The sequence below is a fragment of the Xiphias gladius genome, chromosome 22 (genome assembly GCF_016859285.1).
Source record: "Xiphias gladius isolate SHS-SW01 ecotype Sanya breed wild chromosome 22, ASM1685928v1, whole genome shotgun sequence".
Taxonomy (NCBI): Eukaryota; Metazoa; Chordata; class Actinopteri; order Istiophoriformes; family Xiphiidae; genus Xiphias; species Xiphias gladius.
In genome coordinates, this window is record NC_053421.1 from 10,084,931 (window position 1) to 10,224,746 (window position 139,816).

The 139,816-nt window shown below is 41.9% G+C and overlaps 13 protein-coding genes across 25 annotated transcripts in view; 3 read left to right on the plus strand and 10 right to left on the minus strand.

Moving 5' to 3' along the window:
- The first annotated feature begins 1,677 nt into the window (after positions 1-1,677).
- Positions 1,678-17,916, plus strand: rspo3 (R-spondin 3). The gene is made up of 7 exons (XM_040117456.1): positions 1,678-2,584; positions 7,890-8,084; positions 8,753-8,896; positions 9,113-9,259; positions 9,493-9,678; positions 16,109-16,323; positions 16,560-17,916. Exons 1-7 carry the CDS (start codon positions 2,485-2,487, stop codon positions 16,584-16,586), a joined length of 1,014 nt encoding a protein of 337 aa, XP_039973390.1. The 5' UTR covers positions 1,678-2,484; the 3' UTR covers positions 16,587-17,916.
- Positions 17,917-17,939: 23 nt separating this feature from the next.
- mdh2 (malate dehydrogenase 2, NAD (mitochondrial)) lies at positions 17,940-19,530 on the minus strand. The gene has a single exon (XM_040117457.1). It carries the CDS (start codon positions 19,400-19,402, stop codon positions 18,389-18,391), a length of 1,014 nt encoding a protein of 337 aa, XP_039973391.1. The 5' UTR covers positions 19,403-19,530; the 3' UTR covers positions 17,940-18,388.
- A 47-nt stretch (positions 19,531-19,577) lies between these two features.
- LOC120784036 (E3 ubiquitin-protein ligase rnf146-like) lies at positions 19,578-23,613 on the plus strand. Of its 2 annotated transcripts, none has more exons than XM_040117454.1 (3): positions 19,578-19,707; positions 20,398-20,457; positions 20,777-23,613. In XM_040117454.1, exon 3 carries the CDS (start codon positions 20,789-20,791, stop codon positions 21,950-21,952), a length of 1,164 nt encoding a protein of 387 aa, XP_039973388.1. In that variant the 5' UTR covers positions 19,578-19,707; positions 20,398-20,457; positions 20,777-20,788; the 3' UTR covers positions 21,953-23,613. The 2 variants fall into 2 exon arrangements, with proteins under 2 accessions (XP_039973388.1, XP_039973389.1); XM_040117455.1 differs by having other exon boundaries at positions 19,585-19,712.
- A 1,286-nt stretch (positions 23,614-24,899) lies between these two features.
- Positions 24,900-28,641, minus strand: echdc1 (enoyl CoA hydratase domain containing 1). 3 transcript variants are annotated; one of them, XM_040116667.1, is made up of 7 exons: positions 28,345-28,641; positions 27,528-27,608; positions 26,812-26,987; positions 26,533-26,675; positions 26,348-26,400; positions 26,115-26,195; positions 24,900-26,000 (listed from the first exon to the last, which is right to left on the minus strand). In XM_040116667.1, exons 1-7 carry the CDS (start codon positions 28,428-28,430, stop codon positions 25,583-25,585), a joined length of 1,038 nt encoding a protein of 345 aa, XP_039972601.1. In that variant the 5' UTR covers positions 28,431-28,641; the 3' UTR covers positions 24,900-25,582. The 3 variants fall into 3 exon arrangements, with proteins under 3 accessions (XP_039972601.1, XP_039972602.1, XP_039972603.1); XM_040116668.1 differs by having other exon boundaries at positions 27,528-27,605; positions 28,345-28,637; XM_040116669.1 differs by lacking the exon at positions 28,345-28,641 and adding an exon at positions 27,774-28,337 and having other exon boundaries at positions 27,528-27,605.
- A 6,099-nt stretch (positions 28,642-34,740) lies between these two features.
- On the minus strand, positions 34,741-50,071 carry soga3a (SOGA family member 3a). 3 transcript variants are annotated; one of them, XM_040118346.1, is made up of 8 exons: positions 49,766-50,071; positions 49,374-49,488; positions 47,583-47,750; positions 42,222-42,524; positions 39,724-40,233; positions 39,354-39,433; positions 37,207-39,073; positions 34,741-36,192 (listed from the first exon to the last, which is right to left on the minus strand). In XM_040118346.1, exons 2-8 carry the CDS (start codon positions 49,458-49,460, stop codon positions 35,956-35,958), a joined length of 3,252 nt encoding a protein of 1,083 aa, XP_039974280.1. In that variant the 5' UTR covers positions 49,461-49,488; positions 49,766-50,071; the 3' UTR covers positions 34,741-35,955. The 3 variants fall into 3 exon arrangements, with proteins under 3 accessions (XP_039974280.1, XP_039974278.1, XP_039974279.1); XM_040118345.1 differs by lacking the exons at positions 49,374-49,488; positions 49,766-50,071 and adding exons at positions 36,275-36,310; positions 48,105-48,796 and having other exon boundaries at positions 36,076-36,192; XM_040118344.1 differs by lacking the exons at positions 49,374-49,488; positions 49,766-50,071 and adding an exon at positions 48,105-48,819.
- A 1,076-nt stretch (positions 50,072-51,147) lies between these two features.
- LOC120783957 (protein SOGA3) lies at positions 51,148-56,203 on the minus strand (the record flags this gene model as incomplete). Its single annotated transcript, XM_040117364.1, has 10 exons — positions 51,148-51,258; positions 51,399-51,528; positions 51,714-52,260; positions 52,423-52,492; positions 52,950-53,109; positions 53,320-53,639; positions 54,019-54,090; positions 54,876-55,034; positions 55,145-55,369; positions 55,601-56,203. Coding segments are annotated over 10 exons (2,397 nt in total), but the record flags the coding sequence as incomplete, so codon positions are not given.
- A 7,132-nt stretch (positions 56,204-63,335) lies between these two features.
- elovl4a (ELOVL fatty acid elongase 4a) lies at positions 63,336-69,559 on the minus strand. Of its 2 annotated transcripts, XM_040116963.1 has the most exons (8): positions 69,344-69,559; positions 68,323-68,405; positions 67,341-67,528; positions 67,074-67,154; positions 66,256-66,427; positions 65,559-65,686; positions 65,058-65,406; positions 63,336-63,989 (listed from the first exon to the last, which is right to left on the minus strand). In XM_040116963.1, exons 2-7 carry the CDS (start codon positions 68,387-68,389, stop codon positions 65,083-65,085), a joined length of 960 nt encoding a protein of 319 aa, XP_039972897.1. In that variant the 5' UTR covers positions 68,390-68,405; positions 69,344-69,559; the 3' UTR covers positions 63,336-63,989; positions 65,058-65,082. The 2 variants fall into 2 exon arrangements, with proteins under 2 accessions (XP_039972897.1, XP_039972896.1); XM_040116962.1 differs by having other exon boundaries at positions 63,336-65,406.
- A 1,189-nt stretch (positions 69,560-70,748) lies between these two features.
- On the plus strand, positions 70,749-74,648 carry prelid3a (PRELI domain containing 3A). Of its 2 annotated transcripts, XM_040116964.1 has the most exons (7): positions 70,749-71,061; positions 71,484-71,652; positions 71,977-72,066; positions 72,460-72,530; positions 72,755-72,857; positions 73,108-73,184; positions 73,338-74,648. In XM_040116964.1, the coding sequence occupies exons 1-6, from the start codon at positions 70,886-70,888 to the stop codon at positions 73,177-73,179; spliced, it is 681 nt and encodes a 226-aa protein (XP_039972898.1). In that variant the 5' UTR covers positions 70,749-70,885; the 3' UTR covers positions 73,180-73,184; positions 73,338-74,648. The 2 variants fall into 2 exon arrangements, with proteins under 2 accessions (XP_039972898.1, XP_039972900.1); XM_040116966.1 differs by lacking the exon at positions 73,108-73,184.
- Positions 74,649-76,149: 1,501 nt separating this feature from the next.
- On the minus strand, positions 76,150-83,962 carry fbxo32 (F-box protein 32). Of its 2 annotated transcripts, none has more exons than XM_040116960.1 (9): positions 83,666-83,962; positions 82,970-83,091; positions 82,529-82,578; positions 82,307-82,399; positions 79,591-79,684; positions 78,673-78,857; positions 78,351-78,533; positions 77,647-77,790; positions 76,150-77,506 (listed from the first exon to the last, which is right to left on the minus strand). In XM_040116960.1, exons 1-9 carry the CDS (start codon positions 83,776-83,778, stop codon positions 77,417-77,419), a joined length of 1,074 nt encoding a protein of 357 aa, XP_039972894.1. In that variant the 5' UTR covers positions 83,779-83,962; the 3' UTR covers positions 76,150-77,416. The 2 variants fall into 2 exon arrangements, with proteins under 2 accessions (XP_039972894.1, XP_039972895.1); XM_040116961.1 differs by lacking the exon at positions 83,666-83,962 and adding an exon at positions 83,263-83,514.
- A 4,752-nt stretch (positions 83,963-88,714) lies between these two features.
- On the minus strand, positions 88,715-91,624 carry LOC120783746 (kelch-like protein 38). Its single transcript, XM_040116934.1, has 4 exons — positions 90,405-91,624; positions 90,129-90,270; positions 89,877-89,982; positions 88,715-89,689 (listed from the first exon to the last, which is right to left on the minus strand). Exons 1-4 carry the CDS (start codon positions 91,622-91,624, stop codon positions 89,400-89,402), a joined length of 1,758 nt encoding a protein of 585 aa, XP_039972868.1. The 3' UTR covers positions 88,715-89,399.
- A 28,175-nt stretch (positions 91,625-119,799) lies between these two features.
- On the minus strand, positions 119,800-122,158 carry LOC120784825 (protein LRATD2-like). 2 transcript variants are annotated; one of them, XM_040118936.1, is made up of 2 exons: positions 121,985-122,158; positions 119,800-121,675 (listed from the first exon to the last, which is right to left on the minus strand). In XM_040118936.1, exon 2 carries the CDS (start codon positions 121,464-121,466, stop codon positions 120,642-120,644), a length of 825 nt encoding a protein of 274 aa, XP_039974870.1. In that variant the 5' UTR covers positions 121,467-121,675; positions 121,985-122,158; the 3' UTR covers positions 119,800-120,641. The 2 variants fall into 2 exon arrangements, with proteins under 2 accessions (XP_039974870.1, XP_039974871.1); XM_040118937.1 differs by having other exon boundaries at positions 121,800-122,158.
- A 3,677-nt stretch (positions 122,159-125,835) lies between these two features.
- Positions 125,836-130,039, minus strand: nsmce2 (NSE2 (MMS21) homolog, SMC5-SMC6 complex SUMO ligase). Its single transcript, XM_040116847.1, has 6 exons — positions 129,642-130,039; positions 129,256-129,368; positions 128,820-128,973; positions 127,871-127,962; positions 127,522-127,628; positions 125,836-126,038 (listed from the first exon to the last, which is right to left on the minus strand). Exons 1-6 carry the CDS (start codon positions 129,754-129,756, stop codon positions 125,933-125,935), a joined length of 687 nt encoding a protein of 228 aa, XP_039972781.1. The 5' UTR covers positions 129,757-130,039; the 3' UTR covers positions 125,836-125,932.
- Positions 130,040-130,129: 90 nt separating this feature from the next.
- Positions 130,130-139,816, minus strand: part of washc5 (WASH complex subunit 5) — a 12,591-nt gene continuing 2,904 nt past the window's right edge. For all 4 annotated transcript variants that reach the window (XM_040118782.1, XM_040118783.1, XM_040118781.1 and 1 more), the window contains exons 7-29: positions 139,807-139,816; positions 139,471-139,584; positions 138,813-138,984; positions 138,409-138,536; positions 138,019-138,148; positions 137,536-137,648; positions 136,779-136,945; positions 136,279-136,354; positions 135,990-136,100; positions 135,377-135,517; positions 134,735-134,815; positions 134,435-134,536; positions 133,941-134,120; positions 133,648-133,772; positions 133,315-133,477; positions 133,031-133,133; positions 132,854-132,933; positions 132,607-132,710; positions 132,218-132,347; positions 131,915-132,011; positions 131,212-131,365; positions 130,930-131,017; positions 130,130-130,626 (exon numbers count right to left, since the gene is read on the minus strand). The exon at positions 139,807-139,816 is cut by the window's right edge and continues 143 nt beyond it. In XM_040118782.1, the coding sequence (XP_039974716.1) occupies positions 130,570-130,626; positions 130,930-131,017; positions 131,212-131,365; positions 131,915-132,011; positions 132,218-132,347; positions 132,607-132,710; positions 132,854-132,933; positions 133,031-133,133; positions 133,315-133,477; positions 133,648-133,772; positions 133,941-134,120; positions 134,435-134,536; positions 134,735-134,815; positions 135,377-135,517; positions 135,990-136,100; positions 136,279-136,354; positions 136,779-136,945; positions 137,536-137,648; positions 138,019-138,148; positions 138,409-138,536; positions 138,813-138,984; positions 139,471-139,584; positions 139,807-139,816 (2,626 nt within the window). In that variant the 3' untranslated portion in view covers positions 130,130-130,569. The remainder of the gene's footprint in view (positions 130,627-130,929; positions 131,018-131,211; positions 131,366-131,914; positions 132,012-132,217; positions 132,348-132,606; positions 132,711-132,853; positions 132,934-133,030; positions 133,134-133,314; positions 133,478-133,647; positions 133,773-133,940; positions 134,121-134,434; positions 134,537-134,734; positions 134,816-135,376; positions 135,518-135,989; positions 136,101-136,278; positions 136,355-136,778; positions 136,946-137,535; positions 137,649-138,018; positions 138,149-138,408; positions 138,537-138,812; positions 138,985-139,470; positions 139,585-139,806) is intronic.

Genomic DNA, 139,816 nt, shown 5'->3' on the forward strand with positions numbered 1-139,816 from the left:
CATCAGTCTCTGTTACGTGTCACTGGCTTGGTCCTGAGTTAATACAGGACAAACAGGGAAGTATTCCCATGAAGAAAGAGCCCCCACTGTGTTTGCATTGCTTTCACCAGCACAGTGACTGATGGAAGACCAGAAGCCACAGTGAGGAAAAGCCCTGGGCTCGTGCATACTGTTCCCCCTAAACATCAACACACTAGTTAGACAAATGAGGCTTCGGCCTTGCTTTACACCGCTCTGCTCTGATCTCCAGAAGCTGCAGTTCACTCAACCTGGAGGGATAAAGTCTCTACATTTACGAATATTTATTACCAAAACTTCTAAACCTGCAGACTGACCTGGTGAAGAAAAGAACAATGACTGATGATGGGAAAAGTACTATTATTTGCTCAATGTGATGAAATGCTTATAAGGGAAAACAAGTCCTGAATGCTCCCCTCATGACATTATTTAAAGGCCGATTTTAAGTTTTAATAATGCTAAGTTTCTCGTGATCTTGCACTATATTGCAAATACACAAAAAACATCACATTTGGGCTCAAGAGGAAAAGGTCAAGTCCTACAGTTTACCATAACTTACTGATATCCATGCCTCTCTGTCATGACAATGTGCCTCAAGCTTTTATGTAGCTAACTCCCTCTAGAGGTAATAAGATGAGATGCTGCTTGTTCAGCTGATGTCGACTTGGACATTTTCTCTCTCCGCACCAAACATTCTCCTCCATTAAAGAAATAGATGTTACAAAATAAAAATGATTGCATGGGAATAGAAGTGATCGGACCCTCTCCTACCTCTCCCCTCATCTACCCTATAAACTACCTATTACAAGACACATTTAATGAACATCTGTAAAGCTTGGCTGAATTTTGCATATCAGTCATAATTGTAAATAAATATACAGACTTACTGTAGGCTAACATTATTGAAACTTACTAATGCTTTATTGAAAGAATTATTTTTCTTGATGTAATTTTAGAGAGACATATTCAGATATATCCTGAAAAACCCATAGTACGCTAGAGTCACCATCAGATTGAAAATATTTCTGTGAATTTTTCTGCATGGTGTTTTCCATATGGATAAAATATCATCTCAGCCGGAATGAGGGCTGACTTTGAAAATAACCACCTCTCGCTCACACACTATCACATGAATCTTTGGGGAAAGGGAGCAAGAAGCGAAATGATCCAGTGGGACAAAAGGACATCTTGATTGACATCTGCTGTCAACATTGATCTCATCTAGCTGCTGGAATGTGTTTAACTAAATCAAAACCTTTTTTAAGTGCTACATTGGTTATTATGGATTTTTCCTGTGTGGGGGGAAAAAAACACCTTTTCTGTTAGCTTTATCAAATCTTTTTTAAACTAATAAGAATTTTGTCAGTTTAAACGTGGGGGGAAAAAAATCTTTACACAGGTCACAGGTGAATTTGTTCGGGTCAGTCACACCAATAGTTGATACATTCACATCCGGATTATGATGCGCACTGAAAGCATCACATGGAAGCACGAATCCAGACAGGAATCATAGAGAAGCTACAGTACACACTTCTTAACATAACTCTCTCTCTCTCCCTCTCTCTCTCTCTCGCTCTCTCTGTCTCTGACGCGGGGGGCTTGCCCTCTAAATAAACTTTGGAGCTCATAGGGGGAAGAGAGAGAGAGAGACAGAGACACAGCAGAGGGCTGAAGTCATCAGCGGGCCGGCAAGAGGGGAGTGAATGGGTCCCGCACGCAAAACTGCGGAGGTTTACTTTGGTTCAGTTGCCTGCCGCCGACTGCGAGCGAGAGAGGAGGTGTGTGTTTGACAGCCTAAAGAACTATGAAACATTTAACTTAGGAAATGATTTTGTAGTTATTCGTGTTGGTTCGTGGTGTGGTGGCGTTTTTCCTTTTGCGCTCCAGCTGATGCTGAGATGAAGCCGAGACCCTCGGTGCGTATGGCACATTAGTGTATCCACACACCGGGACGCACGGCGCACCTCCGCCGAGAAACACGGACAGAGGGGGAGACAGGTCACTTTGGAGTTCTACAAATGGATATGTATCTCAAACTTTTTGAGAGTCGTGTCAATCGTAACCAATAATTCTATTTATCTTTTGACCACCACTAATGTTTGATTCTGCTCTCCTCCTGCGCGCAACGGATGAAAGTCGAGCTTTTTGCTGTCTTTGCTGTTTTTTCTTTTTTGGAGGGAATGCTCTTTATCACAGCACGGATAACGGATCCCTGACTCAGTCTGGCTTTCTTGGCGCATATGAAGACCCTCTCCAGGATGTTACAGTCTCAGCGGCCCAGGCATCATTGGGCCACCGTACACTACCATCACCACATATCACCACATAGCTGGGGGTCCTGCTGTGTCTAGGAATTATCTACCCTCCACCTTCTGCCACCGTCTGGGGGAAGAAAGCGGAATCTTATCCAATAAGTGATTTGGTGAACATTGACATTGGCTTAACGAGTCTCATCTCTGGGCTACTATGCAATTACAACTGATCTCCTTTGTTTTGATCATCTTGCACTGCATGGATTACACTGGTTGTCAGCAGCACAGCAGCTCCAGGCACCGGCAACATAAACGTGAGTACGATAAAGTGAAGTGCGGTACGATGCTGCCAGGTGTTTGGTTCACACGCTTAGCACTGTCTTTATGTTCCCTTTTCCTCTTTGACTTTTTATTCGTTTTATTATTGTACTTAACAGCATTTAATGGCCTGTTTTACTCAGACACGCGTCAAGTCACAAAGGTCTCCAAAAATAACCCAATATTCAGTCTACTCTAAATATCTAACTTAAATGACAGGCGCAATCTTATTTGAAGTAAACCGCTAGATTTGTAGGTCACCAAACATCCCTACACGGGCGCACGGCTGGGAACACCGGGTATATCTCCGTTCCCTTGATGTGAGTCTGTGTAGATATAATAAGACAAACTGCAGGTGACATTTGATGTGTTTTTCGCCCTGTATTATATGATTTAAAACAAGAGCAAATGTAAAACTCACGTGTAGCAGGTTATGAGAGTCGCCCTAGTGAAATATAATAGAGATGTTGACAACAAAGTCCACACTCCCTGCTCTCCTTTTTTTTTTTTCTTACATGAAGTTTATACACTTATTAAGTCGCCTAATTTCCGTCTTAAATTGATTGATTTCGGCCAGTTCCAGCGCGGGGTCCAGCCTAAAGACTCTGTGATTGCATGGCACATTTCACGATACCTCCAGCATGGCACCTTCCTTAGTCCGCGACTAGTCCGACTATCTTTCCTTCGAACCGTAATTGGATCAGCCGTTCTGCGTGTCACCTGGAGCCCGCAGCCGCCGCTCTTTGCGCTCGGTCTCCTGGTTCCCGTCGCTCTCTAGCGGTCAGAGCAGCAGACTTCAGTCACGCAGCCTGGTGCCCGGGCACCAGGGCTGCTCCGCGTCCAAATGGATATCCACAGCTGCAGTTCCCATATTTGGCGATGTAGCTTCCACGCTCGGTTTCTTTCATTTCACTGCAACACGTCGTAATTTATGGGGAAAAGTGTCTTCTGCTGTTAAATCGCATGGTGTGGGGTTCACGTGAAACTGAACTCGGAATCATAATTTGAAATCATGTCCCATCTCAATCAAAACACCAGAGATGTTCCACACTGAAAAACTGGACGTATTTCATCTCCCATATATCGCCATGTGGCTCAACATTATGTCCCATCTCTTGACTTATGGTCAGCTTTTTTCCATGACACTATGATATAAGTATCAATAAAGTATATTTTTCTATTCTTCCTACACACACTTTATCATTGAGGGTCTCCAGATGTGCGCTCTGACTAAGTCGGTTAGAGGAGAGCAGTGATAGCTGGAATATTCCATGTATCACTTGCCAGCGTGGCTGAAAACTGTCTGTGATGTACAATAATAGACCTTCGGAGTGATGTTTTTATTCCTGCCACCTGGGGTTGAAATTTCTCTTTATGCCTCTTTCTCTTTACATCTGATCACAGAGCTCAGATCTGTAGTCTGGACCAGAAGGAGCACACTTTTGTTGTGTGCGTTTTTTGTTTTGTTTTTTACCTCATGAGCACTGCAGTGAATTTCTTTTTTAAAAAGCAGAGAGCTGCAGAATCTGGTGTAAACTGTAAGTTTATTCTGTACTTTTAAATGGGGTCTGGGGTTACCTTCCCTCTTGGCAGCACTTTTCAATGTAGTTTAAGTCAGACCTGAAGAGAAAAGCGTGGCTCTTAGTTAAACTGCAGCAAACTGCCATATAAATACATCAGATAACATTCCTGATAATAAAAGAAAAGGAGATGTACCTAGTGTATGTAATCATTTGATTATTCTATCTTAAATGTGTGTATGTTCTGCACTAATGTACAGTGTACTGAGATTTTAGAATCTGCTTTATACTCTTTTAAATGTTTATTTATCCCTGGAGAATATTAAAGAGCCTCTCAACACAGTGTGAGAGAGGGGGAGCACAAGGGTCTTCTGAGAGTACTCTAGCACCTGGTTTCTTAAATTATGCCCCAAGACTAAAAACACTAAAACACACACATTGTGCTTTTTGTAAAATAGTAATTTTTTTTAGTTGGTATAAATTGGCTTCTGTGCAGGATAAGATACTGAAAATGTGTTTTTAGAATGAAAAAGATGAACATATTTTCACTGAAGCATACCCACATACTGAACCATGGTGTGATTCAGTTCCACAGATGAGACAGCAGCACTAAAGCTTAATTCATTGCTGTTTAAGGAAGTTGAAGGTTTAGTTCATGTTCTACAGAGAGGAGTAATATGCCTCGTAGACTGACTCAGTGCCCATTAATTGACAAGTGCTTCTAAGAATCCAAACTTCCTCCAAGGATGCAGATATTTAACACTTCCCAAGATGTCAGGGAGGATGGAGGGATTAGTTGGTGAAGGGGTGAATGAGTACAGACTTCAGAGGGAAAGAAGGGTGAGCGAGTTGGGAGTCAATGACCATTCAGTTAACAGGCCTAAATTACCATGCAGAGACTGAACCCGAGCTCCAAGCTTCCTGTCTGTGATGATGCATCCAAAAATGAAGGCCTAGTCATCTTCATGGAAGATGAAGATGGATGGATTTAGCTCTTGATTTAAAGCTAAACAGAGAATATTGTAAATGCAGGGTTACACGATGGAAACCTAAACAGACAGGCATTTAATACTTTGGGCATTTTTTTTTCCATTTTTTTTTGTTACTCCTGTTTTGTTACCCACTTCTATGTTCTCCATGACCCATCTGTGTTTGTGTGTGTGCATGTGAATGTGTTTATTCATATGTGACTTTTTTGGTATGTTACGCAAGATACCGCTGTCCAAGTGAGGGTTTGTCGGTGCAAGTGTGAGGGCAAGGCCAAATTCCTGCGTCTTAAGACTTCTGTGAATCAGGGCAGCTTGGCAGGAACACATGTGGGCACATGGACAGCAGTTGCAAAGATTGTCTAGGTATTTTAGACAAATCCATGATCTATGGTAAACTGGCAGCTAAACTCCTTTGAGAAGAAGAAAGAGGGCCAGCTTAAGCCATTGGCAGTTCATGCCGATGGCTGGAGAGGAAAACCAACTCCTCGGGTGCTTACACGGGTTGCTTTTGATTTGCCTACCATATGTAGCTACTGCAACTTTTTCCAAACAATGCCTTTGGGAACGGACGTCTCAACGTCAATAACCACCGTCTGGATTTAACTAAGGCAGGGCATTTTTAACAGAGAAGTGAGTTAAACCCATTCCCTCGTAAAGACAGTGATACAGTAACTGTAACATCAGGACCGGGAGCCAAAAACACCCTCTCTGAGCTACACAGCAGCATGGAACCTGTCATTTGTATCTGGCGGTATTCAGTGCATACTGATGTTTTTGTCCACTAAGTGCAATCAAATACTAAACAGTATATGATATACAAGTTTTTCCAGGAAAGTGACCACATGAAATTATACTGTTTTTATTTCTTCCGTTTTAATGCACTAAGGTCTTTAAGACTTTCAGTCCAGAGTTTTATAACCTTTGGATTTTTTGATATGTCTACAATATATTAATAGCACCCCATATATCTATATCTAGATAAATCTGTATCTATATCATGAGCCTAAACACACACTATCATGTTGAAATACACATGCTGTTACTTGGAAGATATTAAAAATGTCTGTGAACAAGGCTGTCAACATACAATTAAAATGATTCAAAGCTGTAACCCGGGCTTTCTTCCGTAGAAGACAAAGTCTGGTGAATCCTCCCACAAAACAGTGAAGAGTGGGGGATGAAAACCCTACTGGAAAATATATCACCATAATCTAAACAGTATAGTACTTATGTACATAAACAGAGTTGTAAACATGGTATAATTTACTGTCACTAGCACTGTGTTATCAGTCACTATGCTGAGATAGTAGGTGATTAGTCCTACACTATAATAAAACACTTATACATGTAAAATAATAACCCTTCGTGATACAGCTGACTTTTTTTCCCTTTGCCCTCATTAGTGAAAAAGGTGACACAGCAAATACTTGACTGAAAAATGAATTGAAATAATAAATGTAATTTTTTTTTTTTTAATCAAATGTTAAGCTAAACATGCAGTTTATGGGCACCGCTGAAGATGCTACATGTGTTAAAACAGTCTTTGTTTTCCTAAAATATTTGAAGCCATTTTTTCCAGCAGACTCTTTTTGTTACTGGTTTATTTACTGTATCTGATTGTGCAACATAAACCGGCAGAATATTTCACTGCCTGCAAGAGTGATAAGTTAAATGCAACATACACTAACATCATATTGTTACATTGCTGGCGCACCATGAAACATAAAAACATTCTTTAAGAATTTCAGCAGTTCAACAGGAGCTAAGTGCCAACACAGAGGTATTGATCTTAGTATTGTATAGCCAAGCATAAAGCATGCACGGTGGTGCCACGGGACAGTCTGACCTGACAGCTGCAGTGAGACCCCACTGTTTGAAATGTATAAACCTGGGTTAAACTTTGTAGATTAAGTTGTCAGCCTGACCCTGTTTTGTGCAGGATGTTTTATGTAGCAAAAAAATAATTAAACCATTAACAAAAACTATAATATTCCATTGTACTCTGCACAAATGACATTCCCACCAGACAGCACACATTCTCTAGAGTCCAGTGTCTGCCGTAGCTTTTGAGTCAGGTTTTGATTGCTGGTGGTGTGTGTGGTCTATATTATTGAAATAGGATGAACTTTATTTTGAAAGTGCATAGCCATTTTTTCAAGTAGCTTCACGTACATGGGATGTTATTCCATGATCCTTGGTTTGTTTAGGCAGCAAGATGATAGTTTTAGAGCCTCCATACAGTACAAAGCTGATATGAATGAGATGGAAAGCTAGAAGAAGTTGGATTACATTAAAGCCAATAAGGTTATGAATTTTACCACTTGGTGTCTTATTGTGTAGTACCTAAAATGGGTCTCTTGGGACTACATTTGGCTCAGTGGCTGAAAAAGAACATGAGGTCAGTGGATATATATTTCCTTCCTTAAATGATTTAGTGCAGAATGAGTTACCGTTTTACAGAAAGGCTGCCAGAAGGTTACCGAGTCCATCCCTGGCAACAACAGAAAGATGAAATATTGCTATGAGCTTTTAGTCAGAGGGAGGGTGATATTACTAGCATGGTTTTACAAGCACTTCCAAAGTGGCTGCCATTGAACTGGGGCATCGTGGCTTATCAAATATTGTGATCTCTCCAGTATTAGTCAATATCTAGACAAGTTATCCATTAAGACCATTTCTACTTTCATAGTTTCAAATTTTCCAAAAAGTAATCTTTGCGTTAATATTTTAGTTTTCATATTGTACCACATGTGAGAATTCATGCGTGCACATCCCACTGTTCCTGTCAACAGAGATCTCTGGTGTGAGCTCGGGGTGCCAGCAGGGTGGCTGTCTGACCTGCTCTGACTACAATGGCTGCCTGTCCTGCAAGCCGCGCTTCTTCATGCATTTGGAGAGGATTGGGATGAAGCAGATCGGGGTGTGCATGACTTCCTGTCCTCCAGGCTTTTACGGCACACGCTCCCCAGAAAGAAACACCTGCACAAGTAAGCCCTAGCATGTCTTATTTTAAACGAACAGGAGTCTGTGGGGACGGTATTAGTAGCCAGACTTCTGTATAATTAACTGTCCACTGAATGGATGGGCATTAGATTCAGTAAAATCCTCTCTCATAACAAACACACACAGAAAAGTATCTCCAACTTCTCTTGAGTTAAATGTAGCCTCTCAACAGTGTGTTTTACTTACACGTGACAAGCATAAGCTCGGGCTCGAGACATTGTCAAATTATATGTCCTCTCTCCATATACACTTCTTTACAAGCAACAGTTCAAGACCTGCTTGTGAAATATGGCGTTAAGTACACACAAGCACGCACACACACACACACACACACACACACACACACACACACATACATGTCCTCATATAACTAAAAAACTTGGTAGTCTTAAGCTTGTTAAGTATGTTTCTGTTTTGTGAAATCAAGTGTTGCTTTATTTCAAATAATATATCACCAGAGACCCTGTAAGACATCAGTCTGCCTGCAGTGGCCTATATTCCTGACTGTATTCTGAGTCAGACATGCACACATGAACACAACCACACAAAGACACACACACACTGACACCCTGTATATTTAACACGCACGACACACACGATAACTTGTACGGTTTAAATAAACCCTGGCGGTGGGTCTGTGCTTCTCCGACAGAGTGCAGGTTGGAGTGCGACTCCTGCTTCAACAAGAACTTCTGCACACGCTGCCGAGCAGGATTCTACCTTCACCTGGGCAAGTGCCAGGAGAACTGCCCTGAGGGGCTGGTTCGCAGTGACACGCAGAGGGAGTGTGTTCCCGGTGAGTGCCCAGAGTTCCCATTTATTAGGGACAGGGATAAAACATGTGTTTTGCCTTTTGACTCCGTTTACCTTGTATGTATCCCCACATTACCCATGTATAATTTACCAAATAATTCTCACTTTGGAATGAAGCATTACTGGTACATAAAACATGTTCAGTGTTAAATGTGACCACTATATTCACAGATACATAACTGTGCTTTTGGTTTTGCAGGGTGCCCTGCAGAGTGTGAGTCATGTGTGAACAGTGAGACATGTACACACTGCCAGCCAGGCCTGTACCAGCTCAGTGGGAGGTGCCACCATGTCTGTCCAGAGAACTACGAGCCCAGTGACAAACTCATGGAGTGCACCCCACAAGGTCAGTCAAGTATGTGCGTGTGGATGTGTCAGAAAAACTAACTAAAGATATCTGTCCTGTTGGTGGGGGACCATGCCAAGTTTCTGGCATCGATATAGAATGACTACAGGTGGCAAATAAGCTTGAAGAAAAGAGAGCTACCGCATTTCAAACCTAAGAAAACATATTAACACGAAACGATTAAATCGATGTTTCCCACCGTCACTTCTCTTCCTCCATTTTTCCCCGGTCAGTGCACTGCGAGGTGGGTGAGTGGAGTGAGTGGAGCCCCTGTTCTCGGTCCGGTAGAACCTGTGGCTTCAAGCGGGGCCAGGAGACCCGCACGAGGCAGGTCATCCAGTACCCATCACCATTTGGTCAACCCTGCCCTGAGATCTCAGAGATCAAAGAGTGCCTGGTCAAGAGGAGGAAATGTCCAGGTAAAGACACCATTAGAATCACTGTGACAGAGTTGCAATATTTCTGTGCCCCAGCTACTGTTTGTTTGAGATCCTGACCCAAGATCCTTATGATCCAGCATCTGAACCTAAAATGTCAAAAAACAGAATTTTGAGAACATACTAGACACTATCCGTTGTAGTTGCTGCTGACACATCACACTCACTGCCAACACTGTATTTGTGACACATGGCACAATCTACTCTCTATGAATTCCAGACTTTGCCGCTTCAGCTTGTATAATCAGAGCTAGTCGTTCTTCCGCTCAGGACTACGACTGTTTACTCAGAGGATTGTCATTGTGGTCAGAGCGAGGACAGTGGGGGGAACACACATGTGTGATGTTGCAATGGGTATGTTGTGTGTTTTCCCATGAGACCTCTTGAGATTTTTAAACAGTAAAACCGCTTTCTCTGTTCCTAGTAAACAGGGAATAGGATGATCATTCCTAACGAATTGAGGTGAAAACTGCTTTCAGACGGGCTCATCTCTTTATAAAACCCAATGCTCTGGAGCATTTACGATCGCTTTGTGTTATGTGCGTACGGCTTGTGTGTGGTAACTGAGGTGGTTGGCGGCTATGGCTGGTTGTTTTTTAGCCTGGACTCTGTAGTGTTAAACGACATATCCCAGACAGGGTAGGAGGCTGAGATCCAGCCCCCTGGGGCCTCACACTTACAGAACAAACACTGTGTGTATGTGTGCATGTGTGCGTTTCTGTGCATATCTGTGTGTGTCTGTGTGTGTGATACAGCAGAAACAGCCAGCTCAACATCAACATCCTCCCCCTGGGAGGCACGCGGCGACCAGGGGATCATATTGGTTTATCCCCACAGCTGCCAATACACACACTTAACACTTATGCACACACACATTCACTTACACCCACACACACGCACACACACACACACACACATGCACACACAAACAGATGCAAACCAACAAATGCACACACAAATCCAGATACAGATACAACCTCTCCATTTCAAACGAGTTAGACAAATGCAGAATTTTGCAGTTGTACACTCCCTTGGACAAACCAAACCAAACACATGTACACACACACACACTGAAATAACTACACAACCGTTGGTATTGGTGGTAATTTGTGAAGAGAGTCAACTGGGTTGACGTGATTTGTAAGGCAGACTGTGAAATGTGCCCTCTGGCACCCTGGCTATCCCCATCTCTCTCACTTTCTATCTGTATCTCTCTACTGATCCATTCCAACCATCCACACACACACACACACACACACACACACTCCCTCATACACCAAAGAAAACATAGACCCCCATATAAGCTCCCTGTTGGCGCTCCCAGTCGGTCGGGTCAGGGACGAGACTTTAGTGTGGAGTCAACGGCTCTGTTGATCTAGCCAGAGCCTGGTGAAGAGGGGGGGGTTGGAGAGAGTCGGGATGAGAGGAGAAAGAAAGAAAGAAAGAAAGAAAGATATAAAGCTGTGTGCAGTCTTACACACTACAGACCCCCTTTATCAACTACTCCCCCGCATGTGATTACCCAGTTGCCCACACTCCGACAGCATCCGCGGTGAATGAGAGCTAATTATCTGCCTCGGTGCGTCCTCTCCTCGGTGTTTACGTTCTGCACACGCTAGGGGGTCAGTGGTCTGACCTCAGAGAGCCCCCAGTAATCCTCCAGCAGCCCTCAGACACTGATACATCCTCCTCCTCCTCTTCCTTTCCTTGTCTTTTTCACTTTCTCCCTCTGGCTTCTACTCCCCCTCTGTCCTGCCTCTCCTCTTCTCGCCCCTCTCCTTGCTACATCGCTTTACTCCTCCACATGAGTACTACCAAGTCTTTGCTCATCTCATCCTCTTTCACCTCCTGTTCCTCCGGTTTGCCCTGTATTTTTCTCCTCTTCTCATTCACTCAAGATATACAAGTATCTTTTTCCAGCTCTTAATTCTTTTAAATTCCCTCATCCTTACCCAAAATCCCCCCCAAAAGATCCTTTGTGTGTTTTATTCTTTTCCCTCTTTGACAATCCTTTTCACACCTCTGAATATACAAATGGAAGTCTACTCTTGGGTCCCTCTGCCTCACATGTTTTGAAGGCTTTTTGTGACCTCTTACTCTCTGTCTTGCCTCTTCAATATAACTTAAGACTTTTCAGACTCAAACTATGACCTTGTGTCTCAGATCTAGAAAATTGCTTAATGTGTAGAAGTTTAAAAGTGACTTTTAAGTACAAATCATTAAACACGTCTCACTTATTAGCGAAACATTTTATGCTCCTTCCCTCATTTTTGCATTTAAACATATCAAAATCAATTTTTACAGTAGGCTATGTAATATGGGAATGAATTTATTTTCACATCAAGTGCCTCCATCTGATGCGCTTCACTTTTGAATCACTTTTGATTCACTTTCTATTCAAAGATGTGCAGATTTGCCTGTCCTAACCCAGAGCCCTTTTTTCTTAAAGAAATAGTTTGACATTTTGGAAAGAGGCTTTTTTGCCTTCTTGCCGAGAGTTAGATGAGAGGATTGGTACCACTCTCATGTCTACATGCTAAACATGAAGCTAGTCTCTGATGATTAGCTTAGTTTAGCATGAAGGGGAAACAGCTAGCCTCTCTAAAGTTTATGGAATCTTCTGACCAGCACCTTTGAAGCTCGCTTATTAACATATCTCATTTTTTTAATCTGTACAGAAAACATAAAAACACTCAGTTTTGGATCTACAGGGAGTTACGTGCTAAGACAAGTTTTTTGTTGCTGGTAGGGTTTTTTTTTTTTTTTTTTTTTACTTCGGACAGAGCCAGGCTAGCTTATCTCCCCTGCTTCTGGTCTTCATGCTAAACTAACCTAATCTTCTCCTGGCCCAAGCCACACATTTAATGCACAAGCATGAGAGTGGTGTTGATCTTCAAATCTCACTCTCAGCAAGAATTCAAATAAGCGTATTACCCAAAATGTCTACTATTCTTTTAAGAGCAGACTCAGGCCTCCAGCTTTAACAGGCTCCATTTCTAATGAACCACTGCAAAATCACAACTTCCAGTTGGTCCTGTTTTAAATTACAGATATAACGTCAGACAAACTGTAAGATTGTAGGAAACATGCTGACATATTAAGGTTTAGACTCAGAAAAACTTGGCTCTGTAGTGCTTGTGAATGTTTACACACACATCTTCATTCACCGCCATCTCTCTCAAGTTAATGCTGGCTAATTTGTCCTTCGATCGACCTGCTGTTCACCTCTCCATCGCTGCAGCCAGAAATACCATTTGCCCTCTGCAAACTTTAGACCCTTTAACTCCCACACACACACACATACAGACACTTGCACAGACTTATTACACACAGAGAAACATACAGTTAAGCAGGCTAGCACCAACCAGTCAGTGAGGGGGGATTGTTACACACACACACACAAACACACACACAGACACACCTAGAGCCCCCCTCATGACATCCAGGCGGCCATGCGGCAGGCATTCCACTTGTGGGACAGCCCATAGCCTTTAATCCCATCCTGGCTCCCGCCAAAAGCTCCCCGGACGACAGAACGCCTGCCACGGAGGATGTGCCACCATAAAGCACACAGTGAGCAAACACACACACATACACACATGTCCCCTTACCCTCTGTGCCCCTTTGCTCTCATTTGTCCGTTTCCTCCCCTCACCCTGTTCTTTGGTTCATTTTATACTCTCTCTGGATTGTTATTCAACTCTTCTACTGCTCTCTTTGTCTCTCCTTGTCTCTTTCACTAACATGCTCACTCACTCACTATGCCAGCACACACATGGCGTGTAGTGTCCCATTCAATAAAGTCCCTCTCTGTGCTCTCAGTACAGTTTACTGAGTCCTGCCCTTTGTGAATGTGCTATAACAGATTTCTAGAAGTAACATTACAGCCACAGACAATTCAGCGGGTCTATACTAGTGGATGTGTTTACAGTGTACAGGCAGGGGTTTGAGGGGAATAACACCGGATGAAAAGGATAACACATTTCTGCATACATTCCCGCTCATTAACAAGAGATTTTAGGAAATTTTCTTAACTTGTACTGATGACAAATACTTGTCACATAATCTACAAAAATATAGAAAGTCCTTAAGGGCATGGCTTTGAGTAAATGTTTCACTTGCTTCACAGATGTCGAAGTAACATCAAATGAAACTACATTTACGAAATAGCTTGACCGTTTGTCCTTAAGAAATAGTTGCAGCATGTAACTATGTTACATGTTACAGGTGCATTTTTAAACTTTGGACGGACTAGCTGTTTCCCCCTGCTTCCAGTATTGATGCTAAGCTAAGCTAATTGTCTCCAGGCTTTAGCTTAAAACTTAACACTCATAAAGAGAGCAAATAAGTGTATTTCCCAATATGTCAAACTATTCCTTTAGGGGATGTTACATTCTTTCCCCTTAAAGTTATTCAACTTGTATCAATAGGGAGCCCTGCAACATCAGTTTAATAGTACAAATACAATAATTTCCCCCCCAAAATAGTGTTTACATATTTTATTTGGTACAACTTTACAATGACTTTTGAATTTGAGTAACATGGTATGACTTCATTTTGTCAACAACCCATACTGTGTATAAAATGTACAAATGTGAGGTCCTAAATGGCATATTTACAAAATAACTTAAGTACCTGACATAAGTGTAAATGATACAATACGAAGTTGTAGTTTAAATAATTGGTCTGAACAAAATAAACTATGCCAAGTATTATAACTCCTGAGCAATCCTTGTATGGTCACTTCTGGATATATTTCAGTTGTAGACACATGGATTCCCCTAAACACTCACAACAAAATTACCAGCTGGAACTCTTATTTTGTAAGAAAAATGTACATTTTTTTGTGAAGTGCTTTTGCATGCTTACATTACTTACTGTACAAGTCTCAGCCAAAACAGGAATGAGTGATGATGAGCTTTTCTCGAACTTTTACCTGCAAATGAAGCTATTTAATGAGTACAAGTTTCAGTTCATAACATAGCTGGAAAAGTCCCAAAGCCAACCACTCATTCAATGCCAGTCTCAAAGTCTTAATGACATTATTCAACACACAGTTTATGAAAAGCCCATCAGAAACTGTTCCAACTAAGCAACTGAAGGTCGGTTTGATAAACACTCCCCTAATCATCTCAACACTGGCATGTATTAGGTTTCTCCTCTGGCTCGAAAAAAGCACAGGGGCTACAGTATGACTAATCCACTGAACTTGTAAATAGTTATGGTGTCAGAATAGTGAAAACAATGAGAGCGAAGGGGACTTCCTGTGTTTATAGAGGACAGGGGGCAGACCCCGAATGAGTCAGTGCACCAGATTACTCCATCCACCCATTCATCCATCCATGCGCCCAGCTATCTTCCCTATCTCTGATTTGGATTCATTTTTACTTACTTTTCACTGTCTTGCAATTAAACCATTTGAAAACTTTGACGTCTAAACTGTGTTTGTGCACATGTTCACATATGCACTTATGTCCACGTCCTGTCCACTTGTCCTTTCCTTATTTCTAGAAGAAGATTAAACACAGTGGGCAGGTAGAGCTTGGTATCACTGGCCCAGAATGTGTGGGTCAGACGTGGCCCCTGGTCCAACCAGAGCCCTGGCTTGATTAATGAAGAGGCAGAGAGGGAGAGGATGAGCGTAGGGGGGCCAAACATGAAGCGGACAGGAGAGAGACAAGAGAGAGAGATCTCTTTCTCTTTCTCCCTGTGTCTGTGCCTACTGCCTACTTCAGCAGTTTCACAATCCCCAACCGGTCAGCCAAGCAGCCAGGCAGGCTGTGCTGCTCCCTTCCACTCACACATGAACAGCAGCAGTACAACAACAGGAAAGGGCCTCCTCTGCTTTCACTTGCAGGTCCTGTCTCCAACCTCCCTGGGGGTGGATCTTGTTATTATCATTAATAACTGTAGCTCAAGTAGAGATAAACCTTCAGCATTCCAAAACTCTTGGTTTTGTTTATGAGATGGTGTTGCAAGAACAGATAAATTGGGGGTTTATTTAAAGGTTTTCTATTTTGGACAAAGGTCTGCTCATCACAGGGAGAGGGCTGCAACAGCTGATCGTCTGACAACCTGGCTGCCGTCTGCGATTAAAGACTGGCATCTAGTGGTGAACTCAGAGTATTGCAATAACCAGTGTCACACTTGAAAGGGGAATTGCACCCTGTAATGTGTTTGTAATGTTTTGTTTTTTGGTCATTTTCGGCAGTTGTATTTCAACATTCTTTATTGACAATGTTGATTAACAGTATTGTGGTAGTGAGAAAAAAATCCTAAAAAAAAATATGGTGGTGGAATGTTTTTTAACTTCATACAAGCTCCTTTTCAAAATGAAAATGGTGCCGAGAAAACAAGAAGTTGATCTTCCCTATTTTACAAACCTTAATTATTTCATTTTGTCAACTTCCAGGAGGACGGAGGAAGAATGAGCGAAGGGAACGGAGGAATCGCAACAATCGCAAAGATAAGGAGAACCAAGAGGGGCGACGAGAGAGGAAGAGGGACAGGGAGCGAGAGAGGGAGCGAGACCCAGGTCAACGTGAAGACTCTGATAACAGGAACAAAACAGAGCACAGGCACCGCAGAGGCCATGACACAGAGCCAGTCTCCCCTGAAGGTGGCCTTGTACAGTAGTGCTCTAATGCCTCCCCACCTTCCTCCTGTTATCCTCCCATTCTTCCTCCTCCAAAACTTCCCCACCCTCACCCACTGTTCGCCCCCCTCGACCCCTCTATGCAGGGGTGTTGCTGCTACCTGTATGATTTGAAAATACTGTCTGTGCACAAATGGGATGGGGCACATTCAGCCACAAGGCTTGGGCCACTCTGGACTTTAAAAAGTCATTCTTTTCTACCCTGTAGCCTCAACTCCTTCACTACCACCACTGAGAGAGAGTCTCTACTGAAAACTGCAGGAGACACTGCTGAGACTGCTGCTGGGAGCCGAAGAACAAAGTGAGAAGAGTCTGTGACTGTGCAGAGGACTGGCAAACAGACGAACGGAGAGATAAAGACGTTACACTATGTGCTTGTTGATATGGTTATTTAATGGGGCCCTGGTACAACATTGCGCATCTTGGTTTTTGAATGTAGATTTTGCAACATTATGTAGAACAGTTGTTTTTATTATTGTTGTTCCTGTTCTTTAGATCTCTTTATTTTATTTGGTGCAGAATTTGTAAAGAAAAAATAAAAGTGAGTTTGCTCTTGCCATCTTGTGACATCTTCATAATCACTACAAACGACAGATGTAGGAGAACCTGCATGCTGTGAATCAAAGGAGTAACTTTTTTTTTAAACTGAAAACCATTAACATGTGTTCTGTATGTGTTGGATGAAAACTAGTTTTATCCAGATAAGTGATAAATCTAATCTACCGCTGTTTTTTTCTTTTTGTGTAAATGGAATCTGTGCTCTCAGTAAAGCTCCTTGACTAGGAACCACAGCACCTGTATGTCAAATAAAACTACAGTGGGTTTGTACCTGTGTCTGTTATCCATTTTCTTATCCGACAGCCATCTTGTGCAATCCAGTTGGATAGGCTTAAAACCTTCTCGGAGTAAATGGAAAGTGAAAGTCAGTACAGTAAGCAGCTACTTATATTGGATTCAAAGGTTGCCATGGCCTCATTTGGGTCTAAAGTATAGCTGCTGCAGGAAGTTTCATGCTGTAATACCTGAACACTTGTCATAAACACTGAAAATCCATCTCAACAAATGTTATTTGGCAATTCAGAAACATATACGGAGTTAACAGTAAATAACAGTGGTGTTTTGTCCATGACAGTAAGGAAGGTCTATTACTTTTTCCATAACTATTATGACACACAAGCAACCTGTAGTTCTTATTGTGTAAGTCCAAATCAACAATTTTGATTGTGTGTTTTTGCAGTGACAATAGCCCCCCTTTCAATTTCCTGCAAAAAAGTAACTGACAACTACCATCACATAGATCAATCTTCACAGCAAGATATATTTTTCAGCTGAGTTGATTCAAGTGTATAATTAATTTGAATTACTTGTTTAATGTTAAGTTTTATACATTTGAACATCTAAAATATTTCAGTGCTTTTAAAGTTTGTCGATAAACCAGACTCGACATGTGAAATGAAGGATGATCACTTTGATCTGGATTAACCTGTTTAGTTTCGTCAGTGGTCCTAAACATTTGGTCACCGTTTCAGTTGTACACTGTCAGGCCAAAATATTTTTTTGTAACAAAAACAACAAATAAAGGCTCATATTTTCAAGCTAAACTGTTTTATTGTTGGAGTGAATATTTTGCGCATCAGTAACATCTATTTGCATCGACAGGCATGATGACAGTATTTCCCCCTCATTCATTCAGCAGAGAAATCCCCACTAATACAGACTGTACATGAAAATATAGTAAATTTTGTTTAAATTTGACATTTGCAAAATATAGATAAGTCACAGTACAGTATGTACACAAATCACAGGTGCAAAATAAAGCCATGTTTGAAAAAGTAAACGGAAATTAAACAGGGGAATGAGGACCAAGGTCAAAAGCAGGATTTCTGCATCAAGACAATCCTACTGCTAAAACAAAAACAAAAAAAGAGGAAACACTGTGACAGATCTTGAGATGTACCTAGATGCCATGTAAATTAAGACGGAACAAGTTATCAATCACAGCTGCTGTTTGTTTTCACCTAACTTAATTTCCCCTGTTCACTTCATATTAGCTACAAAATCCTCGCCCTTCTTGATTGAAGCCTTCAGCTCATCTATGGCGTCGGCCACCAGCTTCTCCTCGAAGGCAGACAGCTTGCCCAGCCCAAGATTCTTCTCAATGCCGTTCTTCCCCAGGAGGAGAGGTGTGGAGAAGTACTTGCACTCTGTCTCCTCAGATCTGACAAAGGCGCACTCCACCACACCTTCCTTTCCATTCATGGCGTCCAGGACAGAGAAGGTGAAGCGAGCACCTGCATAGGCCATGGAGAGGGTGGCAGATCCGGCTCCGGCCTTGGCCTTCACCACCTCCGTGCCAGCCTCCTGGATCCTGCCGGTCAGGGCAGACAGCTGGTCAGCGGGGAACTCAACTTTGGGTGTGCACTGGGAAATGACAGGGATAATGGTCTTCCCAGCGTGACCTCCAATGACAGGTACGTTGACACGAGCTGGGTCAAGGCCTTTGAGCTCTGCCACGAACGTGTTTGCTCTGACAATGTCCAGGGTTGTGACACCAAACACTCTGTTGGGGTTGTAGACTCCATGCTTCTTCATAACCTCGGTTGTAATAGGGATAGTGGAGTTGACGGGGTTGGCGATGATGCAGATCATAGCCTCGGGGCAGTTGCGGGCGCAGGCATCAGCCAAGGTAGCTACAATGGTGGCATTGGTGTTGAAGAGGTCATCACGGGTCATGCCAGGTTTTCTTGGCACGCCGGCGGGGATCACCACGACGTCGCAGCCTTGCAGAGCGGCATCCAGCTGTTCGGGACCCATGTGGCCGGTCACCTGGGCCCTTGTCTCGATGTGGCTGAGGTCTGCGGCCACGCCGGGGGTGTGGGCAATATCATAGAGGGAGAGTTGACTCACCAGGGGGCTATTCTTGAGTAGCAGAGACAGCGGCTGGCCTATGCCGCCCGACGCTCCCAGCACAGCCACCTTGGCGTTGTTCTGAGACGAGGTAGACAAGCTCCGGGCGAGGCTAACGGTAGATCTCACGGCACGGGAAAACATTTTGTTTCTATTACTTCTTTTCTTAATTTAGCGGAAATAAAAAATACCCGAAGAGCCCTCTCCTCTGTGACACCAACGTCCTCTAGCCACGAGCGAACAGGAAGACTCGTGAACTGTCATGCGTCGAAAATGAAGGTCGTGCGATTTTACGTCAAATTGCGTCAACGCGTACTGTTACGTCGTCGTCTTTTATCCCAGCTTCGTTTTTCGGAGGAAAACAAAGCCAGTTAACATTGGAAGTCGGCAAATTAGCGCTGTCAGGCGAATTGTAACTGTAAACCAGACCCGCAGAGCAAAATCTAACGGTAAGGTACGTGTGCATTGTCTGTGTGGTGAGGAAAGGCTTCTCCTTGCGGTTTATGTCGCCCTGCTAAAATAAGCTAGCGCCGCCAGATGAACTCCGTCTATTTGCTGGAGTCAGAGTGCTGCCCTCAGCCTAGCCAGCGATATCTACAACAGGTCTCATTGTTATGGTCGCTTTGTCAGCCGAGAAATCCCTCTGTGCTGTGGGACTGGTGTTTGTATTCGTAACGGTAGCAGCAAACGCCTTGCTTTTGAGTAGCTGCTGTGTATCTAACGTTAGCTAAACAAGTGTGCTCATAGACTGTCACCAGTTAGTTTGAATATCAGATCGTTAGTGGTTGATTTTACTGAAGTAATGTCAGCGATGTCCATCACCAGCTCTGTCATAAAGCCAGCTGGGTTAGCACAAACTTGTAACAGTTAGCTGGGGCAGCAGCTGGTAGACAGTCAACAGAGCAGCTCTTTGTTCCACACACATTAGTAATCTCTTACATTTCAGTAACTAACTTGTAGCTAATCCGTTTTAATATCAGGCTTGAAATACACATTGTTTGTCATGTAATGTTAATGGTTTGGTTGCCAAATAATGTTCACATACGGAATAGCTTGACACCGTGTATCACAATTGTTCATATAGTCAGGACAGGCTGAAAACAAATGCATTTTCACCGAGTGCTCTTTTCTTTTGGCAGTGGCAAATTTGAAGGTCCATCAGCTCTCCTAATGATACATCAGCATTAAGGCTACTTCCAGTAAGTATCAAGTAGCATGGCTGTCAGCCTCGTTTCAGGTCACAAGTGACGGATAGATTATATCATTCGGTATTTGTCATTTTTAGTTTGAACTCATCTTGGGACTGTTTGCTATTTAGTGACTTGCAGTTGAGTGTTAAATGTGATCATGACGCCAGCAGTAAAATAAAAATGTACTTTCATTACAGAGGATATATCTCATTAGAAATTTCCATCATTTGGACCTAAAAGCAAAAATCAAAATAATAATACTCTTGAATATATAATAATTCTGACATGCCCACTATAACCATTATTTACAATTGTTCCCTTTTCTCAGTACTTCCTAAGGATGGCTAGTTGTGGGGAGGTAGACCACTCTGTTAGCTCACTTCCATCCAGTAAGAAAGGCGGCAGCAGCAGTGGTGGTGGAAGTGGGAACAGTGCAGAATCATCATGCTCTGGCTCCAGCAACTCATCCCCAGCCCTGTCTGTACCGGAGTGTGCCATCTGTCTGCAGAGCTGCGTTCATCCAGTACAACTGCCGTGCCATCATGTCTTCTGTTTCCTGTGTGTGAAGGGAGCATCCTGGCAGAGCAAACGCTGTGCTCTCTGCAGACAGGAAGTACCAGACGACTTCCTGGAAAGGCCTACACTTCTCTCTCCAGAGGAGCTGAAAGCATCAGCAGGAGGTCGGGCTGGCACAGCAAGTGATCACGCCTGGTATTATGAGGGCCGTAATGGTTGGTGGCAGTATGACGAGCGAACCAGCCGTGAGCTGGAGGACGCTTTCTCCAAGGGCAAGAAAACAGCTGAAATGCTGATTGCGGGTTTTTTGTATGTAGCTGACCTGGAGAACATGGTGCAGTACAGGCGCAATGAGCATGGTCGTAGACGCAAGATGAAGAGGGACGTTTTGGATATCCCCAAGAAGGGAGTGGCAGGACTGCGTTTGGACACTGAGGGTGTTACTGGAGCCATTGGGGCAGTGGGTCGAGAAAACTCTGCTGATGGTGCTGATACCACAGTAGCAAGTGTACAACAGCAGGTTACAGGTATTTCTTCTACTGTTACAGCCCCTCCAGCCATAGCCAGACCTCCCACCTCCCTTGGTGGTCAGCCTGGCACCAGTACTAGCCCCTCTCTGGAAGATGCCTTCTCCCAGCTGCAAATAAGTCCCAGGTCCACGCCTTCTCATGAGAGGTCTGAGGCTGGGGAAGGAGAGGAAGAAGATGAGGAGGAGGAGGCTTCACCCTCCAGGTCCTCTGATCCTCACACCTCTGTGGACGAGTCTGGCTCTGGGGACTGGAGCGATGATGAGGAAGAGGAGGATGAAGAAGAGGAGGGGGGAGATGGGGAGCGTGTGGAGCCCTGGGAGGATAGGTCACGGAGGCAAAGACTGAATCCAGAGGACAGAGCCCCTCCTGGCGCAGAGTCCGCCTCTCCCCCTTCCTCATCCAGTAGCAGTGGAAGGTCCAGAATGCCCGATGGCCAGTGTACAGTGACTGAAGTGTGAAGTCATCACCGAAACGGTCATCACCAAATGGCTAGGTTCCATTTATTTTTTCCTGACTTTATGTTGTCCTTCACTCAGTCACAGATCAGACGTTGGTGGAATGCTTGGTACAGGAGAAATTACACACTCAGTAACAAACATGACCATGTTTTTAGGTAAACAACTCAGTTTTAGCAATCAGATTTTATACTTTGTTTTGGCTGACAACGATCTGGATGTGTCTGTATGATTTGTTTGCAAGTCTCATCCTATGTACACCCAGCCAGTAGAAGTAATGTTGGGTTTAATATTCAAGTACTGTGCGTTCTAGAACTGAGACACGAGGTACAGCTTGGTAAACAGTCAGATGAATACAGCATGTTTTTTTGAGCCATGGAATCTTCGTTTCATAATTCTCTATCTAGCACATCATGGGAGGTAGGTGTAACAGAGTTACTTTGGTGTTCAGCTGCCATCAGTCTGCTCACTTCTAGCCATTTGGTTGTAGGCATATCGAGTCTGTCCTTTTTCAGTTCCAGAAAAGTGAGGGTTAAAAGATTAGAGTGATTTTTTTCCAGCCTGCTATTGCAAAACCTAGATATTGCTGTTTAAATTTATGATCTAAACCCACAGGGCCTGTAGGTGCCCCATCCAGATTTGTGATGTGCAGTGAAAGAAGGCATAAATAGGGATGTTACTCCTGGAAATGGAACTGTCATTTTCATTATCATGAATTGCTGCATTCTAATCATCTTCCCTTTAACTCTCTCAGCTAACATAGCACGCGGAAATGGGCTTTTAGGAGCTCAAGTCATCAGGCTACTCTTGGAAGGAATTTAATCCTTCATAAATAGTTCCCAATCTCCACCCTACTGAAATAATTTCCTTACCTCAGATTTAACTGATTATGAAGCATTTCCTTCGAAGTTCTGAAAATTAACTATTAACAAATTCTGTCATTTCAGAGCAGATTGTGGTGTGAAGGTTGTTTATACAGATGAAGAAGGGAAGCAGAAGTACTTAATTAAGCTCTTAAACTATGTGGGTATTTAAATTTCACACTTTATGTTTCAATTTAGCAATGTAACTCAGGAGCCAACAGGATTATCGGGCTACCTGCCTAGGGTTTTTCTTTGATTTGATTTCAATTAACCTGCAGCTTTGTGAAACTCTAAAATCTGTAGAGATTAAGAATCCTGTTTTAAATGAATGTGCGTAATAGAAGTACATATCAAATTTATTTTACCTTTTCCAAGCTTTAAATAATTGGCATTTCAATGTAAAGTATGAGTATTTTCCTTTTAAAGCTGTTGAGGCCTCTGGACTTCATTAGTATCTTATCATCCCTGACTAAAGTATTTTCAATTGGTGTGTTTCTAAAGTTTTGTGATTTGTGCGTGTTTGAAGAGAGAGTTACTAAAACACTACTGGTTAGCAGGATGTTGAGAAGTGATAATTTTGGGTTCAGTTTGAGTAAATGTTTTTAATTTGTTTTTGCATTTTTTTGGTTGTAAATCTTCTGATGTATGATGTCTGTGGCAGTAAGAGAACAAAAACATGCCACTGCTATTGGCCATCCTGCAGAAATGTCAAGTTATGTTATTTTTATATTTCTTACATGCTTACATCATCTGCTCAGTTTTAGACTTTCCTTTCTGAAGAATAAAGTTTGTGTAACACTTTTGGCTTGGCAACTTTTTTGTTACATGGTTTGTAATTTAAGAATAAATTGTGTCATTTCATCATCCTAAAAGGTCATTTCTGGCTCGTTCTGTTTTTTTTTTTTTTGTTACTGTCTGATGGGGTGCATGTCAGTTTGATTTTACTTTAAAATATATCTGTCTTTACAGTTACATAAGCGGGACTGTCAGTGTGTCCATTGTTGAGTAATATTTCACGTATTTTTCTCCACACTACGGAGTGTAGAAATTTTTTTTTTCAAGGGAAAAACTCCCATCCTTCCCACTCGATGAGGGACTGAAGTACAGTATATATCATGTCAAATAACAAAGCATCCAAAGTAAGACTTAGATTAAGCAGATGACAAATGGACAAAAAATGATGCTTGCGAAATTCGGCAAAAAAGTCATTGTGGTTTCCCTTTTTGCTCAACAGAGACCATATAAACAAATGTGTATGTACTGTACATCACCGTGAAGCCAACTCTTCACTCCCCCTCACTCACCTCGTAGGTGCTTGGTATTCTGACCACAGCAGCCATTAGTACTTCCTACTGGGTGTCCAGCCAGGAAACATGACCTCTGGAACGGGAACAGAAGATAAAGGCCTGACATCCTCCAGGGACCTGTCCTGTTCTTGTCATTTCAGTCTGTATACGCTTGTGTTTTTGCAGTGCCTCGTTTGCTGTATGAGCTCACTAATTTTAAATATGTACTGAAAAATAAGCTACAAATTGGTGCCAAACCTTACAAAATATTCAGTATGTATATACTTTTTTTTTTTTTAATCTGGCCATGTTTAAGCATCTTTCAAAGCTCCTCATGAATAGACGAGAGCCACTGTGCAGAGTACCGAAAATTATCCAAATAATGCCCTAGCCGACAACTGAGAATCTCCCAACAGAATAGAAAGGAGGAGAGCGGGGATGATCGAGGCTACCATGACACACCATGAGCACAGACGAGTACGAGGGAATCACTGAACTAACCTTCAGAACTGGGGTGAAGAGGGCGGAAGTGCAGCAGCGTTACCCTCAGTCCTGCAGACAGATGCTGCCTCATGCTTGTTATACCTCATCAGTTTCTATCTGTATGCTGCTGCTGCTGCTGCTGCTATCTGTCTGCTTCAGTTAGGCTCAGCCTGGCATGATCTAATCATTACCATAATCACATTTTCAGTGGAACTGGAGGTAAGACAGTGTTCATTTGCTTGACTGATGGGGTCCTTGTAGGTCCTTGTTTTCATCCATACCAAAAATAAGACAACAATACCCCTGGAATGATACAGCATATTCACCGTTTTTTATTATAGATATACTTTAATTGAGAGGACAAATCTAAAAAGAAGTCCTTGTACAGTCTACACAGCATCAATGAAACAAGATTTTTAGGTCAGCTGACAACTGCACCACGTGTGCTGTAATTTTTTGTGTACAGGTAACTGCAGAATCCAGTTTCTAAAATACACCCACAAACGAAGAGGGGAGTTATATATGATTGAAGAAAGAACTTTTTCAGCTTCACTGTTTATGTACTGTTCAGCTCCTACACTGGTGTTGGCTAAAGTGCCCACACACAAAGGAACTCAGCGATTTCAGTGTGTGACAATTGGCAATCGCACAGTCAGTGTACTGGAGGCAACACAAAATCAAATTTTCTGAAATAAAAATATTTGTTGTCCTTTTTCCATTGGCCATCAAAGAAAAAAACCTTTTTCATCTGTTTCTACCATCCCACAGCAAAGTCAGTCCTCATTTTAGGCACACCATTCAACTTATGAAAAGTATTTAAAAGAACTATAAATGTCCCGCCAGTCAGTTCAGTAATGTCAGTCAAGAGTCAGTCTCTCCCCAGAGGCCTGAAGCAGTTCTCTTTGGGACATCTTACAACTTTGACCAGGACAGAACTTTTCAAAAATGTCTCAGTGATCTGAGATGCTCTAAAGATACTCAAGAGAGACACTTCAACTCGTTCATTTGTGTTTGGACTTGCTGGCCAGGGCCTGCAGGTTAGCCGGACCGCCCCACACTGTCCCAAATACATCCTTCTCAGTCCTCAGAGCCTCGGACAGGGGGAGCTCTCTCCCCGACACCACCACCTTCTTCACAGCCTGAATCACAGGGGCGGGTCCTTTTATGTAGTGACTGAGCCAGTTTTCAGCCTGCTGCAGGGGACTCCCTGCACCCTCCTCCGCCTGGGGGGCCTCCAGGACTCCGTCTGCCAGTCCAATCTGCAGGCCAAGTCGGGGGTCCACTTTCAGAGCGCCACCGAGGAGCTTTATCGCATTCTGGCTTCCAACAATGTGGACAAGTCGTGCGGTGCCGCCCCAGCCTGGGACCAGGCCCATGTGTTTATGGACAAACTGGATCACACTGTCAGATGCCATTAATCTACGAGTGAGAGATAACAGACATAAATTCGATTATTAGCAATCCTTAGATGGAAAGTTGGAGTATAACAGATTCTGAAGTGGGTTTTTTATCCACTTGTATAAATATCACTACCTGAAATCACAGGCAGTGGTGAGTTCTGCACCTCCTCCCAGCGCTCTCCCTTCCACCAGAGCAACAGAGATCAGAGGCAGCCTGCACCGAGAAAACTGTCCCGTCAGCATGCTGCAGTGCCCATTACATAACAGCTAAACTCCAACTTCTCTAAGCTCAAACCGGTTGCTTCTGCGTTTGTGGTCTGCCTTGACTTTTAGTGGACTAGTACACAAGAGAATGGGAGCTTTTACCTGAGCAGCCTTGTAAGAGCATTCTGCATGAACATACACATCTTCATCCCATCCTACAAGGCAAAAGAACCATAATTCAGGCATCTTAGAGTATGAAAGTCTCCAGGACAAACAGACTAACTGTGGCAAAAATACAGGTACACACTGGAAGAGAGTTGCTGTTCCCTATTTATTTACTCTCCCACCTTCGGGTTAGAAATCGCCCTAACAGCATTGAGGTCTGATCCGGAGCAGAACGTTTCAGCAGCACCCTGGACGATGAGGCCTTTGCCATCTGTCCAGTTCTCCAGCTGGCTCACCTGTTCCTCCAGATCCACCATCATACTGCCTGGGAGGAAGGCAGGGCTCCGGTTAAGCAAAGCAACGAACTGGGATGCAGTGTAATTTGATTGTGATTATGTATCATCCCCAGAATGCCAAACGCACACTCGCAACGCAGATGTCCGGTATTAGAGTGTCCTCACCAGAGAAGGCGTTCATGCGAGAGGGGTTGTTGATGGTCAGCACAGCGATACCAGAGTCCTGTTTGAGCAGATCAACGGAGCCTCCGGGAAAAGCCAGGAGTTTCTCTCTGATCTCCGCCAGGTCAAAGCCATGGATGCTGGAGTAAACACAGCCACTGCTCTGTCTCTGCAGCAACCTTGAAGGAAGACCATTTATACAGCATATGAATGTTGTCTCTCTCTCAGCTCTGTTGCTTATATGATCAGATGTGTGTTTGAAGGCCCACTGACCATCAATTCAAGTCATATTGAATATGCATATCTGTAAATGTAGTATAAAGAATGAGTTGCTCAGGACTCAAAGTTAATGCTTGCACTCGGAAACAGGAGGTGGATAAAAGCTTTTAACACACTCCCTTACCACTCTATACATTAGCCTGAAGGAGGTACGATACAAGCCATTTGCGTCAGACGTCAAACACATAACAATGAACCCCTCCTGATTCTGATACATTTTAGATATAAATCAGAATTAGACAAGTTATTAATTCTATAGATGAACCTTTTACAAGTGTCAGCACCTCAACAAAGTGCATTTTGTTTGTTAGGCTTGTCTCTGTTTGGGATTTGTGGGCAAATAATGCGGGTTCAACTCTGTACACCAGATGTTCCTTTATTTACGACTTTATTTACTGCCACCAGCGTGGTGATAAACAATGCTGGAAAGACTCCTTTACCTGCCCCGGGCTCCACAGTGACTGCTGCTTTTCAGAAACCGCGTCCTCAGTGCACAGAGAGCCATCCTGCTGCTGCTGCTGCATGGAGGGGAAGGAATATGGGAGAACATGTTCAGTTTTGCCTCAGTAGAAAAAAAAAAAAGGACTGTGGGCACATACACGGGGAAACAAAGTTTGAGGAGGAGGAGCACTGAGAACAGTGTGTTGTCTTTGAAGCATCAAATGAATCATATGAAAGCCAACGACCTTGGACAGAACTGGGACCGTGATAGACCGTCTTCACAGCTGATGTTTGGACCACAGTATTTAAAACACCCACGGTGCACAGACAAACAGGAGCTATGCTTCCTCACAGCCAGTGACGGGGGACTTTTACAAAGCGGGGGAGGGCACGAATACCACGAATACCAGGAGAGAAAATGTTCTTTCACACGGGAACATTTACACTCAGGAGATTACAGCGACTCGCTTTATTCACGGTCAACTACACTGGACGCTGGCATTTCGAAAGTTAGCTTAATATTCTCACGGGCCGTTAAACAACAGCGCTGCAATAGGCTGATGTGATAGGACGTGAACGTGACATGATATTAGGTCTGTAATACGTAGCTACCTTTCTATACTGCTAGACAGGCTTTTTTCTTTCTTTTTTTAAGTGGAAAACATCCAGCCCCCGTTACACGAAGCATCCCTAAACAGCCTCGACCGCGTACGCCTTCAACGAGCTGCTGCGGAGAAAATATCCCGTATCCCGTAAATTTAAAGCTAGCCTGTCCCTCGGACAATTACAAAGCATCAACAAAACGCCATCACCAACCTTACGGGGAGCCGCGCGGTGCCACTCCGAAATCCGTCCCTCTGGAAACTGGAGCTCCTCGGAAGTAGACACGGCAACACACACATCTAGTTCTTTAACTTCTCCACAGGGGGGCGCAATAATACTGCCAGGCAGCAACTCATTTCCCCTCTTGCAAAGAGACAAAAGTATCCATTGACGGTGCATTCGTGATATTGAGCCTCACATTTTAGCCATATTTCACAAAACACTCTACAAGCAGTAATTTATTGTTCAAGATGAACTGCAGTATCAGTCATCATAGGCCAATGCACAGCACGGAGAGGTCTGCCCTTCGTCTGTCACAGCTCTGTAAACACAGGATACTGACCAACCGGCTCTACAGACATTTCCTTATTCAGTAGTATTGTCATAGGGCTTCATATCACACCCACAAGTTCTATTACGGCATTTGCACAGGCAGTTGACAGTTATATTAGCGTGGCTTATTTTCCCCTGAAGTCTTCAGTACTGAAGTTTGTCTTTTTGAAGGTAAAGCGCTGCAATGGCAGATTTTGTTTGATCCAAGCCCTAAAACACCTTTGCTTGACTCCGGTGAGGTGGCTGAATCTAAAAGGCAAGACATGTCCGCGTCTGACACTCTGTCAACATCTTGTCAGTGATAAATATAACAGGTATTTTCAGAGGTAATAAAGAAGAATAAGAAAAAAATTGAGGTTAAGATTAGGCCTACGTTTTCTTGTGCTGGAACAGAGCAAACATAGTGTGGTGATAGGACTGCCAATAAGACCGAGGCAAAATTTACTTTTAGTCTTGATTTATGGGCATTAATAATTGTGTTCTGGCTTTGTACATTTGCCACTAAAAAACAACCCTAGAAGATACAGCTGTTGTTTGAGGTTTGGTCTTGTTCAACTCCTTCTAGAAACATGTAATACCATACCAAGAGTGGCAGTAACAAGTATGAAATACTCTGGGATCGTAGTACTGTGCAAACACAAACAGACAGAAATTCAAGTATTCAAATCATTTTAACAACCATTATGTAACAATAACCAAAGCACCAGTGTCAATACCGAGGTTCGTAAATATTTATACAATTCTATCTGTGTGTAATGGAGACAGGTGGAAGGTTTGATAGGAGATAAATGTAACTGGTGAATGAGAGTAAGAGATGAGGGCATTTAGACAGTGAGACAAAGAGGCATAAACAGGCAAAAACAAACACGAATGAGAGGGTGATATAAAGACCAACAGATGTGCAGGAAAAGGAGGGAAAATGTGCCGAAAACAGAGGGAGGTTGAGACACCTCCTGTCCTGTGGTCTGATCTACAGCTACTGAGGGCATAAATCTGTCACTGCTATCCACACATCCTCCCCGCCGCTATTCACAACCCCGAGTATCTCTGTGAAAACAAACCAAAGAACCAAAATACCTTTCTGTTTCACTTGGGCTACTGGGGATTCCAGAGCCATGCTGAATCAAAAGTTTAAAACAAATTCAAGTTGCAAAAGCGACTGTGTACAGTACTGTCAGCTCATACCAATAACCATCACTGATCTAACACCACTGTTAAATCTACTTGGGAAGCATATTTTTTTCACAATTACATTCAAAAGAATCACTCATAGTAAATATTTTTTAACATAGCCTTTAAGGTGCGATCACTTACTTAGATTAGTTATTTAAGATATGGTAGCACTATTACCAACAACAGTCAAGTGTATTTTTCCCTGAATGGATGGTTTTGTGGAACCAACTTCCTTCATGATTTTCCTGCAAACATAAAAGGTCATCAACAAGGATACAGTACACTGCATCCAAGACTGGTGTAGAGTCAGCGCCGTTTTAAAGCCCACACCTCTCTGGTCTATTTAAAAGTGGGGAAGGAATTCAAAAAGGTCGGTGGGACTCTTCCCATCCAAGCATTCCAGACACGCTGACTCTCCTTCTTGCTCTGTAGAGTGCATTCAGCTAGGTCAGCTAGCCCACAACCTGTCTTTAAATATCATTCTGTGAAGTGCAGCACCTAGAGGACATGGTGGCTCAGTGGAATTATCATACATAGTAGTATTTAAGTCACCCACATGTGTGTGTAAGTGATTATCTATCTGGGTTAGGTGTGTGATGGACTGGTACCCCTGTCGAGAATATTCCTCCTCCTTCATAAGCTTTAATTTTGAAACCATTTTCTTACTGTGCCTGTCCACTTTCATTCATCTTCTGCTCAGCCCTTTCAAGTCATTTTGAATAAAGTCATCCCTGCTGTTTTATGATCCATCCGGATATCAGTGATGCAGACTGCAGCTGATAATGGAAGCCTGTCTGAAATTACAATCTGGCTAATGGCAGAGGGAGTGAGACAGAGAGAGAGCGAGAGAGAGAGAGATGCACACATTTGTCTATATGCATGCACAAATGTTGTTGTATAGTATGTCTGTGTATCTTTCATTGTGTGGTTGTGTGTGTACTGTTTGTGGCCTCAAAAGTGATGCATCAGTGTACTGATCGATATGCAGCAGTCTGGGGCTCCACAGGAAGTTAGGGAATTCACTGCAGTCAGCATGGCTCTATACCAACTCACAAAGATAAGAAAACACACACACACACACACACACACACACACACACACACACACACACACGGTGAGAGATCAAATGAGTGCCAGGAAGGGTCTATTTCAGGGCAGGAAGGATGGCAGGTTGGCAGGTGCAAGAGGCTCTCCGGGGCCTGGAGGTTTCCTGTAAGGAGTATAGGGAAGACAGTGGAGCTAGAGGACAGAGAGTCAGGAGACACTGCAGGGCAAATGAACACTTTTCCACAGCAGCAGCAACTAGGATGTTACTGTAGCAACTCAAAATACATAGACCATGGAAAGACAAAATACAACCATTTACCGTAATATCCATAGTATGATTGAAACCAACCCTAAACAGTGAAAACATAACCCTGTACCAAAAGTAGTATTTACTTAAACGATTTTATCGTCAACTCCAAAACAATGACGCTAATCTCTATTGGAATAAAATAGAAGAATTCTGCAACGATAAACCTAAAAACAAAATTTGACTAGCTAGCCATGTTTGGCCATGCACTGCGGTGGACGTAAGGCCAGTTTATGGCCAAGAGCTTCCTTGTAGGCCAGTCAGGCTTTACCATGTAAACTGTTTAGCTTCACCAAAAACAAACAAGGCTATGGTCACACAGACAGCCGCCAGCCAAAATGTAGCCTTGACACCAGTCAACAACCAAAAGGGCACAACTGCTAATTAGAATTCCTCTGCAGCATAGTGAGGGAAAATTGTGCTCAGCGTTGTTTACTCAAGGCTGTAAGAGGATGGAGACTACAGAGCGGACGTGCATTGGTCTAGACAGATCAAATCAGATCAGATCAAATTGTGTGCATGGCCGATGGGTGTTATGTGGGTGAGGAATTTTATGGCAGCATCAGTGGTAACAAGCTATATATGTAGCAGTCTGATTAGTCACAGGCAACAATAAAAGTTCAGATTTACAGGAGAACTGTAAATCATTATACATTTACTATAACAAGTTTGTGGACACGGGTGATATTAAATTGTTCTGGAAAAATTTTTAGTATCATCATCTATACGATAATCATCCTGATAATCACTGTTATTAACATTACAAATAAAGGCAGCCCTGATGATCACTGTTATTAACATTACAAATAAAGGCAGCCCTGATGACATGATTATTTTGTCAATGACTGACGTGATTATTTTGCCAATAACAATTGGCAAACTAGTCAATAGACTGTTTGAAGTGGCAGCTGTGTCTACACTTGATGACAATCATTTGTTATGTCAGTGGAGCCACTACGTGCTCGCAGGGTATAATACAGATTGTTCCATTAAATTCTTTCCAGTGTTATTGTGTTTTAAGCAGCACTGGAATGAAATCAGTTACTACTTGTTATATAATGACTTCAGCATCTGGAAACCTCCAGACTTGAGAACAGGCCAGTACTGGGAATCTACACTCCTGCCCAATCCTCCTGCCCTGGAAAACAGGGTGAGACAGCCAACACAGCGCTAGGCTGGGCATCAGGAGAGGATGACAATATTTATATCAGCGCTGGGGTAGGATTTCTGGCACCATAACATTGTCGCACCTGTTATTTCAGTCAGCCTGGGGTGCCAGGTTTCAGGGTGAGAGGTTAGGTGTCTGTCCCTCTCAGGGCCAAGAGTATGTATGGCTGTGTGTGTCCCTTTGTATGTTTATTTAAGTGAATGTGCTTAAAATCCTGGTTGAAATTACTGGCACCCGTCAATTTTAAATACAGAATTTAGAATATGTTCAGAAGTATATGCAAATTAACACATTTTGTATAATCAAAATATTTTTAATAAAATGTCCAAAGTTACTGTACAAAAAAAAAACCTTACAAATTTTAAAAAAAGTAATACTCAGCTGTGCTTAATTTTCAGGGTTCACATGACCTGAATTAACCAATGAATGATGGTTTTACTGCATAAAAAGGATCTGATTGTTTCCAGTTTCTTTTCCACAACTGTGAAGACAAGAGGGCTGTTTGAGAGCAGCAGAAATGCTATTATCAAAAAACATAACAATTCCAAAGGCTCCAAGGCAATCGCCAAAGATCTTGAGATCCCTGTTTCAACAGTTCATGTTGTCAAGAGGTTTCACAGTCATAAAACTGTTAAGACACTTCCAGGACGTGGTGCTAAGAAGAAACTCACAAAAAGGCAAGACTAATGTTTGCAAAGACTTTCATAGATAAGCCACAGTCTTTCTGGGATAATGTCCTGTGGAAAGATGAAACCAAAGTGGAGCTCTTTGGGAATGCAGCACATCAATTTGTTTATAGGCGACGAAATGAAACCCAAAAGGAGAAGATCACCCTACCTACAGTAAAACATGGTGGAGGTTGTATCATACTGTGGGGCTGCTTTGCTGCCTCTGGTACTTGAGGCACTGAATGTATCAAAAGAATGATGAAATCCGAAGATTACTGAGGCATTTTAGAGCAAAATGTGTTACCCAGTGTCAGAAAACTAGATTTGAGGTGAAGGTCTTGGGTCTCTCAGCAGGACAACGATCCACAGCACACATCCAGCAGCAGAAAAGAACTGTTGAAGAGGAAAAGATGGACTTTTTTAAAAACTGGCCAGCATTGAGTCCTGACCTAAATCCCATTGAAAACCTTTAAAGAGAGCTGAAATCTGCCATTGCAAAAAGGACTCCTGCACACTAAAAAGAGCTTGAACACATAGCAATGGAAGAGTGGCAGAAACTAGCAGCAGACAGCTGCAAGAAGCTTCAAGATGGCTACAAGAAACATTTAGAGGCTGTAATTGTTGCCAAAGGTTCTGCAACCAAATATTAGTGAAGGCTGCCAATAATTGTGTCTATAGTACATTTTGTGTTTGTTTTATTTCACTATTATGAGAGTTTTGTTTGTTTTTTAATTTTCTTTTGTTCATTAACCTTGGACATTTTTTAAAAAATATTTTAATTATACAAAATAGGTTCATTTGCATTTTTTTCTGAAGATATTCTAAATTCTGTATTTAAAATTCAGGGGTGGCAATAATTTTGACAGCATGTGTGTTTGTAATAGTACAAAACTGATTCATTTTACCAAACAGTCCCATAAAGTTATAAAATAATGTAGATATTTTCATGTTGTAGACAGGCAAACAGAAACATGAAGAAGTGAAATGGTGCTCATTACACCTTCCGACATAACCACCCAGAAATGAAAGCATAAAACATTGGAAGAATACATACATACTGTACACATTCACACTATCATACAGCTGGAAGGTTCTTCTGCTGGCGTCATCACTCAGAGGAAGAGATCCAAGTGTCACCAGGGATGTCAGCCAACAAGATTGAAGGAGCCAGGCAGTTGTTTGGTTCTGGTGCTTCATCTTTTTTAGCTAAACATTCGTCAAGGACTCCTCTTCGTGCAGACTCAGAAATATTTATGTGCAATGTCTGACTGATCTTCAAAACTTATTAAATTATTGCTCCTCCTGCAGGCAAAGAATTGAAGAAGTCTGCACCAGTGCATGGACACTGCAGTGGCAAGGTTGGCTTAGCTTGTAGATTGTGAACTGGAAATACAACATACAGATTAAAGAAGACTAAAAGGGTTTGCTGGACCACTTAACTTTTCATGTGTTATCATGTGTTCTGTTGCAATAGTGCTTTCACAGTCACACTTTACAAATGGGTTTAAGCTGCCTAGAAATGATTTTTAGAAGTGCAATTATTCGATAAACAAGTCAGTCAAAGCTGCACTGCGTGACCAACCAACATACACTGTACTGTGAATATAAAACAAATATAGATACTTTAGTTCGTGAGGGGAAAAGAGAAGCGAAATGGTTACGTTCTTATGTTTATTACACAAAAAGAACAGCAAAGGCATCACCTTCATCATGATATGATTCACCATGATATGATTTCTTTTGACCCAAAAAAAACTATACTACTCAGCTGAGTGTCCTGATATGTGACCATTCAGGATTACTAAAAGTAGAAAAAAAGGCTTTTCAGTATTTTTTATAAGCATCATTACTTATGTTATGCACAGAAGCAGACTCCCATGAAAGATGTTTAACGTACATTTTGATTGGAAAACATCAGCAATGGGTGGACAGGCAACATAAATGCCATTACAAACAATGCATTTAATTTTCAAATCAGGAAAATGTATATAAAGAAACCAGCCTTTGGTACAAAGTTATAAAAACAGAACTCACAATTTAATCTATCTGTTGATGAATGTTGTTTTTACTTAATCATGAAGAATGTAAAGCCAATCATGAGCATAAAGTAAAATGTTGTTAGACAGGCAAGTGAGTTACACAGGCAAGGTACAGTCCAAGCATCTACTGTAGGTACTATTCAAGAAGGCAGAAAACCAACACTGCTTTATTCAGCAAACAGAGAGTGATGGTGGGGGAAATCTTCTCCACTGCCTTTATCTCAGAAACCAACATGATGCTGCATATTGTGTATGTAACATCATATTTTGTGCAAAAAACACACAAAACATGTTGCACAGAAAATACAAAATAGTACATATTAAATACATCATTCTGGATTTTATTTGGCTGAAAGTTTGTAGATCATTTGAATATGAGCTATCTTCACTTTTAAATGTGTAAATACTTTATATAGAACAGAAGGAGTAGTGACAGGTCTGTTGTTGGTAAATCTGCAAGGCTACACTAGTCAAGGCTGGAATCCAGACCTGAGCATAAGATATCCATTCAGATGGTTGGCATGAATGAATGACACATAGGATGTGACTGTTCCTTTGGAAAGTGGTGTTGCGACTGTCCTCTGAGGCTATGCTTGATGCCTGGCAGGTTAATTAGGAGCATACTGGTGAATAACTCAAACTGCTTCAGATCCTTTAAATGCCATCCTTGGTCAGTTAGGCTCCACTGGATGCCATATACATTCTAAAGGTGAGTTGATGAACTCACAACTAAAGCACTTCTGAGTCTCTAGGCATGGAGAAGCAGTCTGGGTTTGGTATGTACAACAGTGATGATGAAAAAGAGAAAGGGAAAGTTCGGAGGTTACCACTGAAGGCTTCTGGTTGGTTCAAACGCACAGTGAGGCGAGATCAAATGATGACAGTCTCTATGTGAAAGCCGTGTGAGTAGGTAAAAGAAGAAGTGTGTTTCTGGAGGGGCAAGGATGGCGGCACGACGGGGGTGTTGGAGGGAGTTGAAGAGGTGGAGGAGGAAGAAGTGGGGGAGTGGCTGGCCCATCGGGAGGGGAGGCGTCGGTTGGCAGGACGGGAAGGCCTCGAGAAGTTCTTCTGGACGGATAGAGAGGAGACAGAAGACTCCTCATTTTCCTGTGGAGAAACAAATGAATTAACATTTAGGATTATAACACCATCCTGTCAACGATCAAATTTACACACACAGATACTTTACATTTTGTCACGTGTTCCATCTGTAGTCTTCTTGACCCTAGGGAAGACAATAGGCATATTTCAAACAGGAACACTAATAAATCCAGCACGCTCATGTGCAAAGGTCACACAAGTAGATCCCAGTCCTATTGGTCAAGAGGAAAGCATCTAAACTGAAATACCTTACACGTGCTACAGTTCTTCAGCCACTTACCAGTACTTCAGAATCATCACATTTTATTTTGCAGTGCTCCCTGGTTGAGGCTAAACTAAATTGGTGCCTCTAATTACATTCTTTTCATGAGGTCAAATAAAAGTGGCTTGATAATCGCTCCCACAATTTCTTTAACGTTTGCGTGACTTTAAAGCAGTGTAATCGCTGCAGCTTTCTCATTTCCGTGGTCTGCCAAGGGCATTTAGTCAGCAGCTTCTTGTAGATAGTTCTGTAATTACAACACAAAGGCCAGAAAATCACTTCCACTACGAGGCCCCATGGAAAGACTGAAATATAAAAGACAAGTTGGTGAGGGTGGTAGACCTCCTGCCAAGATTAAATTTTATATGCCACACCACCAGTTCCTCTTGTTAGGAGCCTTTAAGCAATGGAATGGCCCAGATGCCCAGATTATAATGGAGGCTTTGGCCTGCTTCTGTCTCTTCGCACATACCAGAAATAAACAACATTCCCCACAGAGCTGGCCTCTGTCAAGGACAATTGCTCAGTATTTCAGAGTGGAATGGAACGGAACGAAATATGCAAGTTTGTCCAGGTCCACCAGTCTAACTGGCTTTGGAAATACAGTCTGACTTAGATTTATTTTAATCAGAACAAAATGCAGACTGACATATTTCATTTCAACTGAAATGCCTCTAAATGTTAATATCTGTACAGTGAATAGCACACCTGCTGAGGGGCAAGTGTGAAATACTGACTGAACCTCAGACTCTACCCACCTGCACTATAAGCTGTATCTCTTTCACGCCCATGGCAGTGTGGCTAGTGAGCTGTGCATGAGTGGTGTGTGTCTGTGAGGTGTGTGAAGTCTGTGTGTGCCTCAGAGTATGGGGTAAGGGCAGAGGGTCCATGTCCAGCATGTCCAGTTCTGTGACGTTCTCCTCCTGCCTAACACTAAGGTTAGGACTTGAAGCCGTCTCGCTTTTTTGGCTTTGTTGAGCCCGAGCTGCGCTCTCATAATTCTTCAGAATCCTTTCCACTGCCCCGTAGTTGGACCTGGAGCCCTCAGGTCGTGGGTACGCTGCTAGAGTGAGGGGCTTCCACGGATGGTCATTCATCATTCGAGGCCCATGTCTGGAGAAGTCAGACTGGGAAGGAGGTAAAGACACATGCCTTGGCTGTGCCTGGTGCCCTGGCTGTGTCATCTGTCTTTGTTTGTTCTCTGCAGGCGGTTGCTGGAGCGAGACGCCCACTCTGGCTGGCTGAGGCTTTGCTCCATGTGGATTCTCATTGGTAGAGCTGGAACCCTCCACAGTCTGACCTGGCTGGCTATTTGCAGGCAAGACGGGCTCAGAAAAGAGAGCCTCTGTGGCTGCTCTTTGTTGTGTTTTCATGGAAGGACTGCTCGCTGTTCTAACTTTGTGCTTGACCTCAGAATGGTGAGCAGGACTCTGAAAGGTTTTTGTGGTGGCCTCCCTGAGTCCGACCTGGGGCTGTTCAGGTGGAAGGTCATAAGGGATTTCTTGCTTCCTTCTGACCTCTTGACCTTCCTGACCACATCTCATTTGCCTTGGTTGGACCTCGGGACTCTGAATTGTGGAATCCAAAGTGGAGAGAGATAATGTGACTTCAGGATGCAAACCCATAATGCCAGTGGTGACATCAGTACAATGTGACTGAAATTTAGTCTCCCTGGGAGGTAAAACCTCATCTGATGCTTTAAGGACCGGTTGGCAGCCAAGATGGGAGGCATCTGTTACAGTAAAACTGTCTTGTTCCTCTACACCACGCCCCATCTCAGCTTGAAACAAAGTTCTGTTGAACTCAGCTGTTTTTTGTTCCAGCTTTATGTTTCTTTTAGGGCCCTGGAGGTTGGGGCTGGCAGGTGGCATTTCCTGGGAGGACAACAGCAAATCTGCAGGTAATTCTTTGATGAGGGGAGGCATTTGCGGCTCAGGGTTTTTTAAGTTACCGACACCTGGGCTGTACTCTGAGACTTTCTCAGCACTCACTATGTTGACTTCAGAGAAGCTTTTCTGTACTGTCCCATATGCAGACAACTTACTGCTACTGAGCTTGCTTGAATCGCAGGACCAGCGGTTGTGGCAGCAGCCCATATTACAGTTAGAGTTAGCAGGTACAGAGCACGACGCTCCCACACCGTCTACAAAAACTTTGCCCTCATTTTCTTGTAGCATAGCCTCAAACTTCCTGACAATGGATGGGCTGCTGCACTTTCTGTCCACTAGAACACAGGGGCTATGGCACTTCCTCACTGTCGTCATAGGGGATTCTGGGATGTGGAGTTCTGTGTCAGGATGGGTAGGTGTGCTCAGATTCCAGGAGGAGGTGCGAGGAGGGATGGGTGGAGCAGCTGTATCCGTCTCAGGGAGTATTCCAGGGCTTGTCTGTGTGTCTCTGTAGCTGTCTGGATCAGCGGCACTTGTTCTCAGGGTCTCACTGGGAGCTCTGTTCGCCTGCCAGGGGTTATCTGGTGACAAGGTGATCCAGTTTTCCCTTTCAAAGGCCCGGAGGTCATTGTAGATCTGGCTGAAGTCACAGGGAGGTTCATCCACCAGTTGGCTTGTATCATGGCCAAACAGCATTTCCCTCTCCTCAGTTAGGCACAGGGATTCAGTTCGATTCCTGAAGGGAATTAAACAGTAAAATACATTTACTACAATCACTTCAATTACAATTTTCCAAATCAATCTATGTAATATTTGCATCTTATTTGTAACGAATTTTATTGTTAACTATTTTGCCAGAGACACATTCTAAAATGTGATTTATTATTCACTTACAACACTGAAACAAACATGGCATTGGGATTATGTGAATACACACATCAAGACTCAGCAGGTAGTGATTATCATAGTTCTATGTTGGTGCCAGAAAGTTAACATAGCAATGGGGATTTATTTACCTCTTATCTCCGCTCTTCTTTCTGATCTCATCCTGGTAGCTACAAAGCTCCTCGCTTACACGGGCTATCTCCTTCAGAGCCTGAGACACAGAGGAGAAGACAGAGATACGAGGAGAAGACAGAGATACAAGGAGACATGCTGGATACTGTGTATTGCTGAAGAACTGTCCAAAAGAAAGGGTCGATCAAGAGGATTCTCTATTCAAAGCAACCAAGGACTAATGAAGACAGGTATAAAGGAGACAGTATATGAACACCAATGATCAAAACAACAAGTATTTGACAGAAGAGCAAAGAAACAAAGAAAACAACAATAACCACAGGCACACGGGTGCTTTTGGCAAATAGGAAAACTGTTTGAAATACTTACAGCATTGAGAGCAGAGGTGTTCATCTTCTTGCCGCTGCCATAACTCAGCTCTGCCCAAACAGGACTTTCTCGTGGACCAGTATGGACATTGTTTTCAATCCCTTTAGAGGCTTTTTTCTGCAGCATTCCACATCCAGGAGCTCCACGAAATATAGCATCCAGCTCCATTGTATCCACAGCGTCCTTGCTATCATCAACAGAGTCTTGCTGCCAAGTGCCTCTGGATCTCAATTCATCCACCAGCTGAGGTTTAACATTACATTCACAGATGCTGTCTGCACAACCACCACCACTGATGTTTCTGTTGTGACCATAGCCAGGTAATGGGGGTTGTCTGTTGGGTTCTGATTGACTGCTACTGCTGAGCGGCTCAGAGCGGGAGATGTCACTAAGCAGACTGGAGCCTGTGCTGGTTGAACGCATGCTGAGCCTTTGCACAACATCATCGTCGTCCTGCCTCCCACTGTCCAGTCCGGTCCCCTCTCGCTTGGCTCTCACTTCACAGTACAGCTAGAAATAGGAAGAAGAAATAGAGGTAATTTTTTTCAGCTACTACAGCAGTCTTATGTTGAATGAAGCAAACACTTCTCTTTGTTTTTTAAATGTGTCCTTTAAAGTTGAATTTGAAGATTATATTTTGGATTAATTGATCAAAAGTAATATTACATTAAATAAAATCAATAATTTTATCAGTAAAATACTACAAATATTAACAAAAACTCCTGTTTTTTATACTCAAACTGTGACATTTATCCAATGATATTATTATATAACCTATTACATCACAAAGGTGCACTTAAGTCAGAGTAATGTGTTCACTTTCACTGAATGCTTGGAATGAGAGGAATTATATGAGTCAAGCATGAAAAGCTCAGACAATATAAAGAATGTAAAAGGCATAATATATACTAACAGTACAATACAGTACAATACTGCATCTACTATTCCTGCATAGTAACAAACTAATATGGGATATTTAGCAACAAAATTTGTTTAGCAACACATTTTTTGAACATATTTAGACCAAAGAGGATTTAAAAAAACATTCGAAGAATTGTTTCACATAAAATTGGATAACCTCTGGCCTGCTACCATGGAATCTCAAAATAGTAACTGTTTCATGTTGAATGGGCTCCCTTCCCATCACGCTATGTCTAGATGGGACTTCTGCCTTATAGCCTGCTTTATTCTTCTGCTGTTTCCCTCTCTCATTTTCTGGTCTCTAAGGGGAAAATGAGAGCCACATGTTCTTTTCATAGCAAATTGTTTCAGTGCCTTCGCACTCTCTACAACCACTTGTGTATGGCTTCCCTCATTAAAAACGCTAATCTGCTCTCCTGGGCATGTCAGATTTTAATCTGCTGGTAGTCTTGGGCTTTGTCACCACCCATGCTAAACTGTCTCTTTCTTTACCTTTGTCCCTTTCTCTCAGGCTAACTAATTTGCTCTGAATTACCTCCCTGTCTAATCCTTTTATAGTTTATCCCCCATTTTAACCCAGCTAGCTGAAAAAGTTCTCATTAGACCTGAAACTAACATTTATTTACATTATAAATAAATCTGCTAAATGCTTGGTCAATGAATAGGTTTATTGTTTGGTCTATAAAATGTCAAAATTTCCATAAAAAGTTCCCCCCAAAAAACCCCCAAAATATGTACTGTCATGTAAGACAAGAAGATTCACTATAATACACCGGCAAATTATCACATTTGAGAGACTTGGCATTTTTTAATAATTCTCTAATAGTGTCTAATTTCTCATATGAACCCTACTACAATTACTACGATTCTACCCATGCTAAATTGAAAATCCATTCTAAAAACTAAATGAGATCTAATATTTAGTGATCATCAAAAGTTCAAGACTTCCCTGAAGATGTTAACCTTTCTTTAGAAAGAGCATAAACAAGGGGGCGCCATACTGTATGAACGCATTTTCTATTAACCACAAAAATTTGTGTACAGTGAATAAACTTTTCAGATTTGGTATTTTGACTCATAAATCTTTCTGCTGCATGCCAGCTTCCCTTTCTACACCACTCCAGGTCACAGATTTTCCTAATCAATGCATCGGTCTCAGTACCCAGAGGTCAGAGACAGCATAACCCTTGCCCTCCTTCCTCCTCTCCTTCCTTTCCTCATACTCTGCAGCTGCACTGATCGGGGTATTGTTTTGACAGTGTTGATGGTGAACACTGAATGTGTAGGAGGGGAATTGAAACACACTTTAGGCAGCTTAATGCACAGGATGCCATGTGTCGTAGAAAAATCAGGAAAACGTCCTGTGAATGATGAACAATTAAATATGCATAGGACCAAAAAACATGGAGAAAGTTTTATAAGTTCAGAATTGGTATTACATACTTTTGGGGCTTTTTCTTTATATACAGTCATTCCTGTGCTTTACTTCTACCAAATCGAACTTACAAACCAAATGATTACACTTTGATAAAAATTCAGATATACTGTCATTCAACCACACAGTCAGAGCATCTTACCTCTTCTATTTTCCTCTGCATATCTTTCAACTGGCTCTCCCACTCCCTCCTCTCTACGTCAAACCTCTCCAGCAGCTCGGCTTTTTCCCTTATCCAGTCCCTCTCGTTGTGCTCAAGGCGATAGCGCAGGTCCATGGCCGTTGAGTGTGTGTCTGCCAGGAGCTTTCGCTGCTCTTCCTTCTCCCAGAGGAGAGTTGGAGTCTCACTATGTTGTTCTTGAATGCTGTGTGACGCCACACAGCCAGGACCTGCTGCTGACTGGACCCCTCCACTCACCAACCCAGTACCCTCTCTAGCCTCCAACTGAAGAGAAAAAAAAACAGACAGTAAGAGCAGAGAGCACAGAGGACGAGAAAAAAGGGAGCAGGGAAGGGAAAGAGTGGGAAAGACAGTGGCGGAAAAAGTCAGTGATGATAAAGGATGGATTTCAGTTGGAGAAAAAGAGGATGAGAGCAGATGACAAGACAAGCAAGGCAGGAGTGAGAGACGTAGTTGAAAGTGGAATTAAGAGAATGAAGGAGTGGCAGGAAGAGAAGGTGGAGGAAGTGAGGAAATAATGCACCATGGGGACGAGTGTGAGTGGGTTCAGAGAAGGGAAGAGGGAGAAAAGAGACAAGACTGAAAGATTAAAATATCCTGTAAGAACTCACACACTGAGTTCATTGGTTCAGAGGTCGAGTCCCTTTTCTATGGTACTTCACTAACACAGGATACAGTGCAGGATATGGCAGATTCAAGCACAGCAAAATATGTCTGCAGAAGAGGCATGTGACCTCAGGCAAACGATACTCTAGTGTACCAGTTTTTAGAGAGGCACAGAATAATACAAAGAGGCTCTCTGAACATGTGAGTGAGGCCAAATCTATAATTCCTGTCAACAGTGACATTACAAAAATGCCAGTTCTTTTAGGTTCAATTGGACATTTTTGTTTTACTGACAATATTACTGAGTGCCCCTATTCAATGCCCTGGGCATTTCCCCTTGGAATTCCACTGTGTTAGGCCAAAACTTTCAGCCAAAAACAAGTCATCACTTTATTTAGAATTAAAACAAATGTTTCAAAACTATGAAACTCCGATTTAGTCACTACTTATTCAGACTCCAGAGTTCAATGTCAAAAAAAGAGCTTAAAAACTGACTGAATTTGAGAACGTCAAAGAAGTCCTTGTAACCTCTAGATAAGATAATGGTATTAGGAGAACTAATCCGAAATGTCCTTTACCAAGGAAATTCTCTGATCTAGAGAATATCCTCTTTTAAAGTACTTAAGACTAAGGGTGTGTTTTAGTACATAGATCTGTAAATTCTGTGGTACATATTTGCATTTCTGTTGCTTGTAAAAATGGGGAAAACATTGTGGCTTTGGACCTGGAAAGAGCCCAAGACAACGCCTGTGCTTGTGCATATATGCTTGAGCGTCAGTGTGTGTGTGTGCAGTGTGTGTTAGAAAGAGGGAGAGAATGCATACAAGCATGCCTGAGTGTGTTATTTCAGTGTTCAGTCACAGACATCGACCAAAGCCTTCTTACAAGCCTCGGTCATGGGGCTATTTCTGCCTGCGGCCTGGGGTCAAGAAATTATGGTTTAGAAAAACAAGTCAACCCTTTCTGTCTGCCTGTGGCTCTTCTCAAAGTTCTCCAAAATTACAGATGGATGATGATGGGTGCTGTAGACAGTCTATTTAAACATCCAAATGTAAATAAATAGTGAAAGTGCAAAAAAGAGATGGTTGGAGTCAAAATAGAAGAGATGAAGACTGTTTCTCATTGATTAGGACATCAAAGACCAACCATCTTCTTAAAAAGGAAGTCCTGGAGGAACTGAACATGCAAACAGGGGCACAGGTTAAGAGCATCACAGCCAGCTCAGGGAAATCACACTCATGCACGCAGACACAACTTAAAAATCAGTCCCAGGGAGCCATCTCCAGCTACTCTTGACCACCCTGTCTGTCACCCTATGGCACAGGGTATATAAAGGTAACTGTGTCACCACGGTGACCCGCTATAAATAGCAGACAGACAGCCTTGTACAATGTCACATTCCTATGGGAGGTGGAGAGACGAGGTAAGGGGAGGAGGGGGAGTTGGCTGCTAAGGCAGAGTGAGACATCTCCTTAGCTGCCAGCAGCTTCATAAATCAGTGGCATGCAGAGAAATATGCCTGGAAATATCCGGACTAAGACCTCTGCCTGGGACGTTGGATGCTCTCTTGGTATTTGGTGGTAGCTGTGTCCAAAAAGGACGTGGAGATAGCATACAGTAGTTACCATTCACAGCCATAGCCTACTGTGGAGAAAAATGTGTAATTATAATCTCCAGAATAAACAAGCATGCAACTGTTGACGAAATGCAGCTATGTTGACGCTTATTTAACTCATTTGGGATTAGAACCCATAATCTCTGGTACAGCAAATGTATGACATACAGTATCAACCAAGACCAATTTAAAATTATGCAATGATTCTGCTATACTGTTTGTGGCTACACAGCTTCAGTTTCTGGAAGAATCAAATGAACAACAAATGGATGTAAACTAAGTTCTAGCCTCATCTAAAAAAAAAAAATTGTAAAAATATGTAAAACGTGGAAATTTTATACATGAAATTTCATTTACAAATTATGTAGCAGTTTAGCAGTCTTTTGGTTAAGAAGAGATAATGATGACTTCATAAGGAAGACAAGCAAATGCCATTTCACTTACAGTTCCAATGAAAATGACCTCAAAATTCCAACTTAATGGACCCAGGTCCTTAAGTACCCACCATTTCTTTTAACTTCCACCACAGATTCAGTGACATCAGGCGTGTATACACTTGGCTGCTTGGATAATCCTCTACAGTTTTCTGTCCCCAACTTTGACTGTGTGCTGCTACTGTGTTCAAAGGTTCTGTTCAAAGTTCAATAATGAACTACTTAAAGAAATAACAGCGGAATACTTAAAAGTTTATTATAGAAAACTTCAAGGAAAAGTTCAGTGTAGCCCTGTGACTGTGTGAGGCTTTCAGATGATTGGATCGAGGGCTCTTATCAGGCATACATGCTAATTCTACCATTACTTTTCAACTCAGTACTATTCTGGATTGTCATCAGTGTGGTCGGCGTTAGCATTCAAACTGCCCTTACAATTACCTTCTACCTCTTCAACACCCTCAGTTTTCACTCTGTCTGTTCTCCTCTGCACTGGTACAGTGAAACCAACATGGGAAAATGTTGGTTTCACTGAGTTGTCACCCATGTTCAATTTTTTTCACATTTCACTTCGAAGTGACATGAAGTTACACCCATTTTGCTCTGCTGAACGCTCTGAACTGATCTGCATGTATTCTTGTGTATTTTTTATCCTGGTTCCAGACCTCTGAATTGCTGCCTACAACTGATTTGTTCAGCAATTAATATTTCATGCATTTTAAAAAGTATGACTTCAGCAATCTAGTCTAAGATCAACAGCGAAATTACATGTAAGCTACTTTCTAGAACAAACAGACAAAATTGTTCTGAATCCCATCCCCACTACCTCACATCCCTTTGAAATCTGTAGAGTCCGTAAATTAGCCCTTTGATTACAGAGCTGCAAATGATTTCAGAAAACTTGACTTGATGTATTTTGAACCTTGTGAGTAGCCTTATATTAGCACTTGGTAAACATGTACCGAAGAAGTATAAACTGTGGAAGGATGTGGCATCAGGACAAAAAAACTTTTACAATGCGGCCCAGCATGGCTTCACTCCAAGTCATTTCCTTTGGTCTGTTTGTGCAATCAATACAGAGGAGTGTTTGTTAGTGATTTGTGTGTGTGAATGTGTGTGTATGTTCCATTCAAAATTACTGTACACTTTGAATATTCACACACACATGTAAACAAACAGACTACCACAAGCACTTTGCAAATACAATATATATAGAAAAGAGAGACAATGAGACATCTCTCCTGTTCCAAATAAATCATCCTGATCTCCCTGATTCTCCAGAGTGGCAAAGCTCTCAGAAGTGAGACATACCTCAACTGCTTCTAACGCAGATGCCTCACATGTACATCAGCACCTTCATGGAAACATCAGTGTATGTATGTGGCATCATGGTATAACCTCCTGCAGTAGATCAAGTCTCTTCTCGCGCTGCCTTACTGGGCTTTTCAAACACAAAGCAGAACAGTAAGTCTGGTTTTAAAGGCTCTCTGTCAACCACACTGTGAGAAGACACAGAGCCAGCAGGACAAAAAGTAGAGCCAAACAGTAACATTGTGCCATCTACTCACACAGAGGGAATGGTATTATGGCATTTAAACCACCACGTTACAGAATTTCTGAGCTTCATCACTTCAGTCAGTGAATGGTTTGATTTTTGAAGTAGCTTCAGAGGACGAACAAAAGGAGAGCTGTTTGTGATGGGTGAATGCGTGACCAGTTTTAAGTCTGTGATATGAATCATATGGGGTTCAACTGGCGAGTAGAGACACTGTCGCCACAACATCAAAGAAACATCACAAAGTCAGCACACACAGATATCCAACTCTGATAAAATTTCACAGAAACAAAAGTTGTTGTTTTTTTTAAAATCAATAAAGAGTGAACAAGTCCGATTAGACTTTCCTACTTTAGCCCAACCAAATAAATCCATCTTCTGATATAACCAGAGAAAAATGCTAAATCCCGAAAAGCCACATTGCTTTGAAGAACAACTATGCATGGTCCTTCAAGTGATCTTTGCAACGCCTGATACAGCATGGCACTGGTATGCAAACTGGACTCTGTATTTTCTCCCCTTTTCAAGAAACACTTAACAGTAGCTGTCCTTTGTAACAATAGGTTAACATTTCATCTGTTGAGAGAAAGCAGTTAAGAGACCTGCTGGGTGTCTATGTCTGGCTGAGTGGGGATAACTGAGTTTGTGTCCTCAGTGCAAATCTTTTGTCTAAGCTGAGGCTTGAGTTGGATGGATGCCAGGGTGACTTATCGCCCTGCCATGTGGGTGGCAAACATGGCGAGCCCAATTTACCCCAAAGTGAAGGCCAGACATGCACAGACTTGAGAAAATAAACAAATGTGATACACAAGAAACTATACGGAAACTCTACAAAATAAAAGATCTTCTATGTGCAATACAGTAGGATAGTTAAATTTCTCTTACTTTGTTTTTGAATAACTGAACTCATACTGTGCATGAACCTGCAGACACACACAACTATACATAAAGTAATGCAAACATTGCTCTACCAACTCTCTCTCACACAGTCACACAAACAAACACATCTAAAACACTGAATCTGACTTATTTGTTAGCAGGTGCTTTTGAAAACAGTCCCACGCCCCCAAAATCCCACCCAGACATCTTCATCGTCTTCATCATCCCTCGCCCACCTGTGCAATCCTGCATTTGAGCTCGGCCTTCTCCAGCTCCCAGGCACATCTGTCTCGGGTGTACTGCAGCTGGAGCTCACTTCTCTTCTCCTCCTCTTTCTTCACCTCCGCCTGCACTTCCTCCAAAACCGTTTTCAGGTCCAGCAGAATCCTCCTGTTCTCCCCTCCCTGCATGGAAACACAGTTGGCAGCAGTCTCGTCAACCAAATGTGCCAGATGAACTGTGTCCACTTTCGCAAAACAGAAGTTACGGAATAACACTTCTAACTATGTAGCTAAAACAATCACTGAGGAACTAAGAAGGAATCAATAGTTGAAATAAAATTGATGTTTAGACTGTAGTATCAAATTATCAAAGTTTACATTTTAAGCCCTGGGGAATATTCTGCAAAATTATTATGGAGTACCTCAAAGCACAATAAATTCACTGTGAATACAACATAATTTGTACACAAAAACATACACACATGCCATATATAGATATATATATCTTTCACATAGGCAGTAAATAGTTGCAGTTACTTGTATGTCAGCCACTTCTCTCAACAATGACTCCTTCTCGCGCACCCACTCCTCCCTTTCCTGTACATGTCGCTTTTTCAAATCCTCAAATTTCTTTTTGAGCCGCGTGTGTTGTGTTTTATGCTGCTGCTGGGGTTCGGGACCCGGCCACATTTGTCCCCTGAGGATCTCAAGCTGTGTCCCTGGTCCACCTTCCCCTCCGACCGGCGAAGCACCGAGCTGGGTCTCACAGATCTGACTGAAGACAGTGGGCGGAGAGGAGATCCTTCTCAGCGGACTGCGGGTCTTCCCTCTGCCTCTGTCTGCCCTATCCATCCCGGAGCAGGGCACAAACTCCCATCCCTGAGACGGGACGTATCCCCCGCCAGCACCGCCCCCACCATGCGGCCCGGAGCCGTTCATAAACGCGCTCCACATTTCTCGAGCGCATCAAAATAAATCATTAAAAACATCTTAGTTAGATAAATTATTAGAAGCTGCTTTTTGTAAGTTTCCATTTCCGCAGTATTTGAAATAATGTTTGATACGGTTCAGCATACTTTCGATGCCAGCAGATTTCCAGTTGGTGACCGGGGGCATAATGAAAACGCCAGTTATCCAAATCCGGCCGAATCGCCTGTCGGCCACAAAACGGCACGAAGGACGGCAGCCACCGCGGTGCTCAGACAGGCGACGGAACTGGACGCTCTGGTCCCGTCCATATCTTCACGGAGACAGGGTCAAGCCGTCATTCCTGTGCAAAAGTCCCCCGCGGTGTCCTCCCCGCCGCCGCGCCGCGCCGCGCCGCTTCTTTCCTGCTCCATGTTTACATGGAAAATGTCCGGACGCAGCCCGTGTCGCGTCTCTACCCCCCGCAGAGTCGTCGTAGGCGACAATCCAGGGCTGGCGAAGACACGGACACCCAGTGACTCTCTGACGCGAGAAGTTCCCAAAAATATCACGGAGTCAGAGCGGAGTATTTTTACTCCCCCCCAGTAACCGTGACTTTATTTTCCCTGAAGCCAGATGGCCGGACGGCGTCTGGAAAAAGGCAGCGGCGCAGCATCCGTCGATCAACAGCGGATCGCTTTGATTGCGTCGCAGGCTGCCACCTTGCGCTGTAGCCACGGCAACAGATCGATTCGCGCACTGCGCCGTGGTAAAAAAAGTGGACGGTCAAACACAGCGGGCTGCCAACCGTCTCTCGGTTTTGAGGCAGCAGACCCGTGCGCAGCGATGGTTTCCACCAAACGACAGCGCGCCTCGCAAATTACGCGGCGGGTGCCTTACCTTGCCCGTGAGAAGAGGTCGTTCGCGTAACCCTTCCTCTCTTCTCATCCGGAGCGGGAGGACTCGCAGCCTCCTGCCATTTCTCATCCGCTATCTTGGCGTGAGAGGGGGATGACTATCACGAGAAAAGCGACGAGGGGTGGGATTTTATTCATCTTGATTAGAGAGATAACACGTGTTGCTAGCCAGTCGGGTTCTACATTGGCCCGTCTAACGCCATGCTACACAGTAACTACGGGCTAAGTGGCCTAATAGTAACGCAGGAGTTAGCTTTCCACAAGAAACGTGCGACTTTCACGGTTTTCTGGTGTCAGTTTGTGTCACATGTTCCGCTCGAGCGACAGAAAAAAACGACGAAGCACGTGCTGTCTGGCCGCATTACAGACCCTTACCTCTTTTTCTAATGTGATCCTGAATGTTGCAATGAATGCCCCCCTTCAAAAACAGCCGCGGGGAGCCCACATGTCGGCCAGCAAAGTAGCTGAAACGAAGTCTGGACTGGAATGCGGTGGCTTAGTTAAAAAACAACTGGAGAGCGCCAGCCTACAGCAGAAATGATGCTTTCATTAACGGTAATAAAATCCCCCTCTCTCCCTTTCCCTCTTCGTGTCTGTCTCCTTCTCTCCCTCTCTCCACAGCTGGCCCTAATATGTGACGTAAAACATCCCACCGGTGGGATGAATGAAGCGGACCGGTTCCGCCTCCGTCCTGGTGGTCAGGTCCGCTGGTTCAACTGATCCACCATCAGCACATTTTTGGCTTGATTTTTTTCAGACCCACCCAAGGGCAATTTTACGCACTTATGAATGTCAAATAACCAAAATCCACATCTGGGTAAAATGCCAATGCTCCTATCATATTGCCCCTGGACATCTGGATGATTTGTTACATATTCACATTTTATCAGGATTCAGACAGCATGGTTGCCTGAGAAGAACTTGCAAGAGACATATGCCTCATGTTTGAGTGTATGAGTGTTATTACTGAGTGTGGGTGCTTGAGTGTGTGTACGTTGCCCTAACAGCAACAACACAAACTTCATTATTTACAATGTACTGCTCAAAGACCTGTTTACTGCTGCTGTCATTTGGTTGTGTGGGTAAAGAAAATCCCTTGACCTTTGGGCTTTACAGGCCCATTCAAAACTTCACTGGATAAACTGAAATGAAAATATGGTGCAGATGAGAAGATATTTGTACCTGTTAGCAAAATGATAGATCCGTAGCACTTAAAGTGGTACAGTGTCTCCACGACATTTTTAAATTAAGTTAAAGGCCCTGCCCACCCACAAAGGTGTTTTCAGTTATTGTGGCTCATCAGACATCCGCTCAGGTTGCAATTGGACTGAGGCAATCAGGCAGTTACATAATGCCACCCATCTCCATTTACTAATAAGAGTGAAAATAGTGTAAACTAACAGGAAAGTGAGACCGATGTCAATCGAGCACAGTTTGTACACACCCACACAGTCCCGAGAAGTATCTAATCAGGCACAATTCGGGAAAACACCTATGTGAGTGTGTAGGGCCTTTGAGACTGGAACAGTTTAACGACATACTCACCTAACACTCCACTGTTGCTCCAAGGCGTTTGCTCCCCAATAAATGTTGAAAGCGTCCGAGTACATGAGTGGCTTGGGTCATACGTGGAAAATGATAATGTCCTGTACCTTGAGTGACCTTGTGACATGTGATGTGTTGAACATAATAGTATTGAAACGAATGAATAAGTAAAAAAGAAATGAAAATGTACAAAATTTGATTTGATTTGTGCTTTACAGAACAAAGAAGAGGGTGAAAAGGAATACCAATTTAAAAATGGTGGCATAAGAGAGTGAGGAAAACAGAACAAGAATGAGGATCAGCAAAATAATGGGCTGAAACATCTTGATGGATGACACAATTAAAAGGGGGGGAGAGGGAGTGAGGAGAAGATTGACCAGTTAGATAAGTGCAAATTAGACAGCACAAAAACTACAGTCATTAATGTCGTGCAGAATTCATTCATGTTTTTGCATCAGCTTACAGACAGTGGCTCCTCTGCCTGTTTATCCTCCTGCTTGGGCACATCCAGCCGGTCTATGAAGCTCTGCAACTCCTTCCTGAAGGCTTTCATCTGGGCGTTGATACGATACAGCAGCTCATGCTCTCTGATCCTGTGGAGCAGAGATAAAGAAAGTTTGGACTGAATTAATGATGGAGTCCTTCTAAAAATAATGCCAATTGGAGTGCAACGTTTTCACAAAACAGGAAGAGTCCAGTGCACTACAACTGATCGCTTGACATATTGTAATTACAAAGAAGGGTGAGTTGTTTTTTTGTTTTTATATCTCTCTATTACCTGCCACCATCTTCATCCTCTTCCAGCCTGGCAAACAGTTCTCCATTAGAGACGTATACTCGGGCCTCAGCGATGATAGTGCTGGTGTCAGCGATGAGCCTGTCGATGGTCCGACCCAGCCTCTCCGCCTCTATGCGGATGTCTATCATCTGCTGCCGGTCCTTCAGGCTTCTGGATAAAAAACGGCTGTCCACAGGTGAGTAAAGGGAGCGTGTCGGGGTGAGGCAGCGGATGTTCCTCACCTCATCGGGGTCACTCTCCCCTCCAATAGGGCCCTCACGCTTGCGGTGGGGCGGGAGGAGGCGAGGGGAGGAAGCTGAGGCCGAGGGGGTGTCGTCGTCCCGTCCTCCGTCACTCTCTGCGTCACTGTCCCGCGGGCTGCCACGGATGCCCAGGTGGGAGGCCAGGTCGTAGCGCTGCATGTTGGAGAGCAGCACACGGTTCTCGTACTGCAGCTGCATAACTTTGCCGCTCAGTTCATTGATCTGCAGACGTGCTGCTTTCAGCTCCTCCTGGAGGGCCTCCACTTTAGCAGGGTCAGCTCCTCCTGGGGTTGAACCAAGGTAACAATGAAAAGTGGAACACTTCTGTAAATGAGACTTCCATGTGCAGCTCTTGGAGGCTTTATGAAACACATTTTCCATCTGACATATTAAGGTCCTGCAACAATGACATACTGAAAGACAGAGAAAATGAAAAACAAACGAACCTCCTCCATGTCTCGACCCAGCTTCATGGGATCCGGCCTTGTACTTTAGTTTATTGAGTTCACTCGTCACCTAAAGATAAAACTGAATGTTATTCCTGTGTGTGTTTAGAGCTGTGTGCATGAATAGTTCACACACTTGAATATTTTTTTATGTATAAGGCTTAGATTAGAGCTAGCTTTCATAAAAGGCCTCAAAGTCGATGATGATACCAATAATAGCAACAGATACACAAAAAAGAGGAGACACTTATAAAAATTACATCTTACACCTCTGAAATTAGAGCAGCATTGTGTTGCCTAGTAACATAGGAGAGCATATGTCATATATTATTTCGGGTCTTTTTCAAACGGCAAAATAGATAGCAGTCCCAGACTGAGAAACTGAAGCAGACTATTCCTATACAAAGCATATTTTATGAAGCAGTTACTGTATGTGCAGTCGTTTAGTCTTTGGATTTTGCGATACAAATGCAGTGGACCTGTTGGGGAAAACGGGCCTTTTTTTGAATGCAGTCTAAACTGTCTACCTTTTTGTTCTCTTCTTCCACATCTGCTAAATTCCTGCGAAGGAGTTCTGCCTCATCTTCCACCAGCTGAAGCTGCTGCCTCAGCTCTGACAGGGCCTCGCCCTGCTCTCTGCACTGCTGACCTCCACTGCCGGAGCCGTCCACTCCCGCTGCCGCCAGACTAGGTGAGGAGAGGAGAGAAGCATTGATAACTGTGAAGTTTAGTTTATAGCCACCTATGTTCCTTTCTTTTTTTTCTTTGTCACAAATTATGGATTTTACTCTCTCTAATGTTGGAATATAATGCTTTTCCTTTCCATAACACTTATGATGACATTTCAGCCAGAAACTGTTTCAATCATCAAAAATCTGATGATTGAATGCAAAGTACCTGTCCTCCCTCATGTCGTCCAGCTCAGCCTTCAGCCCCCTGTTCTCCACCTCCAGCTCCACAATCTTCCTCCCCAGGATATTGGCTTCCTCCTCCACTAGGCGTAAGCGGAGCTTCAGCTCTGATTCACGGGTGGTGGGAGGCCCCCCAGCTTCACCTTTAGGCAGAGGGCTGTCCACGTCCCCGTAAAAGGAGCGGTACTTCTGCAGCTCCTGCTCCAGTCGGTCCTTTTCCTTGTCAATCTTTGCCATTTTTTTTCTCATCAAGATGGCCTCCTCCTTGATGAAGGCTAGCTGGCATTTCAGATCCTCATTTTCTTCCTATGAAGAGGGAAGAGAGTTTGTTTATTTGCTGATTAGTTACAGTCTTCTGAGCAGCAAATTTATTTGCAAAAAATCAAAATGGAAGAAAATATAGTAAAATTCCCTTTTTTCTCATCTAATTTCTAATTAGTTTGGTAGTGTGCTTAAAAATCTACATTCCTGGGAAATGTTTCATGCCTCAGCACATATTGTAATAGAGTGATGATCATGTTCTTCCTTAATGTTACTTTCACTCATTAAAAATGATGACTCTGATGCTTTGTTCTGCATATTACATCTTGTTTTAATTTGGAAATTGCATTTGGGAACAACTTTATAATTAAGTATCTCTTTTGTACCTTGTAATTTTATAAACTAAATGTAAATGCTGACTCACCTCGACTGGAGTCTGTGGAGTCTTTCTCTCTGCTTTCTGCCCGTCCTTGCTTCCTTTTCTTTTCAGCGAAAGCTGCAGGGAAACAGTGGTTACATCAGCAGCAGCAGCAGCTCAGTGTTTTCTTACTGAAGCGAGTGATATCATCCAGATTTATGGAAGACTGAAAGCTCAGTAATGGAAAAACAGGACTGCTCTAAGTAACCCTCAAGAACATTTCTGGTAAAATATTCAAATTCAGATCATGAGTACAAGTGTGTTTTATAGACCTCAAGTAAAAAACAAAACACAAAAGTTTGTGGGTGGGTAAGAATGAGTGTAACACAAACCTTAAAATGAAATTAAGACATGAATCAGTTATGTTACTGTCCTTCTAGGCAGTGGGAGCTGCTCCACTGACAGTGAACAGGACTCTGCTGGAATTGTGGACACTGATTGGCCAGGCTTATTTATGGCTTTGAGAGATATTTTCATTTTGTTTTTTAACTCAGTCAACCATGTCAGCCTTTCCTTAAATGAACTGTACCAAGCTGGACATACAGTATATGGGCTGGATTCCACTTTCATCATTTTTAGTCTTGATGTATTTATTCACGAACAATAATCTACAAAAATGACTTAATTTTTACAGTGCCTTTAAAAAAACACAGTTTAGAAAGTCCTGTAATGTGTGTGTATACTATGAATTTTGCATCTTTCCCCACTTTTTCTAGTGATGATACACTCAAAGGGCACTTCCTAATACCTTCATCCCAACTGCTGGTGTGGTTCAGACAACAATTTGCCGTGCATTTTTTTCCAAGCACACAGGCACAGGAAGGGAAAACAAACAAATGCACATACTGCCCCGTGCCTCTCACCTCTTTGGCTTTCTCCAGCTCATTCTGCAGGGCTTGCTTGGTGACCTCCACTTCTATCAGCTGCTGCCTCAGCTTCTCATTCTCCTCCTCTGTCTTTGTCCTCTTCTCCTCCACATTCTCCAGCTCATGGTGCAGGCGCACAGACACATCCTTCGCCACCTGGGAGAGGGACCGAGACAGGAGAGAAGAGACGGAAGGAGAGACAGAAGTTGTTATTCATCACGAATATAGAATACAGTAGAATGATGCTCAGCCCTCCAGGGACTTACCTTCAGGTCCTGCTCCAGACTTCTGAGCAGCTCTCCATCCACCTGGCCACTTTCTGTGAACCGGAGCCTCTTCCTTTCGGCCTTCTTAAGTCGGTACTGGAGGATCCGACAGTTCTTGTTGGCTCTCTCCAGCTCTCTGCGCATGTCTTGCAGCTGGCAGGCGTCCTCCTCATAGAAGGTGTCCCGCATCTCATCCATCTCTGCCCGCATCTCATCGATTTCATTCTAACAAAGCACGGAGGAAGAAATGAAAATGCGTCACGAAAGAATTAAATCCAACCTAGGCCCACAGAGGGAAAACTGGTCAGAGCCTTTTAAAAACATCTTTTTCAAAACAAAGCCCGAAGCTCTATGCAGTGGTCATTATACCGCCTGTATGCAAATACAACAGGTGCGACTAGTTCGCGGGCTGAAAAGGACAAATTCTATCAGCAAATTGTCCTACTCGTAATGTACCTTTAGATCCTCGTTTTCATCCTCCAGCTTCTCTATCTCGTCTTGCAGTCTCTGGTCCGGCTGTGGAGCTGGCTGTGGACTGTCGGGCTCGGGGGACAGCTCCGGCTCCGAGGCCGGCGGGGATGTCGATTTCGCCTGCATCTTGGTCCCTTTCTTCCCCAGGCTCTTATTCAAGTGAAACTGTATTAGCTCGGATTGCAAGCATCCCTCCTTCCAGAAACCGGGTCCGCAGCCTACCGAGCCTTTGGAGCTCTTCTTGTTGCTGCTCGTCGCCACGACGGCCTCCCCTCCTCTCGGATTTTTGCTCCTCAGTTTGGGGGATTTGGATGCGCAGGGCTGGTCGGAGACGACGCGGCTCGCATCTGCTCTGGAGGGCGAGGAGGCATCGGCGGCAAGGCGGGGGGAGTCTTCTGGCGCTTGGTTGCCGCCCCTGTCTGCCGCCGCCGCCGCCGCCGCAGCCGGGGGCCTGCTTGTCGGGCTTTCAGCACCGGCAGCCTGGACAGCAGCCGCGCCTCTGGTGGCAGGAGCGCTTCCGGCCTGCCGCTCCCTGCCCGTGGAAACGGGAGAATGACCTCGGCTGCTTCTCCCTCCCCCTCCTCCCCCTCCTCCCCCTCCTCCTCCTCCTCCCTGCTTTGACGTGATGAGCTTTGACGAGCTGCTGCCCTTCTGTGCAGCTTTATATCCGCTGTCTTTGAGGCCGGCCGGAGATGACGAGCGCTGCTGTTTACGGCTGCTATTGTCTGTCTGCCGCTGCGAGTCGGCAGAGGAAGGGTTCATCATTGTGTCAGAGGCTCAGCTCATCCTCAGCAACATCCATCCCTTTCCCCAGTATCCCCTGTAGCTGGAAAACAACTGCGCCTTTACACCTAAAGGCTGTAAAAGAAATAACAATCAGAAAGAGCTCTCCTCTATAGGTCGACCAAACAGTCCAAGTTTGTTACTTGGACTATACTGAAGAGAATGCGAATGAGCTGGTTATTTCAAAAAGAAAAAAAGAAAAGAAAACAGGTACATCAGGACGCACCATGCATGTTAGATGGAGCTTTTTTACACGAGGCTAGTTAGGCTACTGTTTTACGGAAAGCGCCCAGAGACAGGTACATGACCACCAGGGATGCAGTCGGCCATCCAGTCCCGGCCGGAAGAGATGTGCTTGCGATCAGCTGCAGCTCGGGCAATTTGACGATCCACATTTGTGTCATGTGCGCTGCCCAAAGGGCAATGGACGAGAGGGAGAGAGAGAGAGAGCAAAGGCAATGTCATTGGCTGTTAAACCTGTAGCAGCAGCCAGCCAATTAAACCGCGCTGCTTGTTCCGTTGACAAAAAGCAGGTTCCGAGTGGCCTCTGATCTGATCCCCGACCTACCCGCAAGAGACAAAGGATGATCCGGCCTCCTGATATGATCCAGGATTAAAAGAGTGCTGCGGGGACCGTTTCCTGTCAGCCATCATCTCGCTCCTCATTTCCAACAAGCCCGGTGACTCATTAGTTAAATGGACGGGAGATGAGCCATAAAAGTGTCGGAAGCAACGGACAAAACGTTTCTTTTACCTACTGCACAGGTGGCACAGTTTATGCAATTTCTCTTTTTGTCTCTTCGGTTGGAAAAGCAGAGAATCGACTGCCCGACACACGGTCTCTCACTCAGCGCCGATTCAATGAAGAATTTTAAATTAGACTAAACAGGGGGATGGGGCACAGCTCAGTGTTGACTCTTTTACTGCCCGGCGCTTTTTCCACATAGAAACAACTAGGAGCAGCAACAGTAAACCGACCCACCTTTGAGGCCTGACGGTACAGAACATAATGTGGATCACAGACACTCATTTGCCCTTCGTGCTGGTTACACCGGTCACATTCCTTGAGCCTTAAACCCGCCTGTGTGCTCAGAGAAAATGGGATTATCACGCGGAGAGCTCCGAACGAATTTCTTACCTTTCCGGGGTTTTCTGTTTTTGTCGGATGCTGGAGGGTAGTGGTGATGGGGAGGCAGAAGGGATGCTGACTCTAGCGCCTCCCGACCACCAAGCAACCTGTTTCAATATTCATGACATTACATCATCGCCGGGGAGGGCCGGGGCCGCACGGAAACGAAGCTGCGCGCAGCAGGCTGCTCTCATTGGAAGGAGACAGGATACACTCTGCTCTCTCGCTCTCTCGACAGTGATTGGATGTGGCCATTGCTACTGTAAACTCACCTTGTCTTCAGTTATTTGAATCGACCTTGAGTGTTTGGGCTTGAATTGACCACTAGGGAGAATGTGACTGTTCCCGAAACTTCACCATAAGCAGTTCTTTCCACTAGCACAGCAATGCACTTTGTGCTAGGACAACAATATGGCCGAGGCCCTGTCTGATGGACATTATTCAACAGCTGTCATGAACCAGAGCAAGGGCAGCATATTTGTCAAGAAGTTAAGATTTCCGGCACACGCAGGAAGTACAGTTGCCTGCTTTTTACAGCGTATGCTGTATTTTAACAATGATTTTTCAAAGGCCCTACGGTACATTTCCTGCTTGTCTTTGTTTTAACGTGCAACAAGAGGCTATTCAGATATTTGACCCATTAAATCAAGTACAAGTTAAAAAGGTTGAAATAGCCATGTCTTTTGCTCCTTTTTGAACAGTTATTTGACTTTGGTTCAATGATCAGAAATGACTCGTCCATTTGTGGCCTGGATTTCAGTGAAATATGCAGTTCGGTCATGGGGGTCCTGATTTTAAAGCTGCAGGGCACTGTTTCCAAGCATTCAAAAGGTTGGTAGCTCCAATAATATTGTGTCTTGGCCCTCACCCTCTTTCTCCCATCTCTCATCATTGTTTCTCTAACAAAATCCCAAACTGAAGCTGGAGCAAGAAATTCCTCCACAAATGTCCAAAAATCATTTGTCAAACTATTTAGTGTTTGGAGAGGGGAGAACAGGTCTTGCAGCACTTAACGTATTCAGAGGATAAATACAGTGGGGTCCAAGAGTCTAACAAGACTTTCCCATGGTCTTAGGCTTTTGGACGTTTGATTTGGGGGTTCTGCCTGCCAACTAGTTTCTCCCAGAATTTGTTTGAATCTGTGTTGTCAGGGAATGGAAATGTGAAATTAGAGAGGATTTGGTATGGAGACAGGTTCATGTGTGTGTGTTTCCATTGGAACTAGTGAATGAGGATCCTTTTTTTTCTGTTTGGAAACAGACCAGATTCTCCTGGGCTCCTCATAAAGTCAAGGCATCTTCACTTTGGATTACATCGCACGGGGCCAGACCCATCCGACCAGTCATTTGGAGTTTTTAAATTCTTGGCCCTTCTCCAATAGCTCTGTTATACCTGATAAGATAAAGCACACACACACACACACACACACACACACATCTAAAGTGGCTCAGAAGATACACTACGAAGGAGGTGGACTGTTGTTGTATGTGTCATCCTTTCAGTGAAATAACAAGTATGTTTGAGGGAAGTGCTAGGGATTGACTTAGATTGAAAGCCAGGATTTGCTTTGCTCTGAAAGTTTTATGGCAGGGATTTTAGCTTCTGTCAAGGCTTCAGTAACCCCAGCTTTTAGGCTCCCACCTCTCCATTTGCCTCTGTCACAACAGGCTTTTACAACACTATATCTTGATCCCTTCGGAAACAAGACTGCTCTCTATTGTAATCACAGTTTAATTTCCAGACAAGATGTTGCTGGGCCAATCAGCCCGCTTTGGGCAAGAATGATGATCCATTTTCTCTGAATAGGGTAACAGATGTTTGGGGTCTTACACTCCCTTTCACTGTGACACACACACACACATATAAACACATTCATCACTTCCCCCACCTGTCCTCTCCTTTTGCCTGCAGACTATTCAATCAGTTCCTTACATCTAAGTGACAGATGTCTGCATTATGGAGGCTACCATGTGCCCGACAACATTACTGATTCTGCTTTGACAAAAGTAAACAAAAGAATGTGATGTTTGATTGAGAAAGAGTCTCATCATGCGCTGAGAAAACATCATTTTCTTCATCTCTGAGAAATATTAAATATTCACATAATAAATCTACGTAACAGTTTGCACATTTTATATCTTGTTAGATAATCAAGCAGTTTAAATTAAACATACTGTGAATCCCTTCGGATGAGAAAATTGAATGTTATTCTTACTAGGTTGAGTCTCCTTGTCCTGCTCGTTACTTGCACTATTTCCGCAGCATCCCTTGAAACAAGTGGTCTCGCTGTATCTCATCCCATCAGGAGCAATGTTAACTTGTCAAAGAGTCAACATGAGACTGAATGACTTGTTAAGATGGACATTTTCTGCAGCGATAATGAAGCAGCTCACCCAACAACAGTTCCCGCTAATGTTGTCACTATTTTGTTTTTTCTTATGTGTCCATCTTCTTGACGTCCCAGTTTTTCATCCCCCATCACAAACTGGTGAGAGCACAAGATGAGGACAGGCTATGAGAGAGGGAGAAAGAGAGAGAGAGAGAGAGAGAGAGTGGCCCTGATGAACATTTGTCTAAAAATAACACCCTCATTCATTTCATGCACCCCAGTCTCTCTCTCATTCCCACTTTCTCTATTATTCAAAAACACGCTTTCCTCAGATCATCGCAGTAACATTATGTGTAGACAGGGAACCCAGGCAGTATGTTTGTCACCTTTGAACATTATCAGGAATAATCTGCTGTGTCATGCTGTAGTTTCTGTGCAGGGTTACATATTTTTAGATTCTAACGTAAAGTTTTGCTTAAAATGTCATGTAACATTTTTGCCTCAATTAATTCTTCCTGCATAAAATTAGACACATCAGCATTAATGCCATAGATTAGTGTGACGGTACAATGGATTTTGTCCACAATACACTTAAAGGAATAAAGTTAAAGTCACAACAAATACATTTTTCTGCAAAATAATGAAGTACATAAGAAGAGTCATATACAGATAATGTCACCGTTTCATTATTTATTAATGATCATCCCATGAAATAATCACATGCCGTGCATGAGGTAATGAAAAATCATCATTCTTTAAGCGCATATCCTGACAGGCAACTAGCTTTGAGTTACTAGTGCCTCATTGCTGCAATATTTTTCTCCCGTGAGGCCTTAAAAACACACCTGTCTCCAGTCTCAGTGGTTTTGCTCCAGATATCAACTGAGCTTCTGACAGGCAGGAAAATTGTTACTTTGCTTTGAGTATTTCACTAAAAGAGGCGGTTCTGCACAGATACAGACACATATTCAAACTGACATATTGTATAAAGGCTGAGGTACTCATCTGAATCCTATTAGTAGTGTGCTGTATGCCTTACACACACATACAGAATACTTTATATAGATGTATACATACGTTCTGTATGTCTAGCTGTGGCTTTGTATTAGGTCTTATCCTCTAGTTAAGTGGTGAGAGGAGATATAGAAATGATTCAGGAATCAAGACCAACATTTGAATGACAGAAAGCTACACATTAATGAGATTATACTACTTAGAGTTAAAGCCCACACATAACACATGAACTGGCATTGTTACGCTAAGGCTAAGGATGACAATCAGGCCAAATCTGCCACTTTGTCCATCATAAAAGTTGTGCAATGACTTATTGTTTGAAAAGCACTGCAAGGCATTTGAGTGCCAATTTAAAATCTTGGCCAAAATGTTAAACAAGCTTTTGAGATTTTTTACAGAGCATCAACTGTATTCTGCTGCAGATGTTTGAATCTTATTTCAAGGGTCGTGATCCATCAGCAGCTGAAAATCATTTATCCTGCGGAAACCTCCTTTCCGGAGTGTTTATGTTATATAGATGCGACTGTCTACCAGTAGAGACCGTGAGGAAAGGGGTGAATCAGTTGTAAGGACATGGGCCACCTTCCAAGGGAAAGGTTGTTGATGAAGTTATGGTTTTCTGTTACCGAGTTGTGAAACGTTTGCCCTGGGCTGAGGAATAATACAAACAAATATTATCCATGTAATACCCCTCAGCAAGTGGAGGCCTCCCACTCATAAACTCTGTGGGGGGATTGCACACATACACACACACATACAAATGTGTTTCTCAATCTCTCTACCTTTTACACAAGCGCACACACACACACACACACACACACACACGTAAATGAAACCTCCACTCACCAATCCACCCACTCATGCACTCACACACACACAGGGACAGGCACTGAAATCCTGTTTAATAGTTTATTGCGCTTCTGCTGTTTCCCACATAGACCCCAGCTGATTCGAAACGGAGAAGACACAGGCGGAGGGGGATGAGTGGGTGGGGGTTGTACGGGTTTGGGTGGATGACAGGGTATGGGGGGTCAGACAGCTGCTGTGTACAGTTACCATGGAAACCTTTGTCTGGACTCGTCAAAATGGGAGGAGAATTCGACAGGGATGAGTAGTGCTATCACTTCAATTTGAAGAGCTTTTGTTTTTGCCTTCAGAGCAAGTAGCAGAGATTTGGCTTTGGCACAGTTATTTTTTAGTGTATATCAGACAAACAACATATGACTCAAAACATGACAGACATGACCCCACCCTGAACTTGAACCACCCCATATTCTCCTGCAGTCCTGATTTTGATGCGTATTTGCTATACAATTACATCGCTGAGGTGATAGAGGTCTTAAAAAATGAATTTAAAAATGTAAAATTTAAGAAACTAATTTAGCAGTGTTGACAGCCGGACAAAAATGGTAAAGAGAAAGGCATAGAAACGAGGCTAAACTGCAACAATACCACAGAATGTAAAAAATACTCCATTACAAGTAAAATCCCTATATTCAAAATCTTATTTAAGTCAAAGTACAGAAGTATTCTAAGCTAAATGTACTGAAAGTATCAAAAGTAAGAACTAATTATGCAGAATGGCCCTTTTAGGATTGTTAAAATATATTATATGTATATATTGAGGTTTGTCAAGGTAGAGCTCATTTTAATACATTCATATGTATTGTGTTGTGTAATCTATTACAATACATCATGTAATATTGATTGCTCGCATGTTTGAATGTAAAAAGTTGAACTTCCAGTAGGTTTAAGATCATTGTTGTGAAGTACAATATTTTCTATGCCAAATGTGGTAGAGCAGAAGCAGAAAGGAAATACTCATTTAAAGTGAAGTACTCAACAAAAAAAATTGACTTAAATACTGTACTTGAGCAATTGTACTTAGTTACTTTCCACCACTGGGCTTCACCCCATTTTAGAGATAATTGGGACTGCCTGGGTGAAATGAGTTCTGATAATGCACCAACACAGCACCAAACTGATAACCAGGAATTGACCTTTATAATTCACGGATGTCCATTAAAAATTTTGGTCGATTGTCTGGCTCTCTTCATGTTATAAGACTTGATAAAGCTCTCTATCTTGAGGTCATTTCCATAACTATAGTGGATGGTTCAAAACGTTTGGAACATAGTGAGCATAATGTATAATGACTGCAGTGTTCATTTATTAAAATGAGACCATGTTGCCCTCTAGTGTTGGAAACCTACTCTGCACCTCTGTCACCAACAATGGCTAAACCACCGATGCCATTAAGGTAAAAACATAGTCTTGATCCACAGAGAATGTAAAAGAATTTATATGCTGGTTAAGGAGGCATGAAATTTACTGTATTAGGAAACAGGCAAGTTAAATGATGTGAAAAAGGGAAGGCAACATTTGTACAGGCATTCAGTTTAATTCAATTTGAAGAGAGTTCAAAGTTATGATACTTAAAAAAAACACACACATACAGACACAGAAGCAATGTGGGCGTATAAATGTCCAAGCTAACAAGCTGGGAACATTCACAAATGTGCAGTTTACAAAATATCACAATGCAATATGTACAACACAAAAAGAACACAAATACACAGAAGAGCACTCTCAGCTAGATGGAAATTGGTATTTACATAAAAATAAATAGAACAAACCAATAAATAACGTCAAAATGCATCTGTTGATGGATGACATAAAGCTGGATTTGTTGATATAGAGCCCGTCATTGATTTATACTCTATATACTACAGGCAGAGCAAAGTTATTCTTCATAGTGGTATAACATACACAGTCACTATAGAGGTTCACCAGCTCTTTTTGTAAAGAAATCATAACCTTTACCCTTTTAAATCCAAATTTTTCCCCTGATAAATTTACATTCAAGCCAGCTCAGGAGATGGATTGAGCCTGAAAATGTAGACGCAAAAAGGATATTTGATTGAATATTTGAAGAAAATAGGCTTAGTTAACTTATGATCACAACTGGCTATAAGCTCGTTCTGAATTCGCAAATACAAAGGGGAACCCAGATCACCACCGCTTCTTTTTTCACCAGCGTGTCAGACAAACAACGACGTCAGAGGGGATATAAAAAGACAGGTAAACATCTTCAAAGACAAAAAACTCCACCAGTATCTCTGTCAAAAGTGGGAAACATTGAGATAATCATCAGATTCATCATTTCTCTGGATAATATTCATTATATTTCATCACATTACATACAAGTAGGGATATATAAAACGGTTTATGGTTGTATACAGAAATAGAAAGTCTAAATTTTAACTTCCTATGAGCTAGTGTTGATAATTGTTTCATCTTAAAACATTGATGAAAGAATCTCATCCCAGTCTCACAGGGTTAGAAATCTACTTTTTCTTTTTCTATGTACATCTTACCTCTGGATATAGATTTATTTTCCTTCTCTAAAATGTATCTGTGCGTTAATGGATGAAAGCTCAAAGTCAGAGTCCATGACTCGAAATATGTAAGAATAAAAAAGACAACTCCATCTTCACAATTAAGTGGATAACTGCAGAATGTGTCAATAGACATGTACTGGAAACTTAATTCTCTCTCACGTAACATCAATAATAGCTTGAAAAAGATGAGGACAAATGAGATGTGATACTGTACATTATCATCAGTTTTATATTGTTAAAGGTGAACAATCAAAAAATAATACGCTCAAATATAAATTGACATGTTTGTGCGTGTGTTGTGATGTGTATTCCTGTCTCAGTACAGCAGTGATCGCTAATAATGATGGTATATAATCTTTTTCAAGCAGCTTAGGCTCATTTAATGTAGCGTTCCCAGCATGCCAAATGGGCCTGGTAAACTCTGTTTGGTGTCTCCTTTTCAGGCTCAGTTTTAAGTAGCTTAAGTCACTCCTTTTGAGGCAGATCTACAGTACTTGGCACCACAATAAAGAGAAGGAATATTAAGTTCTATCCCTTACCAGATACTACTGTGTTTTGGGTTATTTGAAATAATCGTCAGTTTAGGCACGACCTTTGACGCCTCTCACTAACTCAACGATCCTCTCTAAACATAGGCCTGTCTCAGATTTTATCTACAACACTCAGATCATGGCTTAAATAAACACATCACACCTTAACACACCCATCCATCTATATCTTCCTCAAATTAAGTCTTTCATGTTTTAGCACTAGCAACCGAGAACCCAAAGCAAGGCCCTACCTCACCTCGACCTCTCTCACTCCTCTTCCTCTAATCTCTTTTAGCTCTTCCTTTCCTCTTTCTCCTCCCAGAGTTCTCCTGGGGCTTCTCCTCTTTGCTCCCAATCACCAATGACCCATTGGAAGCCTTGCTGAGCCCATTGAGGGTCCCATTAGACAGGGCCTTCCCTGCTTTGGAGGAGGAGGAGGCGTCGCGTCTGGGCTGCTGGCGGCGGTAGGTCTGGTAGTAGAAGTTGCCAAAGAGGATAATGAAGGTGACGGCGTAGCAGATGAGGGAGTAGTGCATCCAGTGGGGGAAGTCGCAGTTGACGTAGAGGGACAAGGCCGTGTGGCCAATGGTGACGTGAAACTGAATCTGAGACACAAAGAGAGAAAGAAAATGATATATTTGCACTGCATGATGGTTTCACAGCTTTTCAGGCTCTTTTACGCGAGATTAACCTTCTAAAATGTGTTAAATGAATACATTTCATGGGAAATTAGCCAGAGGGGGAACTAATGTCTTACCATCTGGATGATGGTCAAATACTTCTTCCACCACAGGTATTTTTGGATCTTAGGTCCACAGGAGGCCAGGCCATAATACAGATACATCAAGACATGGATCATTGCGTTCATGTGTGCACCAAAGAATGCTGCAAATACACGAAAGTGAAACCAATCATATTAATTTTGTCATGCCAAGTGTAGGGCTAGAACACACACATCTCACAAGTCTCAAATCGGGTTGCTTCAAACCCTTTATTGTACTTTTTCCATTTAACAAAAAAATAAAATAATGGTCTTTTTTTTTTTATTAGTGGGCATGGCTCGAGGGAAGGGTAATGTAGGCCAGTTGGCCGCAGCTTTGTTCAAGAGGATATATCCTGATGATTTTGGTGATCCCCTGACTTTTTTTATCTGGCATCCCCATAAAGCTGAAATGTCTTGACAACTGTTTGATGGATTGTATGACATTTGGAACAATCATGTCCACGTCTGGATGAAAAATAATAAATTTAGTGGTGCTGTAACTTTTCATCTAGCGTCGTCGTCAGCTCAAAATTTTCAATTTGCCTAATACTTATACTTATGACCGAATACCTGCAAAAATAATGAGATTCACATCAGCATTTTCATTTCAAGATTTAAAAACATGTCATTTTATAGATAGAAATAGGCTTAAAGCATAACCTTGACATTTACTGGAGCCTGAGCTACTCACACTGTCCTCCTGCCACCCATTTGATGCCGATCCACCATAGCGTGAACATGGTGCAGTGGTGGTAAACATGCAGGAAGGTAACCTGGTTGAATTTTTTCCTCAGGATGAAAAACACTGTGTCCAGGTACTCGATGCCTTTAGAGATGAAATACCACCACAGAGCTCCTGCCACCTGTCTCAGACAGGACATGAGTAATGAGAAGGGAGAAGGCAGGTACAGGCGGAGAAAGGAAAGAGAAACCAACAGGGAAACAGACAGTTAGAGTAGAGAAGTAGTTCGTTAAGACTCTGATTTCTAACTTGTTACATAATCAAATATGAAGCTGTGTTGATTGAACTGAATTCCACACACACTTGCGCTTCCTTTATCTAATCTTTTCTGCAACATCTCAACCTCAGGGTCACCTGAGACCAAACGACTGTGCTTGCTGTGTCAGCTGTGTAACTACGTTACTACGAAACTGAACACCATCCACGATCCCATCCTCCAAAGGAGGGGAAGCTGAACGTGTTTCTAAAACCGCTGAGAGTGAAGCTTTCCCGGCACACTGACAAGAATTTTCTTAATCATTTGGGTACAGTAGAGCACTACAGTGAAGTGAGATCACATCTATCTGTGAAGCATGTTAGCAACGTTAGAAGAGGTGTTTGTTTCCTCGAAAAGAGTCATTACCGCACAGATGTGAACTAAATTGCATAATAGGGCAGGTGATGTTCAATCGATTCTGGTAAATGCTCAATTTTCATTTAATGCAAGTGAGTGTGTGTGCATGTGTCCCTGTGTGGGTGTGTGTGTGTCTACAGCTCCAAACACTCACCCTGACTTCATTGGGGTCATCTGAATAGTCCACCGGCTGGCAAATGTAACTGTAGCTTGCAGCCCGGGTTGCCATAAAGAGCTAAAGAACAAGAGAATGTCTCTATTGAATCACGGATGTAAATGAACAAAGGCAGAGACACACAGTGAGAGGAGACAGAGAGAGGAAGAGAGATGGAGTGCAGGCAGAACGCTGGGTACATACATCGCTTTTCATCCATGCAGGTAAACAGCAGAACATTGAGCTTATTCTCTAACAACAACAAACCTCTTTAAAGATGAAGAAGTTGAGGAAGACCATGCTGAAGTTGTAGACAATGAGGGTTTTGCGGAGCTGGAAGGGCTCTCTGTTCTTCATGTATTTGGGCCCCAGCCAGAGGAAGAGCAGGTAGGAGGTGCTGATGGCCAGTGTGGGCAGGGGGTTGTCCATCAGAGGCCATTTCTCCACTCGCTTGTCTGTGGAACAGATGTTCTCATAGCGTTACATAACTCTTCTTAATGTTTGCATTACATTGCACAGTGTGGGTTCAGTGGAAGCTTATTTTAAGGGGAGGGCAGGTCAAATAGGTGTTGAGCAGGAATGCAGATGATGGATTTTGTCCCAAGGTGACCTGTCAGGAGGTCGGTTTGGTTAAGACACACTTGCTTCATGGTGCATGTGATGCTTTGAATATGTGCTACTAAAATCTGACTGTCCACTATGGTTCTCTATATAGTATTGTTCATCATATAGTATAGTCCTCCCTACAACATTCTTCATTAAATCGACTTAGCAGGTAAATCCGAATGAAAGCTATGATCCTTTACAGATTTCACCTACTGATTCCAGTTCATTGAAGGTGGAGGTACAAAGGAAGGAGCGAGACAGGACAAAAAAATAATAATTTTAGCCTTTAAACAACTAAGATACATTAAAACTCAATATATTGCAATATATTTCATGTTAATGTATGATCAGTGACACACACACACACACACACACACACACACATAAACACACACACACGCTCTCTTCTACTATGTGGTGCAACTATTACTCATCCCTTCACAAATTCCCACTGAAGCACCATCCTTTTACTGACTCATTCTATACAGACTCACAACAGGAATAACATACCTGTAGATGTATATATGCCTTACAAGAGTGCACACGCACGGAAAAGTGTGTTTAGTCACTTGTAAAACAGCATATTTGTCAAAAAGATCTCTAACACTTACTCTTAAACATAACAAAAATACAAGCTCATTACCTGCTATAGTAAGGGTCCATTTGTAGAACTCGATGGTGTCATTAATTAAATGCGTGACGATCTCCATGGTTGTGGCTGAGGACCTGAAATTGAAAAGACAGATGTGAAAATCTCAGCTTTTCACCAGCATTTGACAGGAAAAACTGATTCCACTGAGTCAGAGTGGTGTCATCGTTCAAGAGGTCAGGAATTAATAATGTCACCTCAACTCCATTTTATACATTATTATAAAATAATCAATTGCTTAAATAGTATGAATCTGTAAAAGAAACAGATCCAGGCCAATAGAATGCCAGTGATAATCCAACAGGAGTCGGTGGCCCCATGAGGCCCTGATAGATGGGCCATATAGGTTTCATTGCGCACAAAGGCCGGGAGCCCCGGCCGGCAGAGCGCATGTGTCAGCAGATTTTTGGGTTCAGCACGACCACCAGCCAACCTGGTGGCCCTTCCTAACGACAGGGATCGCCTCGTGCCCCACTTCGACACTGCAATGGGTCACGTCCTATAGAGTGACAGACTGACGCATAGGCATGGTATGTAGCCGTGTGCCCGCCAGACACACCGTGTGACTGAATGATCCCAAAAATCTGAGCCCCCCCCCCCCCCGAAGCCTGATCAAGCGCTGCTGCAGCATCTGCCATAGTCCTGCACGCGCTCTCCGTATAACCTGCGCTGAGAATAAACCATTCATGTTAGATTATGGACACATTTAACATTCTTAAACATCATATTTTAGATTCTTTATAGGCTCGGGCTGCTATATTTACAGTGTGGGATTTCAGGCATTTTGATGGCGAATGTGCACTCTGCGGCATGCAGTCCGGCCTCCAGATAGACTGCATGCAGTCTTATTAACATGATGATTTTTCGTAACCCCTCAGCTTCTTCCATCTTCCATCTGTATCGACAATACGATAACTGCCCATGAATGATAAATATGGAGTCGAACATTCAGACCGTACTATCTACCTTGGTCTCGCCGTCTAGTCCGTGCGGACGAGGATGCTTGTTACCTTACCGTGTCGGCGCTTAGAAAAATCCCTCTTTTCTGACATTCAATGAAAGGCCATGCAGGGCGCGTTGTTCCGCCTTGCGCTCGCGCGATCGCGTTCGCTGCGAACGGACGAATTGTTCCGGATCCGGAGCGAGATAAACGGGCCGTTGAGTGCGCGGCGATGGCATGAATTTCCCGTTGAGGGGACCACACTAGCCTCCACTGCGCGTCTGCTTCAACGAATTTCTCCTCTGATCGCCACGGCACCGGCGTGAATGCACCGTGCACTTCCGGTCACACTTTCACAGTAATAAAATAATGCTGACTTTTTTTTTTAATTTTTTGTCCTTAGGAAGAGGGTAAAATGTGGAAATAGAAAATGTTTAATTAAATTACCATATAAACAAAGCCTGTAAGTGGACCAGGAATGATATTTTCCTGAAAACAGGCTATTCAGCAACAGACAATAGTAATTCACTCAAGACTCCATAGGTTACAAAATACTCCCATTGGCCATAAAATCCTTAATACTGGGACTTAAGTGACTATGTGAAAGGCTTATTTTCAATCATTATTGACCATATTATTTTCATGTATTTTACCGCAGCCGTTTTCCCCTCGCTTCATGCTTTTATTTGAAAGTGGCGTCGCTGTATATCCTGCCCGGTTCTGACTGCCTCTGCGTAGCTTGATGCAGCTCCGCTCCTGCGGCGCCACTTGTCGGGAATGATGGAAAGATGCTAGGCGCATGCGCACTTATGGAGGCGGATGCAGCAGCAGCGGAGCTGCACCAGCTTCGTCAAGTGAGCCGGGCACAACCAGAGCAGGACGGGGAAAGCAGCGCCTTTGCCTTCGAAATAAAACTGTTCAAATGTGTCGTCTAACCGGACGAAAATGAAGTTCACACAAAAGTTCTTAGCGGAATCAACCCATTAAAAGTGAGTCAGTATCGCTGTAAAGTAGATACGTGACCACATAGTCTATGGAATCACACTGATGTAAGGTCTTGCTATAAACACTGGCTAATAGATAATAATTGAGTGAAGCTACGAAATGACCGAACAGGGGAAATGCCAGTGAATTGAGGGGTTGGTTTATTAAGAGTGTGTGCTTTTAAAGTCATTTGGATCCCCAGCTTTTCAAATGTGCAGCCTAAACTATTTGTACCCCACAGAAAAAGCCACTTCCTAAGGTTTTTGTATTTGCCTCATACTGTGTAATGTTTCTAAAACATTATGCGTCTCCGGGTGGTATTTCTAAGGCTTAGGGGACGTCGGTAAAACAAACTGCGACCACGGCAGGTCCTCGAAAGGGGTTTTATTTTGATATTCCTGGCCAGAATCCTGTTTTTTCACTCCGTCTAACTAGACGCCTGGTGGCTCCGAGGTGGCACCGGCTTCCCTCTGGTCCTTTTGCATGTACGAGCTGCTGGTTATAACCCATAGGTTCTATGTTTTCTGTCCCTCTTTCCTGCGCGCCGGGGGGACCAGAGCGTTTTGCGCAGTCTTTACGCGAGGCTGAAATGCGGAGAAACGCGGAGATGCGCCCCTTGGACTCACTTCACTGATGGTCGTGAGCTCCCATCATAGGCCCTATTCTCTGATCAGTGGAGCTAGTTCCTCCTATGAAAATGGTCCGCTGAGGTGTAGTTTCAGACCGACGGAGGGTTTTTTCAGCGGAAAAGGTCAAGACTGTGTTTTGAAAGCAAAAATGAAGATTTGGAGCACCGAGCATGTTTTCAGGTTGGTCACCCCGGTCGTTTCGCTTAGGGTTACTGTTAAAGCAGAATGAGCTGGTCTGTAGGTGCAGGGCTAAGTCGATGGGACATTCAACCTCGTTATCTTACGATTCTGCTCAGCAAATCCCACATACTCTTATGTTATGACTCCACCGAGTGGTGGTGAGTCTCTATCAGGAGCCAATGAACTGTTGCATCTTTCATATCAGAAAACCCTGTTAGAGCAGATCAACACAGCCTCCCCAGTCACAGCTTGGTCCCAGAGAAGCCCATAAGGGAAGTATTATTGGTTGATTAAGCACTGACTTCTATAACCCTGCGCACTTCCCTTTATAAGGAGATCATGGAAGCGTGTACTGTATAAGCTCTTTCGTCAGTTTGTACGTTTCTTCCCAGTCCTGTTCCTTTGTACCGGTTTGTGTGCAGTTACCCGTGGGAGACCGTGATCAAAGCTGCCATGAGGAAGTACCCCAACCCCATGAACCCTAACGTGGTCGGGGTGGACGTGCTGGACCGCAGCCTGGACGCTGAGGGACGTCTGCACAGCCACAGACTCCTCAGCACAGAGTGGGGGCTACCAGGCATCGTACGAGCGGTCAGTCGTCAACACACAGACGCAGACTTTAGATGTATAGAAATACATGTGCATGCGTGCTCGGAGGCATACAGGTACAGGTATAGATGGAGGGGACAAAGATGTGGGCTTCTAAATGATGCCCAAAGACCTGCAGGGGTCTGTGAAGAGGTTCCAACATTACATTGGTTAAATTCATCTGAAGTTAGTACAGTCAGTGTCGTAGAGACCATCGACAGCTTCTGGAAATGGGACTTGTGAAAAATTTTTTCGTGCACGCACACACACGGCAGATGATATTTAAGATGATTTTACTGTACATACTTTGTTTTACTGTACTTGCAGATACTAGGGACCAACCAGACACAGACCTATGTGAAGGAGCATTCCATAGTCGACCCAGAGGAGAAAAAGATGGAGTTGTGCTCAACAAATGTAAGTTTGCACTGAGCCCATCAGCCAGCCATGACTTTGATCAGCATTAGTTACACAACACTGACTTAACACTTGTTACACAGTTTTTTTTTAGCAGTGGTGAGCCAGCGCAGCATGAAATTTTAAAAAGATTTTAGGCAAACTGTATACTGTAATGTAAAATGTAATCATAATGTTAAAGTAATGTCTTAAAATTTGAACATTTTCCGAAAACGGGAGGGTTCATAAACAGCTGCACAAGTGTTTAGACTGTGAAGTGAACATTTCAGATTAAAAAAGAATTTACAAGAAATACTATGGTTTACTGTAATACCTATTGCTCCGTCTCAATCAATTGTGCATCCTGTAAATAACTGATAAAGTAAGGAAATACAAATCTATCTTGTCTTCCAGATTACTCTCACCAACCTCATATCAGTTGATGAGAGGCTTCTATACCGACCACACCCAGACAACCCTGAGGTGTAAGTACATTGTACGATTTCATTCACTTTGCATTTCGTTTTTGAAATCATTTTTTGGGTACAGAGAATGTAACAGTGCACACACGGGTGGGAAACAAGATGAGCTACACATTGTGTTCCTTCAGGTACAGAGTGTTATACTGTTTATTCATGTCTTGCAGTCATCGTGTTGTCTCTCTCTCTCTCTTTTTGTCTCTCTTTCACCTCCCTCACTCGCTCCTCAGTACTATCCTGACCCAGGAGGCCATCATTACGGTCAAGGGAGTCAGTCTTAGCAGTTACCTGGAAGGGATGATGGCCAGGAGAATGTCAGCTAATGCCAGAAAGGTAACAGATAATAAGCACAGTGCGTTATATTGATTGATCTTTTGCATGTAGTGTGTATTCCGGTTCAAGTAATAATGACGTTGCTGAAGATTTCTTTGCATGCCATCTTACTGGTACTCCACTGTCTCTCTGTTGTTCCGGGGCCAGTTTTACTGGACATAGTGACAAAAGTTTCTATTTCCAGTGCTGTTCACCTGTCTATGTGAAAGGGCTCTACTTTAATCGTCTGTTTTTCTGTGTGAATCTGTAGGGTTGGGATGCTATTGAGTGGATTATTCAGAACTCTGAAAGAGAGAACGTACCTCTCTGTGACATTTACTAACTCTGGTAATTCTTTGCTTTCCTTTGCAACTTTGTCTTCCAGTCCTACCAGATCATTATAAGCATGCTACTTGATTCTCTCTCTAAAACTACAAAGAAAAGTGTTACGTTAGTGCATGCGTCACATAATGCTCAGCGCTCATTTCTTTGAACACACAGGGCTGCAGCTCGACAGTGACGACTACTTTCCCTGGCAACACCTCATAAACCACTAGGGATCCTCAGCATCTTGGGATCCTCTGCAGCTGGTAATTCAAGGGTCTGGGAGGTTTTGTGGATTTTCACCCCCACACTCCGTCTCTCACCTGTAGAGTACAGGCACTGGAAGCTCAGACGAACAGTCAAATGCTGCCAAAGCTGAATGGTTGTAAGGAAGAATGAGACCGAAAGCATGTTAGAGTCGGATTTAAAGGTTGTGGTCGGTGTGACTCAGTACTCATTAACCCATTAACAGCCATTCTAATTAAGGCAACTGAGGAGACCAAGACAGTTTCTTTCAGTGTGTTTGACACTCTGCTGCCGAATGACCACAAGGGTTTAAAAGTCATGTGTGCTGCCGTGAAGTTTACCTTCCATAATGAATTGCATCAATTTTATGAGCATACCAAACTTCACTGGTTTGAATATTGCGTCACTACCCCACATTTACTTTGATTGAGCTATTGTCATAGCTTCAGTTTAGATGCACAAGAAGGATGTAATAGGGAGACAGACAAATCGTTTTGTTTTGTTTTTTGGAAAACAAGGTAGGGTACAATATAATATGCAACAGACTTCATAACTTTATTTTACCTGATGTACTTCTTCTGTAATATCAAACACAGGAGACTCCTGTACTAGGAGTTAAAAACAGAGAGTTGTTACTGGTGCTTATTATGTGTTTCAAGAGGCACAAACTGTAGATGATATGTTTGCATGATAGTAGTAAAAAAGGGAGGGGGGGGCTTATTTAAAAAAAAAAAAGAGTAGTGTGGTAGCTAGCTTAAGATGGGAATGTACCATTAACATTGCCTTCTTTTTCTGCTGCGAATGCATCAATACACAGGCACCTTTTTTGATGTGAAATGGATGGGTAGTAAGGCCTTAAACCAGCAGATTTGTAATTGGGTTCATGAGGAAGATGAAGATGACGTACATACTTCTGTGATCCGTGTAGTAAAGATTGACTGTCTTTGTGGGCAGAATTACCCATTTATATGGCCTTAAATCGATGCCTGTGTATGATTGCTTTGGCAGCGGTATCATGCCTTTGCCAGTCATACACATCATGCTGCCATTGTTGAAGTACTCTATTAAAACTACCTGTATGCCCCTGAGGAGCAGGGCTGTATTGTATGTGCAATGCTGCAGTGGGAGATATAACGATGACTCGTGCTAAATCAAATATGCTCAATTTTCTTGCTAAAATGAATAATATTTGCATAATATTTGTATAAATATTATTTATTTAAAAACTGTACATTGCATAACAAGCAGTGTATCATTACATGGTTTATATTGTAATTGTCATGTCATGTAAAAACGTTTAATTTTCTTTTTAAATTTTTTTTTTGAGCTTTAACAGTTGTCCTAATGCAAAAATTAAAACAATTGTTTGAGAAAACTTAAAATTCGTTTGTTGTTCACATAAAGCTCATTGTCTAACAACCCTAGTGTTATTATACAGCATGTAGGCCTGCCTAAATCAGACTAATGTCCCAGAGTTCTTTTGGTGAAAAGACAATGGAGAGATCCACTTCCCCTACCATTGTACAAGTGAGCTGAGATGCTTTACTTTCAAGAAATTCTTTTTTGTTTTGTTTTTTAAAAGTCCCAGCTCAGTGTTTAATCATCTAAGCACCATTTTTATTCCTCTACTCTAGAAGGAAACACTCAGGTATGTAAAGTGATAGAAACTCTTAGCCACAGAAAACATCATCTCTCAGAGATAATTTGTTGTTAGTTTCCTGGACCACAACAGCCAGACCAGCCCTAGTATGCGAATGTCCGTGACTGACTGACTAACCGATGAAGTAACACCATTTGTCAGCCAAATACCGTGTGACTGACTGCTGTAGTTACACCATTGGTCGACTGGCCGAGTGTTGTAGTTCCCCAGCTGGCTGTTGCTCTTTCAATTTGTCAATTTTTTTCATTTGTGGAAACAGTTTCTATTACATCATCAGGGGGATGTTTACAGGCACTGTTGCCAACTCAGGGTCTTTGTCGCTAGATTTACCGACTTTTCAGACCCCTTTAGTGACTTTTCTTAACAAAAGCACCTGGCAAGAAACCTCTGCTACTTTCTGTAGAAGAGAGTCGCCAGAATTGCCCTGCGACCACGAGGTTGAGCTTTCCATCTGCTGGTACACCTTTTATTCAACTGACTGCACGGCACCTGATACAGACGTTAATGAGCTTCTAACTTTCTCTTTGAGTGATCATTTTACAAGTAAATATAGCAGAAACCACTGCGCTGCAGTTCCTTTTGATTTATGTTTATGGTGATTTTGTCAGAAGACGTTGCGGTTATGAATTCAGGATTTTAGCAGTACAGAGCAGCAGCTTGGAAATGGCTTGGAAGTGACTGCTGGTTAACATGTCATCTTAATGGGTCAGGTTTCAGTCACTATTTCATACTTGCTCCATTGAACACAGAAACAGAAAAACATGTAGATGAGAACAGCTTTATTGGAAAAGAAAATACTGTATATGTGAGCACAGACAGTAGGAGAGAAGGAAACAGATAAAGGGCCATCCAGCCACATTCTAGGTTTTTTTAGTCGTTTTTCTTATTACCAACTTGCAGTTCATCATTTGTCCAGTAGAGTGCACAAGTTTGCTGTGAGTGCAAGGAAAATCAAAGGACAGTTCCATTTCACCTCTGGCAGGAAGCCCATTTGTGTTCTCTCAAAAAAGAATATTTTCAATTGTTCTATGTAATGTTTCAGTGTGTACATTGAAAAAAAAAAATCAAATTAAGGCCCAGATGTAAGGTTATTTTCTTTTATTTATTCAACAGAACATAAACAAAATGCATTGCATAGCATGTACATCATTTCTCACTGTCTGAGCAGTGATAGAGGAACGTCTGGGTCAAATTGACTTCCTTCAAACCTAATAGTGCAAGTTCAGCCACTTGCCAGAATATCAATAAATAAATACATACACACAGTCAGCTGGGGGTTTAAAAAAAAAAAAAAAAACCATGCAGGAGGCTTCATAAAATACGACAGCCAACTTTGGTATCAGAGCCTCAGATATTAAATGCCACTCTTGTGTAAATGAGACATTTGGTGATGATAAAAAACAGCATCAGGATCTGAAAACATTGCAAACAAGGATTAAGCTGTACCGTTTCAAGTTTCACAATAAGGCACACACCATTGTAATATTGACTTTGATTACAATCTTTGGTAATACTGCACTCAGGTGCTGTTGCTATAGCAGCCACAGCAGAAAACAAACACACAATTAATAAAAAAAAATTAAAAAAAACCCAAAAAACATCAAAACCATATAAAAGTGAAAAAAGAGAACAAAATAGAAAAGATATTGTGGTGTGTTAACATATCAAAGAATCCTCAGTCAGTCTAATTATTAATTACCAACTCCATTGCTTACATTCATTATCTCTTAGGTACTGCAGCAACTCAAGGTTTACTCCTTTCCATCCCAGTGGCAAACTGAATAGTACTGCAAAAACTTATCTGAACGTCAAACACATTGCATGCCCCATGTGAGCTGGCTTTGTAATCTCATATTGAACAAATCACAATTTTAAACAAAATCAAATAATTTTCCTACTTCCCGTGTTGAAAAAAACAATTACAAGGTTTGAAAACCAAAGATAAATTAAAACCAAATTCTCCAAATTGGGAAAAACAAGTGCACACAGCTTAAGTAAAGGAGGTGTGTTAATTTGGAGGTTTCTTTTCAAAAACCACATTAACTAAGACTAAACTCTTCCAGCTGCGTGTTTCATTTGTCTTCTGCTCTCCTCTCCTTCATCAATAAGACGACTGCTCCTACATCTCTTTTCCTCTGTCACATTCACTCGCTTTCAACAGTGAACCCTGCCAGAAGCCTGTGTACTCTTCCAAAAGAAACTCGATTGCATAATTGTCCCACTGAGCCCCCTCAAGACATAGCTCAACTAAATATACATCCAAGAATTGATTGTGCTGTTTAACAAAAAACAATATAGTACATTTCTATGTACAGTATATACAGTCAGTTCATCAGGATGTGGGGGGGCATCAGAAGTTGAAAAGGTTGATAAAGTCTTGAGGGGAGAGGGACATGGTGCAACTTTCTGGGTTGTTGGCTGTGCAGGGATGGTTTGTGTCCTGCAAAAAGAAACAAAGAAACACAACCGTCAATATTAAATGCAGGTGTTTTTTCTGTTTCATCTTCAGCTTTCCTAACCGTGACATTTTAGTTGTCACATTTAATCGAGTGCTAAGTGAAAGAGAGAAAAATAAACTACCTTCCAGAAAAGGATGTGGCAGTGTGTGCAGAAGTGCAGGGTGTCACTGTATTGCTCTCTGTGCGGATAGCAGCGGCTCAGCTTAAAGTACATCTTCTTCCACTCCAGGTGACCTTTATCTGACACCATCAGGCGCTTTCGGATCTAAAGAAGAGGAAATCAGACTTTTAAGACATGACCCAAAGAGAGACAAATAAAATATCCACTTTAACGTTAGCTGGCTTGACAATTTCTTTGTACCACATTCACTACTACACACACATTCAAAAGATGGAGAGTTTTTTTCCCCATAACCCCTCCCCTAACTCAAACTAAATTTAAAAACGACTCTGACCTATAGGAAACTTCACTCTAGCCTACTTTAGCTTATAGCTTGAGAACATCTCACTCGCTTTTCAAGTGCATGCTTTCAAACATCGTGCAAGGTTACTGCACTGGCAGTATGCACATACTGGGGCCTCCCATTTTACAATATTAAGTCAAGTTTATCAGATGCTTGTCCTCCTTGTAGATTGATCTTAAATGATATATATGTCAAGAAGACAGCTCTTTTAATTTAATTGTCTCAGGTATGTACCAGCTGGCTCAGCTGAAGCAGTGATATCATTTAAGGACAATGAGGAAGACAACTAACCTGCGTGCGCAACGAGTGCAACATTCTAATTTTAAACTTATTTAGAGATCACCCATTCAATTCTACATGCCTGTCTGTCTGTGAAGTGGTACTGGCAGAGTCTCTTCCACAGCAGCCGGTCCTCAGTGAGGGCCCCCAGCTCGGGACACACTTGGCCCAGGCTGACCAGGTCCCTGCCGTCCGACAGACGCTGCATAATGTTGAGCTGCAGGCTGGCAGGCAGGTCAGTCAAAGTCATGCCTGTTGATGTGGGCTGCAAGAAACAGGAGGCAGGACAAGTCTTGAATATAATAGAAATCTGCCTGTTAAAGACTTCTTGAAGTCCCAAAATTTTACATCATTGGAGCAGTTTGTGTCCAGCTCGTGGTCCTGTATTTTGGGTACGGCCTTACCCTGTTGATCTGGATGTTGTCCAGCTGCTGCTGCCACTGCAAGATGTTCTCCATGCGGTGCACCCAGATGTTGATGTTCCCCACCAGGACAGACTTGCCCATGTCCTGAACAAGACCACACAGCGAGATGTACAGCGTCTGCAGCAGCTCTTTGATCGGACGAACATTCTGCTGGTCGTCAAGGACTGTCGGGGGAAATCAGAAGCTATTCATTGAGCTCAATTTATTACTTCAGTTATGACCTAAAAGGCGAGATTTTAAACCCTGACTGTTTCAGAGATATTAGTGGCAAACAGCCAAACAGTAAAATATTTATTGTGAATCATCAAAAATCTAAAATGTTAAACTAAATGTTTTGGAGTGAGTGTACTCTCCTCCCGTTATGTTCATAATATTTGGCCAAAAGGTTTCATAACACCACCTAAACAACCTGAATCTCTGTTTAGCAGAGGGAACATTTAGTTTACACTGTGATATGTAGAGGGATCTGGTGAGTGTCAGTGTTTTTCACTGTCCCATTAAAGCACTAATTTCACTTCTCTGCCTTCTTTTAGATGTTGTCAGGGCTCATTTCCTCACCTATTGGTGCAACCAACAAAGCAGGATGGTTTCATGTTTGCTCTACTGATATTATTTACGTTTATACCTTTAAGAGAGAAAGATAAGACTCTACTTTACTGTAAACTTGAACCAAAAAATAAAAAATAAAAATGAAATAGATCAAGGGGTGAATTGTGCATTTGTATATTTTTGCATATGCAAGAGATGCATGTGTGGGGAGAAACCAAACAAACAAACACAACAAAAAATACAGACCACAGCAGGAAAATAAAACCCTTGGACATACAAAAGATGGAAACTCAGAGGCAAACTAGTTGAGTGACTTTAGAAGAGTAAGAGAAGAGCGATAGGGCTCACCTTTCTGTACCACTCTCTCCAGAATATTCATGTAATTTTTCTGCGCCACTCCGCTGAGCGAGGGGAGCTGGGACTTGGCGATAAGCTCCAGAAGCTGGAGCGGAGAAAGAAAAGAGACAGAAAGAAACAACATAAATTTCATCCTGTCAGCTGCTGAGACTCTCTGTTCCAATGCCTTATAACTTAACGTTTGTTTTGCTGCATTCTTACAAAGGCACTCGCACTCCTAACATTAAATGCTGTCGAGAACAAATTTGAAACTGTTCCACCTGGTCATTACTCTCAATTGAAGCTGGATCCAACCAGCATATAACAGCATTCTTGGCTCTGATCATTCTTGATCAGAGTCTCTTTAGGGGGAAGAAGCTACTGGAAAGGTGTTGGACAACAGCCCAGGCTGTCGACAACATCAGCCTCCGCAAACAAGCTTTTAATCATTTGACTCCTGATACTCCTGTCATGTGAATTAGCTGAATCATCTGACAGAGTGTGTGTGCACTTGTGGCACCATGCAAGCATGCTTTGGTGTTTATGTGTATGCCTGCGTGGTTGTTGCCATTGGCTAGCAGACAAACAACAGGTTCCATGGTGGCATTGCTGGCAAGTAACAGTTGCTGTGACATCATGGAGAAACTCAAGTTGACCCTTGCTCAATTCTGACCGAAGCATGTGACCTTTGTCATCATACCAACATCAACATATTATGGGGTACTTTCTGGTAAACTGGAGGGGAGACTTAGCAGTTATGAGTCATACAAAAGTAGACAGCACAAACTGTCCTCACTGAATATTTCTAAACCCCTAAGAGCGGCCCATGAAAAATGCAGCTTCATTACAACAAAACTGCACCCACTGTAAGTAAGCATTCAGCCAAATCCTAAATAAAGGGTGATGAGTTTGAGGAGCTTAATAGTACCCAACTTTGAACCAAGTTACTTCTCTCCTACATCCTCTACCATCCTGTCCGTTTTTACCAATTTTAAGCTTCTTTGCTCCCTCTTGGCTTTTTTCATTCTTTCCAGCTCCATTCCTAAAACTTAATCCCATGCCCGTCTTCTTTTAGCAGCTCATCAAGTGTTCCTCTCTTTGTAGAGCAGCCGGGCAGAACAATGCGCATTTCCGTATCTACTTTTAGCCCCTGCAGTTCACTAAACTGCACTTCATAGCTTGGCATGCGGCTCACACTTTTCCACAAACAAGCCGACAGTATTTGAAGGGCTACATCTTATTATGATGGCCTTGCTAAAATAAGTTAATTTTGAAGTTTCTGTCTCCTTGAAATAACCTCAATTTGTCTGCTCCAAGAAGAGAGAGGACCACTTGTTGTCTCTTTGTGGACAAACCTGAGCTGTGTAACTGAGAGAGTTAAATGAACCTGCAAATGCCATCAGACACAACCAGTGAAGAGCAGTGACCTAGGACAACATGTTCAGACTAGACGCTAGTGTTACACAGCCATATTGTTCTTTGGGCTTAGCACACTGCACTGCCCTTGTTAGCTGGAACCTGCAGTAAAAGGTCAATCCAAAACTCCAATAGAGACTGTAACAAATGGCCAACTATCTGTGGAAAGTTATGTGTAAAGAGATTAAAAAGTTAGATCACTTCCGAATATCAGATGGTTTCGCATTCTGACATTACAGGAATTTTATAATGCTGATATACTACACCTGTGTTTATGGGGTTATGACTGTATATAAAAAACAAGAAAACAGTCATAAAACATGATCCCCAGCAATTTCATTGTCCTATCAAAATGGAAAGCTGTTTTTTTTCCTCCTGACCAAGCCTCAATTGGTGCATCCCACAAGATTAATTCATTTTGCACTTAAATAGGACAGCAAAAAAGTGACAACAGGAGACAACAGGCTTAAGTTTGGCAGAGGCAAGTGTGTCTGTGTTTGGTTTGGGGGTCTAAATCACCTGACAACCACCGGGTATGGTTTCATAAACCCCCGTCAGGTGGTCACACCTCACCGCACAGCTGTCGGCCACCCCCACAACAACCCCAACCCCAACCCCCATCTCACCCCCACCAGTACATGAGAACATGGCCACATGTAGCCCTCAGCTCACATGGGAGCACATGTGGGACAGGTGGTGTTCAGTTTAGTCCCGTGACACTTTGATGTGAAGGGTAAAAGCTCTCACTTTAAACTGGATAATTTTCTATTGATGTCCCATAATGCAACTACATATTGACAATGATATTATGAAGAAGGATTATGACACATTTCCCCTTGAGTGGACATGTTTCCTCAAGCCATTTGGCATCCCTAGTGAATATGCTATGTACATTTTGAAATTTTTAAGGGTACAACACGATGCATCAGTTTTACACTTCAGACATATATAAAATAATTAAACTGAATGTACTGAACTGGGTAGTAAATAGGAATTGAATTTCAATACAGCTTTGGTTTTAACTCAATATAGGGATGCCAAATAGCTTTGGCAATTCTATTACAGCAAAATATCATGCTAGGACCCAGTTTTACTATACCACAAACACATACATACACTCCCTGGGTCAGTATCATCCCCTCTAATAGACCCATGTCTGCATAGCATAGATAAGAGCCTGGCAGATGCCTACATACCCTCTTAACCTCAACACCCTCTGTGACACTAACAAAAACATCTATTAACAGACATAGAGGAAGACAAACAAAAGGGACAGAAGAAACTGGAAGAAATGAAAGAGATGTGGACTCACTCTGACGACATAATTAAATCTCCTTGTATCCTTGATGGCGCTGCAGAAATCTAAGCGGTTGAAGGCCTCTCCCAGTGTACAATATCCGTGGCGCTGGGAGAATTTAATTATCAGGGTATTAGATAGCATTCATCGGCAGGGGTATAGAGTTTTCTCCACATGTTTACATTAGCAATGATGATATGAAAAGTTGATGTGAAACTAAATGAGTTCATTTGTTACCTCCTTGGTGCTTCCTTTATGAACATAAATCCACTTTTCCCTGTGGAAATCTGTGAGAAAGCAGAATGTTTATATTAGTGACCTGCCCTCATTAAGCATCTCATAAGCATTGCAACAAATGCACATGCACACATCACAAATAAGATGCAATTTCAGACTGAGTGTAGTTATTGGAATTAAGTTTATGAAATGATGGAAAATTAATGATAAAAACATATATATATTATTAGGAAGTGTTCCCCAAATGAATGTTACATAACATCCTCATGAGCCTCTCCTGCTATTATTTCTGGTCCGGAACCTAACTTTGGTATATTATTTCATGATCTATAACAGTACACATACATACATACATAAATAAATAAATAAACAAAGCTAAATCTTCTCCTTTGCATATTTATATAGAAAGTCAGACGGTGTGTCTCCTTCATTGTGACTCACAGGGGACCTTGGTGTTGTTGTTCATTAGGTCTTTTTTCCTCTTCTTGGCAGCCATGTCGTAGCTGAGAGAAAGCAGCAAGTTCTCTTTGTTGAAACAGTCCTCCTGTTCGGCCTTGCAGAAGCTGGAAAAACACAGGGACGCATATTTCATTGTAAGGCATCACTTCACCACCATCTCAGTGAATGCACAGACTTTATTTTCTATCTTTTCCAGTTACATGAGCTGTTTTGTTCTGTACAGAAAACACACTCTAGCATCGAATCAGAGGTCATAGATGCGCCTTAACTCTAACCTCAGGCCATGTTAAAAAGGGTAGGCTCTTCGTGTCGGAAGTGTGTGTAGTCGGTTTGGAAAGTAGTACAGACTCAACAGGAGATTGATAATCCGCTCACTTGTTGTGAGGTTATTAATAGCTCAGGGATTAGCCTTGAGAGGGAACGTGGTCCCAGAAAAACAAAGACACTGAAGTTAGTGAGGTGGAAACAAAATGAAGTTGCGGGCCTACTGTCTGTCTGTCTGTCGCCCTGCCTTTCTTCATCATGCTGTTTCGACTTTCTTTAAGGTACACCCCCCACCCTCCTCCTCCCTCCATCTTTCTCTAACTTAAAAACTAATGGCGCAGTCAATTGCTGCGCATTTCCAAAACTGCTGTGATGGAGACGGCGCCATTTGTCAGGACTTGTTTGATGACCAACCTCTCCACGGAGACGTTGTTGTTTCTGTCGTCTGCTGTTGTCTTTTTCCATCCTTCTTCGGTTTTAACCCAACTCTGACCCGGTGACCTCCAATCCTGTCCGAGAAACGGCATCCTCACTCGATGTCGTAGACTTAAATAAGTCTTAAGAAATGTCAGGAAATAGTCCCTGCTGGGGTTATTGTGTATCCCTTCTTGAAAGCGCTTTGTCCTGGACGTGTTTCTGCTCTACTGTTGTCATTGCGCAGCTCTTCTTATATCTTGTAACTCAGAACCCGGAAATACATGAGAGCCGCCCACTTTGGAAACTTTCCTGCAACACGTGGCTTTGTTTATCAACTGGAGCGTTGCAAAATCTGTTGGTGTCAAGAGCAGAGGTAACAAAACTGCTCATGTTATGGAAAAGGACAGAGATAGAGGACATCAAGGACATTGATTCTGAAGGATTTTGACAGGATGAACCCCTTTAGGAAAGCATGTTTTTAAATGTTAAACGGCATGGGAGGCAATTATGTAACCGTCTCTGGTCTATGACCAGTGCTGGAAAGTACATTTACCCAAGTACTGTACTCCATTTTCAGGTACTTGTAATTTACTTGAGTATTTCCAGTTCACGGTACTTTGTACGAATTCTCCACTACATTTCAGAGGGAAATATTGTACTTTTTACTTCACTACATTTATTTAAGAGCTGTAGACATGGAAGGATTATCAGACAACAGCCTCATGGCACAGACATGTAAAAGCCCCCCCCTCTCCAACATGCAGTAAGAGCAAGACCCACAGAGTCAAGGAAACCCAAAAGGTCACTTGTTTTGCATCTCTTGGTGCCGTTTTTTTGTCCCTTTGTAGTCGTTTTGCGTCTCTTTGAACTCACCCTGCATCTCTTTGTGGTTCTTTTGTATCTGTCTGTAGTCATTTGAGTTTTTCTGTTGTAATTTTGTGAATCTTTGTGGTTATTTTACGCTTCTTAGTTGTTGATTGATTAACTTTCCAACAAGAAATTTCATTTCATAAAAAGTTTCTGGCCAAAAATGTATGACCAACTTATAAAAGATGATGTACTATTATAGACTAAAGGCCCTGTATCCTCACGCAGGTGTTTTGAGTTATGTGGCTGATTAGACCTGTTCAGGTTCGAATTGTGCAAAGTTACGTACAGTATGCTGATAAGAATGATAAAGTTGTAACTTGTCCCACAACCAAACCAAGCAAGCCAAGAGAACCCCTGAAGCAAAGTCCCACTAACTAAACTTAATAGATTTAGCTGCTAAAGATGCATGCACTTTAATGCAGTTGGAATATTGAATGCATGAATTTTATTTGTATAAATATTTTTACATTGTGGTATTGCTACTTTCACTTGAGTAAAGGATCTGAATACTTTCACCACTGGCTGTGTCTGGGATTCAGTGATGAGTAACGATCATTGTTGGGCACATCCCTATACACTCTCATCCAAGAATGTGAAACTGTGAAATGTGAATGCCTACTGTGAACTTTGCTACAGGCCCCACTCAGGACCCCACAATTTCAAAACCTCTGGACTATAACAATACTGCATCTCACTACAGTTTTTAATGGCAAATGAATTGATGCTGATAAAAATCATTACCGTTCAGGAAGTGTTTTGCTCAAGCTTATCAGTACTGGCTTTATGTGACTGTAAATATGAAGGAAAAAAAACATGTTTCCTCACGGCTGTAAAGTCCCCTAATTCTGAGTCACTCCTGGTAATATAAATATAAATCCTGGTCCTTTGGATTCCTCCAGAGTATCGGGTTGTATTGTGGATTGTGTCGGAGTGTGCAAGTGCATGTGTGTCCTGAGTGTTGGGGTGGCATTGTATTGGAAGCTTGTTGAAAAGCTAAATGTTGTCATGTCCATTGTAGTGGAAGGTCAGGAGGAGTTGTATATTGGTTTTGTAATCAGCAAACAGTAAGAATGATAACAAAGGGATCAATGAGGAAGTGCTGTCATTTAAAGCACATCCCAGGTTGATCGTTGATATGTAAAGGGCTTAAGTTCACTTCACAAAAATCCTGCAGCAAACACAAACACTTTGTGTATTCTCAGTATAATACCAAAGCAGTGGGTATGCATGTGTGTGTATCTATATCCATGCGAGTGAATGAGTATATGCTTACATATCTGTCTGCATTGCGGCAGTGAGAGGAAGGAGAAAGAGAGAGAGGGGTTTCTCAGGGCCCTCATAATTTATGACATACTGTGCAATCTGCAAAACATGTCAGCAGCAGCACATGGTGCACAACGAGTGTACACTTCTTCCAAGAACCAGTAGGCCAGGGTTTCTGCTCATTTACTGCTTGTGTTGGGGCACAACCTGTGAGTGTAGCATGACCAGGGTTGCTGATGCAGCTGATGTGGTTTTTTTTGTGTGATTACTTTCCTTCATTTCTTAAATTCATTTAGTTACCCTTTTTGTGACATTCACAAAGAATGAACAAGTCAGAAAAACGCTTATTTCAGTCTGGTTTTCACTAAAACATTAAGCCATTGCTCATTACAGGTCCTGAGTTGCTGAAGCTTTTGAAACAGGTGCATCTGTGGCTTCATGTCTGAATGCAACATAAACAAAAGGTCAAAAGGTCAAAGAGCTCTGCACACAGCAACATGTTAAAATCTGTCAACAAGACGTCATATGAGAATATATGAGAGACCATTGGGCAGATGCACTCTGACTAGGAGTATTGATCATGGCTTACAATAGCTGCCATTGCAGAACTGACCCACACTGAAGTATTTCAACAGTTCCCCATGTCAGTAATTACGGACAGCCTCAGTGGTGTGTGTAAAAAGTGGAACTTAGAGACTAAAAATGTAATATTGTGTGAACTGCAGGAGGTATATGGTAATTTGTATGGTGTTGTGAGTCCCTGAAATCTAGTTAAATCTATTTCTAGAGGAAGGCCAAACTACAGGATGACATGGAAAGTCCCACCAAGTGTTTGGTCAGTTGGTGACTGACTAACTGAGAAGGAAGCTATGACCTAAGGCTCTAAGGAGTTTTGGTTATTTACTGAATCACAACGCTAAATCAGAGATGTGCTCTGTTTGGTGTGAGTGTAGCTTGTATGTAGGTAAAGTAGTTTACACAGCTCCTAGACTAACGAAAAAAAGAAAGAATTATAGTTTTTAGCTAATCTAACCACATGGATCTAGGGAGGCAAAGTTGGTCTGTTGGACAGTTAATTTGACCACTTTGGTCCAGACAGAAACTATTACAAAATCCATCCCACTATTGGATGGATTTTGTGCAGACATTCATGGTCACCTGAGGGTGAATCCTACTGACTTTTGTGATTCTCTGACTTTATACCTACCACTACCAGCAAGTCCAAGTTTTTACTTATCAATTGAAATATCTACTTAATAGCTACTTAATGGATTGCCACAAAATTTTGTGTAGATATTCACATTCCCATGAAGATGTATCCTAATGATTTTGGGGATCCGTTGACTTCCAATCAGCCTCACCTGTACTTTGTGTTTATCTCTGAGTAGTAAATGTTAGCATGCTGACATGTTAACTAAAATGGTGACCATTATACCTGCTAATCACCAGTGTGTTAGCATTGTCATAGTGAGCATGTCAGCCTGACATTAGCATTTAGCTCAATGCACTGTTGTGATAAGTATAGTGTCACAGAACTGCTAACATGGCTGTGGACTCTTGTCCTGTTGAAAACGACATAAACAATGAGTATCAATATACAATACCTACATATTTCCAAAAGATAAATCTGTCCCAATATGTATGTTTATATTTTCGTGTCATGTGCACGAGGCATCAAATTAAAACTAGTTAAAAGGTCAATAGTGAATAATCTCTCTCTGCCTTTCTCCTCTGTCCATCATTCCTGTTTTTGTTGTGATGTTGTGACTAGCCGTGACAGCTGGTCAGTCCTGCTCAACCCTCCAAAAACCTTAATGACAAACACACACTCACTGTCACATTTGCAAACAGTCACACACAAATACACCTGTTGCTGTTCCTCTTGGATGAGTTTCATCACTCTCTCAGATTCTCTGTTGTGAAACCCTGCTCATCAGTTTCTCGCTCTGTTTAGTCGTCTCTCACATCTGCCAGCTTGCACAGCAACCGTTAGGGCCACATGCCTCACGTGGTGTAACATTTGCACTCTTGTTTGTTTCTTAAAATAACATCTGATCACCTATACACTGTAGTTTTTCCAGTCCCCAACCTTTTCTCGCCCACTCCACCCACTGTCCTCTGGACTCCATTCGCTGGCAGTTAGTGACTAAAACATCTGACCCAGTGACTTCTGGTTTCAAAGAAATGCACATAGATTCCTGTGTAATACCTCCTGGTCACATTATGTTGTCACATGAAACGGCTGACATCGGTTTCTGAAAGTCATTGATGAATGAAATTATGTAATCAATTGAGCTGTTGCTGATCCTTACTCTGAGGAACCATTTCAAAAGAGGTGGTATAATAGATTATCTGTCATTTTTGAGGAAATCCCAAAAGTACTAATTGTGCTTCCAAGAACACTTAAATCAAATAAATCACTACTGAGATCCTGTTCTGCTGGCTAATCAGACAGCTATATCAGGCTATGATGTCCTTACAGCATCTGTATCCCCTTTTCCTTTGCACCTCCATGTGCTTTCCATATGAACAGAAACATAAAAACTCTTGCTAGCCAACTTAGACTGTTTTGGCTTTAATTTCACCTGCAACAGGTGGACCAAAATAATTTCAAAATGTTCCTACAGGATAATATTAAAGGCTGCTCTTTGTAAAAGGATACCATTTCTACATTATCTTCTGGGTTCCCCCATGTGGCATTGCCAGGAACCTGTCTGGGCATGTAGTGGTCCTGTGTGGACAGGAGTGTGAGTGGATAAAAACAGACACATGATGAGACATACAGGACACATGTGCTGCTCAGGTTGCATTCACACTCAACTGACCGAGAACTGTTAAGATATACTGTCCAGATAGAATGATGAAGAGAGGCCCCATTTAGAGAGTGACATTTTATTACCTGAAAAAAACAGTACAAAAATATCAAAAAACACAATTTAAAAAGGTAAATTTGACTTTTACTAAATACTGATTTATTGAGGCTATTCTTTTAATCACAGCGTCATTAGAAAAGCCAGTTATTATTTCAATATACAGTAGATATATATGATGTTGCACAACTATGCTGTGCATTATTGCCATCATATGATATGAGCTAGCTACATTTTTAACAAATTTCTATGCTTTTGGTTTTTTTCATCTCACTGTTGTCATCAGTGACAACAGTGTTATCACAATAATTCCATCATCATTTTGCATTGAAGCAACAGACAATGATCCAAAAGTTCACAAGACATAGCAGCCGGTTCAAACCTTACCGTACTTGCACCAAACAGTACACAGCCCTGGGATTCAAATATGACAAGTGGAATCTCATGATTTAGAGCAGGCTGAAAATAACTACTTCACCATTTGTGAAATCAGACAGGTTAAAGAGTGACCCTGCAGTAGGGTGAGGTATTCTTGCTTTAATCTATCAGGCATTTTTAAACAAGTAATTTTTTTTGCATAAATAGTTTTTGATTAACTTTTGATTGTCTTTTATTTTTAAATATATTGTTTTCCAATTAATATAATTCAAAATTGAATTACACCCTAAACACATGAAACACTGAATAAAAATAAATCATAACAATGAATCCCATCCTCTCTGTCTCAGCTATGATTTTTCCCATGTCTGTGAGACACACGTCAGAGTCAGGGAGCCGTGGTCAAACACTTTATACGGCAGAGTCCCCTTAGATGTCCAAGTGTCTGTCTTTGGGTCATAACACTCGAATTTGTCCGAGTCCTCGATGATGTCATTGCCACTGATGTAACGTCCACCTGTGACGTAGAGTTTGCCATCGACAACAGTTGCAGAATGGTGCATCCTCCTCTCCTTCAGGTTGGCACACTTGATGAATTGGTTTGCCTTGGTGTCGTATGCGATCATTCTCCTGGTGTATCCTGTGACAAGGGAGAAATTAATATGAGAGGGGAAGCGAGTGTGGCTCTACCGCAATGTAGTGATGTAATTCTACAATCTGATTCATCAGGAAAAAAAAATCAATACTGCTGAGTTGCAGCAAAGAGAATATGGTCCTTATCAAAGATGCTGCTCATCAAGGTTTTAAGTCGTTATCACTGCAACTACCTCCAATGATGTAGATTTTGTCATCCATAATGGCTGCTGGAGCAGACACATTCTTCACTGTTCTGTTCTCCATCTTAGACCACATGTTCCTGGCAATGTGATACACCTACAGAATGGGAGGGGGAGCAGGGGCGAAGGGAAATAGATTGAGTGAATGAATGAATTAGAATGAAAGGATGGCCAAATCAATTAAGCCACAATCAAATGAAAACATAAACAGTCACTTAGTAACTGCAGAAGATTATATCTTACTTGTATTAATCTGACAGGGTTCTGCATGGCATCTTCTCCTCCAAACATGTAGATCCTCTGGTTAGTAGCAGCCACTGCTGGGTGCAGCACAGCCTCAGGCATGGGTGCCATAGACTCCCATTGGTTGAACATACTGTTGTACCTGATAGCATTATTGAGATGTGATATTATTTGCCACATTTGTGTGTTTTATAATTTATACTCTATGTTATAGTACACTATCAAGATTATTACAGAGGGAATTTCTTGATTAAGAGTAATTATGGGTCATCTCACCTCTCCATGCTGTCTGTCACCCATCTGTCAGGCCCAAGGCCACCAAGGACGAAGATGAAGTGGAGGTAGGAGACACTCTGGTGGGCAAAGCGTGGCTCCAGCATTGGTTCTGCCATTCGCCACTGGTTGGTCTTGAGGGAGAGGGTGTAGACAGTCGTAATGACTTGGCTGTACTTTGTGTTTGTGGTCAGGCCTCCGATAACATACAGGATGCTGTGAAGGGCAACATAAGAGGCCTTGTACAGACGAATGGGCAGCTTGGCAAGCCACTGCCACTTCTGGCTCTTCTCATCAAAGACTAGAGCCTCCCTCGAGGTCTGCTCATTGTTCTTTCTTCCTCCCACCACCACCAGCATATCATGGTAGGTGTAGCGCCTTGGTGCCACCCAGAGAGATTTCAAGTCCACCACGGTGTCTCCAATGCATTTTGTGTCAACAGAAAACATGAGGCGTCTCACAGATTCAATGAGCTCTGTGCAGAGGGTGGAGGACTGGATCAGAGGGTCGTTGGCTATGAATTGGAAAAGGTAGGTGGGGTGGATGTAACGAAGGCGAACTTTCTTGAAAAGGTCGCTAATGGCACCACGCCTAGATAAAGGATCATGGTGGATCCAGGCAACAAGTGTCTCAAAGACCTGCTCCTCCTCTGCACAAAGACTATCATCCTCCAGGTATCCCATGAGCTCTTGTAAGGAGAGCTCACACAGGTCCTCCGATGCTGACACATCAGAGAAGCTCATCATAGCCATCTCCTTTGCCTTGTCTCTCAAACTGTCACAATTCATGATCTCAGAGAGTCTTATCATGCTCAAACAGTTACCTGGGCTCAGCTGCTCCTGAAGGAAACTTGAACAGGCCTCAAAAAGCCGGCCATATTGTAACATGGATGCTGCCTGCATCAGAGGCAGCACAATATCCATGCTGATAATAACGAGTCCAGTGTAAACATAGTCAATGATATTACCGAGAATGGTTGAGGTGATGCCCTTTAAGTCAATCTTGGTCTGCTGTCTCTCCATGAAGTTGTTGCAGAACATGGCTCTGAAGTAAGGGCTGCTGGAGACCAGGACATTACGGTGGCATGGGATCTCTGTGTTATCTGAGCACAGAAACACATCAGTCAGGATTTTCTCCTGTCTCAGTCTGTTCAGCTGCAGGAGCAGGTGAGAGGACTGCTCTTCATCTTTGTAGTGGAAGACTTCGACTGTTGGCTGGTCCATGCTGAGGAGCAAGACCATGTTGTTATTGTCAAACGATCTGATTTTCAGGTTTTTTTGATTTTGAAAAACTTGTATAAGCAGTCAAATATTAATAGTAAAATAACGATTATCAACCATCAAATGAGTGAATAGTAGCTCTACTTTAATTTGGGATCTAGTTTACCAAAACTGGATTAGATTTTAGATCATTTCCATCCTTTCTGCTTATATAAATGCATAACAAATAGTGCAGCAATAGAAGAGAAAAGCGCACGACTTTCATACATAAGACATATTGGAACTGATTGTTACCCTTATTGTTTGAAATCCTCGGAATTGATAAAGATCGTAAGGCTAGTGAAACTATTGGGTGCATTTAGTCAAGTCAAAGATTAAAACACATTACCATGCTGCCAGGCTAATGATATTAGATTCAATATGGTCTTGTGCCATGTATTAGAAATTTAGCCTGAAAATATTTGTGGTAAACCCTCAGTAAATCACAGTCCAAATATCTAGTCTACAGATATACAAGTAATTCACAACCTGTTCAACACATAACTATAACATTGACACTTCTGTGACAGAAATAGTTATTCTCATGGGACCAGTGGTGCTTATGTGGAGCATCAAAAATGTTTTTTTGGTTTTCATTTTTGATTTTAAACTCGATGAATGTGACTGTAGCCCCCCCCTTTTGCCTGCAATAGATATGAGTGCAAAATGTGCAAAAAAAAAAAAAAAGGAAAATGTACATTTTCAACATAACAGGAAATGTCAAATTCAACAGAAGACTGTACACACTTTAAAATTGCACCTCAGCATGTCAGGTAAGTATAAAACAAGGTAAAGCTTATGTGTGATCTATATTTACCTAAAATGTATTCACAGCCCTGCCAACATCAGACAAAACCAATGCTGCCTGCGGCTCATGAAGCCTTACTAGAATACATTTCTTACCTGTTCCTCTTCTCTCTATATATATATGTTTTCTGTTAGTCCCACTCCGTATTCGAAGCAAAATCTCAGCATAAAATATGATGTCTTGACATTTTCCTGTACTTTCTTCCTCTTTATTCTCGTGTCGATGCTGTGTGACTGTATGTTCCAAAGGGGGCTGTCTCTCTGTAGGAGCATGTTGCGTACTGTTTGTTGTTATGGTCTCTTTCCACGAGGCCTCTGTGTATTCCCTACATTCCTTCCCTAAAAATAGAGCCTGTCTTTGGCAACACCACTGCACTCACATGTGACACGTTAGAGCGCTTTCTTAGTATCTGTCTGACTCCATCACTTAATCTCTGTCTTTCCCTGTATTTATTTATTTCGCTCTTCCTCCAATGTCATATTCTTACTTCATTCCTTTCTCCTGCACAAGACCTCTCCCTTCTTCTCTAAAGCTTGCATTCCTATTCAATCCATTATCTTTATCTCTGTCTGGCACATGATTGTAGCAGTAAAAACAGAACTGATACTTGATAACACTCATTTTGTTGGCTGCTTAGTGTGCTGGCTGACTCGTGGGACACACAGACATACAAAAACAGGATTAGGTTACTGTGGAAGCATAATAAACACAGATACGAAGAAGTCTGCATACAAGGAAAAAGAGCAACCACATTTAAAACATACTGACCACAACTATTGATATTACAAATAAACCATCATGAGCTCAGTGAATATTTTTCAGATTTACCAAGAGGCTTAGGTTAAAGGGGAAAAATGCACAGCCTTTCACTCTGGACAAGTGATGCCCCGTGAAAGGTCTTTGGGTTCTTTTTTACAGATGGTATTCATCCTTAAAGCATAGAGAAATATCGTAATTTAAGTGTAGCCTGCATCAACAACAGATGCTTGCATTTCCTATCTTTGTGTTTGTTAAGCTCATTTCCATCTCATTTGTTTCATGCTCACTGAAACAGATGAAGCTTATTCACTATAGTACCAGCTTTCATGGAATACATCCCGCAAAGTGGCAGTATACCGTAATTGTTTGCTCATTCCTTAAAGCTGGAGAAGAATCAAAGCATCAAAGCTTGCAGGGCTTTTTCTTAAGTGTGGGTACATAAGCACAACAAAACTAGAATGCCTTTTCAGTGGGCACAGATGGAGATGTGGCATGTTTTTCTTGTTCTCTGGCTTGTTTACAGAGCTCAGCAAATCTCACTTAAATAGCTACTTGAGCTACCAAGACCACTACAGTGCAGTTCAATGTGGATTGCACAACAAAATCAGCAGATTAGACCGTAAACTACGCGTGCTTGCAATGTGGACAAACTGTCCACATCTACAGTATGTGGATAATTTGACATTTCGTTGTTTGTGGGCTACACTGCAGAAATTACAAGCATCAAGCATAGACATCGCTGGCATGCGTCAGGCGCACAGATTTTTCAAAAAATGAGGTGTACATCAAGGCAGACTGGAAATGTAAGTGTTATATTGAAAACCGAGGTCACAATTTTCCCATGTGTGACACCACAGAAACAGAGCTGCTTTCACATAGCCAGCAGCATGTAACTAAACGGCACCATCTAGTGGTTGCATCAGTACAAATTCAACTTGAATTTTTAGTGTGTGGTCAGGGTTTACTTCAAAGTAAAATATGCAATTAGCAGGTCAGCTAAATTGTAGTGTTATAAGTTGTGATCTGGGACTGGACAATACTAACTTAATCATGCAACAAAATGTCAACTGTCCTATTTGCATGGTACTGACATTAAAATTATCTCATCGATCTGTGTAGTCAAGGGCAAAAGCTCAACTTGTTTGCCCAGTGTCATTTTAAACCTCCCCCCATTCAAAGCTCTGATTGCATCCTTTAAAGTTAAGCACATTGTCTGTTATCTCTGTTCCTTCACCTTGACAAAAAGGACTGATTAATGTCAGCCCTAAGGCAACAACTTATATTAAAAGTTAAAGCTTTGGCACACAGTTTGCAGCAGAGCATTTTCATGCAGCCGCATTACTGTTGCCACCCACCACCCGGTGCTGTGTCTTCATATCACCAAATGATTATCTTCTCATAAGCACATGGTCTAATAGAGCCTATACCCAGGGGATTTAGATCTCACTGATTAGTATTGTGTGTGTGTGTGTGTGTGTGTGTGTGTGTGTGTGTGTGTGTGTGTGTGTGTGTGTGTGTGTGTGTGTGTGTGTGTGTGTGTGTGTGTGTGTGTGTGTGTGTGTCTGTGTGTGTCTGTGTGTGTGAAGGGCAGACAGCTCTCCTTGGTTTAATAAAATACAATTTGGAAACAACATGGAATGTGACTTCAATTGATTGTACTCTACTTAACGCAGGACTTTTTTTTTTTTTTACAAGGAGCCCTTATTTTCTTTACTTCTCATATGACATTAAAATGTGATTTGTATTGAAATCATTTAAAAGGTTTCATTATACATGTGCTAAAGAAATCAAATACAGTTGGCGATAAAGAGGGGAAAGGGGAGAACTCATTCTTATATAAGCCAGATAATGATTATCTTTCATCTGTGTTTGATCAATTATGGCCTTTTTTTTAATAAAATCAATGTGCAATTGAATGAGACCCTTTGTATCAGTTCTGCTCTGTGCTATTCCACAGCCCATAAGGGAATAGTTAAAAACCAATAAGTTATACAATGGACAAACCATGTTTTTTGAGATTATAGTGCTCACCAGCACTTCATCCTGCCACATGAGACCCATCTGTCTTTCCTGTTCAACTCAGAATGGCAGTTGGTACTGTCCCTCAATTGAAAGTTTCTTCTATTTCTTCCCGTTTTTTGATAAATCTCAGGCTTGGTCTGAGGTATGCTGATTTGTCACTTTGTCATGTCTGTTTAGATAGCTTGCTCTGGCACTTTGGCACTGATTCTGCGCTTGAATAAGCTCGCTGTCAACTTTTTTTTTCATCAAAAAATGTTAATGATTGACACATGGATTGTTATCTTAGTTATACAACGTCAAAAGCTTTATAAACACTTGGTTTTGAGCCATCAATGCTGTATTAGTTAAAGCACTTAAAGTTGTAATCCTTATGATTTCAGTTCTGGTTGATGAAGAAGATGGGAAACTTGAGCAACTCCAGATTTTGTCATTATGTGATGCATGTGCACAAATTATTTGCAGTGGATGAATTGTTGGCCACTATCTTAACAAATTTCATCCACTACGTGCATGCATTACTTCCCATGAATCTCTTGTGTATTTGCACGCCATTTGAATCCAGTGTAGGAATTGTGGACTCCACTACTGACAATATATAAAGAGGAAACTAAGGGGTCTAAATGTATCTTAATGGCCATAGCGGAATAAATGCTATGGCTAGCATTTTTTTCAGGGGGGGGGGGGTCACTTGCAATTCATGTTCAATACTCACATTTGCATTTGCAACACTAACATTTGCATTTTAAACTTAAGCTTAAGTGAAATATTCAGAGTGTCGATCATGTACGTGCAGGTGTAGAAGTGCACAGACAGCTTTTTAAGAAAACTTCAGCTCTGATGTCATATTGCTGCTGAATCAAATTTGGGAGTGTTGAGTTTAAGAAGCAGATGGAGGTTAGAAACTCAATCCGATTTTCACTGTCTTGCCGATACCCATTTTAGACCCACATTATTGTATCCACTAGGTGTCAGGCCAACGTTATGCAAATTTCAGAATGGTAAAAAACTGACTTTGTCCCTTGTGGCTTCCAAGAAGCTATCAAGGTTAAACTCACAGTCAGTGAGTAAACATAACAGATGCATAAATTGATGAAATGAGAACTGTCTCTCTATTATTTTACTATTTTTAGGCCAGCACAACAGAACATTTTCTATAAATACAAAGAAAGAAAAAAAGCTATTAATCCAGCCAGTTATCCTCAAACTGGTTTTTACTGCTGCAAACACGCACTTAAGGTGTGAAATTTAAAATGGCCATTTATTCAGACAAAGGCAGCCAAAACAATTGAAACAGTGAGAATCATGTGATAACCTCTTGAGTCAATCTGCCATGGGGTATTATTCCCAGGCACAAAGTGATCCACGCCAGGCAACACCGAGAGCAGTAATCTAGCTTTGATGGAGAGACATCCATGCGTAAATCAACAAAGAGCGCAGGGGGGAGAGGGAGGTTTGAGGAGTAACCTACAGAGACAGAGAAACAGCAAGAGAGAGTGGGGTAGGGTGGTTTGTGGTGGGAAGGTAAGTTTGAGAGTGTGTTTCTGTACATACACACACGCACACGCAGGGATGAGGTCTTAAAGGGCTTACAGTTAGCTGCTTAAAATTCTTCTGATGTAACCAACACATGCAGGACATGTTATTTCGAAAGAAAAAAGGTGCTTTGTAGCAACAAAAAATGTAGAGGTCGAGGGGGAAATGCTTTGTATTTACTCATTGTGCCTTCCACTGTAGCTCTCCCTAGGTTCCTGCTCGCAACATGGCAGACACAGCCTCCCTTTATGTCTGCTGTAATAGAGTCAGCCACTCTTTGTGGGTTAGTGGGTGCTGTGTGGATGGAAGGGGGTGTTTGTGGACATGTGTGTGCCGTCATGTGTGCTATACTGTATGTTGCTACATGTGTGGGAGGAAGGGATGACCGTGTGCGTGCGCGCGCGCGCGTGTGTGTGTGTGTACAGTAGACATTGATATTCCACTAGCGACAGAAGCTGAAGCCAATGTCTTTAAAGTGTCAGCCCTCAGCAGCCAGCCAGGTGTACCTGAGGTACAGAAGACAGAGGGCAGGCACGGAAAGGGAGTAAAGGGAGCAAGGGAAATGTAGAGAGAAAGAGAGAGGCCATGAAAGACAGCAGAAATACAAAGGCAGAGGAGATGAAGAGACAGACACACAGAGAGGAAAGCACTACAGAGATAGAGAGAGAGAAAGATAAAAATATATATATTGAGAGGGGAGGGAGAGAAAAAAACACTTTGGCGGGTTTTCTGGAGGTGAAATTATGATGTCTTTGAAGTCCTCTATGACTGTCTTCTCCCTCTGTATTCTGGGCGACAGGCAGACAGACATAGAAACAGATGGACACAGAGGGAGAGGTGGAGGCAGGGACAGGCAGTGGAAATGTCAGGTTTCAAAAAAGAGAAATGAGTGGCTTTAAGGTGCAGCGAGGGTTATTGAGTCCATGATAACACAAAGCAAAAATTCACAAGAACATGAAACAGCTTGGTCATCCCTCAAACAGACCTCAATTAAAATCATTTAACATTCCTATAGGGGTTTGTTTGAGAGTCTATCCGGATCTTGTCATACAGTTCTCTATGGTAGTTTTTTAGTCCATTTAGTATGGGCTGGTGATTCAAACAACAACAAAACACACTATTTTATAGCCAGTCTGTCTAGTGCACATCTTTGAAAGGTAAACAAAATTTGAAAGCAAGAACAAATAGCACCCATCTTTACAAGGGTGTGCCCAGTTTTTGTCATAACTGTTTGAGGTATGAATTGGACTATTTTTTTCAAAGCTGCTCTAATCAATATTTTTACACTGACAATGGATCAAATGACTATGTATAATGTAAAAGGGTCTATTGTAAGGAGCCCACGTAGAATTGTCTCTACAGTTACCGTCAGCCCTGCAGAGCATTTTAGCATCTTTAAGCTCATTGTATTGGTTTTATCATCTGTGCCTTTACTGCTTTGATTCATTCATGGCTCTCACTAATTTTGTTTCCAGTCGCAGCAGGCAGCTATTTCCAGCGAAAAAAGCTCTAAAATCCCACAGCATTCTATTTTCTTAGTAACAAATAGCTGACAGCTAAAGTTAACAACAAGCTAGTGAACAAAGTGGAGCACTTAGTAGCCAATGAGCCAGATATTTTCTCAGGAGTTGGTGGAGACCAAAAAGAGAGGTAAAAGGATAGTGAATATTGGAATAACAGTTGCCAAGTAGCCAGAAACACGACTCCAAATGAACGCTAATGTAGCTCCGTATTTGCCTGATGTGTAAATTAGCAAAAAGTTTGCCATTTCAATTGTATAAGGTGATAATATGTCATATGTTGTTTACAGCTTGTTTCTGCTTTTCTTAAGTGGCCAAAAAAAATCAGTGAATGCAGGTTTCCCCTTTTCTTCTTCTGGGGAGATTTGTTTGAGAGAAATGCCCCCTTTTTTAGGAACATGCTTTTCCCTCTCACAGGTGGAAGCAGCCAGTGCATCCCCAATAAGATCTGTAGGCCAATGATCATCAACGGCTTTGCTCAAGGGCCCCTCACTGGTGGTAATAAGGGGAACAGTACTGTCTGAGGTAGAACCTTATTTTTGCTGAAAGAAAACCTCATAATGCCAAGCTCTCAGCCCAGGTTTACCATTTCTGATCTTACTGAGCTTCTGTTATTATACTGAACTCCTCCTTCTCCACTTCGTATCATCCATCTTTTCCTACAGGTTCAGTCTTGGGTTCAACACATTATCGTTCTTTCACTGTCTCTTCCTGGAAACCTGTTACACCTCTCCTCTCCCTCCTCATTCCTCTCCCCATGCATTCCGCCCCCTCACTGCCCTCCCTCACATTTCTGAACACCGTCCACTTTAATGGAATGTACTTTATTGGCAGATAATGCAGCTTGGGGATAAAGACTGTTCTGACCTTGTCTAAGATGGTAGTGTGTTGTCAAACCAGACCTATTCGATGCCTGTGTGTGGCTTCACTTAAAAGGAACACCAGAAGCTAGTCTTCTAAACACTGATAGCTGGAACAAACATTCCAATGAATGAAGTATGCATCCTACTTGTGAAAGCACTTTTTAGCCCTAAATCTGTTTTTTGGACACATGTATCTCTTTCCTGGAATGGCTGCTTGTTGTTACAGCTAATGTACTGGCTGAAATTCAGTACTCAAACAGCACTGTGATCATAGCACAGTCAGTGTTTGATAGAATAAAAAGCAAGAGGAATAATAATTTTTATCATTTCACTGAGTGTAGTCAGCTCAGTCAACTGTATCAATAGAAGTACATTTGCAGTATTGTCCCATCTGCACTCTGGTCTATCTTCTTCTGACCTCTTAATGTGTAACTGAGGACTGAGACACAGGTTTACATAGTACATATTTTACAATTGCTATTTATCTACCTAAATTTGAAAATAATATCTGACACGTTGAGTTTGCCCTGATCTTGACCCTGCTATGGGAAAGAGGCCTTTTGTTGACAAAAATATGGTTTACATAACTTACATGTTTGCATTGCCGTTCAGTTCCTTTCAGCCATTTAAACTGAACAAGATTTTTCAAATTGAAGGAAACAGAAGGAAAATTGTTGGAATGTGTTGTTTAGTATCATAGAGAAGAGGTTTATGGGTTGAGATTTCTTGTTTAAACTCCTCACCAAATATCGCCATTCCTTGCCTATGGATTACTGAGTCTTCACTTCTTTTATTATAAAGGGCAGCCTATACAAGACACAAATAAATTTATGTAGTAAAATGATACACTGTATTCTTAGAGACTATTTATATAGCATTGTATGGCTCACAAAGTGCTTAACAAAAGGAGAAAAAGAAAAGGAATACAGTTTGGTAGAAAAATGAAAAGGTTCGAAAAATAAAACAAAATTATATAAGTTTAGAGGAATATACGTTACACGTAATAAAGCAGGCAGAGGAAGGCAATACATAGAGGTTAAGACTAAAAAGGCCTATCTAAAGAATCTAGCACTCTAACACTATATAACCTTTGTCCTAGAGTTTAGGAGTTTGATGATATGCCAACAAACACAGAGGAATATAGTGTGGTTTTAAAGGATTAGCATTCTTCTCTGGGGCTATCGCATGTAATGTATCGTAGGTCTTTTTTTGTTTTGTTTTATATAAACTCACTCAGACCCACTGTGATGAGGCTAAAACTGGGCTGATGTGAGCAGAGCATTTGGTCTTTGTTTGAAGTCTGGCAGCAGAGTTTTGAACAAGCTGGGGCATTGAAGACAGACATACTGAATGTTAATGAAAAGAGCGTTGCCACTTAAATACTATTGATAATCCATGGGTGAAATGGACTCTTAAAGTATGGAAAACTATAATAAAAGAATATAAACTAGAGCGAGACAGTGCAGTTCTTAAATGGTGTGTATATCACTCAGACTTTACACCAAATACATGGGATACTAGATTTAAGGACTGGACAGCTAAAATAATAACATTTCTATGCAATTGAATGAAAGAAGGAACACTCAGTTTTGAAATGCTTAAAGAGAAACACTTATCAGAAAAACAAAACTTTAACTGGTATCTGCAGATGCAACATTATGTGAATATGAACGTGAAAAATGTAAGTGCATGCAAATGCATGTCTTACAGAACTGTTTAGAAAAGCATATATTTCAGATACTGGCAGTAGAATCATTTCATGCATACACAAGGGTCTGTCAAATCTTACAACACTTTCTACTTCACATATTAAAACAAAATGGGAGAAGGAAGGACGGATAATTTAATAATATGGAGGTATCAATGGAAGTGCACCAGCTCACAGAAATGAAGGGAGTTTGGTTGGAAAAACCGGATAAGGTATTTTATTATAGCATTACAGAAATCCCACTGTGTTATTAACCTCCCTGTTTGCTGAGGAAACTGTGGAACCACAATCCAAACCACCACCATATTTTCTGGAATTGCCCCGTTACTGGAGTGGGATACACAATGCCCTAAAAGACATTCTTAAAGTGGCAATAGGCAAGTTTATGACACAGGAGGGGACTGACAACAAAAAGCTGCCCGGGAATTCACTGTCAAGCGGCTCCAACTTGATACACCAAATTCAAACCGACACGTTTGTTGATCAAGGAATCATTTATTTATTAAAAAAACAAAACACAGTTTGTTAATTTGTATTGTTTGATATTGGGCTAATACCGCATGCAAAACAATGAAGCTAATTTTCCAAGGTTTTCCTCCCATTGTCTGTGTGTACAGAAAGCAAAAACTCAGAGTTGATTAATGTAATCATCACCTCACACCTAATCTGACTTAATAACCTGCCTTCATTATCAGAATTATTTTAAATATTGCAAAACAGTCAACAGTGTTTAAAAACTCTATCCACAGGAGCACACTATATTCGCCATACATATTCACACAGTGCACACTATATTTACAGCAAACTTAATTCACATACACTATATTTACATAATATCACACAATACATAATATATTCACTATGGGACAAGATTATGGGTTTTATTTGTGATTTCCTTTCAGAAGTGTAGAGTGTAAAATGTTGGGGTTTCACATGTCTGAGATCCTCCCATGAAAGGTGAGAACATAAAAGGCCAGAGAAGGTACTTGAGAGGTGCACACAGACCACCTTGGCATGTGGCTCAGGTAACCGGTTGGTTACTCATCATGGGTGATGGACTCTTGCTGTCCATTTGGGTGCCCGGGTCACAAACAAACACACCCACACACGAACAATGTTTTCATACTTGTCAGACCTATACATAACCCATCTTCTGAAGACGGAAAAAAACAATTGTTAAACAGTAAAAGGCAACCTGCTTGTTTACCTACACTGTTTTCTTTTCATAAAATAAATAACAAAAATAACAACAAAAAAAAACAGAAAAAAAATGGTAGCATTCGGAGTGTGCCACCGTTTTATGTCACAAACGTGTGTGCAGATACTAACTTTCAAATGCAAAGGAGGACTGAGAAAAACCCACCTTAAGTTGTCAGGAGGCGGCACAGCATTATCATCATCATCACCATCATCACCTGCAGACTCTGGCATCAGCCAGCAAAGCCTTTTTTTCCCTACCAAATGCTAGATACTTTTAAAGAATGCTAGATACTAACTGCCTGAGTGCGAGATACTTTCCGCGGTGATGGCCACTGCTACCTGCTATTATGGATTGCACCGGCTGTGTCGCTGCAGCTAAGATGACCTGAACTGAATAGCTGTATATAGGCTATATAATGCCTGGGTTAGGACAAAAAAGACCAGCCCTCACAAGACCGGCCCTCCGGAAATATTCCGAACTTCCTGATGGCCAGTCCACACCTGTTATAAAGTACATGTTGATTGCACAATGTAATGGCTATAGAATAATGACACCAGCTGGAAAAGGAAGGCTCAATTTACGGCACAAAGGAAGTGCGTCTGCCATGGAACAACCAAAACAGTAACAGCAATTCTGCTTTCCCCGGTAGCTATCAGTAGCTTTCCCCTCGTGGCAGAATTAGCAGATGGTGGAACGACCGGAGTATCTTTGCAAACTCTCCCCGGCAAAAGAAAAAGAGCCCCATTGTCGGAGGAGGCAAAGAAGGCGAAGAGGTAGAGGAATAGAAACCAAGGTAAAACAAGAGTGAACCCCAAACAGGGATTCGCTCGATGGAGAGGCTTGAGATTTTCTTCTAAATCAGTAAGTAACAAAGCCTGCCTACTTATTAATTCAACAGGGTTTTATGCTGCCTTTATCATAGCACTGCTGTAGTTGCTTGTTATCACGAAGCAATAGTCAATCTATGTTATTATTTCATATAAAAATCAACAGTTTAATTTTGCCTCTTCAGTGATCACGCTTCTCTCTTCTCTCTTATTTGCAAAGTGGTGTTGGTCATTTCGTGATCCGGTCTTTCCGACAGTGGCACCAATAGTAATACCACTTGGTAACGCTCGAGAGGGGGTTTGTCAATTGCCACTTTAAATATGAGATGCTCCAGGAAAGTAAGACCATATACTTTGGCTAGACTGTATACCTCAAGAATGGCTTAAAAAAGATTAATGTTTAATGAATATACACCTGGTGGCTGGTAAAAAGACTCTTACTAGAAAATGGTTATCACAGGAGAGCCCAACTTTAAATGCATGGATGGAAAATACAATGGACATTTACAAAATGGAGAAGATAACAGCATTTGACACTCACACATTGGAACAATTTGCTTCACACTCAATAACATGGTTAAATTACGTAATGCCCCATTAGGAAGATTTTATTTTCGCAAACCACTGATTATGTTTTAAAGAAAAGCTTGCTCCCTAAGTATACATAGTTTTTTCCCTTTGCTTGTTTTTTCCTTTCTATATATGTATACCTGAATACAGCATGATTTATATACTGTACACGAAATATATGATATATACTCTACAAATAGTATCTGTTTAATGCTGAGTGTCAATAAAAAATAAATTATAAAAAAAAGACCATTACAATAATCTCTCCAGGCTGTCACAAAGGCATGAATGAATTTATAAATGCCATGAACTGAGAGAATGGATCTAATTTTGCAAATTTTTGGAGATTAATAATTCATGACTGGGTCAATATTGTAATGTGACTGAGTGATATTTTTATGCTTGTGAGGTTTTTATCAATTGTAAAAGAGATGTTGATCTCAGGCTAAACTAAAATGTATAAACAAATTAAAATAGAATCCTAAATTTCTGCAGACATTTCGGCATAATGTGGTCAGATACAGGTAAGTCAGGGAATGCTGACATTTATCAGGCATGGGAACAGGGCAAATAATTCATATTGAGTCATAAAGTCTGCTGACATCATTTGCATTAAAAGAATGGTGCAATCGGGCATCCGTGTAAAAAGGTAGGAGATAATACTCCAATGGTAACATATAAAAAAATAACAGAATGGGACCAAACATGAAGTCCTCAAAACTGGTTACTGACCAACAATTGAAACTTCTAGGCAGGGAGGAAAAAGAAAATTATAAATTTAAGAGGACTACCAGAAGATGCTTTGAAACCACTTTTTCTTAGACTTGAAAAAAAAAAAGATCAGTTTGGAGTTGGGTCTGTAACCGTTGTCGGTCAAGGCTTTGGTTTCATTAAAAATGGATGAGCACCTGCGTGCTTAACATACCCAGATACAAAACCAAGGAAAGAGAGTTATCAATAATTATGTATATGCAGACTTGGGCCAATGCTCCTTTTAAATAATGAGTAGGCAAATCATCCACAGGGCTAGAAGAGATTTTCATGTGGCTGAATCTGGACATGAGTCGGGTATGTCAATGCATAAGTTAATAGGAGGGATCATAGAAGAGATAGAGTTAATCTTTTCTACAACGACTAAGGCAAACTTCTGACATTCCTGGGCAGTGGCAGATGGACCAGGGATCTGTGCAAATACGAAGCATACTTACATCACATACAGACTTTCAGGGAGCTTGAGAAACCTGACATTTTGGCTAACCATAATGACTGTAACGACCATGTTCTTCACACAACGACTTCTTGCTTTTTGTGTGTACAAGGAAGTGCAACACCAGGACAGCAAAAGTGGCCCATGCGTCTTATCTTGAGAGGTCATTTAAGTAGTGACAGAGGAACGCCTCCCCCTTGCTTCCACAAATTATGGCAATTGTCCTTATTTCAGGTTAATAGAAAAGAGGAGCAGTGGTCCACTCTAACATCTCCCTTGTTCAATATGAACAAACGGGAGTATGGGGGGTGAGGATTATTAAAAACGATCAGTCAGTCAGATAGCAGCTCACACTCTCACCACACTGCTCCCAGCCTAAAGCTCTTCGTGTCTCTGTGGAGCCCCTGTTATTGAATAAAGACATGCCACACTCACAGAAAATAACTGGGTTTTTTTTGTTTTTTTTTTAATATGCAGCAGCAATAGAAAGGTTACATTCTCCTGAAGGCATTTAGATTTGAATGTGCCATAGCCTGTAGTACGATGGCCTTGTCAACATGGAAACCGAGTCCAACAGAGATGAGAGGAGGCTCCTTACTAGATTTTTGCTCTCTATTTACATCTGTTTTTAGTGACACTTTTATTGTTTACTGTACAGGTTTTAATGCACACTGCACGTCCTGCAATCCCACCAAACTCCGAACTGTGATTTCACTTCATAGCAAACCTTTAGTCAGAGACACCTAAGGCAAGTCACCAGAAACAAAATAGCCCAATCAGAGCATCAGACCCAGCCAATCGTCAGTTATATCATATATATCATGATAAGGAACTGTTATGATATTTGCTTTGTTGGTCATCAGTCATGAGTCATTGTGTGTTGAGATTGCTGAACTAAATTCTTTGTCAATCTAAATGATCCTACTCAGAGTCTATTGGAATATAGTCTTACCAGAGTCTTTATAAGAGAGGAGACAAACCACTTAAAGCTTTTTGAATAGAAAAGTCCATAACGGCAAAGATGGCAGTTATATGACACATATCCCGTCCTTCCCCCCAAAAAAGCAAATCGTCTGCCTTATAACAGCCCTACGGGAGACATATCAAACCAATCATGTTGTTGCACTGTGGCAAACGAAACTTTGCATATGCGTAGTAGAAGTAAAACCTGTGGAAAAAATGGTTTACTTGTTATTGAGGGAAACGCCCAAATGGTACAAAAAGTAGCCCAAACGATCACAAGCCACCCAAAACAAATTTTAACGGCCCAGTTACATAAAAAGAAGCACAATTGGGCAGAAAACAACTACCTACTCTGACAACAGGGAATATGGAATGAACTAACCAGTGAATCAGTTTGTGTGCAGGGTTTAAGACTGGACACAGACTAAAGCTACATGCATGCTCAGTAAGACAACATGCTCCCTGACAGCCTATTTAAACAACTGGTTGCCAATTTCAGCCCACAGTCCACAGAGCACTGAAGGTTTTCTTTCCAACCAGCCAGTTAATTGCATTCACCTTGTGTCCCAGGTCTAAAACAGTCCTTCATTAGCTGACCAAAATGAAAAACCAGCAGGACCAGGATTGAAGACCACTGATCCAAACATTTACTCCTGCCCTCCTTCCCTTTGTCTCTCCCTCCCTCTCACTCTCGCTCCCTTTTCCCAACCTGTAATCTGGCGATCAGTTGTCCCGGCAACAGCACCGGCTACCGTTCCGCCATGTGCGCGTGCTGCCGGGTCAGGATGAAAGGGCCTGGAGGGGGCGATGCAAATCACCCATTGCAGCCCACTGAAGATACACTTAGAAATCCTGGCCATAAGCCTGCCCTGGGGTTTTTCTCCCATGTTGCAACACCTCTGTGAGTTATTAGTGCTCCGGTGTGAAAGATCTCTGACATTCACATAAATTACTTGAAGTAATTCCAGACTTGATATTTGTTTGATTCAAAGCAGATCTTAGTGTTGTGTTTACAAGCAAAGTGAATGTATCCTTTTGTTTATTCGTTGCTGCTTGTATTCATGTTTTATCAATACAATGTGTTATTCTATCCCGTGGCTGTAGCCATGAATCGACACCTTACGAGTTACACTGTACCTGTTTTGAAAGTCAACATATTCATGCTATTTAGTCATGCACAATGTTGCAACATATCCGCTGCTGAAGTGATATACAGGGACCACGGGAGGATGATGCTACTTTGTTGGAATGCAGAAAGGTGAGTCTGTGGGAAGCCACATGGCAGGCGATAAACGCATACCTATATATTTGCACGTACTGTGATCCACCGTCATGCGCTGCATATGTAAATACACACATACTATACGCTGTTTGCTTTCTTACATGGCATCAACAAGACTCATCTGGCTCCCTGTTGTTGAGGAATTAGCCCGCAACCTTTGGCACTGCAGCTCTCAGTCTCTTCCATAATCTCTCCCGCAAACTTTGTGTGAACTCTGGTGCACATAATACCTTCATTTAGGAGTCAGTGGCACAAAGCAGAGTTTATGACATATTGTTTTCTTTTTTTATTAAAAACTGACAAACAAATATGTTCGGGAGATTTTGTTTCCATGTTTGTTCTTAATACTTGTATAGTGACACCCGTAACCAAAACTGTGTTTTAGGTAGATTACGTGTAATTTTCAGTAAGTTAGGCTTTAAATTAAACTTTATAGAGATACTCATAAATGTTGTTAATCCCTGAGAGAATAAATGTGAAGCGATATTGTTGTAATTACATGTCGGCCCCTTTTTATATATAGATTTAAATCTGAATCAAAACAAAAGGGTAGAGTCAGTCTACAGCAAAAGATGTTCAGTGGGAAATGAAAGTGTTCTTTTCCTACAGGGTCTGAATTTTCATGTGTCAATCTCTTTCCAAGTCATTTTCTCTCATTCTCCAGCTGTCAGCCGCTCTTCGTACTATCTATCTGTATAAAGCTTTTGGTTTCTCTATCTGAATCCTCTGTGACTGTGATCATAAAGACTGCTGCTTTTGGTTGTCAAACAAACACAAATGCATGGTGCCTAGAAATTACAAACTCTTGTCAACAAACGCAGTGTGCTCCATTTACCCTCCAACAAAGTGGCTGGAAAGAAAACAAACAAAAAAAAATCTGTTATAGAGTGATGGCTGAAATTACAGTCTTGCACTTTAGTGTGAAGTGGAGACATAATTTGCCCATTTTTTGTCCTATGAGGGGGTTTCACAGACGGGCGCCATAAGTAGTTTTATCTGTTTGTGCACATGAATACATTGCATCGCTTGTGTGTCACTTGTACAAAAAGAGAGAGCGAACACTTAGAGTTTAATGGTGTATCTGTAATGCGTACAGTACACACAAATTAACAAAACCTTACAGGGCCTCTTCAGTTTGTTTAAATCCCTTAATAATTACAGGATTCTAAATGTAGTCGATGTCACTCTGAAATGAACTTGCTGAGTTCGACCTCCTCTTTGTCTCCTCTCTAGCAATGGTCTTTTCAGCGGGATCGGATCTGACACCTGTACCACTGTTCACACTTTTTGCAAACTCAACTCACACTGATTTGATTTGTGTCGCTTGGTGAATACTTTTTTCTCCCCACTGTTCTGTCACCGGGTACCAGAACGTGTAAATACTCATCCTGACCTCGAATAGCCCGACAGTCCCTCGAGATAATCCCACAGTCTCACAGAGGAGCGAAGAAACTGTAAATCCGCCAGGAAAGAGTGACTGTTGGAAAATTCTTACTGACTTATTTTTCTTATTTATCTTTGTGACAGTGGGTCCAGAGAAAGGGATGACAGAGAGAGCGGCCTGGTGTGTTGGCCCTGCGTGTTAGGGAGAGGCTCTGATCATGACTGACAGTAGAGCGACAACAGCGAAGGAAAGTGACGGCAGGGCCAGAGACGAGCTGCGATGGTAATGCATGTCACATCGATGAGGCCATGCCAAGAGAAGTTGGGAACGGGGTCAGCTCCACATCCTGTCTCCCAGTATCTCACCTCGGGGCTCTAACTCCAATTTTCATCGCTATAATTTGTTTGGTCTTTCTCTGTCTCTGTATTAGTCTTTTCTATTCCTCTAATCCGCTTCTGTTTCACTTTGACTATTCTCTACTACTCTGCTCTTTCAACAATGGACACTATTCATCTGTCACCCAATCCTTTGTCTCTCATCTCTTAGTCTCTCCAAACTCTTTACAATTCACTACTTGGTTCTGGACCCCAAACTCTTTCTGGTAGAGAGACTGAAGCCAGAGTTAAACAAGGTCCCTTTAAAGCCTGTTTGTGCTACACAAATGGTAGCATGGGGCTGTCACTTTTTATTCAAAATAAATATTTGATCTGTAATCATGTTGAAGAGTCAAAAAGTACATTTCCACAAGCACTGGACTTAAGAGCAATTTTGAGGTGCTTTTACTTTTCAGTATTTCTGTCCTACGCTATTTTATCCTCCGTTACGTTTATTTAAAAGCTATATTTTACTTGTTCCTTGATGCTCTTTTATCTTTTATGGAATAAACTACCAAACAGTATTAAAATGTTGTTAAAATTAGCTCCGTCTGGGGTATCATGGTCAAATCCAGCCAGGGCCTTTGATGCATATGTTGTTTTCTATCTCCCCTCATTTCCTGTTATTTTTTCTTCTGTCAACTTTGTAATAAATGCTTAAAATGTGCCCACTTTAAAGAGAAGATCATTATCGCTAGCCTGGTTTTCTCTAAAGTTCAAGAATACAACTACCATTACTTCTAAAGCTCTCAGATTATGATTGTATCTTTGTTGCTGAATCCATTAAAAAAAAAAAAATGGAAATGTAAAAACAAGTATCTGTAGTTTCAGGCGGAGTTGTGTGCTGTAACTATTTCCTGGTGGCGAAAAGCCAGGCACATTCACTTAACGGAGTCTCGTCGTCACAGTGAAGTTGCCAAACAACCACCATTACAGAGATGCTCGTCAAAGAAGTGCTGGATTAGCGTTTTTTTGTCATTTACTTTTTAAACTTTGCAGAGAGCAAAGCTAGCTGGTACCCCTACCTAAAGGCTAAGCTAAGCTAATGGCCTCCCAGCTCCAGCTTTGTATGTAACACGCAGATGTGAGAATGGCATTGATCTCACTCTTGGAAAGAAAGCTAATAATTATTCTCCCAAAAAAATACAGTGATATAATATATGTAATATAGTAATAGTAATTCTGCAAAGTGAAGGCTTTCTTTTTTATGCCTCGGCACGTTTACATAAGTAACGTTTTGAATGCAGAATTTTTCTTTGTAACAGAATATTTTGTATGTGTAATTTCTACTTCCACTAAAGGATCTGAACACTTCTTTCACACTACTGGTGATATTCTGCAGTTTCTCTTTGTCTACACTCCCTCTCACCCACAGAGCGCCAGGCGGGTGGCATTCGTCTGGGTGGGCGACACGAAGGTGTCCAGAATCCAACTGCGGCCCACTGCTCTACTGAGCTGCACAGAGGAGCTCAGGAAGAAAGAAAACAGCTCTAATCATTCCCCAGACCCTCACCCACCGCCCTTCCCTTTCGTCTCTGCCCCCCCCCCTTCCTCTCATTAAAATAAGTCTGAGAAAGCTAGCCTGCATACTGATGCATTGTTAAGCACTCTTAATTGAACTTGAGGATTCTTAATGTGCCATCATTCAAATGCTTAGTCTGTGTGCTCTCGGCTGCTTAGTCCGAATTGCCCTCTGTGTTGCATTTATCTCCACCTCCTCCACCGCACATCCATTCAGTTTTTGGTGGAAGGGAAGAGGGGCTCTATGGCAGATTTGTAATGTGCGGGTACAGAGGGAAAAGAACTTTGACTCTTAATACAAGAGAGGGAACAAAAGCATTCACTTGGCGCCAGCTGGGAGTTTCATCATCAGCCAGGAGAGACAGAGAGAGAGCAAAGTGAGGAAGCGAGAGAGAAACGGAAGCAGTGGGAAAGACCAAGGGAGTGAAAAAAGTTATTGGGATAGATGGGGCAGGGTGACATCAATAGCATCCCAAGCAGGGCCACAAATTAGCCGGGCGCAAAGCAGCGCAGCATGGGATCCGACAGCTGGGGCCCTGCGCGCAATGCCACCAGGGGATTAGCGGGGTTTCGGGATCTGACACAGAGGGGATGAGCGTCATGGGCAGAATAAAGAGCAACGTGGGGATTAGAGAGCTTCGCGACACTCTACCAACACTCATGAAGGGCTTAAAGGGCTATAGATATCATTAATGAATGGACAGAGAGAGGGAGAGACTAAGGGGAAGCGAGAGAGAAGGGCTGGGGGGTTTATGTTTTGCTTTTATTGAGCCTGACCCCCCCCCCTACATTGCCACTCAGATTTTTAATGATCATACATTCCACATACATACATTAAAAGTCAATGAGAGGTGGGCCAAAGAGGCAAACTGCCTGTGTGTTGATCATTCAACATAACACACAGCAAGCCAGACAGAGATGGCCGGCACTGACTGGTGTATGTTCAATTCATGCCACCCTCTGAAGATTAGGTCTGAATTATTCATCTGAAAGTCGTGGTGAAAATGCCAAACATGTATTTGAATATTTGTATGCTTTTGTGTGAGTATACTGGAACAACAAGATAGTATTCATTGTGGTGTGCGTAAGGGTGTGATGCTGGGATACACGTAGGCATCAAATTCTGCATTCAGATGCCGGGTATGGGGTGATTTGAGGGTCCACAAGGCTGTGTCTTGTTTCATAAAAAGGAAATTGCTGAGTTTTCTCCTATAAACAGACCGTGCCTTCAGATAGGCACAGCCCCAACAGCAAGTCTGCGCAACTGCTGCAGGAATTGGGCGCCAAGATAACCCCTTGCTCTAGTAACTCACAACACACCAAAGATGAGACAAACCCATGGAGCTAATATGATTTTGGAAAATGCCACAAAGAACTGAAAGTTTACAGAATATCAGCACAATCTGTTAACTTTAAAATACCCCCGTGGTGCCTTTTACATGATAATGACATTGCTTCTGAGCAAAATGGGATATCCTGGACAGGAAGGCATGGGGAGATAAGTCTGCCTGTTGTTTAGGAACATGGAGTTATCATCTTCCCCTTCCTCTACCTCCTCCTCCTCTTTGCCAAATCCTTGTGTAGCACTAATGGAGTCTTTATCATGAAAGAGTTAAGTACTTATCACTGATTCGCCACTATGGATCAAGAGCACAACTGGATTTGCTGAAGGGGCCGAAATGCCCTTTGATGAATTCTCGTCAAAATTTACTGACAGCAAATTTGCGTCCACAGTAACGCCTTGGCTTGCTCTTTTAGTAGTCTCTCATTCTGTCGGTACAGGATAGGTGTTTTGGTGCCGTATAAAAGCCCCTGACGGAGCTCTGTCGGTCTGCTTGTGCATGTGTGTCAATCCATCTGAAGTTGATAAACAGGGTCGTCTCTTTTTTTTTTTCCACATCCGAGGACAAAGCAGGCAGATCCTATGTGGAGCTGTTATGCTTATTTACTTCCTCTCAGTGTGGACTTGCCTCCAGCTTGCTCTGTATGGCCAGACGACTCACATCCAAGTTGTTATGGAAATGAATCATTTGGTGCACAGGAGTGCCTGCCTCCCACTGCGTGTTAGAGAAGCCACACCTCGTCCTTGTGTACAGTATCCCACCATTGTCCTTTGAGATCCCCTGAGATCCCCAGGAAGGGTATGTATGTGTGTGTGTGTGTGTGTGTGTGTGTGTGTGTGTGTGTGTGTGTGTGTGTGTGTGTGTGTGTGTGTGTGTGTGCCCTTTCTTTTTCTCGGCTCTGAACAAACAACGAGCGCATAATCTGTTGTAGTTTGCCTGAGGAACAGAGTATAAATGCTCTCTATGTGAAGTTGTATTCATTTACTGTACTTCTTGTTTCCTGATTGATGTTACACAGAAGAGCCTTGTTGCAATTATTGTGCTTCTGCACTTCTCCACACTTCCCAGTATTCTCGGTGACAGGTGCATAGGAGGAAAAAAAAGCACAACTTGGCTTGAATTTGATTTAAAAGAAGAAACTCTTCTATGTGAAACATTGCAGTACTAATAAAATAGTTCTCTGTAATTGCAGTGATTACAGCGTGGGCAAGATTTCAAAAAAGTTTTAATTCTAAGCTGTAATAACAAGGTGTAGAAATTTGAATGCAGCTTAATTGCTCCTTTGTTGTCATCAGAGCTTGTTAAAAATGGAATCAGGAGCTTTGTTGACAATAAATCTCAAACTCAGATCTTAAAATGAAGCATTAGTATTGCTTCAGAGCAAACACTCAGGCTCGGGAAGGGAGTGGTGTAGCTACTGCCTCAGATTTTCACATTGAGATTTTAATCATGGGCTACAGTATTCTCACTGACGTCTGTGCTTGAGTTTGTATGCGTGTGAATTGCGTGCACACACATATATCTGTGCACATGGGGGGTTGTAATACATCTTCATAATTAGTCTCATAATTATAAGGCAATAAACTGCAGCACACATGGGAGACTGATCCGTCTCTGGGATACTGCAATTACCCTGCTAAGATGTGTTGCTGTGACAAATCTCCAGAAGCAAAGTGGAGCGCTGCACTGTTCCGCTTACAACAACACGCAGAAGACGGGCTTAGTTCAGGTTAGCGCCTGTAAATGTGTGTGGGGTGTATGAATGTGTCAAAACAAAGGGTCTACATGGTTCATCTGACCTGTTTCTTGAAGTGGACATCGTCTTAGAGCTGAATAATTTCCCCCAAAAAACATCAGTGTTATGTTGATTTCATTTTAATATCCAGTCCTGTTACCACATCGTTCTCTGTACATTTTCTTCTCCAAAAGCTGTCTGGGCTGTGCAATCCCCAGTCCTCAGACGCTGATGCACAACAGCTTGTCTTTGAGTTCTCATCAATCTGGTCGATGTGCTGATATCAGACGGCCACTGAGTGAGTCGAAACTGGCTTTGCCTCCATTAGCTCCTACAGCACCTCATTATCAGCAGCCAGCATCTAGACTGCAGGGCCAGAACTCTGCCACTCCACCACCCACTAGTTACATATCACACACACACACACACACACACACACAGACGTACTGAACCTACGGGTATGCACGAGCACACACATAGAGGGATATTCTAGCTGTCTCTAACACTCACATCTAATACCTCCATTTCCATATCTTTGATTAAGCCAGCAGGATGTTCAGGCTGCTACTGAGCACACCTGCTTTCATAGCGGACACCCACAAAAGGATGATAGGATGCTTAACAGCAGGAGATGAAATAGGAAATCGCAGCCCTTCCCAGTGGTGGGAAACTGGAAGAGCAGGTCTGAGGAGGTTTCGCGACGACAACATGACAGTGGAAACAAGGAAAACAGGTCCTGTTGTGCAAATAGCAGTGATTTAACATGAATGAACGTGAGTGTCAAAACATCCCCCCTCTTAACTTTAACAAGTTTATGAAACACTCACATGCTCTCGCAAAGCACATGTATGTGTGTAATAAGCAAAGGTTAAGTGTGCTTAAATTACATGTACACACACACACACACACACACACACACACACAGCTACACATAGAAAATGTCGCCTGGAGTATAACCTTTTCTAAACAACGTGCAGACCTTTTTTCCATTCAGCCTCAGTGGTCGCAGCCTGAACATAGACGTCATGCCTGCAAGTCATACCCCTGCAAAATATTGGATCAATAATTCATGCTCAAATCTATATTTTCTACTTTTTAACAAATCATATACAAAGGTACAGATAATAGATAAGCACAGTTTAGGATGAAGGCTTAAAATGGTATTTATAGGTAATTTGGATTCGCAGACACAATGTCATGGGCACGATATTTTTCATTTTATGTTTCAGTTTAAGAGGGCTTTTTTAAAATCCTCTGTATGAAATCTGTCTTTCATAAAACCATCACTGGTGATTAGGGAACTTTAATTAAACAAATAGTTTGACATTTTGGGAAATAAGCCTCTTTGCTTTCTTCCCAAGAGTTAGATGAGAAGATTGATACCACTCTCATTTCTAATATATAAATCTAGTGCCAGGAGCTGGTTAGCTTAGCTGAGCATAAAGACTGGAAAACAGCTAGTCTGGCTCTGTCCAAAGAAATCTGCGTGCCAGCACATCTAAAGCTCACTAATTGACCAGTTATATCTCATTTGTTTGGCTGCTAGAAAAACTGTTTCCTCCTACTTTCAGCTTTTATGCTAAGCTAAGCTAATCGCCTGCTGGCTATCTGGCATGCAGTAGGGACAGCACGTCTCTAAACCACCTCCAGTCATCTAAAATCTGAAATTTACAAGGTCCAATGAGGCATAATTAGTACAAAAAGCAGATGTCTGAGAAGTCTGAGTCACAGACATCCATGTGTGTTAGCTGAAACATCTCAAAATAAGACTAACGGAAGATAAGCGGGGAGGACGCAAAAAAGAAATCAATGTAAGAAGGAGGCAAGGAAGAATGGATGGAAAGCACATTAGAATGGGATACCTGATTTTTTTTTCTTTTTTTTTTCTTTTTTGGTGAAGGGCATAGCTCTATCCTTGACAATTACACAGGAAATAAAATTAAAGAAGAGCTAGAATGTTGATAAGTGCTAATTTGATTCCCTGGGATCTGGGAGGAAGGTTTGAAACAGCAGCCATGAGGGCAGGCTCCATTAATTGCCAAAAAAGAAACTCTCAGGAGATTATGAGTTTGCTGCCAGGTAAAGAGCACAGAAAAACTGACATTTTTCCAACACTTTGTGGCTCCTGGCTACTGTTTTTATGAGCCCAACCGGGTTATTTATTTAGCGATTGTATGTTTTAAGGTCCTGTACAAAATTATATATTGAGTTAAGGTATATGGAAGTCTTTCCTTTAACGTCGCAATATTAAGGCTTTTAATGTAACATGAGTTAAATTCTCTGTAAAGTAGTCAAATATTGAGAGGCAGAACAGAAAACGAGAACAAAATTGAGTGAGAAAAAGAGAGATACAGAGCAATTTCTCTGCTTATATAACCTCTTCCACAAAAAAAGGTCTACAACTGTATAATTAGTATAATTGGACTCACTTAAATTGTAATTTTGGATTTTTTTATCTCTGGTAACCAGCACAATGTCAGCAATGAAAGCTGAAGAGTCAGAGCAGGAAATCTTGTGATGACTCAGGACTAGATGAATTTTGATAGCTATTGAATCAGCCTACCATAAATAATTGAAGTGACAAACAGGTCAGAGCACTTGAAGACAACAATTATCAGTCACATCTCAGTTCAAGAATGTGGGTTTAATAACTACTCAAAATTCTGTTCCCTCTCTCTCAGGTCAGAACTCATGCCTCCTACCCCCGTCTTTCTTTCGGTCTTTTATTCATTCATTCATCCGTCACCATCCAAAGAAACAGGGTCAGTTTATTGAAGGTTTCCTCAGGCCCTTTCCTGTTGTCTGGCTCCACTTATGCAAACCAGACAGCCCCGGCTGACCGGACACGACAGCTCAAACTAGAATAGGGCCTGATTCCATTCGGAAAGGTTCTGCATCAGCTCCTGTCCTGTAAGAATTTGCGCTCTACCTCTAGACATGATGATCAAATCAAAAGGTGTTCTTACATCGTCTTACAAAGCTATCCTTACACGTGATATCTTGTATCTTCACCCATCCCAACTAGCTACATTGGTATTTTTCTTTCCTTATTTCCTTTGAACTTACCTGATTTCTTTGAACTGATCATTTTTGAGCACAGCTATTCCCCAGCTCTAGCTTTAACAGCGGCTTTACCTTCATAGCCTACTGCTCAGACCTATGAAACCCCATTTGTCAGGGAAAGTGAAAGACACCACAAAAGAAGGAAGGGAACATTGGTTGCCTACCTGTATGTGCAGTGGAATACAAACTAAATTCAATTGTTGTAGTTTAAAAGTAGCAGGCAAAGCAGAAACTGTGTAAAAACTAGGCTATGGGAATGTTGCTTTGAAAAAGGAGAGCAACCTTGTAAGTCCATGTTACCGGGAGGGAATGGACTTTGCCATTGTGTGGCTGTAAAAACAAACAGTCATCCCATGTCGGGACAAGAAAGAATCACAAGGCAGCGCCAGTCTAAAACGAACAGTAAACACAGTCCAGTCCAAGCCAAACTGGTGGAAGCCCCACATAAAATATTAACCCGCTGAAGGTGGGTGACGCAAGAGGAATTTAAGTTTTTTGTGAAAAAACAAAATTTGGGTGAGTTGTAGCACTGTGGATCAATGATTTGGTAATGAATGCAGTGTAGTTGATTTTAGAGTTACAAGGGATTTTTGGAGTTTCATTATACTCCCCCTAATTCACAGGCAATGGAGCTGTCTCTAAACACAAAGATCAATGTATAAACACGATACAGGTGAGTGGGCAGTGAAAATGGCCAACAGAACCCTACAGCACTCTGTCCCTGTCTATGGCAAATGATTTTGTAGGCAAGAAAACACATTTATACTTTTTTTTTTTTACAGCTCGCTGTTAACATCACCAGACAGTGGCCTGGTTTTCAAAGAGCATCTGACTCAACTGACATCATATTGGAAAATCCAGGGTTAATAATTAAAACACTCAACATGGCACTACTATTCAAAGGCTGGTGAAATCTTAGTAATCAGTTTTACTATCTTATCTTATAGGCACACTCTCCTTCCCAACAGCCATTCATAAATCCAATTCTTTACTGGTTAAAGAGGAATCCTATCTGGCAAAGACCTTAGTAGTTCAGAGATTCTGTTTGAACAGCAAAAGAACAAGTGGCAGAAAACTGGAAAGCTAATAAAACCCCTGAGGAGAGATTCAAATTCTATATAGTCAAACACATAATTTGAAAATTGTCAAATGTCCTCAAACTATCAATCTTCAAGCTACACAGTGTTTGTCTCGCTCCCATGGATAACAATCTTACAGTGGCTTGAGGCCACGTCTAAAATACACTCCCACTCCCCCTAGGCCTGTCAGATACAATCTTCTCATGAGCACACTCCTCTTAAGTTCAGACGTGTGTGTGTGGGAGGAAGTTTTTGTAGATAATGACATTTCGTAAACATAAGGTGGATCTGATCTGAGCTCTGGCTTGTCCCCAGCCTCCGTGATGTTGCCAGTTTTGCCTGAAGGCTGTGGGCTCTCCTCCAGTCCTCCAAAGAAAACATGACAGACTGACTGGCCAAAAGGATGCCATCAATCAGCCAACATGTCAAACTAAAAGCGTCCCCTGGTTTCACACTTTTTGTCTAATGGTAAAAGAGCGCTTTGAAACATGTCACTCTCAGTAGTCACATTTTCGTTTAGTTACAGATCTCACTGGGGGCCTTTTTCTGAAGTCGTTATGGCTCAGTAAAGGATGCAAAAAAGCTCAGTTTTCATGGGATACTGGACTGCATGTGAAACTGATTTAATTTTTGTGTAGATACGCTAAATTAAAGGCATCCTGACCCCCGGCAGCGCTATGGAGCAATGTTTTAATGAGTGGGTCCCTGTTTTGTTTGCATCACGCACGTGGCCAGTTCCACACTCTTCTGCTCATCAACAGTTGGTGGCAGTAATGCGCAAAGCAGTGTAGCAATATACCAACAAAGCCAGCCAAGGAGACGACTGCAAGCTAAACACTGAATGTAATCGGAACTTTTGTTTACAAAAAACTCCAGAGAAGCTTTAAAATTTCACTAACTTACAAGTTGCATAATAAAACAGTACTCAAATTTATATTAATTCAGCTGACAGCTTGATGGCTATTTCTTATAACATCATATAAAACATCTAGATTAGTTTTTTTAAAATGCACGGCACAGCATACTTATGCAGCGACTACAGAAAACCCAAAAATTTGTGAAGAAAATCGAATTGAATGTAATGGCCTATGTGGCGCAAGTACAATTCCATTTCAGTTTTGTCACATATGGTGAAAAATGGTTAATACCCACAGTTACACAACTCAAATTATGCATCCTATACACACACATAGACACATTTCATCACTGTGGTAGACCACAGAGGACTGAAGAAATGCTAATGTGTCCAGCAGCTTTCCTTTTTGGTAACAGTGCTGATGATGATCCTGCTCTGGGTCCAGTGGGACCTTACCTGCAGCAAAATGACAATAGCATTGTCTCCATGCAAATATTAGCAGAGGAAGACAAACAGGCAAAGTAACTCATCTACTGACTGGCTATGAAAGAATCATCAACTTCCTCTGTAACACAGAGAGGAAAAAAAACAAGACATCTTGCAGTTCAAAACAACCTCCGAGCCTGCTGTAATTTCCGTTGCAGCCTCAGTGTGTCAACACACTGTATAATGTTTTGCAACATTTATCATTTGACATTACTTAGAAATTGAAATTTAGAATAAAATGGATATTTACATTTTTGCCTGCTGAAATATGATATGTCATTAGCTGTTATGGCTTTTTTTTCCAGCTCAAGTTTAATCTTATTAAATTCTATAAACTGCACATGTATCCATACATTCCTTTCTTATACTGTATTTTTACAGAAACTGAATGGGAATGTTGCTGAGAAAAAAAAACAAAAAAACTGAGCTTATTTGTGGTTGCTTCCAAAAAAACTGCACCTTTGCCCAAAAAAAATTACAAATGCTGTAATTCCAGAAGAAGGCAGGCAAGCCAAATATGGGTAGAGAACATTTTTAGCCTGTGGCTAAACTTTCAAAAATGACTTATCGTCCATCGGTAGAGGTGTAAACAAAGCTAAATCTTCAGCAAGGTTGGAACACCACTTGATGCAAGCTAACAAAGCTGATGTTAAAGTATTGTAGTTTCAGGGAACTGCAGCTCTGAGGAAAACATTTAGATCAAAACTGGCAGCATTAACTTTAGGGCAGCCAGCACTCTTCATTACACAACAACAAACAAAGAGCAGGGCTCTTACTAGTTGAACAGGAAAAGCCGTGGCTCCTCCAGGGTGTGAACCAGGATTGTGATATTAGGGGTGTAGCTGCTTTCCAATCGTGTGTGCAATGCAAAACAGTGCTCGGGATCAGGATGTAGGGTTTTGATAGAATATAGAATAAACTAGATTGATAGAATATAGAGATTAATGCTTTGAAAGTATTGATTGGCACTCTACTAACATTCCCACAAAACATTTAAAAGGTCAGTCACAATCCTTTACTAAAAAGAAAAAAACGTTACTGTTCAAATATAGATTTATTTCCATATTTCTCCATACAAACATCTTTTTTTTCCAAAAAAATAAACTGCCGAAAGGGATGAATCAACAAAAGTGCACAGTCATAGCCATGAACCGTGTCCACAAAAATATCAAAGAGGGGGTAAAGCTGTGTGATGATCAGATATAAAGCAACAGAAGGGAATCCTCAAGGTTGACACAAGATTAGAAAAGCTGTAGTTGTGTTTCTTCCACTCAGTATTGGTCTCCAACACCTGAGTTGTACAGGAGCTACCGCTTTCAGCGCTCTCGTCAGGTATAAGTACATTGGAGAGGTTTTGCTCCTCTGTGCAAAGACTCATTTGATTAAAAAGATAATTATTGGAAATTCAATTCTGACTTCATCCCCAAATGACTAGACTGCAGGTGCAGCTGCGATGCTAATACATCCAGCACTATAAGTCACTATATCTTGTGTTGAGCGTGTAAAATCTTATTTTTCTTAGAAAGAGGAAGGAAATCTTCCAGCGGGGCATGTCACTTTCATTGGTTTTCGCTGCAAATCAACTGACGAAGATGAGGATTTTGATATGACCCGTGTCATGTGCTTCGCTAATGCAACTGCGACTGGAACAGGTGTCGCCCCAGATGTCAGAGCGTTTCCTCTCACTTTGGAGAAAATATTTTTCACTCCCTCTGAAGATGGACATTTGTTTGCAGTGGGGCACATGCTCACAGGCTCATAGTCAGATTGGAGGCAGAAATGTTTGCTCACCAACACACATGCTCTGTTTGAGAGCATGAAACTGTGGATTTCCCACTGAAGGTCACATCCTCACCCGCTGACCAGGGCATCCAATATCAGTTGACAAAATGCTCCTCTTTGATTTCATGCGTTGCGTTCAGGTGGCCGGCCAGCTCTTGCATCACAGCATCTTTGCCAATCTGGTCGTTCCTCCTCTTTTCCATGATCACGTCCTCCAGGCTCTGAAATTCCAGGACGTGATTCTTTTTCTCGGAAAACAGTAATTTTAACCTGTACGGCTGCTTCCCAATCCTTATCTCGCCTCCGATTTTGAACTCCCGTTTGCCAAAGCGGCACCAGGCGGCAAAACACTCCGAGTTCCTCCAGTACAGCTCTTGGTCTCTCGACCCCACATGGTCCAGAGCGTTGCGCACAATCACCTCCGGCGGGAGCGCACGGTATCTGTAGAGGTCGTTGACTATCCTGCCGTTTTTGCCCTGGCTCACATCGGTGAGGAAGTTGTTCTTTATCTCAGCCCGGTGCAAATGAACCACCTGGAAGTCCCCGACGTAAACAGCCCAGTGCGGATACTGTCCGGTGGCTACAAACTCCAGCAGGTCTCCCGGTCTGCACTTGTTCAGGAGACTTTCTGCAGAGTGCGTCGCGGCTCCGGCGTTTCTCTCATAGACGCACTCCTCTCGGTAGTAAATCGCGCACTCCAGCTCGTCCCGAGAGTCGAATGGCTTCTCTCCGTGGCTTACCGTGTGGTTTTCCGTTGAAAAGTGGTCCAAATTGTCGTCCTGGTCGTCATCGTCGTCGTTGGAGAAAATGTAAGAGACCCCGATCCGCGGTCCGTCGTCGTCCGGGTCGAACCCATTCGGGTCCGACGTCGGCACCTCTGCGTAATTTAGATGCGTAAGTTTCTCCACCTGGTTCCCCATAAGGGTGACAGGTGGCTGAGAGGTGATACAGCCGAACACAAAAGCAGGATCCACCTGTTCTCGACGCACGCACGCACTCACTTCACCAGGGAGGGGGCGGAAGGAGGCGCGGGGCTGTGCAGTGTCTTAACTAAATCCAGAGCGGCGAAGACGGGCACCAATAATCCATGTCCAGATGCAAGTACGTTCCGGGTGAACACCAACTGCGCCTACATGCACAGAAAGACACAAGACAGTTGCTTATACGCTGAGTTCAGGTCACGACTGAAGACTTCCTGGAAATCCTAACTATTGTGCGTGGTTTACATTCCCAACAGGTGTGACCTGACGCACCTGTTGGCTCAAACTCCCCGCTGGCGCTACTGCCATGTTTACTTTTTATACACCCCCGGTACTGCGCGACACCGTGCGCACTTCTGCCGTCAAGTTGGTCCATCTCAAGTGTACACCAGAATTATTCCGCCCGCTCGTCTGTGGGCTAATCCACGGCAAAGTCACTGGTCGGCGGAGACACTCACCTGCGGCTCGGCCGGTCACAGCAGCTTCTCACGCTCTCCCGTGGTCGCATCGGGGACACCGGCGGGACCTCCGGCTGTGGCGGGCTGCCGTGCGGCTCGCTCTGCTGCACAGACTGTCTGCAGGCCTCGTAGGAACCCCAGTGTTCGTTGCGGCGAAACTCACCCAGGATCGAGGGACTGCTGGGAGGTGTTGCCATTTAAAGCGACAGCGCGCATCTCTGCCTCATTTGCATATTCGCTCTCCAACGTTGTCTGAACGAGCAGAGGAAGAATCCAGCGTTGGCGTGAGATGTTTCTGCTGTACTTTCATCTGCACAAGAAGCTTATCCCAATAAAATGCTGTGTTACTGCTTAATTGATTTAATCTATAGAACTGAGTACATTTTACATATTCGGTGGGCTTACGAAATAAAATAATACTACAAAGTTTTTTGTTTTGTTTTTTCCACTGTAGCCTTTAATACCAAGACGTGGAATATTACAGGGATAGATGGGAATTTAACACGCACACTCCCCCACGCTCTTAAGTCCACATGTGATCAACGCAGGGATTTTTCAAAGGGAGATAATGATCCAAAAGGTCAAAAACAATTAAAACATGGAGTATATCTTGATTGCATGTCCGTATCTTTTCCAGTGCTAAAAGCACTTTTAATGCGATTCCACAAAAGTCGATAAGGAAATCATAAAAACATTGACATTTTCATGAATAGCGAGCAGCAGACACATCCTGTATAAAGGGAGAGGAAAAGGGAATGGGGAGAAATACATCCATCAAGGCTGTGTGCACCACTTTCTTGTGACATTCTGTCCTTTGTAATCAACACCGGATAATTAGTTTTAGACCAAAAAAAAAAAAAAAAAATAGTGTGCTAAACCCTGACTGTGTTTTGCTTTGGGGCAGGTAGCAGAAAACAAAACAAAACAAACATGCACACTGGTCAGTGAACCAGTCACTGATTTCAATATTTTCATACCCACAAAGTCGGTGCATTGATGAAATGAAGTTTAAAAGTGAAATCGGATTCTAAAGCGAAATCTCTTTGGCAGTTTACATTGTTGCGTGTGCAGCAATTTACAGCATGATGTAAGTTAAGGATTAGAATTATAAAGATGTAAAAATAATATAATTCAGGAGCAAATGCTGTTAACACACAGGAAATAACATTCCAAAATGTATTTGATAAATTGAAGGCATAAGTTTTATTCTGTGTTCCTCTGAATTTAAGGTTTTTTTTCATTCTTAACAGCAACAATCTAATCCAAACTGACTTTACAGAATTATACGGTTCTTACTGTTTTTCCGTAGAGAAAAATATAAATTTTGCACTGGATTTTGACATTTTGCCTCTAAGCTACTTGAGCTATTCAGATGTACATGTCACTAATGCCAGCAGGGGTATCAAAACATTGATGGTGAGTATTTCTAAAATGCACTCTGCCTAAATTAAACTTTCAGTGGACCCTTTTTCACAGCAGACATCTTGAAAAGCATAAGTGTAAATAATAACAGGGATGATAACTCTGTTCAAATGAAGTGTCCCAGTAAATCATGACGGTGCCACAGGGAGCCAGCATGTACAATACCAGCACCCTGAAACTGAAGCAACTAAATGGAATTCAGGAGTCACTCATTTTAGTATTGACGCCTGCACATGTCAAAGTGTCTTCTGAGAAAAAGGCTTTCTCCAAACGTTGCAGTTTATGGGTTTGAGCGCACGAATCCTGATGCAGGAGGATTGTACAAGTAGACTTACAGTACATAGATGGTACTTTCTGTAAAGCTCTGGTATCTTGCAGTCTTAAATAACTCCAGTCTGCTCTAACGGAAATTATATTCACTTCAGAGGTAAAGGAGATATGGACAACCACAAGGAGAACATCGTTTCCTTGAAAACTCTGTAGAAGTGTGTCAACTTTGGAGGCAGAGCAGGGGCCAGACTCCTTTCTTGATGGGAGTGTCAAACCGTTTGGATCAAACCAGCGTTGGGAGTGCCAGTCTTATCTGAGCCCCGCTGTTCTCCTCCCTCTCCATCCAGCTTTGGCACTGCCCCGGCCAGGACTCCTGTGCCAGAAAGCGAGACTACTGTATGTTCACTTCCAGCAGAGAGGTAAAATCCTCCTTGGACAAGCCAGATAGACACTGAGGCTTACAGTGTCTCAGGCAGCCATTACATCTGCTTCTTTGAGCTTTTGAACAGCTGAATGTGAATTCCAGATCGGGCATAACAAGGAGACAGTTAACATCCATAGGGAATTGATTGGCATTTTTTTCCCTCAGCATTGCGTGGTCCATGCGATACTGTGGTTAAATTTCTGAGGGTATTTACAGCTCTGCATCCCTCCAAAGGAACAGCTTAATGGCTTTGCCTGGGATATGGTGAATGCAAAGCTGATGCTGATGTTTGTGTTTGCGCTTTCCACAAATTGAATTTCTGTTGTAAAACTACCTGTGATTTGACATGTTGTGCAGTGAACAATTTTAGAATTCACAGAATGGTAATTCAAAATGAAGCAGAGTGGAGAAATGAAGGACTCAATATCAACTAGATCATTTGTTGCCAGTTAATATCTTCACTGGTGAACTGCTCTTAGTGCTGTGTGACGCACTCTTTGGAGGGAAAGAGCAATTAGAGATTTTTTAAAATGCCTGATGCAAGGTTATTAAAAGATTAGCTTCACCTAGATTTATCTCAATACAGCCTTTGTTTGTTTCTATTTGGAACAAAGACCCTTCACAGGGAGCGAGAGCAGGAAGGGAGAGATTTAGTCACATAAGCGCATTCCCACAGATGTTAAAGAATGGTTTGCTTATGGTTCATTTGTAAAATTATTTTTGAGGAACTTTTTTTTGTTATCTCCGGTATGCTACTTCAGTTATCAATTACAAGAAACTGTCATAAAGATTATAAAGATTTCAATGTATATATGTATTGAAAACGCAGTTACATCATCAATAAACACCAGTGACCCAGTTCTATTGGGAGCCATACATGCCCATGCCACAACACTGCCTCCACCATGTCTGACAGATGATGTGCTGCTTTGGATCATGAGCTGTTCCTTTCCTTCTCCATTCTCTTCTCTTCCCATCATTCTGGTACAAGTTCCTCTTGGTTTCATTTGTCCAAAGAATCTTGTTCCAGAACTGGGCAGGTTTTTTATGTTTTCTAGCAAAGTCTAACCTGACCTTTCTGTTCTAGAGTTACCAGTGGTTTGCACCTTGTGGTAAACCCTCTGTATTTACATTCATGAAGACGTCTCTTGATTGTAGACTTTGACAATGATACGCCTGCCTGGAATGGATGAATGAATAAAAATAAAAATTAAAAAAAAATATTACGTATATAAACACACACAAACACATATAAATAAAAGCACTAAAATTAGCACCACCTAGATTTATAATTACCTATGGTGGTCACAACTCTACTAATAATCCTATAGCAGAACTGGAGTTGACAATTAATCCAGAGATGACAAATTAATTTCTTCTCTTCTGGCTCTGCTGACTAAAATAATACTGTGTCCTCGTGCAGAGGCTGCCTCCTTGTGGTTCGGTCAAATTCATGCATCATGTGCATTAGGAAAATATTTTAAACGTTATCATTACCTCTTTGCCCAAATACAGACACAACTTTGATGGTATTAATAGAAGAAAGGTTTGAAGATTTTATTTGTATTCAACAAGGCTGGGATTCAAAATGCTCCAGCTAAAATACAAAAGTCATCCCCTCTAAAATTAAAATTTTACTAGATAGAGTTTTCCAGGGGGACGAATCGAACAAAAACTCAAAATTCTCCATAAAACACTAGCAAACATTAAATGAGTAGTGATGAAAACAACTGTCTCAACAAAAAATGCTCCTTTTCTTAATATACAATTAATTACCAAGGAATGGGTTTTATGATAAATGATCCTGCCAGTAAAAATGCAGAGCACTATGTTCAATTGCTGTGTCTCTTTTGGCTCTGGATCTTTCTCCTCAGCATCTGGTCAGGAATGAGGTCTGACTCTCTAACATCAGTGTTCCCACAGCCCACCACAGGACAGCTAAAGGACAGAGAAAGACAGGCATATTTAACACATCAAACGCTCTCCATGTATTTACTTTGTATTGGCTTTGCCTGGTTACCTTTGCTTTATTAGTTTCTATGCCAACGCTTACAGCGCTCCAGCCTAACTTTTTTAATTGGTTGCACTGGTGCGCCCAACTTCTTCATTTTGGTGCACCGGCACATAATTTCGATGTTCCCAAAATTTTTTCACCACGCCTTTTATTAAATTGCATAATTTTATTATCCATAATTTCATTATGCTTCACAAATGCATGCCTTTAAAACAGCACACATTCTGCCAATTCTTTCAAGGCTTTGCCATTACGGTTGGGGTTAGACAGTATTTTATGCAATCTGAATTTAGTATTGAATCACAATGAAATGCATAATGTTGGCCATTTTATCATATCTGAGCCATGAATAATGGTCAAGCCATTCTTTGCAATAGGCTTATATTTTGGTCTTTTTGTATGTTTTAGGCTCTGGCTTGGAGTCAGATGAGGCCATTTCCACCAAGGGGTCAGGATTAGGAACCTTACCGGGGACAAGGGAGAAAGTTTGTGGAGCGAATAGCTCCGCTGATGATGTAGGGTCTGGGCCTTTCAGGGCCAAGCACAGGTGTTAACAGGGACTGCAGCATTTTTCTTTACAAAAAAACAAAATCAATCGATCTCTTCTTTTTGAATTACCAGTATGTTTTAAGGTTGTGATGTCGTTCGAAAAGGAGATTTCCCCACCCACAATCAGCGAAGAAGAACATGAGGATCAGACACACTAAGAGGTAGAGTAGTGGCAGGTCTTCAAAGAATGCAGGTGGGGGAAAAAAATAACACTATACACGTAAACACACAGAGCCAGAACTGCTGCATGTCAGGTGCACGGCTACAACCAATGATAATGTTTAGTCGCACTCAACAGATTTTTGCACATTTGTGGCGGAAATGGTGACGCTCCGGATCAATGCCTTATGTTTGCTTGTTTTCTGTGTCCTTATTCTGATACAGTATGCGAATAATACATTCTAGAAACCTCTTCAAAACAACACACATGCTTTTGTGAGTGTTGTATGAAAGTTTTGATACCGACGAAGACTTGAATGATGATGGGAACTCCAGGGCTGCTACAATATGGAGATAGCAATGACTGATGAAATGCTGTTGTACCTGTACCTAATCAAGAAAAGCCCTCTTGGGTATTGCTGCTATGACTGTGCATATGTAAGGTGTGCACAGTGACAACAGTCAGGACTCAAAACAATAGGCAGGTTCTGTCGACAACAACATATACCGATTTATACTGATTTCATCAGCATTCCTCTAGGACCAGCCACATTTAATTTGACTCCAACATCAAAGCAGTATAATAAAGAAAATGTGAATTAAGGCAGATTGTTGGTCCCACGCCAGCCTGCCAAGCTGTTTACTGCTGCAAAACCCTGATTCAACTTTCTAAGAGTCCTCCCAGGGAGCGTGTCTTACCGGCATTTCTTTTTCTGGCTATGTTTTGTTTTTATCAGGCCCAGGATTGCTCCTTCATCATAGTGGTGGTTACACTTGTTATTCTTCACGGGGTTAACCATTTCCACCTAGAATACAGATACACAGAGCTGTGTTATATAATGAAACACAGGGACCAAAAAGACAAATCGAGATGGTACTCTATATTTTATCTTCTTTATGTGTAATATATTATTGTCAATGACTAGTAGAGATGTGATGTAAAAACATAAAACGTATTAGAAAGGAGAAAAAAATTAAAAACAGAAATCAGTGAGCGCGAGAATTTCTACAAAGTAAAATAACCTATCAACAGGCTGGAGAAGTGTACCTGTGTGAGTGGGCATGTGAAGTTGACTTGGGTCTGTGTAACAGCGATGTCCTCATCGAGCTCCTCCATGTTCTTTGCTGACTCTTGGTTGGCTGAAAAGACGACATACATACAGTTTTTTTCTAAATGTCCAATCTCAGGAATAAATGATGAACTGGATCATTCACAAGATGGCGGGAGAAGATCCAGCAGGCAAGGACATGAGCTTGGATGAAACCTCTGTATATCTATGGAATACAGAAACATCTCACATTTAAGTAGAAATACATTCAGAGCAGATGGACATGTATCAAACGCTCAAAAACTTTTACTACAAAAGATTTTGTATCAAAGTTTTGGAAGGATTCCCAACATAAATTTATAGTAGCACATACAGTCTTGAGCAGTTACATCAATAGATGCACAGTTATCTACATGCATACACAAAAAACCTCACCCACTCATGCAGGTACACATACACCTTGCACACCCACCCATATTTAAAGCAATCTCTCTTTTTTTTTTGGTCTACGTATGAAGGTCTGTCCCAGTGCAGCTACAACTACTGAAAAACTCAAAGGCCCAGGCTAGTAAAAAGAAAACTCTACATGCTGCCTCCTGAAATTCATCCGTTATATACACCTCAAGGAGAACATGAAGTGACAGTTTTGACACTCATTCAGTTACCAAAAAAGATGTCTGATGGGTTAATCTTTCTAAGATTACATTCACTGCCTGTGAAATGATCTCACGTCTTTCGCAAAGTTCACACCTCACGCTACATTTACTCCCATTTTTCACTGGGTAATTTGATGCAATTTTTGGAATTGAGTCAGCCTGGGAAAATTGCATGGACACAACAGAAATTTCATTTACAGTGTCTACCTTTTAAACCCTGAATCCATTGCACACAGTGTAGCATTGCAAAATTCAGACTATTTTTCCTCTCTTTTCTGTCTACAGGGCTCACCTTGGTTGAGAGTGTTCTTGATGCTGTCCTTGAAGGCCACTACTTTCTCGTGACGGTGCAGATCAGCATCAGAGAGTCTGGCTGTTCTCTCTGTGAACTGCTCCTTCACTTTGGCAGACAGGCTGAACATGGCCTCTGGCTGCTCTGTGGCAACCTTCAGAAATTGAAGCATGTTATGCTGTTTCCATGATCTTACTATTGAAGTTAACCTAAGTGTATTCCCTGATGTTTAAAACTTACATCTTCACAGTAAGACTTGCCGTTATGGAAAATCTGTGTGCTAAAGGACTTCCTAAGGAATCAATCTTCTTAATGCACTTCTCATTAATTCAAGTCCTGCTCCCAGTAATGCATCTTTGGCCTGACCTTGTTCATTAAGCATGGAGGTAAACATGTTTTCCACTTACGTGATTAGAACATGCCAGGTTGCTCTCACCTCAGCTGTGACTTGTTGCACAACATCAACAAAGTAGTTAATCTCCCTGTCCAGCTTGGCACACTCCAGAATCATGGCCTCCATCTCTTTGATGCCAGGGTTCACCTCTCCATCTGTAACACATGAAGCACACACAGTGGTGGAGGAAGTATGTAGACCCCTTACCCGAGTATAAGTACAAATGTCACACTGTAAAAATACTCAATTACACGTAAAAGTCCTGCATTCAAACTCTTAAACATGTGAAAGTACAGGGGTATTAGTAACAGATGTGCTTAATTTATCAAAAGTACAAGTACTCCTTATGCAGAATGAGCCCTGCAAGTTTAATATCATTAAATTACTGGATCATTACCTCGAATTTTAATTTTCAAAAGTTGGGTTACCTTGAGCTCCCGCCAGGTCCATCGCCACAACTGTCACTATGTCCATCCCTATCCTGATGTCTGCCTGACATGACTTCAGGCTTGACAGTGTTCCGTGAACGGCGCTCAGAGACATTACGATGGGTAACTTTGATCCTCCGAGACCATAGACACCACGAACCCAACCTAAAGTTAAGCTAACGTTACGTTAGCCTAGCGTGCTAACGTCACCTGCTTCTGCTCTGAGGAACTTTGCTGACGAGCTACCTTATTAATGAGAGCAACATAGTCTTGTCTCTGTGTTATAGTAATTCTGTTACGAAGATAACAGGGTAAAGGTTAATTACATACAGGCAAACACGCAAATCACCCGCGAAAAAGGAAATTTAACTACAACAGTGGCTAAGTTCTGACTTCCGGGATTGTTTTTTCAAAGTAAAGGCCTTGACCAAAAGATCCAGTTATCAACGAAAGAGAAACAAAACAACTTATTATGAACAATCGTATTTATTAATGAAATTCATTTGGAAATAGCACAAAGTGATAATACACACAGTTGGCGAGTTAATTCATAGGCAATTTCAATTTTCTATCTATGTACAATCTCTTATTAGTGCATTAAGACATGTATGGTCTAAATAATGAAATGTAAGTAAACAATTCAATAGTCCTTTTTCACCGAAGACATTTTGACATGTCACAGTACAAAAAGCACAGGTATGAATAATGAAATTTATGATGGCTGACTTCCATTTAACTGTTTCAGTTTCATGGTTCCCGGTATTGTGCATGCTGGCTCACTGTCAAACTGTCATGGCTTACTGGGACAGAGCCATCGTTCATGTTATTAGTAACACCGGTGCTTATCCTACTAAGACTTGTCAAAATGTCTGCCGTGAAACAAGCCTATGGCAGCATAATTTTCTGATGAAGTGCTTCATCCTGATCTTCACAGCACCGTCCTGAACTCATCAAAAATGAAACTGGGCACATGGGCTTCAGCCACCTTAAGAACACATAGAAAATAAAGTGAAATTCATGTTATTGTCCCTCGGTACATACAGTAAAAATGCCAGACAAAAATGTCTATAGTTGTGTGTCATTCAGGGTACTGTTTTACTGACCATTTCTTGAAGATAAAAGGTATTGCACCTTACTGTATAACAACACAGTTGCTAAATATATTGAGGTAGCATCATCAGAAATCAAAGCTCAGGCTTCCCTACCAGCCCAAGTTATTGTAAACTGTTGTCAATGAAATCATTTTACAGCAATAACAGCAGCATTACTAAGGTGAAAGCTTCCTTACCTTGCGTGACAGTTTTGTGTACTTCACATAGTCCTCCAGGAACATCAGAGCTCCCACCACATCAGAGGGCATGTCAGGGATCTTCTGACTATAATGGAGAAAATTGGACACTCAAATGTCAGTTCATAAAGCCATGACGAGATAAATTTAACAATAGTATTCAAATCAAGCAAACAGTTGTCAAAATAAAACCCAAAATGTTAACTTAAAACTACGCAAAAGGAAGAGTTCAAATGTGTAATTTTAGCAATCATTCCTAAGTAGTCTAGTCTGTTTTGTTACCTTGTGCACTGCTCCATGATTGAGCGGATGAACTGACCAATAAGAGCCAAGAACTGTTGTGTGTATCTTGAGTGGAACTGTTTGAGGAGGGTGACCAGGCCAAGCACTAGCGGAGGCCAGTCAACCGGGTCCGTGGCTTTACGGCAGGTCATTCCTGGGAAGACATGAGACGTCAGTATTGTGGTAATGTACATGATGCAGCGTTACATACACCAGTTATTCTTGCATATTGACGGAAAAATCCACTACAGAATATATCACTACTATACTGAGGATCTAGTGCACATGCATTCCTTGAACCTTCCTTGTCCCAGTAATGACTTCCTACATTCCCCAGAATAATCCTCTATGGGTGCTGAGTATGGTGAGTAGCCTATCCACTTAAAAACCACATTCAAGCTCTCAGAAAAACAGAAGCCAGGTGATGGTTGTTATGCCACGTGGGTGGCAAGGTCTTGGCCAAAAATGACACAGATTCTCACATCAACAGAAACATGTAGGGGAAGCAGAACTACCAGATTTTCTTTGTAAGAAATACAAGTGATATTGTGATGGAGTAAGTGGACTAGAAAATGAACCTTCTCTCAAACATCAACCATCATAACACACCGGTTTACCTATTTCATACATAAATATACAACTGAATAACTCATCAATATCAATAGTTGTGATTTGGCAGACGGACAGAAGAAAGAAAACTTGCCTTGGTTTTTGCTGTACTGAAGTTTAGGCAGCTGAGCAATAATAAATAAGAAGTTGATGATGGGGAAGTATGGTAGGCGTTTGGTGGTGATGTAGATCTGTGAGCGAAATAACCAGAGAAAAATGGTCAGATCATCCTCTAAAGTAGAACCAAACAAAACAGAAAATAGACTGAGAGTACAGATTATAAGCAAAGCTGAAACTGTTTTCAGTTTGCAGTGGCTTCTGAAAATTAAAATGGAAAAAGAGAAAGAATTTGTCACTTATCCCATTGTGTGGGAAGAATCAGCCATAATCTGCACACCTTGTTGAGTGGGTTGTGGATGCCGGCAGCTTCAAGGTAGGCAGTGATATCGTACAGAAGAGTGTTGTCCTCTTTAGGGTAGGGCAAGGATGGGTCCTGGTAGTGAGCTTCAATGTCTGCCAGCAGAGACCTGGCAAGGTCACAATCAGAGTTGGCATTCAGTGGAAGAACAAAAAAAAATTGAATTACAGCAATAATCATTAATCAACAACTATTTGTGCTCAAATTCTAAATAGAAAAGTCGCATATTTTCCTCTTAAAGCAACAGCAAGGGCAATACTGAAACAAAGCAACACCTCTCCTCAGCACTAACAATAATAATTATATCGTAACACATTTACAGAGCTATTATTGAAATGACATGCACTTTGTAGAGAGACTAGACTGACTTGTTGAGGTTTTCCAGGGCAGCAGCCAGGTGTTTGGAGTCAAACTTGCAGGAGTAGTTGAGCTCATTAGCAATCTGCTGTCTGAGAATCTGCATCTGACCAACCTACAACAAACACCAATATTTAACATTATTTTTATGGCAACGTGTCTTTTTTGAAAAATTGCCAGCAACGAAGAGCGTTACTAAGAGTATTATCGATAATTATTTTCTGCTAACTAACATGAGAGAATAACATTGACCGGTACCTTCATGATGGCCTCCAGGTACGCGCCCCAGATCTTCTGTGTTTTGGCCACAGCACTGGTGTACACTTTGCTGGCATTAGCTAATGCAGAAAAAAAAAAAAAAAACAGTCAAATTTTCACTAGAAGTAAAAAGATCCTGGCAGGTACAATAGTAGGATTTCCTAAATGAATACCTACCCACAATGCCCTGAACTGGGTTGACAGCACCCAGCATTGCTTTAAAGACATCCACCACTGCTTTGTCCTTCAAGATGGTCTTCTGTAGCATTGTAAGGAAGTTCTGATGGAAGAAACAGGTTGCTAATGCTAATATTCCAATAGACATAAAGCACGATGTGCATTGAAGATACAGTAAAGGCCCTTACAGACCGAGTAACAGCTATGTGTTGATTATAATTTCAATGAGAGCCTGGTGGTAGCTTTGTCGCACAGTCTGAGACATAGTTTTTGGGGCTAATTACCTGCAGCTCCTTGACAATCATAAAGCAGAGCAGGCGGTCCAGTCCATTGAGGCCAAAAGTACCTAGAGTGTTCTGGATCTCAGAGAACAGCCTGTTGTTTGTCACCTCCTGGTGGCTCTTCAGGTCATACCAGGTGTTCATCTGGTCAATGTAGCATGTTACCCTGTAGAAAGGACCCATGTTTGTTTGTGAGCTTATGAATACTTCAAGATTCAGCATCTACAGATATGACGAAAGCTCCATCATATCTCAATCTTCAGAAGATTAAAGCCCAGTTGTTCGGAGACAAAAAACAGTTTCAACAATTTCACTGTTATATTTGAGGAGACATACTTGGGATCAGTGATTCGGAGGATCTCTCTACAGAGACGACCGATGAAGGTGGCAGACTCATCCACAGAGGGAAACTTGGGGATGGGAATGTGGGTGGACTGGTGCACACTCTGCCAGTCCTGGATCTGATTGGAGCAAGGAAAGAAACAATCAATCAGTCAGCCCCTATTACTGACTAAGAAGGCAAACCAGAGCATTTCCTGTGGATTACAGATAGATGAACTGATGTGTGATCACTATTCAGGGATGTGATCAGAAACTGTTAACAGCATGCTAATGTTTTAATACCTGACCTTGGTCCTGAGGAAGCTGTTGCATTCCTGTTCCACATTGTAGTTGATGATGCGCGACACTTCCTCCTGCCAGATTTTAAGGCCATAAATGCTCACGTAGTCTTGGATGTACTCAAACGACCTGTAGAATCCATCCATAGTTGCCGCCATGTCCTTCAACTTGGGCATCAGCTCACTGGGCTGAGAGAATGGGATATTGTATTGTTTTGTATCTTTAATTTTTCACAGCTGTTATCTTTGATCCTCCCGGAGCAGGAAGATATGCACATCAGTTCAAAGCTTTGTAAATACATTATAATGAGCCAGTAAAAAGTTCTTGTAAGTATTCTAAGTGTAATTGCTTTTGTCCTCCGTCCTGCAGAAACATCTCCAGTTCTATTAATAATTCAGTGATTTGATTTCACGCCTACCAAATTTTCCACAAACTTGCGCTCAAGATAGATAATGAACTGTAAAATATAAACATAAAAAATGCAGTGGATCTGATGTCTGACCTTAGTCTTGGGGTTGAAGATCAACCCTTTGTGCAGAGCATAAGCCACCCTTTTCACCAACTCCTTCCTGATGCCATCCTCCAGAAGCTGCTTAGGATCCACCTAAAGCATCACAGTGTGTTAGTAAAGTAAAATCCACTACAGTAACTTATTTTGAACTGCACTGTGGCTAATGACAGCACCAAATCGATGCCTGAATGTTGGACCAAAGGCAACTGCGTATTCATATTCTATCATCATGCCAAGAGTAAAGGTAGAGAACTTATTAAGAAGTACAAACTCCTTTATCACATCATCTACCTTAATGATCCCAACTAGAGTGGTCTTCATCATCAGGATGCCCTCAGTGAAAATTGAGATGTCATGAGTGAGTTTAGCCACCTGTGATCGCAGGAAGCAGAAGGATATTTAGGTTCACAAATGACAGATAGAAATCAGTGAACCTTAAATGAAACCATTCCAATGTCAAAGTATTGGGATAAGGTAAAGAAAGAATATTCTACATCGATTTGAGTACAGAGAGTCCTTGAACCGCATTCATTGGAATTTGCATTTCTGTTTTGTATTTAAGTTTAAAATTGAAAAAAATAGTCTATTTAGTCTATATGCCTTTTCAATATCATCCTGACAAATTCTAATTAATGCAATTCACGTAAGTTTCTGCTGACACAATCTGTTTCTATATCAATCTTTCTTTCCTAATATGTATTTCACATCAAAAGCTGTGTGTGAGATTGAAAAATGTTCAAAATGGCAGCTAGTATGTTTGCCTGATTTTCACAGACAGCAGATGAGCCGACGTCAAAACAGAGCAACTTCTGGCCTCTCAGCTGATAATTTTTAATGCATAAGATCTAAGGATTTTTTTTAATTGCTTCAATGACATTCTGAACAAGACTCAAGGAGTAGTGTGAGTATTTCAACCAAAAGCAGTTGTTTTACTTCATAGCGAGCCCCGAGCTGGGAGTAGTCCTTTAGTTTGTCCTTATCCAGCCGTGTGGGCACTTCCATAATGTCGTGGATCTGAAGCTTGATGATCTTGGCCAGAGAGGTGAACATGCTCTCTGGGATGATCTGAAGCACCTGGAAACAAGAAGATAAAACACCCCAACTGAGAACCAATGTGGATTCATGTTTGATGGGTTTGAGAAAGTAGAGTCAAAAATAATCATCAAAAGCAGATGGTGTAAGAAGCTGTAGATGACAAAACTTGTGAGGAACAAATCCTCTGGCATAAAGCAACATAGCATGTGGTGGATGACACCAGAGGGTAATAGCATCTTAAGGTACACATTCATTAAGTAGTTCTTTTGGATACATTTTCCAAGCAGATGGTTGTAAAAAACATTAATCATGACTGCAGCTGTTACTGCACAGTTACTGATCAATAATTTACAGCATGAAGAGCTAATTTTTTTAAGTTACGAAACCATGTTCATCTACTGTATGAGTACCAAAGAAAATGTCAGTGTTTCCTCTCTGCTTAAAAACCCTTTGAAAAACAAAAGTTACTTTTGTAAGATCTCACGTGCAACATGGCTTTAATATGATGTACCTTCCTGACATAAGCCACCAACTCTCCAGAATAGAACTGCGAAACACTCAGCAGGTCAGCACTGTTGGCCTGGTTGATACGGAGCAACGGAAGATCCAGTGCAGATGCCAGCTGGTAACACACACACACACACACACACACACACACACACACACACACACACACACACAAAAAAGGAATTCTTTTAACATCACAGGTAACAATTCTCTAAATCAAGGCAAAGTTATGGAAATAACTTATTAATTCTGTCTGCATCTGTGGGTATTTATTGGGCAGAAATAGTCCGGACCTTCAGAAATGTAGCCCTCAGTTTTGTGACCATGGACGGGTTGACTCTGATGCTCTCCTGCATAATGGATGTGAAGCTGCAGAATGAAACATAATCCAGAAAAAGAAAAAAGGAAAAAAAAACAACAACTGGTGAAATCAGCTTCACAAACACAACAAAAGCACAACAGAGTTAAATAAAAGTCAAAGCAGCTACAGCACTGTGGTCTTCTTGATGGTTTATAAAAAGCTTAGCAGACTGTCATGCGGCATTTCACTGTATTTGGCTGACCATGTCAAAGACACATCTGCTTCAATCTACAGGTCCAATGTGGAGATTTTAATAAAAAATGTGCAAGCACAAAATATGCCAGAAAATCTGTTATTAATAGGCCATTTAACTGAGCTGTGTAGCAACTGTGATAGCAAAGGTTCAGATTTCAATTTCTTCATGGTAACTTCACTATCTTCTTCTTTACCAATATTTTGGGATGGCTTTAATATTTATCAGCAAGTAAGTACCTGTCAATTATCTGCCATGCGTAGGACAGGTCTCCAACTATCTGCATGGTAATGAGGACTTCTTCTTTGATATTGATGGTGCGGATCATTTGGTGCAGGAACTTCCTGGTGTCAGCCAGGAACTGACAAACCTGCAGGTTAGACTCCAACTGGTGGAACTCCTGGACCTGAAGAGGCAAAGAAAAACATTTCATAGACCCTCATAACTGCACAAAAATGAATAACGAAGACTGTAGGCACTTTCTCAGCAGTGTTATTTTCTTGATGTTAAAAAAATAATAATCCTCCATTGGCCGTCATTCAATTTTTGGCTCAGGAGGATAATTTGGCAGTTGCCCAGAAGACTGTGCCCATGGACTAGATGATTGTGTAAACAGTTATCAGGAGCTATATAAATAAACATAACTCAGTGTCAATTTTTATGAAAATGATATTTGTTCTGTTTCTAATTTTACAATAGACTGTGACAGGATAGACAGGAGAAAACGAGGGCACTGCAATCCGCTAAGCTAACAAGAAATTTCTATTATGTATTCTGATGTATCTCTATTTATATGCGTTTCATAGCAGTTTATTTAATCTCTTTCTTTTGCTAAGGTCTGCAAAGATTGTTGACTTTTACTTATTAGCTAAATACATTAGGCTAAGGTGATCAAAGTAACCCTGGAACCGCAAAAAATAATATGAAATGATTCAAATACTGTTATCAAAGTCAAAAGAGTCCTTAAAATCAGGGGACTATCATTATCTCACTCACCTCAACAAGAGCCTGTATGAGCTGAACGGTCTTCCTCCCAGCAGCTGTAGAGTCCTCATAGTTCAAAGACTCGATCTGCTTTGAGATTTCTCTGAACCAGGCTTGTAAGTTCTCTGTGATGAGTAATATAGGGTGTTTAGTACAAGCAGAGGAAGAATGTTATCAGTTTTTCACAAGTGGTGGTTATGAAAAATGGGTCTCTCTACTAAAGATAGAGTCCAATGACAGAAGTAAGTATGACTGATGTAAATTTAATCCTCCATTCCCTGTGCATTTGTTTTTTTTAAGCAGTTCTTCCATGATGTTGCCCTGCCTCAACATTTCCCCCTGAGCAGCTTCAAGCTTAAACTCACTGACGCATTTGTGTTCCAACACTGAAATAATCCATGACATCAAAGCATGAAACGCTGCATGGTTGAGGCTCCTTCAGTCGGTACCCTTTTTCGCTGCGTGCGTAATCCGTCACCTTATCTATCGTCTCACCGTTTTTCTCCACCCTGGTAAGCGGTTTGACGCCAGAGAAGACTTCGGCCAGCTCAGTCATTCTCTCTGATCCCTCCTTCTTGTAGCTCTCCCATTTGATCTGCTTCTCTGATAGCATCTGCTTGAACATCTGGAAGAGGGACAGCACAGATGCTGAGTTGAGGAGGAAGGATTAGTCAGATGAGATGTGTAATGGGAAAATTACACTTGCATTCTCTTTTAATGATAGACTGGCTAGCCATATGCTGTATCACTGTATGCTAATAGACAACAGAGCAGACACACCTAACGGGAACCACAGTTGGCTTGATCACTTTGGAATTATTCTGACATTAATTTCACACTTTGAATGCTCATTTCATTTTTCCAGGATCTATGAGAGGCTCTCACCTCTTTGAGTGTGAACTCAAACTGAGCAGTATCTAGCAGAAGCTGGAACAGGATCTTGGGGTTGTACTTGGAGTCGTTGAGCACTTGGTCTTTTATCTGACGCAGTCGCTTGTTGTTTGGGTCATAGGCTATGAAACAGAAAATGACTAAACTGCAAATCAACTATTTTCCTTAACATCATCTCTCCGATGATAATGTCACAAATCTTGAACTCTGAAGCAAGGCGCTGTATGAGCTTTTTTGCTGAAACTAACTAGAAATGGACAAAAGTGAAATTCAGGCTGCTTAGAGAAAACAAAACATCAATGTCTTAATATTCCTTGACCTTGCAAGAGTGACATTACTTAAACTTGAACAAGCTTCTTTGTGGTCTTAAAGGGAAAAAAATTGCCCAATATTCTCACCTGACTCTGCAGAGTGCAGCATCAGCCAGCGGATAGCAACGTTACAGTCCCTCAGACAGTTGAGTAGTTTGGGAATGTTGTCCAGGATGATCTCCTCCCTCAGGAAACCTTCCTTTAGCAGCTGCTGCACCTGAGGCCTCAGGCTCTCCATGCTGGCTGCATATCTAGTTGCCTAAACACACAGTGGTGGTCGTGTTTTTGGGGAGATATGGTAAAACGTACCTTTCATCTTGGACAATAGATTATGTATTCACTCCCACTACTGGCATTTAAGAAGCGTGGCAATGTCTACAGACAACAGACTAAATAGGGATCATTCAGTTGCTTCTTCTCTGCAAAGCTGCTATGAGTGCAGAGTTCCTCACGATCATGACACTGTGCATGTTTATTCTTACACTTAACTCCAATGCAAGATGATGAACATTCACCTTCTTTTTAACTAACTTTTCAAGAAAAGTATAAAAATATCTTTCTAAAGTCACTGACTTGGTTAAGTCCCTTGTGTTTCAATTTAGATTCTGCACTGTCAATGGAACACTTCTTAATTCTATGGACATAGTTATTAGTACCTGCATACAATAGAGTGATACACTGAAGGATTGTAAATTGAAAAGCTGGAAACTGTGTCACATCGAAGCCGATCTTTATGTTTCATTACCTGCTCTTTGATGTTAGCGGATTCCAGGGTGTAGTTGAGAGCGGTCTTGGCAGCTTTGTATGGTTCCCAGGCCTCCACCAGGTTCACTGTGATCCCCATGTAGATACTGATAACCTGCAGACAGGCAACACACACAGGTCAGTTCAGTGCAACAGTGTAAATGAAGAAACTGAACTGAGAAGAAACAAATAGAATGCCAAAACGTAACACAATGAATCCCATATCATTTCATAAAGTTGTTTATATTCAGTTCTAATCTACTGACATGACACCATCGGATTAGATTCATTATACAGGACATTCAGTGAACAGCCTATCGTATAACAAATGTCTTACCCAGTTGTCA

Excerpts from the sequence above, each read along its gene's own strand:
- elovl4a (XM_040116963.1), bottom strand. The coding sequence starts at position 68,389 with ATGGAGATCGTCACGCATTTAATTAATGACACCATCGAGTTCTACAAA. Across the intron at positions 67,529-68,322 it reads ATGGACCCTTACTATAGCAG|ACAAGCGAGTGGAGAAATGG; the intron begins GTAATGAGCTTG and ends TCTGTTCCACAG. Across the intron at positions 66,428-67,073 it reads ATGACCCCAATGAAGTCAGG|GTGGCAGGAGCTCTGTGGTG; the intron begins GTGAGTGTTTGG and ends TGTCTGAGACAG.
- nsmce2 (XM_040116847.1), bottom strand. The coding sequence starts at position 129,756 with ATGTCTCTGAGCGCCGTTCACGGAACACTGTCAAGCCTGAAGTCATGT. Across the intron at positions 127,963-128,819 it reads CAAGAACACTCTCAACCAAG|CCAACCAAGAGTCAGCAAAG; the intron begins GTGAGCCCTGTA and ends TCGTCTTTTCAG. Across the intron at positions 126,039-127,521 it reads AGCCAGAAAAAGAAATGCCG|CTGTCCTGTGGTGGGCTGTG; the intron begins GTAAGACACGCT and ends TCTGTCCTTTAG.
- LOC120784036 (XM_040117454.1), top strand. The coding sequence starts at position 20,789 with ATGGCTAGTTGTGGGGAGGTAGACCACTCTGTTAGCTCACTTCCATCC.
- echdc1 (XM_040116667.1), bottom strand. The coding sequence starts at position 28,430 with ATGTGTGTGTTGCCGTGTCTACTTCCGAGGAGCTCCAGTTTCCAGAGG. Across the intron at positions 26,676-26,811 it reads TCGCATGAACGCCTTCTCTG|GCAGTATGATGGTGGATCTG; the intron begins GTGAGGACACTC and ends CCTTCCTCCCAG. Across the intron at positions 26,196-26,347 it reads GCTCTTACAAGGCTGCTCAG|GCTGCCTCTGATCTCTGTTG; the intron begins GTAAAAGCTCCC and ends TTCTCGGTGCAG.
- prelid3a (XM_040116964.1), top strand. The coding sequence starts at position 70,886 with ATGGTCGTGAGCTCCCATCATAGGCCCTATTCTCTGATCAGTGGAGCT. Across the intron at positions 71,062-71,483 it reads AGCACCGAGCATGTTTTCAG|TTACCCGTGGGAGACCGTGA; the intron begins GTTGGTCACCCC and ends GTTTGTGTGCAG. Across the intron at positions 71,653-71,976 it reads TACCAGGCATCGTACGAGCG|ATACTAGGGACCAACCAGAC; the intron begins GTCAGTCGTCAA and ends CTGTACTTGCAG.
- fbxo32 (XM_040116960.1), bottom strand. The coding sequence starts at position 83,778 with ATGCCGTTTCTCGGACAGGATTGGAGGTCACCGGGTCAGAGTTGGGTT. Across the intron at positions 82,400-82,528 it reads ATAAAGGAAGCACCAAGGAG|CGCCACGGATATTGTACACT; the intron begins GTAACAAATGAA and ends AAATTCTCCCAG. Across the intron at positions 79,685-82,306 it reads GATTTAATTATGTCGTCAGA|CTTCTGGAGCTTATCGCCAA; the intron begins GTGAGTCCACAT and ends TCTCCGCTCCAG.
- rspo3 (XM_040117456.1), top strand. The coding sequence starts at position 2,485 with ATGCAATTACAACTGATCTCCTTTGTTTTGATCATCTTGCACTGCATG. Across the intron at positions 9,260-9,492 it reads CATGGAGTGCACCCCACAAG|TGCACTGCGAGGTGGGTGAG; the intron begins GTCAGTCAAGTA and ends TTCCCCGGTCAG. Across the intron at positions 16,324-16,559 it reads TCTCCCCTGAAGGTGGCCTT|CCTCAACTCCTTCACTACCA; the intron begins GTACAGTAGTGC and ends TCTACCCTGTAG.
- LOC120784825 (XM_040118936.1), bottom strand. The coding sequence starts at position 121,466 with ATGGGGAACCAGGTGGAGAAACTTACGCATCTAAATTACGCAGAGGTG.
- soga3a (XM_040118344.1), bottom strand. The coding sequence starts at position 48,521 with ATGTGGAGCGCGTTTATGAACGGCTCCGGGCCGCATGGTGGGGGCGGT. Across the intron at positions 47,751-48,104 it reads GAGAAGTGGCTGACATACAA|GGAGGGGAGAACAGGAGGAT; the intron begins GTAACTGCAACT and ends GTTTCCATGCAG. Across the intron at positions 36,193-37,206 it reads AGATACAGCTTATAGTGCAG|GAAAATGAGGAGTCTTCTGT; the intron begins GTGGGTAGAGTC and ends GTTTCTCCACAG.
- LOC120783746 (XM_040116934.1), bottom strand. The coding sequence starts at position 91,624 with ATGGACCAGCCAACAGTCGAAGTCTTCCACTACAAAGATGAAGAGCAG. Across the intron at positions 90,271-90,404 it reads GTGACAGACAGCATGGAGAG|GTACAACAGTATGTTCAACC; the intron begins GTGAGATGACCC and ends TAATGCTATCAG. Across the intron at positions 89,983-90,128 it reads ACCCTGTCAGATTAATACAA|GTGTATCACATTGCCAGGAA; the intron begins GTAAGATATAAT and ends CCCATTCTGTAG.
- mdh2 (XM_040117457.1), bottom strand. The coding sequence starts at position 19,402 with ATGTTTTCCCGTGCCGTGAGATCTACCGTTAGCCTCGCCCGGAGCTTG.